Here is a 141865-nt window from a genome sequence, read left to right as displayed (position 1 = left end):
TCCAGTTTGTTGCTGCTTATTAAATAGATTTTTCCCTACACTCAATAATTTAACTCCCCCACCCCTCCACACACAAAAAATAAGAGAATCAATTATGGTGCTGATATATACAACTGCAAGTTCAGAGTACTATGAAGCCTACGAAAAGGCCTTACACACTAGCAGACTAACTTCCCTCACAGAAAAAGCAAAGGTTGTTTTTAGGCCCATGAGAATAATTGCAAAATCCACAGTTGGGCAATACTCAGACGTCTTGGGTGTTCTCACTTCCATTTCTTTAAATGAAAATCTTAGGCATTTTTATACTACAAAACGTGGCAAAAAGAAAGAGAGAGAGAGATTTGTGCTGACATCTGAAACTCCTGTAGGACAAGGCGTGAGCACAAGCATAAATATTGTGGCCACAAGGCCCTTGACAGTATACATCTCATCCACCGGAACACCCAAGGTTTGTTCTTAATTTCCTTAACAGTAATTCCCAGTGCTGACATATCAAATTACTTTTACTTTGAAAAGCAGGTCAATGGTTTAGTAGTGAGAGCAACTGAGGTGAACATTAGAGGGAAAGCAGCAGGAGCAAGTTAGCACATGGTAAGCTATTGCTTATGCAACAGGCTTCTCCGGAACATATCTATGTACGTCAAAGCAAATATCACTAGTTTCAGTATAACTTGCTTCTAAGGAAAGGCTTGTCACATTACCAAAAGTCTACCATTCACACCCTAAACAGACAGGTGTGTGGTGGAAGTATCAGGGAATGAGTTTTCCAGTCAGTCAGTGTGCTAGGTTCACTTCAGGTGATCCTGTGTAAAGGGTGATTTTTGTTCCAAGTGGATCACCTCAAATCCTATTTATTTTGTGGTCTGTGACTGTAGGTACACTTTCAACATTATCTGGGCATGAATTCACTATTATTAGGTATTTATAATATTTATCTTGAAACGAGCTCATACTGCTAAAGTTCTAAATCATATTGCCAGGGCTCCAAATCAATTTTTATTGCATAACCTGAGTTTTACCCATATATGAATGAATCCCACCCAAAAATAGCAACAGTCTAGAACAACAACAACAAGAAGAAGAACAACAACAATTTTATTATTTATACCCTGCCCATCTGGCTGGGTTTCCGCAGCCACCCTGGGTGGCTCCCAACAGATTAAAACACAGTGGCGTAGCGTGGGTTGTCAGCACCCGGGGCAAGGCAAGTAATTTGCGCCCCCTAACCCGTGGATTTGCGCCCCCTAACCTTAACCCCCAGATGTTGCACCCGGTGCGGCCAGCCCCCCCTGCACCCCCCACACTACGCCACTGTTAAAACATCAAACATTAAAAACTTCCCTAAACAGGGCTGCCTTCAGATATCTTCTAAAATCTGATAGTTGTTTATTTCCTTGACATCTGAAGAGAGGGTGTTCCACAGAGAGGGCGCCACTACTGAGAAGGCCCTTTGCCTGGAGCAGCCATTACTTTCAAGTAAAGATTAGTTGCTTGTGCATTAAAAATGAGGTTCTTGTGGATAGTAGATAACAATTTAATAACTCCAAAACTGGTGGCAGTGGGTTTTCTTTTGAACTACTTTGTTTCCAGAGCATTAATCAACAGTACTCCCATCAAACAGTGGTCATGATACAACTTTGCAGTTCCTGGTCTTCTGTTATGTTGATAAGTATATGGAGCTTTGTGCTTAATATAGTTCAGGGGTCAGCAAACATTTTCAGCAGGGGGCTGGTCCACTGTCCCTCAGACCTTGTGGGGGGCCAGACTGTATTTTGAAGGGGGGGGAATAACGAATTCCTATGCCCCACAAATAACACATAAAATAAAATAAAATAAAATCACACATTCTACTCATGTAAAAACACCAGGCAGGCCCCACAAATAACCCAGAGATGCACTTTAAATAAAAGGACACATTCTACTCATATAAAAACACCCTGATTCCCGGACCGTCCGTGGGCCGGATTTAGAAGGTGATTGGGCTGGATCCGGCTCCCGGGCCTTAGTTTGCCTACCCATGATATAGTTGTTCCCCATAACCCACAAGTTGTGTGCTTCAAGTTTGCATTCAAAGAGATGCACACTTTTCCCTTCTTACACCATTTGTTTTTGTTTTTAATTAAAGATTTTCTTGATTTACAAAAATGTGTGCAATGTCTCTCTCTCGTATTTCCCCCCATGTAACATTTTTACAAATCAGTTTTATTTGTTGAGACATTAGGAAGAAGGGGGGAGATGGGGGGAGGTTTCTATTTTACTTACTATATGTAGGGTTTGGTGTCAGCGTTGCTTGTGCAGGTTCTTTGTTGTTCACTTGTGTTCCTTTGGTGGTGAGAGAGGTTGGGGTTGGCCTGTGGTGTGGTTATTCATTTGTGGTTGGCTGTGGTGGTCTTTGTTTTCATGTGTGAGTGGGGTGGGTGGGTGTTTTGGATCAGGTTAGCCATATTGATTTGTATGCTGTTGGTGGATTTTTGTCGTTGTCTTGTTGGGCTGTGTATGTGGATAAAGGGGAGCCATAACTGGGTGAAGGTTTCTTCTTCTATTTGTCCCCGTGTCAGTTTCGGTTTACTTACACCATTTGTTAACTTACATTTAGCCACTCTTTTTCCTTTTTTAAATCTCTTCCTACACTTCCACAGACATGCCCCAATTTTTAATCGTGTAAAATATTTGCAGGCACATTCTATGCAAGGGGAAGCTACACCTTCCATGAAAGAGAACGAAGATGCACATGCACGGATTGCACAAAAGTTCAAGGCCATTACTGTTGGGAGAAGGGTGGTTTAATTGTGGCAGTGCTATACCAAATCCCATGTGCCTGCTACGACGGTGGACAGCAAAATGAGGACAGGTTTCGCCCAAGACAGAAAGATCTCACCTGGCACAGAAAGGTGAAAAATATACCTTGTCAGCAAGAAGTGCCCTTCAGCATGCATACGTCTGGAACTTAACACACCCAAGGTACGCATAGACCTGCTGAATGACACACACCCAAGAGCGTCAAACACAGCTTATTAACTTATTTAATGGTGCCCATAACTTTTGAAAATAGAAGACATTAACAGGCTATTAATTCATGCGAGCAAATGGTCATAAAATAAAAAGAGACTATAAATATAAAAGCCTGTCATTAAATGCAAATGAACTCATAAATAATAAAAGACAGAGATGCTGGTGAAACCTGAGCTCGGGTCAAGAGCCAACGGAGATTAGGTTTCTCTTTTCTTTAGATACCTAGTTTCACTTCACAGTGCGTGCAGTACCTATACTTGAATGACATAAGGATGAAAAAAGAGCTTTGCTAGATCAGCCCAACAATCTGTCTAGCGCAGTCTCCTGTTTATAACAGTGGGAGCCCAATTCCCCTGGGAAATTTCACAAGCAGAGCATGAATAACAGTTGCATGAGCTAATTTGCTAGATGTGACTGCAATCCAACGAGGCATCCATATGTATGCGCAGGTAGGGCCTTCCCCGTTGCCTGCTGTGGAAATGAAAAATGCCCGAGGACTCAAAAAGCTTTGGTTGGCATAAGTGCCCCTACTATCTCCATTATATGTGCAATCACTGATTTCCACCATCACCTCCGAGAGCATTCTAAATTGGAAGTGGTTATGATGTTTCCCGATCACTTCCACTCATTATTGACTTGTGAAGGATCAAAGACATGCAAGATCATCCACATCACCTGTTGCTATAAATTATTTAGACGACAACTGGATTCATTCCACTGGCAGAAATCTAGCACTCTTCTCCTTCACTGGTTAAATGGGCAGAGCATCCTCATATGATTGGCTGGCGCTGTTCAGAAAATCGTTGTCATATATCCATGAGCTGAACCAAGAGAAAGCTCAGCATACTTAAGGGCCAGTTCCTAACATCTCAAACACGGAAATAACTACACAAGAGATAGAACACTGGGTTTATGCATCTCCAGCATACAGCTGACATAATGTGATATTACAGGTGGACCCCAGGTATTATCTGAAGTCAAAGGAACCTATCGCTTTGCTAAAAGTTAACCAGGTTTGAGCTTGGTCAGTGCTTGGATGAGAGACCTCCTGGGACAGGATCCAATCCCATGGCAGAGGAAATAAATTAAATAGAGAGAATATTATGAAAATGATTTATAGGTGGTACATGACCCCAGTCAAGCTCACAAAAATCTACCATCTGCCCGATAATAAATGTTGGAAATGTAAAGAAAATGAAGGTACATTCTTTCACCTTTGGTGGACGTGCCCAAGGATTAAGGCTTTCTGGGAAATGATATATAATGAAATGAAAAAGGTATTTAAATATACCTTTCTGAAGAAACCAGAGGCCTTTCTCCTGGGCATGGTCGGCCAATTGGTGCCAAAGAAGGACAGAACATTCTTTATGTATGCAACAACAGCAGCAAGAATACTCATCGCAAAGTACTGGAAGACACAAGACCTACCCACTTTGGAAGAATGGCAGATGAAGGTGATAGACTATATGGGTCTGGCAGAAATGACCGGCAGAATCCGAGACCAGGGAAGAGAGACGGCGGAAGAAGATTGGAAGAAATTTAAGGACTATCTTGGGAAATATTGTAAAATTAATGAATGTTAGAATGATGTTGGTTTAGAAATTAAGTGGTTTTCAGCTGTAACGATTAAGTAAAAAGAAAAGAAAGGTTGAAAATTAAATGAAAACTAAGGGTGAGGATTTGCTGAATTAATTAATTAGAATTGGAATACAAAAAGGAGAGGTATGAGGAGGTCTGGGAAGTAAGGTATAAGAAAACAAGGGAATGAAATTTTACTTGTTTTTAAACTGTTTTTTAATTTTGTATTTTTTATATTTGATATGTTTTTTGTTTGTGTTTTGTTTTTATTATTGTTTTTTCTGTATAATTTTTGAAATGCTAATAAATATCTTTTTTTTAAAAAAGGAAATAAATTAAATAAATGTACAATATTTAGAATATCTGTAACGCCGCCATTCTCTTTTGAGAGGGAAGAATTGCTAAAGAGGTCTAGTCATTTGTACAAGCTTAGCCAGGCAGATTTGTTAGAAGTGAAGGCTTTGGCCATCAAAGATCCTCCTAACAGCCAGAGTTCCTTTGGGAAGGGAGCAGACTTTCTGCAGACTACCGCGCTCCCTGGCTGGAGGTGACATCATCAAGGTGCCTGTGGTTAAATAAATGATCCAAATAAAAAGCCACTGTAACCACACCCCATCCTACAGAATGACGTTTTTAAAGAATTTCTCCTCTTCTTGGCCATATTGCTAAAAATGCTGCTGCATTTTTGTGGCCTGTGAAAATGAGCTGCAAAGTGGGGCAGCATCTTTGACTCAACACTAACTAGTTGGAACATTTCCACATAAGGACATGGGAACTTAGGAACAGAGAGGAACAGGGCCTTTTCGGGGATGGCCCCAGCACTGTGGATACGCCTCCTTTAGGAACTGGAACCGTATACTGTACTCCTGATTTTAGATGGCCATGGTCATTTAGGAGAGCCTTCAGGCACTGAATAATTTCAAGGGAGCGCAGGTAATGCTGGATGGTTTTATTGCTTCTGTTGTGTGTCATTTGAGGCTTTATAAGGGCTTGTTTTTAGTATTGTTCCTCATTCTTTTAATACATCTTGAGACACTAGAAAAAGCAGGGTAGAAATGTTTTAAACAAACAAATAAATGAAAAACGAAAGGCCAACAAAAAGCCTCACAACAGCCACCTTTATTTTCTTGAACGCATCATCCGCTGAAACGGAAGTGCTTTGTTGTTTAGTTGCACAGCACTTTGGCACCTGGTAAAAGGAACTGAATTGGCTTTGACTGATCTCTTTGACGGAAAGAAGACCGTAAGCAAATGCAGACTAATAATATACTGGCAGGTGTGTGTGGCTGTGTCTTTTTTTTTTTTTTTTAAGAGTGAGGCTTAGTGAATCATCGATGTCCTAGTTTTAAACTTTTGTAATCAACTGCAAGCTCTCCAGTAATTTTGACTACAGGTGTATGACTCAACACTCCTTACTAACACACATTATGTAACTCTACACAACAAACTGTACCTTGCTACTCAGTCAGTGTGTATTCAGTGAGTGCCACTGAGATCCCCACAAGACCTACAACTGTTGGCTACTTTACTGCCTTTAGGAGTTCCAAAGGTTGTTTAAACACTGAGGCAGATGTTATAAGTAAAATTGGCATTTTCAGATGTTAAGAAAACTGGTTCAGTCATGGATTCCAGAAACTGACCCATGATCTAATGCTGCTGTCAAGTTTTCCAGGCATCTTTTATCCTAATCATTTGTTGTGTCCACTATTCATGCAGTTGTATTTCTTCCATTCTTCTGAAGTTTAGTTAGCTGTTTTTACAGTGTACCTACTGAATACATTTGTACACACAGATTTCTTGTTTTACTTTGTAGTTTTGTAAGCTGCCTTTCAAAAATAAAACCCCAAAATTCCTTACAAGGCAAGTCACCAAAAATTAACAGCAATATATGAGGCAACACAATTAAAGACACACAATAACACCGCAGTCAATAAATAACATCACCCATGCACAATAAAACCATAAACATATGAAAGAATGAAGCACCACAATAACATTGGCTGCAATTCCTCCTGCAGCTGGGTTTCAACTGTGATGCCATATGCTGGCTTCTGTATAAGTGTGTGTGTGTATCTCAGCTTTCCTGTTGCAGTCTATGCTATATTAAATTACACCCCCCCCCCGATCTCCATTGTGCTTTTCTCCTCCTCCTCTCATTTAGTGAGATCTCTGAGGGCTTCACTAGAGGTTGGAAGAGATACTCAGATACGTCACCACACTGTGCCTCTCCCTTTTCTCTTCACTGAGGTAAACTCAGTGCGTGCTGCGATATCCGTACGCACAAACACATTCTTGTGTCTCCCTGTTGGCAGCAGGGATTGCACAGCAGCATACAGTGTGATGATGACACATCTAAAGTTCTCCTAGACGTCACCAGATGCCAGAGGCTGGGCAGAGGAGGAGGAGGAGTGGTGGAGACTTGCCTCCCCATCCTGACCCTTCCAGGGAGGAGGTAGAGGAAGACAGTATAGATTTACAACAGTGGTTTGTGGGAGGTCACAGCTCAGAGGGGGTAAATTGGGAAATAATGGGAGAGAAGGAGCAGGCAGAGCCAGAGCAGCAGCTGGCTGACACGTTGTCAATAGAAAGCATTCCAGACCCACCATCTCCCAGAACCTGGCGAACCTTGAAAGTAGGAGAGCAAAGAACTTCAAGACAGAGGGCACTTAAACGTAAAGGGACCCCTGACCATTAGGTCCAGTCGTGAACAACTCTGGGGTTGGTACGTTCATCTCGCTTTATTGGCTGAGGGAGCCTTCATACAGCTTCCGGGTCATGTGGCCAGCATGACTAAGCTGCTTCTGGCGAACCAGAGCAGCGCACGGAAATGCCGTTTACCCTCCCGCCGGAGTGGTACTTATTTATCTACTTGCACTTTGACATGCTTTCGAACTGCTAGGCTGGCAGGAGCAGGGACTGAGCAACGGGAGCTCACCCCGTCACGGGGATTCGAACCGCCAACCTTCTGATCGGCAAATCCTAGGCTCTGTGGTTTAACCCACAGTGCCGCCCACGTCCCTAGAGGGCACTTAGCAGCACCCATATGATGATGAATGAGGAAGTGGGAGAGAAGGAGGGATGGAGATTCACTTGGGAGAACGCCATTATCCAAGAGGCTGGGGACTATAGCCACTCTCTGTAAAGTTTGAAATAAAAAGGGATTGTAAGAAACTTTCCCCTGTCTTTATACTTTCCTGGGCAACTGGCCGGGAGCTGCTGACGGCACCCTGACACTAGGGCAGGAGAAGGAGACAGCGTGGCTGCAGCTCCGTGCTTCTTGTAAAATCTACTTGTGGCTGGTGTTACAGAGGGTTGCTCTTGGTGCTACTGGGTAGCGCTGAAGCCCAAACTCCAACAAGGGGTCCATTGCTGACCTGACTGAACTCTCTTTTTTGCTGTTGCCACCTGCCCTCTTGAAGTATGAGAGGAGCGAAGTGAATGAAAATTTTTGACCACTGTGAGGACAAAGTGCTGGGCTATATGGGCCTTTATCCTGATCCTGCAGGCCCTTCTTAAGTTCTCATGCCCTCTATTTCTAGGCAGTGGTCCAAATTGGGCCTATAGGGAGAAGGCATATGTATGGGGCATTGGTAAGTACATAAGTGTATATTCCAACTTTTCCAGAGCCAAAACTGGGAAGCACATCTTTAGTTGGGGGCATATATTTTTTTCCGTGTGAGATCACAGCCCTGAAAAAGTGTTTTTGGGAGGCAAGTGTATGGCAGAACAGCATGTGAGATCATGACACCCAAAACGGCTGCCACAATCTCACATGAAAAAATGGGATGTTTTTTCAGGCACTTGGGATGTATGCATAAATAAAGCCATGCTGGATGGGGCCAGGTGACCACAGGAAGCCCACAAACAGCATTTCCCAAGTGCTCAGGTCTTGCTTTCGGGCTTCCCATAGAGCATCTAGTTGGCCACTATGAGATCAGGATTGCTAAGGATAAAGTTCTGTCAGTGCAAGGATTTCTACTTGTGCTACAAAACATTATTCCCTTCTCCCCCATCCCGCCCTGGAGACGTCCTTAATATCTTCTGGGCATGGCATGAGGCCTCTGTGGGGGCATGAGGAGATAAAGTCCTGTTGCACTAGTGCTAATCGTGGCAAAGATCCCACATCTGTTACCTTAAATGCCCTCTGCCTCTGCCTCTCTCCTCCTCCCTTTCATGCCTTTTGTTATGTACTGAGTTGAATAGGGTCAAAAATCCAGCAGTCTGATTGGTCCTAGAACAATAGGATCCAAAATGCAGCAGTCTGATTGGTCCTAGAACAATGCAGCAATATGACTGGTCCGCAGGAGCCAACCAATCCAGCTCCAGGTGGAAGTGAATCCGCAACCTGATTGGCCTACAGGAGAATCCCAGAATTAGCCAATCACGTGCGGCCCATTGTGTAAATAATGTATATAAAGCAGATATTTTGGGGAAACTTTCATTCCTCACTGCTATGAGCTGAATAAAGAGCATGAAATCCACACTCGACTCCGAGTATATTTCACCATTAGTAGCAGTGCTCTCTCTCCTTGGCTTAATTAATGCTGTGCTTTGTGGATTCTCCACACAACTTACTTTATATTTCCTTATGCATGCCACTTCCGCTCTGCTTTGCTCTAAGGAAAGGAGGAGATAGAAAGCCTCACTTTGGTTGGTGGGATGTGGCAGGGCTGATTAGGAAACAGAGCTGCTGACCATGGTGTCAGGCATGTGCCCCCCCCCCCGCTTCCAAAGAAGGGTCTGAGGCAGTCACCGCTATTCCACGTCTCCCAGTGAAGGTGATTCTCTTTTATTGTACTTCTCCAACTTCCAGATTTATTGGAAGGAAGTGGTGATTGTGGTGGGTTCATAGAAGACAACGCTGAAGCTCTGACGCACAGACAGATACACGCAGACACATACAGACAAAAATCCGGATCTAACATTGAATTCGAGATAAACTACTACAGTGTTCTTTCTTTAGAAAGAATAACAGAGAACCCAGCCTATGGTTCCTAGAAATAAGGAGCTTCCCGCAGTCCCCCCCTTGAAAGAAGTTCAGTTTTACTGATCACATAGAACATACTCAAAGGTAGATAAAAGCTACAAAACAGGGGGGAAAGGGCTTGATCATGGGCAAGAATATCATTGTAACAACAGAATTTGACAGAACAAAAAAAGCTGTCACTCCCTGCTTGCTGGCCAGTCTTTCTGGCGGACAACTTCACAGTTTGGATCACAAAAGATGTACTGTAGGCACCTCTTTGATGTACCATAATTTGTATTAGAAAAGGGGGATCAAAAGCTAAGAAAGAAAGAAAGAAAGAAAGAAAGAAAGAAAGAAAGAAAGAAAGAAAGAAAGAAAGAAAGAAAGAAAAAAAAAGACTTCCAAAATCAAGTGTTCTAAGACATGATGAAAATAGAAAATAAAAAGAAAATGTGGACTATCAATGTCACAGCGTTACTACATTCAAGATCAGGCATTATTTTGGAATCAAGTGCAAAATGAGAAGAAAACCCATCCTCTGTTGTACGGACACACTCAAGCAATGGGCATAGTCCATAGGAAGCTACCTTTGCTTAAGTCCTTAACTTTGTTTAAGTCAGTGTTTCCCAACCGGTGTTCCGCGGCACACTAGTGTGCTGCGAGACGTTGCCTGGTGTGCCGTGGGAGGGAGGCGGGCGAGTCGGGCGGCGAGAGGCGGGGCGGCATCTCCTGCTGGATGCAAATCCAAACATGGCGGGCGCCTCCCTCGCTCCTTTGTAGGCGGACCATCGAAAGAGAAAGAAAAGGAGGCGAAAGAGCGAGAGAAGGCGCCTGCGCGGAAAGAGGAGCGAGCAGTGCGCCTGCGCGCCGCGGCGCCCGAGTGCAGTGAAATTCCATGAAGAGGGGGGGGGGGCTGGAAAAGAGAGAAAGGAAAGATTTTTCATTTTTAAAAAAAAAAAAAAAGGAAGAGGGAAAGAAGAGAAAAAGCAGCAGAAGCTGAGGGGAAGGTTTCCGTGAGGGAGAGAGAGAGAGAAACGCGGGGCTGGCGGGACCCCTCCTCTTCCACCACGCGTCGCCCGCCACCGCCTCAGAATCTCCTCAGGAGCGGTGGCGGCTGCTCCCCCTCGCCCCCTTCCTCCCCCCCAGCCCCCTCCCAACCCCCGGACGAGGGACGCAAGGCGCCGCCGCTGAGAGGACGGGAAGGCCCCCGGAGGCGGGGTCGGCTCGAGCAAGGAGGGGCGAGCGCTAGCCGGCTGGCTCTAGCCCGGCAAGAGGAGGAGGAGGAGGAGCACGCCGTCGCTTCCACAGCGGCTGCCCCACACTCCCCTCCCCGGGCACCGGCGGGGAGAATGACGGAGCTCCAGTCCGCGCTGCTACTGCGGAGACAGCTGGCAGGTCGGTCCGTCCGTCGGTCGGGGCAAAACACACCACAGCGCAGGCAGAGGCAGGCAGGCCCGTCTCTCCCTGCCCCCCCTCGGACCTGGCCGGCCTGGGGTTTGCACCCCAAACATTCATGTCCACCCCAGCTACACAAGCCACACCTTGCTCTCAGTTTGATCTGTCAAATAACTCACCTATCATTCACATAAAGAACCTAGTCTATCCTCAAACGTCAGAATGTACCTCCTCTCTAGCTTCCCCCACTTCATCTAGGCACTTTCAGCCCTTACTTAACCCACCCCAGCCTGCTTAGTCTTCCTTCATTTGCTATAAAAATTAAATACAGAGAGAGACTGAGAGCTGTTGACGAAGAGCTACGTGTGTGTCTTTCTTCGATTCCAGCCAGAATATCAGCTTTGTGTTCAGCCAAACAGGCCCAGGTTGCGCACTGAATAAAGTATTTTATAATTTTTCATATTTCTGTTTACTTACTATTTCATAATAAAGTAATTATAAAATACTTTCTTTGTGTTTATTTGATTGCTATTAAAGAGAGTTACTTTATATATAGTCAATATAGGCACAGAGTTAATTTTTTAAACATTTTCTAATGGTGGTGTGCCTCGAGATTGTTTTCATGAAACAAGTGTGCCTTTGCCCAAAAAAGGTTGGGAAACACTGGTTTAAGTGTTTACATACTATTGGTTTCACTACTGCTTGTCAGGATGGATGCTGGAAATTCACCAGCTCTCCAGGTGAGCTCTGAATAGTCCCTAGCTAAAAGTCCTTAGATTGAATAAAGGTAAAGGTACCCCTGCCCATATGGGCCAGTCGTGACCGACTCTAGGGTGTGCGCGCTCATCTCGCTCTCGGGAGCTGGCGCTGTCCAAAGACACTTCCGGGTCACGTGGCCAGCGTGACTAAGCTGCACTGACGAGCCAGCACCAGCGCCACACATGGAAACGCTGTTTACGTTCCCACTAAGTAAGCGGTCCCTTTTTATCTACTTGCACTTAGGGGTGCTTTCGAACTGCTAGGTGGGCAGGAGCTGGGACCGAACGGCGGGAGCTCACCCCGCTGCGGGGATTCGAACCGCCGACCTTACGATCAGCAAGTCCTAGGCACTGAGGTTTTACCCACAGCACCACCCACGTCCCCTTAGATTGAATAGTAAGGATAAATTAAGCACCCACTCCTGTTGAAACGATACACAATGATACGCGAATACAATGAAACCTAAGAGTTCCATGTGCTGACAATTGGCTGATTCACCAAATCCCAATAATGCAGCACACAGTCGTACCTTGGTTCTTGAATGCCTTGGTACTTGTACGTTTTGAAATACCGTATTTTTTGCTCTATAAGACTCACTTTTTTCCTCCTAAAAAGTAAGGGGAAATGTGTGTGTGTGTGCTTCTTATGGAGTGAATGCAGGCTGCGCAGCTATCCCAGAAGCCAGAACAGCAAGAGGGATTGCTGCTTTCAGTGCGCAGCAATCCCTCTTGCTGTTCTGGCTTCTGAGATTCAGAATATTTTTTTTCTTGTTTTCCTCCTCCAAAAACTAGGTGCGTCTTGTGGTCTGGTGCGTCTTATAGAGCGAAAAATACGGTAAGTGTTCCGGTTTTTGAACGTTCTTTTGAAGGCAAACATCCAACATGGCTTCCATGGCTTCAGGCTGAGCACAGGAAGCTCCTGCAGCCAATCATAAGCAGCACCTTGGTTTTTGAATGATTCTGGTAATCGAATGGACTCCTGGAACGGGTTAAGTTCGACAGCCAAGGTACCACTGTATTTGAGTGCATGTAATCTCCCCTCTCCCCTGCAGCTGGAATTATGGGGAAATGTAATTCTCCTCCCCATGCCCTTCAAGCAAAAATGTTATCTTACAGAAAGCCTAGATCCTGCACAATATGTCAGTAACAATTATGTAGTCATTGCATTTTAAAAAATACGGAATATGATTCAGCCAATGTTAGGTGCTTTTAAATCCCATGGTTTTATATGGGAGGAATTTAAACAGATACTTAACTCTTCCACCAAATTTAATTGAGCTTTAAAAATGTATAACTTGGCAGCATCATGTCTACTGTCTAGGCATGGTTGGTACCAAACACATACTCATATGATACTACGTGTCAGGGAACTGACATCGGAGACAGGAGTGGAGGCAGGGCTCCCAAGCGATGCCGGAGAAGGGCCAAGCAGGGAGAGAGGGGACTCAGCAACTGGGGAAGGAATTCAGCGTAACACCAGGGATAAAGGGGGGCGGATGGGGGAATTGGAGAGGGCTCCAGGACTCTTCGCTGGAGACCAGCGGGGAGAGCACAGGTCCTCCGCTACCCACACCCTCAGGTCCTCCGCGCAGGGAAAGTAGGCGTAGACTTGGCATCAAAGAATTTCTTTGCTGGAAGAAATTCAAGAAACGCCCACTGACGGATTCTGCTAGCGACTGAACAGCCACGAAGTGAAGGGCTGTCCAGCCAGGAAAGGTTTAACTAGGCTACCTAGCCAGGAGTGGCAGCAACTTACGCACGAGCAACCCCATATAACCATTACACTACGGAATAGTAGCACAGATCATGATTTTTATCTTCATTATATTTATGGCCCTTGCAGCCACAGAACCTCCCTGAAATAAGTAATCACCTTCTTATTAAAGTAGACAACATTGTCAGTGTATTCAGTTCGTTGCCTAACACAGAGAACAAACCCACTTAGGAAACTGCTCTGATTCACCCATGTTAATAACGTTTAAATATTTTACAGCTTGCTGCTTTGCATGCATAAAATGAATCAGCCATCACTCTTGTAAAGTTAATTGGTGATGCAACCTGATTCGTTTAGAAGAGAAAGAAATGTGCTACCCCAAACCATTGTTATTAGGAGATCCTGTTTGTTTTTCCTGACTCCCTTGTGGGGTACCTGTTCCTGTCTTTAAACAAGGGAATCTTGAATGGCAAAACCACCAGTGAGTTTTGAGAGTCAGCTACTAGGACCCAATGGACCAAATCAGGCCCTGTGAAGTTAGTGTCTGCCCTGCCACACCACCCCTCCATTTTCCATAAATGTCTGTTTCAGGCAGTACAAGAAGGAGGGAAGTATAAAATAGGAAAACATGTTACGAGGACAAGCAAGGCATCTTTTTACACAGCCCATGCCTTTTCCTTTTCCTGCTTATACATGCCTGCTTTAATCTCTCTCACACACACATAAACTAGCGAGATGCAGACAGAGTGTGTGTAGGGCCATTGCTCAACTTCACAGATCTATGGTTGCCTATTACAGATGAGAAGGAGATATGATGCGCCCTAAGGCACCTCCATATTGACACATGTGCATTGCAGCAAAATCAGCATGTGTATAATTATCACACAACTCATGTGATGGAGGTTCTTTTTATTCAAGATTACTTTCACACCTGGGATTTCTTCTGTTGCTTTGGCAAACATCTGACCAGCGTCAGTGTGGAGGAGAAAGTGAAAGAGGGCCATTTGTAACGAATGGGCAGCTGTATAGCATATGTATCCAGAATGCGGTAGCTAGACTGGTGACTGGGAGTGGCTGCTGGGACCACATAACACCGGTCCTGAGAGATCTGCATTGGCTCCCAGTACGTTTCCAAGCACAATTCAAAGGGTTGGTGCTGACCTTTAAAGCCCTAAATGGCCTCAGTCCTGTATACCTGAAGGAGCGTCTCCACCCACATCGTTCAGCCCAGAAACTGAGATCCCGCGCCGAGGGCCTTCTGGCGGTTCCCTCATTGCGAGAAGTGAGGTTACAGGGAACCAGGCAAAGGGCCTTCTCGGTAGTGGTGCCTGCCCTGTGGAACGCCCTCCCACCAGATGTCAAGGAAATAAGCAGCTCCCTATTTTTAAAGGACATCTGAAGGCAGCCCTGTTTAGGGAAGTTTTTAATGTTTAATGTATTGTTTTTAACACACAATTGGGAGCTGCCCAGAGTGGCTGGGGAAACTCAGCCAGATGGGCGGGGTTTATTATCATCATCATCATCATCAGTGCAGCATTCATGTCTGAAGGAACATGAGCTTTCAACCTAATCAGTCAGCCTTGCGTGTCTCTGACGTAGAGAAGGCAGGCGTGGAGGGTATGGAAAGATTTCCTGAAAAACACTGGACTGCTGCATTAAGCTGGCTGCCAGTAAGAAAGCAGCAAATGTTGAACGTAAGATCTGCCTTTGCGAGAGACTGTGAGAGAAAACAATCAGATGTGATGGCTTTCCACTCCCACAAGATGTATTATGCGAGTTTGTTGAGTCTTTCGGCTGGATGCTGAGAAAATATGCCCTTATCTTAAGCTGACTGGCTCTATAGCATCACCCACCAAATCTAGCCTGCTTCCACAGAAAGCGCAGCTCCAGCGCTGTATGTCTGCTGTGCCACTTACAATAAATCTATTTGCACACACACAGAGATTAGAACAGAAGCCAGCTTGGAGAGATCAGGGTCATTTGTTGGGTTACTAACCCTCAGAAAATACAAGGCAAGGTCAGCAATGGGAGGACAGCTTGGCTTTAGTTACTCACATCATTAAGTATCTCTTTGCTTCAAAGAACCTCTTTCTGATTATTCAACAGGCACAACAAACCCCAGGAGAGCACCCCAAAGAACATTAATTTATAAAACCCAAGCGAACAAGATTTTAAAACACAATATTGCTCCTGAAATTTGCTATGTGTGTGTGTGTTTTCATCATCATCATCATCATTTATTATTTATACCCCGCCCATCTGGCTGGGTTTCCCCAGCCACTCTGGGTGGCTCCCAACAGATTAAAAACAGATTAAAACATCAAACATTAAAAACTTCCCTAAACAGGGCTGCCTTCAGGTGTCTCCTAAAAGTCAGATAGTTGTTTATTTCCTTGACAAGTGATGGGAGGGCATTCTACAGGGCGGGTGCCACCACCGAGAAGGCCCTCTCCCTGGTTCCCTGTAACCTCACATCTCACAGCAACTTGTAAGTCAATCAACACTTGCTATCCCTCCCCCTTCCCCCCCCATTTTTGCTTCAGTTTTCTCCATTTAATATGAATACCATCCCTGGGTCAGTGATATATTTATGAGCACTATTTCTAGGTTCTTTAAGAGCCCCTCCAGACTGCAGAGTTTCTTTGTTTCTTTGTTTGTTTGTTTTGCCAGTGTATTGTCCAGCATGTCATTGATGCAATAATAATGTGATAATAGTGGATTTATACTAGACAGTGCATACATCATTCTGATTTATTAATTCAGTGGTGCTTCCTCAATATTATTGTCATCTGAACAAGCACTCTACAGTGCAACAACCACCAGGAACATTTGTGGTAAAAAAAACCCTCTAGAAGCTATGGGGCATGCACTTAATGGAAACAAATCAGCACGTCTAGCCCAAAAACAGTATTGACAGTGTGATCATGTGTAACACCACGATACCATCATGAGCGCAAATAATCATGAATGTGCAATGAATGCGGAGGGGCCCCAAGGTTTTCCTAAGTGATGTAGAAGTCATATCTGGAGTAGAGAGAACCTCATCATAAAATAACTAAGTTGCTAATTTATAGTATTCTCAACATAGCCATCCTCCATTGAAAAGTGGCATGCAGATCTGATAAAATAAATTTAAAATGTCAAGGTAGACACAGCCTTCATTATTGCTGTTGTTCTTCTAGTTTTTCTGGTCATCATTGATGGCATAATACCAGGATATGGTTTATACTTAGCCTACAAAATGAATTCTGCCTTTAACTCTACACAATGAAGTGAGCATGCCATGTTAAGCTTATGACACACATCTGGATGCAATACAATACAGTGCACGTGAGCAAGTGCATAGTGCCTTTCCGAAAACTTTGAACAAACACAATCGGCAGACCACATCTGGATTAGACAGAAGTGTTTCAGAATCAATGGGAACAACTTTCAAGCGGGGTTGAGTCCTTGTTCGTCCTGATCTTGCACTGGTTTCAGCAGGGAAATTTGCTTTGCAAACTTGTGTATTTTAATTAGGCAAACTTGAATTTTAAAACCGTTTATATGAGGAGAGATTTGTACTAAAATGCTGATGAATTTTCATGAGGACGTTGTTAAAAAAATGCAAACTGATGTGGAAATGTGGAGGAATGAACCCGAGACTGGAAAAATGAACCAAAACTGACATATTCAATTCATCCCCACACCAAAGGAGCTCTCTAAAAGCTTCCCATGAAACATTCTGAAATCAGTACTTAGGAGAGATCCAAAAGTTCTCCAAGAAGTGGCTGACAAGCACCAGCAGACCAATGCAAAGAAGCCTCCATGGCTGCAGATTGCTTCTGTAAAGAAATCCTAATCTCTTGCTTTCATGAGCATCAAAAGGCATAAAAAGGCTGTCACCAAATTCACCGAAAAGAAAACAGTAAATTAAAACTGAAAAGGAGAAAGAGATCCTGAGGTTTGGCTCAACTCTGTACACTGTACATATATTAGCTTTGATGCATTATTAGAACTGAAATAACTTTCACTCGTTTCAAGGAAAAGGGTTTCTTTTTTCAGGCATGAGATCAAAGCGAAAGGGGCTAAAGGGTATTTTGGATCTCAAGCACAAGGAACTTTCAAACAAGTGAGTCATGATTGTTTATGTACCTAGAAATGTTGTGATAGAGAAAGCTCTTTTTATGGGGTGCAGTAACAACAGCGTAAATCAAGCATTAACCAGAAGTAGACAGCAAATTCTCTATAATTTTTCAAAAGACCTCTACGGGAGCAGAATTTTAGGGAAGGCCCAAAGTAGTTCTGTTTTTAGTAGCATAAAGGCAGTCAGACAAGAGGCGCCACTGTATCTTTGTCCCAAAGCATAACAGTGTTTAATATAAAAGAATAACCAAAACAATACAAAGCAGCTGATCAAGCCACTTGCAGGAAAGTGGCCATGAAGTACAGTAGGTTGAATCTCACATCTGACATTTGATTGGCTCTTCAAGTCCTTGCATAAGGAAGTAACTGGGCTAAAAAATTAACACCCATATACCGAGTTGCATGGGACTCGTCTACAAAGCAAGTCAGAGTGCAAAATTAATGTGTTCCCGTTAGACCAACAGTTCAATTTCCAACATACCCTTTGGTGACAAAACTTGCAGACCCATGAATCCATAGCAGTGTCCAGCTAAAAGTTCAGAGCCAATCAGTCTCTGACACCCAGCCGATTCTAAACACAACACTGCACGCCGAATGCCTCCACAATAAACCAGTTGCCACTTGTCTTGAAAGGCCAAACTAAGTATTAATCATTTGTAAATTATCTTTTATTCTTAAGTAAGCACATGTAAAACAACCAACTAACACCGAGACCATGCAAGGCGTAAAAAATATGGATGGCAAACTCATGACACATGGAGGGGCTTTCTTAATTTGCTGAACATGAGGAAGCTTTAGATTTTCAATTTCATTTTAAAATGAAGGACACATGGGGGGGATGGCAGCTATTCCTTCGATATACAGTGGTATCTCTGGTTACATAATTTGTCCCGGAGGTCCGTTCTTAACCTGAAACTGTTCTTAACCTGAAGCACCACCTTAGCTAATGGGGCCTCCTGATGCTGCCGTGCCGCCACCACACGATTACTGTTCTCCTCCTGAAGCAAAGTTCTTAACCCGAGGTACTATTTCTGGGTTAGTGGAGTCTGTAACCTGAAGCATATGTAACCTGATGACTGGGAGCCATTCATCATATACAGACAAAACACAGAAACAGCTTTGAGAGATCACCATAATTGTCCACAGAAGCTTCCCCTCTTCTTTCTGCAATTTCGTTAACTTGTTTGCTTGATCCCATTCTATCTTCCCCTTTGTCTTCTATCATTCATTTGGTTTTAGTTTCTTTAACTCATTGGTCTCTCACTTTCCAGGTGAATTTACTTCCATCTTTAAGCCTAAAACTCTATCTACCCAGTTATCGCTGTGTTTCTTTTCCTTCATTTCCCCCCCTTGCATATATTTTATTCCTCTTGTCTTGGATATCTTATTACTTTCTAATTGATTGATAAAAATATTTATGTACAGCAATGTCATGAAAATATTTCAAAGTGATTTACAACAATAAAACAAAAAAACTGCAATAAAAATATTACAAAGTTTTTAAATTTCTTTAAAAATTGCTCTTCTTCTCTCCGATCTGAATTTTATTCTCTTCAGTCTAATAATATTGCCCTTACTAAATTATCTAACACACAAAGAAAGTCAAACCCCTCTTCCTCTTCCTTCTCCTTTTCCTCCTTCTCTTGATAGTATTGACTGTTTTCTTTATAATAATATTTTTCTGCTATCTTCCACAGAAACAAGTTTAAAGGTAAAGGTACCCCTGCCCGTAGGGGCCAGTCGTGTCCGACTCTAGGGTTTTGCGCTCATCTCACTTAAGAGGCCGGGAGCCAGTGCTGTCCGCAGACACTTCCGGGTCACGTGGCTAGCGTGACGAAGCTGCTCCAGCGACCAGCACCAGAGCAGCACACGGAAACGCCGTTTACCTTCCCACTATAAAGCGGTACCTTTAAAACAAGTTTAAAAAATGCTAAAATCCCTCCAGACTGGTGCTTTATTCTGTAACATTGTGCGCTAATGGTGGATTTGTGCTGGACTGCTAACACATCTTTCTACTTCATTAGTTGTTCTGCGATGCTTCCCCAGAGTTACTACATTATTGCTTTCTGAAAGGTCACTCCTGCACTATAGTGCAACAAAAGCAAGCCAATACCTCCCCCCCCCAACCTGGAGTGTTTGTGGTATTAAAAAACCCCACAGGATTTCGGCAGGAAGCTACAGTTCATTCACCAGCTGGAAATGAACCCTTGCTATGTTTAAAAGTGCAGTGAGATAATAGGTTTTTTTTTTTTCTTGAATGGGTCAGTAAATCTTTGACAAAAACAAAAGTCAAGGATGAGATGAGCTCTCGTTAGAAAAATGAGATTGCAGGAGAAAGTAAAAAAACACACACCACGCAATCCCAGGATACTCCCCTTAAGGTCATTAACTCAGGTTCATGAAGTGTGGTCACAGATTTTAAAAATACAAATTGCAAAAATACCTAGAACACACACAAACACAAGCAAAATATACGATGTGAGCACATACCCAAAATATAATCTGAGTGCATTCACAGTCCGTGGGTTATATGTCACCCAAATCCACAACATATAAATAGGTTATAAGTGACCATGTATATTTTGGATTCAGCCGAGAGATCATAGGATGCAGCATAAATAGAGAAAGACCTGATCTGCCATGAGATGGACCCAATGCCATTGGCGATCCACTGATACACCTGCAGAAAGCTCCTGTGGTGTAGACAGAAGTATTCTGTTCCTGGTGGGGGTCAGAATGGGGCAATATGGGGGTGGAGGTAGCTGAGGTCCTCCTCCGCGCGTCTTCTGCTGGTTCCCTCACTGCAAGAAGCGAAGTTACAGGGAACCAGCCAGAGGGCCTTCTCGGTGGTGGCACCCGCCCTGTGGAACACCCTCCCTTCAGATGTTAAGGAGATAAAGAACTACACAACTTTTAGAAGACACCTGAAGGTGGCCCTGTACCAGTAAGTTTTTTTTTGTTTGATGTTTTATTATGTTTTTATATATACTGTAAGCCACCCAGAGTGGATGGGGAAATGCAGCCAGATGGGCGGGGTATGAATAATAAAATTAATAGTAGTAGCAGCTTTGGATCTGCAGACTCCCAAGCTCCCACATTCCCTGACATGCCCCTCCAGAAAAATATACTAGTGAGGATCTGGGAATCATCACAATGCACAGATTTTCAGGGGATGCTAGTTGTTGCCCCTCTTTTATTTGCGTATTTATATCCTACTTGTAAAGATGAGCCTTCACAAAGCGTCAGGCAGTAACTTAATGAACACAAAGCGGTAATAACCTGCTTTATTTTTCTTTATTTTCATGCTGTCACAGGCAGGTATGCTGATTCGGTTTCGGATGAATAAATGCTAGCAATGGTTTTAGGAAACATATGTCCTCTTGTTGGAAATCCCCGTCCTCCAATACGGAATGCAGTTATCTTCCCTGGACACTTGGTATGTGGAAACATCTTGAGAAAGGAAGCGTGATCCCAGCTGAACTGATAAACAGCTCCCTTTACCTAATTTTTAAAATACACACACACTCACACAATCACACCGTCATCATCCCCTTCCGATAGGATTGCCAAATTTTAAGTTTCTTCCCTGATTTGTATATCCTGCAGATGTGTCTCCTTGAATTCCCCACTCTATTAAACTTTTGGCATTATATTAAAGGAAACAAGTATTTACCTGGACCAGAAAGCTAACCCCTTTTTTACATCAGTAAGAGCTGACCTAGTTTTTGCTGAGGAAGTAAGCCTGTCTCAGGGCCGCGCCACTTCAGACTGAAGGTATGGCCTAGATCAGAGATACACAACCATTTCCTTGCCCCACATGCACCCTGCGCATAGAAAAACGGTACGTCTGAGAGAAGGTTACACACTGGAACTTTCCTCCCAAACGTCTAGTTTATTATGTGCAGCAAAATGTTGCATGAAGGACAGTCCAGTGAGCCTCCACAGTCAGCCTGAATTGGTACAACCCAGACATATTTGCTACCTCTCTGTGAAAGCTAGGCCACAACTGGAGGCATCAAATGGATGAAATGTCGCACATGCCAGAAATTAGCAGGGCATGATTTAGCCAAAGCTAAGCACATTTATATTCCACTGCTTTCAGTCGGAGAAAGCGACACATGTGCTTAACGCTTCCATTGCAATTAATGGTGCTGAAAAAGCTTAACTTGGGACAGGCTCTTGTCCGCTGTACCTGCAGCACTTCAGTTAAGCCTGTTAAAAGCTGGAACAAAGCCTAAAATATACATGATTATTGGCCCATGCTTATTTGCAGCACAGTCCTGTGTGTCCTGCTAAGTTCAATAGGAATTACTTCTAGGTAAATGTGTATAGGATTGCCTGCCTTTTGGTGCCTCAACTGCCACTGTTTTGCTCTCTTATCTAGTTCTTACCTTTATTACAGGGAATGGGGAACTAAGATCATGTTATGTAAAAAAAAAATGAAAACATTTTCCCCAATCCCATCTTTATTTTCACCTCTCTACTTAATTCTGAATGGACCTCCATCAATTTGTTTTGTTTTGTTTAATTAAATTCTGTACAGATCAGTGAAATTCAAGCTGATGGGCAATCATATTTCCAGGCTGGAGTATGAACAAAAAAAAAATGATCACATGTTTGACTCACATATTCTGCATTTCCAGTACTGTTAAATTCCTTATCCACTTCTGATGTCACCACTTGGTATGCTTGGTAGGCAGGTGTTTACTATGTTATTCCCTGAGCCCAGTGAGACGCCTCCCAAAAGTGATTGTGGCTAGTACCTACTGAAACTGGTAGGCCAGAAGGTAGGAAGACCAACAGTAGGTGGCGATAGAGCCAATGAAAGGCAGACTCACTCCATGACTGATTGTAAATAAGGCAGGAAGGGTGGGGTTGCTGAGGGCAAAGTTTGATCTGGCAGTGCCCCTTTCCTCTAAAGGATCAGTCCCCACTGCTCAATGGGTTGGTTGGTTTTTGTTTGCTTGCTTGTTTTTTAATGGTCCAGGAATACAACTACTGAAATAGGAGTGAGATACACTTTCTTTGTACTGATCATCACAGAAGGAAGGGCAGGAAGAAGAGGGAGCAGTCTCCCTGAGCAAAAAAGCCTCTATTCTTGCTCAAACTCTTCATTTGCAAACTAGCACCCAACCTCTTCACCCTCTTCTGTTGTCCTCTTAACCCTCTACAAAGGACAGTGAAAACTACCACAAGTTAATTTGTGACTTCACTGGAACACCATGCATTGAATTATTGAAGAACCACATCCAGTCTCCAAAGTGCTTTTCTATATGATGTGGTTGTGACACTTGTGATTTCCTTCCCTGCCATAAAAGCCGGGTTTCTCGTTTTTCAAAGAGTGGCGATCTGCAATTATGTGGCTTTAACTTCAGATAGATTCTCACATGCAATTTAATGCTGGAAATTTCCAAATGGCTGACATTAAAAGTTAGCAAGTCTGACAAGTTGGTGGGGAAGAGAACAGAAAATGCCAGAGCTGGATATTGCTGGTGGGGCAAGTGCTACTGCACTCTGATCTTGCTTTTGAACTTCCCATGGACATCTGTGTGTGAGAACAGGATGCTGGACTAGGTGGGCCTTTGGCCTGATCCTGCCGGCTCTCTGTGTGTTCTTATGATGTGTGTATTGTTCTGGTGCAAACAAAGGCTAATCCCTGGAAATGGAAGCATGGAGGCATTATCTGGCATAAACTGTGAGCTAAGTGGCAGCTGGAAAGGAGTATTTCATCCCCTCACGTTAATCCAGCCTTTCTCAACCTGTGGGTCCCCAGATGTTGTTGAACTACAACTCCCATCACCCCCAGCTAGCAAGGCCAGAGCTCAGTGATGATGGGAGTTGTAGTCCAACAACATCTGGGGACCCACAGGTTGAGAACCACTGCCGGTTAATCCAACATCTTCAGGTGTGTGTAACATAAAGGTGCCGTTTGGGTGGGGCAGAGGGGTGGAGAATTTTCTCCTCACATTGACTCTGCAGCAGCCACATAGTAGGAACGGTCTATTATTGTGTTTGCTTCTCATGTTCGAACCACAATGGTGTCACCGTCACCACAGGTCTGGCCCTACCATTAGACAAAGTGAGGCAGCCACTTCAGGGAGCGGCTGTTGTTCCCACCCTTCCTGAGTTGGTGCTCCACTTGTCTTGGTGCTTCTGTTTGCTTGTGTTTTAATTATATGAAATCTGTGGATATATATGGAAAAAATGAAAACAGAATGGCACTAAGCTCCAAAGGTGGGGGGTGGGGCTTATAAAGGAGGCACCTACCCCCTTCCCCTTCTGTAGTGACTCACAGGAGACCCATTCTGCTCCCATTTGCAAAGGGGTCCCAGGGCCTAATTTGGCCTGGAACAAGGCCTCTTATTTACAACAACTTCAAGGAAGATGCAGCTCTCTCTTTCTAACAACAGAGCACAGCTCCTTCCTAGCCTGCCACTCTAAGCAGCTTACAAGAGTCATCACACTAAGGAGAGATCACGGCGCAAGGTGACAAAATAGTGTCTTAAGTGGGCCAAGCTGGTGCCTGGTGCTCCACTGGATAGCTGCCTCACGTGGGTGCTTGTAACATCACACGGTCAACCAGCCCTGTGCTTTTCTGGGTTACGGAATCACTGTGACCAATTAATCATGGCTTGGAATTAAAGCAGATAACGGGTGATAATCCACACTGAGGAAACCATTACAAAAGGAAAAGAGGAGGGATAAAGAGAAGCAAAACATGGAAGGAGAAGTGAAGAAGAAACTTGCATGAAGATGTTAAACACAGAACGTGAAGGTTATAATTTTTGGGAAGTATCATAAGCACAAAGCTCTAATTGCCCATTAACATGCACAAGAACCGCAAAGCTGCATCATGACCGCTGATTTGACACAAGTGTTGGTGTTGTATCGGGATTATCTGGCGTAAACAAATTCATTTATAAAAGGAACACTACCCAGAGTCTTGGGGCTATTTACAGCATCACCCAGAAGCATTGCAAACTGGAACTGAAAATAGTTTTAACGCCAGTCATTAGCAATCCATCTCCCACATCACACTGCTCCCACATCACATAAAGGGGGCTTCATGCCCCTTTGTAGGAAGCTGATCTATGGGCCATTAGTTCTTCCCACATAAACATATAATCATAGCCACATCAATCTGTTAGTCACAGATTGCCCATGGTAGCCAAGAATAAAAGCTATATTCATTGATACAAATCTATGACAACTATGTTAAAACTCTTAAATGCATGAAGAAATAAGCATTATGACTATTCACAAAGCTAGTAACTGATGATATCACAAACATCCTAGCTTGTTAAGTTACCGGTAATTAACTCTGGTCATCAAGTAAAGCCCAATGAGAACTGATCACAGACACTTTGTAGTTTTCCTCTTTGGAGTTTGTGACACAACTACATTTTTAAAGTTGTTGATGCTCATTTTATTTCACCCCATGTCTTTTTTATTTACCTTATTTTATTCAATTTTTTTGTCTTGTACACATCTGGATGATTTATTTTATGTGCTTCTTATTTTGTTTGTTTGGCGCTGGTCATTCACCATATAAATTAAATAAGATGTGACTTAATTTGAATCACCCGCTAGCAGAGGGATAAAAACCCACTGGCACAATTCAACCCAGAGGTGATAAAATTGAACTTATCAACTGGTACAAAACCATTTAATTACAACTTGAGGCTACCTTTGGATTTCTTTTGATTTGAGAATGACCAGATTCAGGCCAGTGATCCGAGTGTTCTGGGCCGGCTGTGCTCTCCCTGCTGGTTTCTGATTACTGATAGACAGTTACACTCTAAATAATGCTAACTCTGGTTTTCTATTTGCAAAGATTTGATTAAAAGTTTCTGATTGCAGTTAAGGGGGGGAACCGAGATCTGTGTTAGCTGTGGCTAAGATAGTTATTATACCCTTTTTATTATTACCATAAATGTAGCACACAAAAAGCACATTATTTTAAGTGGCGAAAACAACACAGAGACCGTCACTGTCCCACAAGTTCTCATTTCAATGGTTTATGAAGAAAAAATTATTGCTCTGTAGATGTAACCAGTGACGTTACTTCTTTTATAACAGAAATAATGTACACACAGAATGGTGAACACACATTTTTGAAAGGACATGTTCCGTGTACCGATTTTTAGTTTGAAATCTCTTGCCCAGGGGCAGGAATGCCTTCTGACAGCATTCTGGTACTAAGTGTCGCTAATAAATTCCAATAAAGAATTCTCATAAATGTCTCAGCTAAAGGGGGAAAGTAGCGAAATGGAAGGAAAAGCACCCATTGCTTGATCAGCAACAATCCACACCGATGCACTATTTTTAAGGGAGCTATTTCATAAGATCTTGCACTTTTAATAAAGAACATCTCTTGGCTCAAGGTGCCATAGGCGACTTCATGTGTGAAGTGGGCCTCTCTCCTCATGTGTGTGGGGCAGGAAATTGGTTCAGTGCCAAGGACTGCTCTGAAAACTTACCGTGATACAGATCGCTATAGCCCATTTGATTACTTTAGCGTACCTCTTAAAAGACCTTGTTTTCTTTCAGACTTTTTGCAGATATACTTTGGTGGTGGTGGCACATCGTAAGCGTGCAGGAAACCATTCCTGACCTGTGGAATTGTCTTTTTTCTTTTTTTTTATAAGAACTCCTCCTGTTTGCTGACTCTGGGTCTAACATACACATGGATCGCTTGCTATCCTTCACTAGGAATGGAGAGCTGATGGCTTTCCCAGCTGTTGGTGGGACTGCAACTCCCATCATCTCTGACTCCTGGTTGGGGCTGATGGGAGCTAATTAGAATAATTTATTTTTTAATACAGTGCCATCTATATGCATGGAAGTTTTCAAAGACGAAATGCAACAGGGTGAACTGGATGAGAGTGTACGTGACAAGAATGAACATGCAGAGAGGGAAAGCACTGCGAGGCCATGGAGGATTCTGAGGACAATAAGCTTGGTACAGGATCCAGGAGTAGCTAGGAAGCCATTGCAGGGATTTAAGGAGGAGTCGCAAGACAAGAGTTTGAGGATTTGAGTTCTCTTCATAGAATCATAGAATTGTAGGGGGACCCTGAAGATTCATCTAGTCCAACACCCCTGCAATGCAGAAATATGCAGCTGTCCCATAGGGGGATCGAACCAGCAACCTTGGCGTTATTGGCACCATGCTCTCACACTGTCCAAGCTGACGATAATTAATGATCTTTGTTATCGACTTCGGAATTTCTTGTCATATAATTCCCATTCCCACCCCTCATCATCTTGTTAAAGACTTGCCAGATCAAAGTTTTTCAGTCCTTGAAAGCTGGAGTCTTTTGAAACAGCGCATTATTATTAAAATTTATTTTTTTTAAAGGTGACGTCTACTCAGCACAGGAATGGTTGTATCTGAAACAAACACCAGGTCTACGATCAGCAGTTTAGAAACATAAGTATCTCCATTCCAAATCAGCGGCTTTCCCTGGTTTTGTTCTTTCTTCGCCACCCAGTTGTGCCATGGACAGTTCTTCTCTGTCAAATGTAACTTGAAGAGTTTTTACTTGTGTCTATGAAAAGCAGAATTGTCCTATTAATGGAAGGGCCGCCCTCTTCCTCTTTTACTTTTGAGATGGCCAGCTGAACGCCTGAGTTTTCGCCTTTCTTGATGATGGTGTTTCTCTGCTTCCTGCTGCTTTTTCTGTTGCTCTGACTGAAAACAATGCAGAAAATACCCAAGTAAATACTGCACTTCCAAACCATACTGATGTACCAAGAGAGATGGAGAAAATATTACTTTATTCTAGTCAAATCCAAAAAAGCCACAATTTAGTAAGTAGTCACCCAAGAATTATTACTGCTGCGTTGTCTTGGCTGTATCAGCAAGCTATTAACTTTATCTTCTAGTTTCATGTACAAGCACATTTAATTATATTTAATCCTGTGTACACCTTGTTTGTTCTGATTTTAAAATAGATAAATAAATAAATAAAGTGCATTTTGGGGGGAAATCTAATAAAAACAACCACAGATATATCAAAAGATAGTACAAGCTCAATTAAGGGTGCAATCTTGTGCCCCCTTATTTGGGAGTAAGCCTTATTGAACTGAGTAGACATGTACAAGATTACAGTGGTGCCTCGCAAGACGAAATTAATCCGTTCCGTGAGGCTCTTCGTCTAGCGGTTTTTTCGTCTTGCGAAGCAAGCCCATTGACAGCTTAGCGGATTAGCGCTACAGCTGTCAAGCGGCTTCCAGCGATCAGCTGTTAAGCGGCTTGTCAGCGGAACAGCTGATAAGCGGCTTAGCGGCTTTAAAAAAGGAAGAAAAAAGCACAAAAAAAAACGCGGGGGGATGCAAGATTTTTTTCGTCTTGCGAAGCAACCCCATAGGGGAATTCGTTTTACGAAGCGCCTCCAAAACGGAAAACCCTTTCGTCTAGCGGGTTTTTCGTCTTGCGAGGCGTTCGTCTTGCGGGGCACCACTGTACAGTGGTGCCTCGCAAGACGAAATTCATTCGTTCCGCAAGTTTTTTCGTCTTGCGAGTTTTTCGTCTTGCGAAGCACGGTTTCCCATAGGAATGCATTGAAAATCAATCAATGCGTTCCTATGGAAACCGCCTTCAGACCAGGTCCGGGGACAGTCTGTCCCCCGACCTCTTCTGAAGGCTGGGGGGGGGGGGACAAGGGCTTTTCTTCCCACCCCCAGCATTTTAAAAAACCCCGGGACAGCAGAGGACTTCTCCGCTGTCCCGGGGTTTTTTAAAATGCTGGCGGGCGGCAGCGCTGCCTTCAAAAGCCGTCCGGGAGAGCGGAGAAACGCGCTGCGTTTCTCCGCTCTCCCGGGAAGGCAGGCAGGGGGGAGCAAAGACTTTTGCCCCCGTCAGCCTTCAGAAGAAGTCCAGGACCTCTTCTGAAGGCCGGCAGGGGGGGGGGGCAAAAGTTTTTGCTCCCCCCCCCGGTCTGCCTTCAAAAGCCGTCCGGGATAGCGGGAAGCGCTTCCCTGCTATCCCGGACCGCTTTTAAAATGCTGGTGGTGGGGAGCAAAGCCTTTCGGCCCCCGCCGGCCTTCCTGGACCTCTTCTGAAGGCCGGAGGGGGGGGGAAGGCTTTGCTCCCCACCGCCAGCATTTAAAAGAGGGCCCTGGAGATTTCCCTATGGGCTTTCTTCTTGCGAAGCAAGCCCATAGGGAAATTCGTCTTGCGAAGCAACTCGCAAACGGAAAACCCTTTCGTCTTGCGGGTTTTCCGTCTTGCGAGGGATTCGTCTTGCGGGCCACCACTGTATACTGCAAGGCACTTTGTTTAAATACACCCATGTTTCCATTTGTTCCCAATTTCCTTCTCACCACCAGTGTGTAGTCATCAGTAGGTTGGGGATACCACTAGAAAAATATTTGATGCTGGGCGGAACATTCCTCCGCCCCCAACTTGTGCCTTCAGTTTGTGCTAGAGCTGTGCTGGGTTCAAACTAACCCCCCCCCATCCCATATAAATGACTGAATAGAATTCCTAGCTTCCAAGGAGAGTCCTCCAGCAGCTTACAGAGATTCAGCAGCTTGCCTAGCTCACTGCTCCTACCCACAGCCAGAAGCAACGAAATAAATTATATAAAGCAAGTAGAGGTATGCAAATCTGCTGAAGTTGCACAACACAAACACAGCCCAGCCCTTGAAACAAACCAAGTTGTACCAGAAGGCTGACTTAGTCCTTCTATTGCATTGCAATTAACACCGCATTAACGTGCACCATTAAGACTTTAAGCTTACCTTTTTTAATTTAAAGGTAACTTGTTTACTTCCTACTGTGGTGTCATGCACGCTAAGTGCACCAACTCTCTCTTCAAGCTGCAAACGATCTCCGAGTGTTTTTCTGCAGGAGATACAAGAGGGGGTAAAGTCAGATTCTTAGTATTTCTAGTCAGCATATTAACAGTACATGGGGGGGGGGGGAAATAGTTACCTCTGTGTGCACACACGTTATTTCCTGCTATTCCAAGTATGGTCACTAAACATTTTTTTCTGAAAATTTCATTCTTATTTTCCCAAATATTACACACATACAAACATGAGATTTGTATGCGCCACACACATTGTATGTTTAAGATCCATTTTACAGAATGCACAGGTGCTCCAGCAGAACTATTATATGCAAAACAGTCTACAAAATACGCTTTAAAAACCCCAGAGCTCTAAATAACCACACTTCTGATCTTTTATATGCCACATAAAAGAAATCTCTTTTCTGTCTGGACAAAACAGAAAGCAAATTTTAGGTGAAAGCGAAAAAAGCAGGTGAAGCAGCCTGAAGCATAGTTTATATACCAACATTTGTACCTCAGATAAGAGGATACATTAGCACTAAGCAATTTTTCCACAAATCTTTTAACAGGGGCTCTCACATGTAATTTATAGGCTACAAGAAGCTATGGCACTGCAATCCTGCATTTCCAAATCCAGATACAAAGTTTAATCTAGGAATACCACTAGAATATGTACATTCCTGTTTCTCCAGATGAATGCAACCCAATCAAGAGCTGGCCATCTACACAATACCTAGATCCAAGAATCACCAAGAACACCCCCATGCTGCTACCTGAAAGCAGTGGAACCACAGTAACCCTGTGACCCTTACTCTTCGCCCACAGAGCCAATTCAGTGAGATATTATAGCTGATGGTCTCAGAAGGAACTAGAAGTCCAAGAGATTCGATAGGATCACATCTCCCAATTTCGCTCCTAAAGGAAGCCATTTGCCAGGGCGACCAAGGCAAATTCAGTTTCAAAATGGAGTCTAAAGCCTGGCTGTGTGTAGATAATCTGTCTTCTCTAAGAGCATCTGAAGTTGGCTAACCACCAACCTCTTGAGCACTTTGCTCAATAAGGGCAATAGTTTTGCAAACTGCTGGAATACTGGATACTTTGCCACTGCCACTTTCCCATTTTCTCCCCCTCCGTACCGCTGTTTACTGTTCAGTGTGTGTGTGTGTTTTACGGTTGTTAAGGGAGAACTTAATACAGTATTAATAAAAGCTTGGAGCAACACTGAGTCAGGAATATGATAAAGCAACACCCAGTCTTATATAAAAGAGTCATAAATCTCTTCAAAATGCCATAATAAAAAGCAAAATGTCTAGCCATTAGGTGGTTTGGGGAGACATTAAGACGGTCACGATTTGGGGGGGGGGGGGCTGAGCCCTGTTAGCACCTTACCAAATTTATTGTGCCATAAGCTTTTCTGGATCAGAGTCTACTCTGCGAGACTTTATGCCACAATACATTAAATTAGTTACAGGACTTTTGTTGTTCTTGCTACAGCAAACTAATATGGTGGCCCTTCTTGGAGACTGAGGAAGTTACGTTACATATGCTACAATGAAAAGAAAAAAATAAAGAAAGAGGGATATATATCTGGCATCAACTAGGTATCTTGAAGATTACCACATTTTACCATTCAAGAGTGGCATCCTCAGCTGGAGTAACATGATTTTATACACCTGAAGATGGAACTTTACTCTCTGAAGGGACATTCCATGCAGTCACTAGGTAAAAGTATTCTCATTTGGCTTCCACTGACTTTTTTTAAAAGCCTAAGTAGACCACATGAAATTAATCTCCAGTTTTGCCAATACAGTGGTACCTCAGGTTAAGTACTAAATTCATTCCGGAGGTCCGTTCTTAACCTGAAACTGTTCTTAGCCTGAAGCACCACTTTAGCTAATGGGGCCTCCTGCTGCTGCCGCGCCGCCACCACACGATTTCTGTTCTCATCCTGAAGCAAAGTTCTTAACCTGAAGCACTATTTCTGGGTTAGCGGAGTCTGTAACCTGAAGCGTATGTAACCTGAGGTACCACTGTATAAAAATTGCCATGTTTCTCTTTCTTGCTGGTTCTCAGCCACAAGAAACCTGTGTGTTTTGCTTAACGTTTGAGACAGATATAGAGAACTCTCTAGATTTTATATGTTTTAAGAATGAGGAATCAGCCGTTGTGTATTTCTTCATCCCAATATCCCTAGATGTAACTGGAAACCTGCACAGCTCGTAGCAATGCCTTAAGACTGATACTAAAATGCAGACTTTAATGGTTTCTAACACCAAGCCAGTTTTTCTACTTCCCTTAATAGTCAATTTGATGAAGAGTTCTAGAACTTGAAAGCGTTCTCACTATTTTGTGATTTTTGTCTTCCGGGTTGGTCTAATAAAAGTAAAGCCCTTTTGTGAATCCTGGAATTATGACTAACCAGAAATTCTTCTTTCTGTGTGACAGGTTTCATGGACAGCAGACCAACTAATTATCATCTAGTTTTTCAGGTAATTATTTGGCTAGCATAAGTATCACTTTTCCGGGGGAAGGGGGAGAGAGAGAGAAGGAAAGGCCCATCTAAGTTCAGCATTCTGTCACCAACAGTGACTAGCTAGATGCCTCCTGGGATGTTCCCAAGCAGGGCGTGTTTGCTCCCAGAGTTCGTAATTACAGGAAAACTGTATATGGTGGTTCTGTTCTTGAGTACCATGGCTAACAGGCACTGAGACATCTGTTTTGCCGTGAATTTGTCTAATCCCCAAGCTAATACTCACCATTACACCTTGCAGCAATTAATTCTATAACTACAGTAACCACGATATTCCCTATTGTATCTTTGCTATTTAAAGCAACCATATTCAGAAGCTGTTTTCTAGAACAGCCTAAACCTGTTTCCCTCAAAACATGCAGGTGACCTGAAGAATACTAATAAAATCCTTTCACTTAAAAGATACAACTCTTAGGTTGATCAAAGATGCTATTATGATGATATGAAACAGAGTAATGTAAGATATTACAATCATAGGTAATATGTTGTGGGACACACACACACACAAAAATACAACTCCATTAATAATGATTATACTCCAATATAAATAATTAAATCTACTGAACTTTCTTCAGGACAAACTTCACTAAGAACTATTGTTTAATGCTAATAGCAAGTTCCTGCAGTAGACGAAACCAAGAGTCAAAATGGGGAGTCTCAAAATGTGCTTGTCTTAACAACAAAGAAAAAAACTACCAAGCCCATGAGGTGAAAGACTAAAAGTCAAGCCCTGTTCTAACAAATGTATAAGCAATTCTAATCTCCAAGGGTTTTCTGAGGGGGGGGGGCAACACTGGTAATCTTCTGGTGTAGAGAAATTAAATTAGCCACCAGTTCTAGCAAAAACTTGGACATGGATTGCAAAAATTTGATTGCCAGTTATAAACAGAACAATATGAAGTTGGTTAATGAAGCAAGGGATGCAGCAAAGTTTGGAGATGTTCTTTAGACTGGTTCAGACAGGCTGACAGCTAACTGGAGACAGGTCTTGTGACCAATCAGCATGGGTGCACATTAGGGTTTAAGGGGCTGCAATCCATGCACAATTACACCACACACTGCTGAGTCTCTCTGGGTGTAGCCCTATGTTGTATTTTTAGACAGCGGACTGGTGTGTGTCCAAGAGGGGCACCTCCTTTGATCCTTGCCCAGCACCATGTCTGGCTGTAGAAACAACCATCCCCAGAAGAAATCCGTGCAACATCCAAATGAGCCTCTCAAACACAATTCAAGGGGAGGGGGTGGAATTAACTGCCAGCCCAGTGAATGAAACAGAGGTGTTAGCCTTACTTCATTAACTTTTGCCTTTTGGCGGTGTCCTTGAAACTTCTAAATTCTTCTCCAGCTTTAATCTCAAAGAACTTAGGTTCCAGGACTGTTTGCTGATCCTCCTTGAACCACTTCTGCTGTTTTAATTTTTCCTCTTGGCGTAGAAGTCTGCGCTGTTTCCTGACCTCTTCAACCCAACCTTTTTCATCATCTGAAGTCTCAGAACTTTCTGCATCACTTGGTTTTCCTTCTGGTTCTTCCTCTTCTTCCTGCAGACAAAAATAACTACTTTAAAAAAAAAAGAAAAACAGCAACAAGCCACCCCTCCCCACAACACACTAGTTAATGTTCCTTAGAAGAACAATTTATCCAATTAGAGTACGTGACACTCTACAGATGCACTATTTGGAGAGGGCTATAATTCTAACGGTGGGGGTCGGGGTGGTTAAATGGAATGGAACACAAGGAAACAGAATGCATTTGCAACAGTGTTCTTCATAAAACTATTGATGTTGATACGTTATTAAATAAACAGTTCTAGATCGGATATATACAACTCCCAGAAAGATAAGGGGCAGAATAAATTTAATAATTTGGATGCAATCTTCATAGAAGAGAGGAACACACAGGAACAAAATCTCTTTTTGTCTAATATTCACTGATCCCACCCCCAGTCTCACCCCCACACCCGTAGCATGTGATTTAGCCTCGCTCCATTTGAACATCTCACAACAACAACAACAACAACCATTACTACTGGGTTACAAAACCACTTAGATCACAGTTACACAACTACCTATTTGCCTGCTTTTAAGAGGAAAGGGACACTGGCAACCAGCTGGTAATAATTAAGATCTTCTGAGTCCAGAGTAGGCTTCTTCAGGAACAACTGAACCACTGCCTCTTTTAAATTAAATGGAACTGCTCCCTTGCTCAAGGAGACACTGAACACTTCCTGGACCCAGCTGGTCAACCCCTCCCTGCTCACTGCAACGAGCCCAAGAAGGACAGGTAGCCACAAAGTGGGCAACACTTGGTCAAACATATTTGTCCACATCCTCAGGCCTCAAAAGCTGGAATTTATTTAAAGACACAAGACCAGATAGAAGTAATCCAAACATGAAAAAAAGAGTTGGAGTAAAATCCCCAGCTTGACCATCATTCTCATGCATATTGAGAAAAACAAATCAAGAGTTGGTCCTGCTACATAGAGATTAGGTCAACAAAATGTTGGGCCAGCTTCCAGAGTCCTCAGCCTCCTCTGTCAAGGTAGCCTTGGCATGAATGCTGAGGTCTTTCAGGACCAACACCCTGCGGTCCTAAACATCAAATCAGAGAGAACCTCTATCACTTCAGGCTGAGAAAGGCAGAATCTCTTAGCGGGCCCAACTGCCCAACACACCACACACAGAGTGGAGACTGTGACCCATCTCAACAGGAAATCTGGAGAGGAAGAAGGGATTCTTATACATGACAGAAACACCACCTGCTAAGCTTATCCTGGTACTGAATGGAGCATCCAGGTGAACACAACTGAACTCACCTAACTCATCCACCCAGGTTTGGCTGATCCAAGCTAGTTCAAGCTCATCATCCGTAATTTATTGAAGCACAGAGTTTTTAGTATGTATAAATATTCTTGCATGCTCATAGACATTTTAAAGCAGGGCTGACTTGCACCCCAAATGCAGTGCCTCTCATATCTGTGCCTTGCATGTTATCTGTGCTCAGAGTATAACTATGGAACATTCCTCACATGTTATGTGAGGGAGGCAAATACTCCCCTTGTTGGATTGCCTGGATGTGTTCCTTAAGGCAGGGTTAGGTTGAGAAAATAAGGCTATTCCTATTGGGAATCCTCTGTATAAGGGCACTGAGCCCACAATGTGATTGGATGGTGTTCACATTCTTGCAAATGTATGTTAGAGAACAGAAGGCAAATCCTAAAACCTCAGAGATTTACCTCTCCCAGGGTTTCTTGGTGCTCCAAGATCTTTAATTTCTGTTTCCTTTTCTCACTTATTTTGGAAACAAGTGGATTAAGCAGTCTGAACTCTTCACTCTTCTCATCCACCTGGAAATCTGGGTTCTCAAACATGACTTTGAAGCGATCGTCATTAAGAATGCTAGGCATTTTCTAGAAGGAAACAGAACAAAAACAAAGTCAAGACATGGTTATAAAACTTACAATGTTTTAAAAAACCTGGTTTTCTGTTGGGTTTCACAAAGCAAGGCGGCCTCTGTGAAATAAAGGCTATATCTTCTTCACCAGAAGGGGAAGGGGAATAATTAAAATTGCCATTCTGCCAAAAGATTTATTTGTCATTCAATGTGCAACACTGGACACCACACACTGAACTTCACATTGCATATAGCACATGTTTCATATACTGGACATAACTATTGAAGTTAAAATATCCCAAAAAAGTTTTAAAATATTGGATGGACACAAAATGTGACCAAGGATGACTCACCAACAGCATCTAAATACTTTTCACCTACCACAGAGCCAAGTCATGGGAAGGGTAGGAAATATTTTGGATGTCTAACTATTTTAAGCTGTTGTCTAGAAATGTGAAATCAAAATTTTCCAGACTTCCTTATGATATGATCACAAGCTACTAAAATAGGATGGCAACCAACACATGGAATGGAAAATACATCTGCCCCACAAAGGTTGTCTATTGTAACTCTTCATGTACCTGTCAAACACACATGTATCCATGCCTGTTTCTGCATATGTGCATTTCTGCATAGCTCATCTTAAATATTTCAAAAGGAAATAACATTTGAAAAATCCACAGCAGGAAGCAGAATAGCTATGTAGAACATATCAGGTAGACATGGTGTTAGCAGCCTGCACAGACTTCTTTGAGGAACATGAAAAGGATGGAAGTCGATGCCCACCTGGTGCTTGGCAACATGTCTGTATGAACCATTAAACAGACATTACTGGAAAGTTTGGAACCAAATCTTTTAGTCACAGACACCATGAAATTAAGCAAGCCTAGTATGGGAAAACTTGGGCAGCTGGAATGCCTCACTTACAAACTTCAGCAAGTGTGGCAGCTTCATCTTTAAAGTGAGCTACATTTTTAATTAAGATTATGACGCTTTAATGAATAGCTTAGTAACAAATGCTCATTTTTTTATTAGTTAGGAAAATGCCATTTGACTGCTGCCGTTGGAAAAGTACTAACACCTGGGAATTGATCTGGTCCAACAGCATGTTTGTACAGCTGCCCAGAAAGGAAAATTCTTTGAGCAGCAATGGTAGGTCTAAAAATATGCAGAAAGAACAACTAAGAGGAATATTACTAAGGCCAGCTGCTTTATGGCCCATCGGGGAAACAGTCAGGTGCTGACGCCATAATTTATTTTACATTTAAAGTGAGAAAGCTGTAAAGGCCAAGTTTAAAATGTCAGACCAGCCAAGGACGTAATGCTTATGTGATAAAAGCTGTCGCTTCTCCCACCCACTCCCACCTGCCTATCACAGTCAAGCTGCCTAGGTTTTGACTTTCCTCTGCAGAGAAGTTGGGTTGGAGTTAATAGCGATGAAAGCAAACTCAAGCTATCATGCATGACAATTTGAGTTAACTTTTATCACAATACTAACTCCACACCAACCTGCATAGCGGGATGCTCTTGGTACTCTTGATAATTTCCTCAATTATGCAAAATTTTGCCTTAGCTCAATGGTAATATGCTTAATAACAGGCTCAGATTAGAAATATAATAGACACAGAGGCTTGTGAGCAAAGTAACCTATTTGTACTAGACAAGTGCTGATTAACTGCAAACACGTTATGTTCCGCCAAGTCAAGTAAGCATATGAAGTGAACTTATACCTGTTCAAACTACTGGTTCATTAGTTCCAGTACTGTCTACCATGGCTGGGACTAGGGCAAACACTGTATTTTTCGCCCTATAGGACGCACTTTTTCCCCTCCAAAAATGAAGGGGAAATGTGTGTGCGTCCTATGGGGCAAATGCAGGCTTTTGCTGAAGCATGGAGAGCGAGAGGGGTCGGTGCGGGAACTCCGGCCGGGCTCCCAAGGCTTGCGGACAGCAGCCTGCAGCCCAAAACCCAGGGAGCGTTCTGCAGTGCGCTCTGGGCTTTGGGCAGATATCCGCAAGCCTGGGGAGCCCGCGTGAGTTCCCACCGGGCTTCCTAGGCTTGCGGATAGCAGTCTGTTCTGGGGGCGGGGGAAGCTCGGGCTTCCCCCGCCCCAGCCCCCCGCCTGGGGGGAAAAATAATTTCCCCCCCTTTATTTCCGGTGCGCCCTATAGGGCGAAAAATACGGTATCTTTCCTAGCCCTGCCAGCAGAGACCCTTTAACCAGAGTTTGAACCAGGGGAAATCACTGCAAGGGACATTCTCTGTCATGGCTCTACAGCTCCCCACCCAACTGCATACAGAAACACGCTTACCCTGAAAATAGAAGCACTGATTCAGTTTGGCATGTCTTAATATCTGAAGGCCCCTCCCATTTTACTATTGTCGTACAAAAGCAATGGCAGAAACAGGGAAGGATATCCTCTTACCTTTTGCTTCTTTTTCCTTGCATTTTGTGGCTCTTCTCCTTCCTCGATCAACTTCAGTGCAAGCTCTTTATTAACCTTGGGAAGTTTCTAGCGAATGAAAGAAATGTTAAAACTATGGGCTACAGAACAAACTGCACTTAAGCCAAAGAACATTTTGCAGCCGTGGTTTGTTTCAGCATAAGACTTTACAGTGCCCAAGTGCTGGCACTGCCTTCCATGTCCCCATTGCCCTTTTTGTTGCTTGGCTGAAGGAGCAAGGGTATGAAAACCTTCTTGGCATTCTTATAAGGCTATTGTCAAACAGCTACTCTCCCCTTCCTCCAGGAAAGAAACACCCATACTCCTATGCAGCTTGAGTCTTTCATCAATTTACAATCTGTTTTTACTATGTATTTAGACTTTAGACTTTAGTAAGTGTTGGTACCACCTTCAACCTGTTTCCCCCTACACTCTGTGCTGCCGGGGGCCTTGAATTTTAGTAATGCATTTTATTAATGCACACTTAAGCAGCTTCATCTGTTAGTTGAAATGGCTGTCAGAAATTGAACCTCTTTTAAATTGGATGCTTTGCAAGTATTTACTGTGGATATTTCTCCTCATTTAATCGGAGTTCCATATTCTGACAAAATCTGAGAGGGTGTTGATCACTTGTGACTGTTGGTTTCTGCTTCCCTCACTGAGCAGCAGAAGTGTTTGTCACGAGACAGGTTGTTTACATTCCACAGAGTCTGTACTGTTGGGTTCCCACGGGAACGGGAGACTGGATGTGACGTACACTGGTTTCCTGTTTTTCACTGTTCTTTGCAGTTTCAGTTTGTGATTCTCTCCGTGCCTTAGAGGAGAGATGACGCTTTCTCTGCTCCGGCAGAGGGAAAATGTTTTTCTGTAACTTACCAGCTTTGAACTGTAAATAAAGTAGTATAGAGCATGTTGGCTCATACTTTTCATCATTCCGCTGTGCACTGGACACTGCTTATCTCCAATATTTGGTTTCGGGCCCAGAAAAATGCAGTGTTTTGAGATTGGTCTTCAGAAGTCGGGCTCCTGGCAAAGGAATAAAGGAGCAAAGAGGATCGGAACAGCGGCAGAGGCACGGATCGCAAGGTATCTGCTCTGCGCGTCAAGATGATTGATGAAGGTATGTGCTACTGCTCCGGGCAGCCTGCCAGCTTCTAATTAATGGCTTTATGGCTGGACTTTGAACTTTAATAGCCGGTTTTGCCGCGGCACAGGCAAATGGCTCAAAGGGACGCTATGCTGGGGGAAAACGAAAGTAAAGTGCAGCTGCAGCTCTATGACGCAGCAAGAATTTAGCACAGCATAGAGAAAGCACTTGGGGACTTTCACTTTTGAGCTTGCTTTTGGAATGCAGTTTGAAACAGCTGCAGATAAGCAACGCAGCATACCGAAAGGCGCAGGCTCAAAGGCAGAGGCTGTTTTGAATTGCCTTTGGATTAAAGCAACCTGATTTAAAGCAGCATAGATGACGCAAGAGGCATGTGCCAGAGTCATGATGGCTAGCTGCAGAAGGCTGGATGAGGAAAGTGGGGAATTTGATACCACTGATCAGCCAAATGCTCAACTCACAGTAGCCTGTGAAACTGCCATGATTCAGAATGGAGCAGATCGGCGGGGTGCTGGCTGCATGGGAAATGGGGAGACTTCACAGTCATCATCCCATAGTGCAGTGGAACCACCAGATGGCGCCAAAGCTTTGAAGGCAGTGAAATGCTACTCGTGTGGACGTCTAGGCCATATGAAGAGGGAATGCAAATATCCCAGGGCCAAGACAGAGCAGCGCAGTGGAAGCTCATCGCGTGGAAAAGGCCGAGGCAAAGGCAAAGGTCCGGTGTCCAGGACAACGCAGCACAAGGCAATGGTCTCACGCTTCGCTCCAAAGGCTGCGGAGGTTGCAGAGGTCCAGAAGACATCTAGATCTTTCTTCGTTGTTGATTCGGCTGCAACGCATCACATGTGCAACGATAAGCGACTGTTCGTGTCTTTTACACCGCAGGAAGGTGCAATTCACCAGGCGGATGGCCACACAATCCCCAGTAAAGGCTACGGAACTGTTGTTCTTCACAGTTTGGACTTATCGATACAGGACGTGCTTTATGTGCCGGACGCGAAACATAATCTGCTTAGCGTTGGACAGCTGATGGAGCGGAAAATAGACGTTTCCTTTAAGAACAATAGATGCATCATCACCAAGAAAAATGATTATCAATTGTATGCTGAATTTGTTGATCGTTTGTTTGTTTTGTATTATGATGATGTTGTGCAGGATGACACTTGTTGCATTGCAGGTTCTAACAAAAGTTTGCATGCAGAATGTATTCACGATTTTCACAGGAAATTTGGTCATTTGCATTTTGAGGCAGTATCAAAAATGCCTGCCTTGGTTGAAGGTATGACTATTAAACCCTGCAGGTACCACATGAAGTGCAAGGCATGCGCAGCAAACAAGGTAAAAATGGCTGCGAAAGGTAAGGTGTCTAGTAGGCAAGCTACAGAACCATACCAAATTATTCATGCTGATTTGGTTGGACCACTAGCGCCCTCTTTGGGTGGGAATAGGTACTTCATGGTTCTCATTGATGCATTTTCCAGGTATATTTATGTGTACAATCTCAAGCAGAAATCAGAGGCTTTTCCTAGGTTCAAGGAATTCTGTGCTTGGTTGGGAAATGTGCATGGTAAGAAGATACAGATTCTTTTCACCGACCGGGGGGGAGAGTTCACTTCTCAGCAGTTTGAAGCTTTTCTGGCTGAGAAAGGAATTCAACATGATTTGTCTAGTCCTCGCTCGCCATGGCAGAATGGGCTTGCGGAACGAGCAAATCAAACATTGCTTCAAGGGTTAAAAACCTTGCTGCATGATGCAAATCTTCCAGAGAGTTATTGGGCCGAAGCTCTCTCATGTTTCACTTACAGTTATAATCGCAGGTTATCTTCAGCGATTGGTTGTACCCCCTATGAGAAGATGTTTGGCAAGAAGCCATACATCAAACACATGAAAATTTTTGGTTCTGACATGTGGGTTCAGTCACCACAAAACTCCAAGTTAGACAAGCGTGGATTGCATGGTATCTTTCTAGGTTATCAGAAAGGATCTTACAGAATAATGATGACTGACTCTAAGGAAATTAAGCTCACAAGAAGTGTTGAGTACAATGCCAAGTGGGGGGAGAATGTGGGAATTTTCCAATGTTATCCTGATGACAGTGATGAGACTGAGGATAGTCAAAAGCAACCGCAACAACCCACACCCACTGATGAAGGTTCTGATTCTGAGTCTGAAACTGAATCGGGTGATTCAGAGGATTTCAAGAGTGCGAAAGCCTCTATGCGACCCTCTGAAAGCTCTGATCAAGAATTGGAGGAACCATTGTTCACAATAGGTCACTTTTCTCCTAAGAAGGAAGAGGAGAGTGTTGAAGACCTAAGGCTAATTCGTAGGTCACAGAGAGCCACAAAAGGCAGACCTCCAAAGAGATTTGCTGATGAGTTTGCTAAGATAGCAGTAACAGCTGTTAAAAGCTCCAAGAAGGTTTTTGAACCTTCAAGTTTCCAAGAAATCCAGGATTTGGATTCAAAGGAAGCTGAGCCATGGTTAAATGCCATGAAGGCTGAGCTTGATTCCTTGGAAAGGAACAAAACATGGGAACTTGTTCCAGTAGTTCCAGGAATGAAACTGCTTGGAAGCAAATGGGTCTTCAAAGCGAAGACTGATCAAAATGGCAAGATAGTCAGACACAAAGCCAGATTGGTAGCCAGAGGTTTTGCACAGGTACCAGGTGAAGACTATCACGAGACCTACTCACCCACAGTGAGGTATGAGAGCATTAGGCTTATGCTCAAGCTAGCTGCAGAGGAAAATCTACACATTAGTCACCATGATGTGAATACAGCTTTTCTGTACGGATCTCTAAATGAATCACTTTATATGCTTCCACCTGATGGCGTACAGGTAAAACAGGGATTTGTTTGTGCTCTGAAAAAGTCCCTTTATGGTCTCAAACAAAGTGCACGGTGTTGGCACACAAAACTCACTGAAGTATTGTTTTCTCTAGGTTTTAAGCAAGGGAAAGCTGATCCATGTGTGTTTGTCAAAGAGGAGGGGCAAAAGAAATTGTATTGTTTGTTTTATGTTGATGATCTTTTATTCTTTTGGAAAGATGTCACAATGTACAATAACGCCCTAGCTCAACTGAAAGAGCACTTTGACATGAAAGATCTTGGTGAGGTAAACAACTACCTATCTCTGGAAATAGAGAGAGATCAAGATGGTAACATTCTAGTACACCAGTCACGGAAAATTGCTGATGTGTTAAGCAAGCTAAACCTGATGGATGCTAACCCTGTAGACACACCGATGATAACAGGTTATCAGGTAGGTGACACTGAAGAAGCATTTTCTGACACTACACTGTACAGAAGTGTGCTAGGCAAGCTAAACTTCATTGCCAGATGTTCAAGACCTGACATTGCTGTTAGCTGTAATTTGCTAAGCAGACAAGTCAACAATCCTACTGTTAAGGATTGGAAAGCTCTGAAACGCATAGCGCGGTATTTGTAAGGCACTATGCATTACAGACTGAGATTTAACAATCAGAAGTCTGGTGGTCTTGAGATATTTGCAGATGCAAGTTTTGGAAGTGACACTACAGACAGGAAAAGTACGTCTGGAGTTTGCTATAAGTACAATCAGGGTCTATTTGATTGGTCATGCAAGAAGCAAACAACAGTTAGCTTAAGTACTTGTGAAGCTGAACTGAATGCACTGTCTTATTCACTTAAGGATTGTGAATGGTTGTTACAATTGTGCAAAGACATGAAAATTCCTGTCAAATGTCCAATCCAGGTTTACCAAGACAACAAAGCATGTTTGGCTTTGCTGAATTCTGAAGGTTGTAAGCAAAGCACGAAGCACTTGCAATTGAAGGTGCAACATGCTAGGGAACGTATTCAGAAGGGACTTGTAACGGTGTCCTATATGCCAGGTAATGAAATTCCTGCTGATGTATTGTCCAAGATTGTATCAAGGGATCAACACTGTACCTATGTGCAGAAGTTGGGTTTGTACTGATATTGTACGAACACGCTGCCCAGTGATGTTCACAGAAAGGGGGAGGATGTTGGTTTCTGCTTCCCTCACTGAGCAGCAGAAGTGTTTGTCACGAGACAGGTTGTTTACATTCCACAGAGTCTGTACTGTTGGGTTCCCACGGGAACGGGAGACTGGATGTGACGTACACTGGTTTCCTGTTTTTCACTGTTCTTTGCAGTTTCAGTTTGTGATTCTCTCCGTGCCTTAGAGGAGAGATGACGCTTTCTCTGCTCCGGCAGAGGGAAAATGTTTTTCTGTAACTTACCAGCTTTGAACTGTAAATAAAGTAGTATAGAGCATGTTGGCTCATACTTTTCATCATTCCGCTGTGCACTGGACAGTGCTTATCTCCAACAGTGACATCCAACAGCATCCTCCCACCAAGGTGAAAGATTTCTGCTTGGGCAATAGTAACCTCCTTTCTTCTTCTTCTTCTTCCCCCTCCAAAGCTGCTCTGGAGGGTTCGGGGACCCTTCCCAGAGGAGATATGTGAATGTCCATGGCAGGGAGAGGAAAGGGGTCCGTGGAACACTAAATATCACCCAGTGTATCTCAGGGTATCACAAATGTACAGGATTGTTAGGGTAGCTTCTCCCATCACTCCATAATGGACTGTTTATGGAAACTTCCATGAACAGTTAAAACTGCACCTTTACCTTAAGTTGCACTCTTTGTGCCCGCGTTTCTTCAATCTTCTGCCTAATTTTCTCTCTTCTGTATTCCTCATAGGCAAAAGGATTCACCATCATTTTTACCTGCAAACACAAAACAGTTAAGTGGAGACAAGGAAAGAACTCATAAGATGCCCTATTTCTAAGCAGCCTTATTTTGCCCAGTTCACCTTGTGATACAGTCGTATGTCCATGAAAAAGCCATGCATATATGCTCGGAGAAGTGGTGATCCAATCAGATGAGCCAGCCCTGAGGTGGAGAGGGGTGGGGGGAAGAGAGAGAGAGAAAGAGACACAGACAGAAAATATTAATGTATCAGGAAATATTTTGGCTACATCACAGGGGTAGTTTTTTTTAAAGTAAAATAAAATTGGGGTTGTAATTTTCTTGGGGGATGGTTGTACGTAATCATTTGCCAAAATTGTGAAAGTTCCTAGTTTGCAGCTTTCACATATGTTCAGAACCTGGCACACTGGACAGACATAATGGAATGTATTTACACCTTCACTGCATACAAAGGTTTGCCCCTTTCTTCAACAACAATTATTGGGAGTGTGCCATGTGTGAAAGGACCCCTTTGAATGGGTTGCTTTTCCATCATGGGAATAGGGAGAAAATGTACACTTAATATACGTTGCCAGGTAAAAAGTTGCAAACTGTCACGTAAAATTTCTTACTAGCTTGATGTAGGCTTTGTAGACAAAAGGAAAAAGACAAGGAGTCGTTTGTTGTACCCACAACTCCATCACGTCAAAAAGAGATGGGCTAGGACAGGCAAACCATCACTGCTCCCTCTCTCAGCAGCAGCAGGAGGCAGCAAATATAGCAGCATGTAAACAAAATGAGTAACTGAGAGCAGAATTAATGAAAAAGAACAAGAAAGAATAAAGAAATTATTGCTTCTTTCAAGGCAGCAATACTGTACCTAAATTGTCAAGGTCTTTTCTTGTTACGAACTTGTAGTCATCATATACAGTTGTCTCTGGGTTTTCCTCCAGCTCTTCTGTCAAGTTATCAAGAAACGAGCACCATTTTGGAGCAGGACCTAAAACCTGTAAATGCACCAAGGTTAGTCGTAAACACTCTTTCTGTGACATTCCAACAGCTGTTATTACATAATTTGTCATTACTTTAACCAGAACACTGAACTTCCAACTTTGCAGACAAGAGGACAGCCAGATGAGTAAGCCTGTTAAGACTGTACAAGTCCTGTTAAGATGCAAGTCTGAACAGTGTAAGTGACGTACAGTCAAACCATTAAACTATAGTAATTGTGTGGTGAACTGTGGTTCAAAAACAAATACAGGGGATTCAGTCCACCCACTATATAATGGTGTTTCAATTTCTCCCCTAAAAAGAAAGAGAGAGATTGCCAAGTAATTAGTGAACCTAACGAAGCTGTTCCAGGATTTAAACATATGAAGGATCACGGAAAACTACAGCTTTGCTGGAGAAGTTGTGATAGTTGTAAGCACAAAAGTGCGTAGATACCATTTCTTAAGGCTAGGTGCATTAATGAAGGTATTCGCACAGACATGGAAAATTCATGCAAATGACTTTGCCACATAGTGCTAAAAGAGCAACACAATTAAATTAAAAATAAAATTGATTTGTAGGTTTGTTTTTCGGGCGTCTACTAGACTCATGTAAATCCATGTCAATCAGCACAATATTTATTGTAGCACTCCAAACCATTTATGGTGATGAAGCGTTTGCCGATTTAAACTCCTCTCCCCCACCCCCTTGCTGGAATCAAATAGATTCCAGTATGTGCAAGGTGTTGCAGGGGGTGATAGGGAGGTCACAGAAGGTTTTCAGCTCCCTGATTTTAGAGGTCAGGGGGTCTTCCATAAAAAGTCTGCCATCGCAAGCCCACCCACCTCACAATACATATACAACTTTCTCAGGATCCCAGTCAAGCCTACATGCAAACATAGGCCCTGCTGGAACTAGGTCAGCAACTCTCTTTTTTTGGTAAAACCTTCTGAAGGTTGTGTGTAGATATAGAGACAGATAAAAGTAGTGTACATAAAGATCCCGTTCACCTGGTCAAATGCCCTGCTTAATAAACAGATATGCATCAGCTTCAGACATCCACACATAACCAGTTTCTGTAAGCAAGTGAAAAACCCAGGAAACTGCAGGTAACCATAGCTTCCTGTTACGCCCCAAACCGAGAAACTGTGATGAATGGCTTCTCAACAATCCAGAATATATTAAGCCATGGTTTTAAATTTGGTTTCAAGATTCTGGCTTGCTTGGAAGCCATTACTCATAGCTTCCCTGTTTGGATGCAAAAGGAAGCTACAATGTTAACTGCAATTTCCTGGCTTGTCTGAAGCTTGTGCATATCTTGACTGATTAAGCAAAGATTTGACCATGCAAACGTGAAGATTGTGGCACTAAATGCGCATTTTCATTGTGCTGACCTTAAAGCTGATCCTCCATGTTTTGGAAATGCAATGTTTCATTCCCCTTTCCTCCACTTTTGAGACTGATGCTAATGACATTATATGCCGAAATACTCAAACACAGGGGACAGGTTGAATACCACAATAATGCATGGAATATGGATGAAAACATTGTATGGATTCATATAGCCCGGGGGGGGGGTTCAGTTATGACCCCTGATGCCACACTACTGATGTATCTCAAAATTAGGTTTCCATTTCCTCCAAAATTCAGACCGACTGAACTCTTTTCCACTGTTGATATCAATCTCTCTCCCACTTCATGCGCACACAGTCACACCCAGTGAAGCTAGATTATTTGAGTAACCGGAGAATGCATCAAGGTAAACATCAAAAGCCCTCTCTCCAAGGGAAGGAAACAGGAAATAATGGCAGGTTCGGAATACCCAAAGCACCTACAAAATGGAACGTTAGAAGGTCTGCTTCCTTTTTAAAAATGTTATCGGTGGTGATAATTTAAGTGAAAACAAACAAGGAATTCTAAAAGGTCATGGTCACTATCCAAATACACTACTTGATTAACCAAAAAAAGTATATGTATCTTTGCTGTGCTGTACATATATGCTCTGAGTACAATGACTGAGACAATGTCCACTTGAACTACTGTATACTATGCGAACAACTGTTCTACATTGGGAAGGGGTGTGGATTAACAAAAATGTCAATATTATAACACGTGGGGAAAACAGTAATCACAAAATATTACACTACTTTAAAAACAAACATGGTTTCTGGATATTGAATGTCAGCTGTTTCTAGTGGACACATTTTCCAATTCCGAGCTGTTTAAAAATATTTCCTTGGCATCATTAACCTTTATTTATTTTGTGTATCCACACAATGTTTGGGGGAGAACTACCAATGACTAAAGATGAGTTGCATTTATACAACAGGCTGAGTTAAAAACTACTCATCCAAATATGCTACGTCTGTTAAATTTAACTGCTGACATTTCTTGCAAAGCAAGCTGTTGTATCTCAGTGGACCACAATTTATGGGATTTTTTTAGTGTGTTGTTGGTGCAATCTTAAAAGAAAAAGGTAACAGGGGGTACTTGCACCAGAGTTGCAGAAAACTGCCACAACGGAGAGCTACGCATATAATGAAATGGGAAGATTCAGACATATCTTTGTCCCTTTCAGAATCAGAAGAATCTTCAGCCGCTAGCCATAGCAATAAAATAAAATAAAATAAATGTACTGAAGATAGAGGTAAAAACTTAACTATGCAAAATACATTTTGGAGGTTTGCATCAATAATCAAATAATAGATCTTATTCTAATTGCCCCTGCTAAAAACCTTTCAGTCTTTGTCCCTTTTTTCCCTTTGCTACATATCCTTAACTGACTACACAAAAAACCCCTACTCCTCATTCTTTCCATAACAACGTCCTTGACATTAAATCCACCCCACCCACAAATATCCTGCTATGAGAAAGTGCCTGAGCCAAGCATATTGTAGTTCTATTAAATTTATTTTTCAGCCTTATATGATAACCAGCACAATTAAAGCTGCCCATTCTAGCTTTATACTTTCTGGGTCACCCTTAGATCTCTTTGAGTTTGGTTGCATGTGTGTATTTTGTCCTCTTCCAGTCACTGCTAATTATCTAGAGATCAAACTTCTTTTCTTTTTCTTTTAAAGGATTATGGATGCATTGCTCATCATCTGAGCAAGCTGCTCCAAGGAAGAGGATGCATTAACAATTTGTCAGAAGCTGACAAAGTAAATTGCTCCTTAGAACTCTAAACAACACATAAAGGTCTTCCATAGACTATTTCCACTCATTTCCTTCTTGCCGGGCATCTTTTATTTCCCTTCTCTACAGCTGTCCTAAATAACCATCTCTGGAAGCCCTTGAGTGTCCCCATTACAAGATTCCTGCCCACCCCCAGCCCAAACACTTAATAGGCATTGAGACATAAAGGTTTCAAAAGAGTACATATGGCCCACATCCAGCTTGCCAAGGTCTTTCTTCCCCTTCTTCATGATAACCTGCCTGCAGGTTGGTAGGTCTTGGTAGGTCTGAAGTAGGCTACAAGCCATACATTGGCTCCCCAACCCAAGACTAAAGGGCGAAACCTTCTACAGACTCACCAGAACTCCTCAATATTTCACAGGCATGCTAGACTGGCTTATTTGGGTCTTAAGTTATTCACATCCATGCAGTGCAATATCACATGTTTACTCAGAATATAATAGGATTCATTGTGAATAAATAACTTGCCAGAGAAATTATACAGGCCATTACCGACCATAGGCCATTTACATGTGGGAAATGACACTGGATTTTTTTTAAAAAGGCAGTTTTGCTGAGCTTTGGGTGGGGGGCAGAACTGGAATGGGGGTGGGGTGGAGATGAGAGAGGGATGTTTTGTTCATTATCTTATGCAGATGTCCCATAAAAAAAGGTGAGCGAACAAAAGTATAGTTATTCCACAGTAAAGGCGCGGGTGGCACTGTGGGTTAAACCAGAGCCTAGGACTTGCCAATCAGAAGGTTGGCGGTTCGAATCCCCGCGGCAGGGTGAGCTCCCGTTGCTTGGTCCCTGCTCCTGCCCACCTAGCAGTTCAAAAGCACATCAAAGTGCAGAGCTCTATCCAAGAGCTCTGATTGCACTAAATAATGATCTCAGGGCCAGTTGCAAGAAATAGCAAGCAGGGAGTAGGAAGGAATGAGATAGGTTTTAGGTTATGTTATGCCTTTAATAGGTTATGTTATATTCTGGATTATGTTATGTTTTATAGTTTATGTCTGAATAGGATGAGAGTGTTGGAGATACGTGCAAATGTGTATGTGAACCCGGTCTTTGGGTGTTTGATTTTCGTTGTGTATACTGTGTATATACGGACAATGACAATAAATTTATCTTATCTTATCTTATCTTATGTAGATAAATAGGTACCGCTCCAGCGGGAAGGTAAACGGCATTTCCGTGCGCTGCTCTGGTTCGCCAGAAGCGGCTTAATCCTGCTGGCCACATGACCCGGAAGCTGTACGCCGGCTCCCTCGGCCATTAAAGTGAGATGAGCGCCAAAACCCCAGAGTTGGTCACGACTGGACCTAATGGTCAGGGGTACCTCTACCTTTACCTTTAAAGGCCCAGTTTGGAAGCATCTCAAATCTCCAATACCTTTGTAAACAGCACAAGATCTTTCACTTTAAAACATTTAAGTGGAACAAATGAATCCCATGGGCAGTATGTGGTCTGCCCCTGAATGAGGCTGTTTGGCATCCCTTGGAAGTAAGGCAATGTAGCGTTTTTAACACTCTGCAGGCATAAGCAACCCATTTCCTCTACTTCCCAAACTCTAGAGCTGGGATGGGGAACCTGTGGTCCTCCGGATTAAATGCTGGACTATGGTTCCCATCATCCTTGACTACTGTCCATGCTGGCTGGGGCTGATGGAGTCCAACAACATATGGAGGGCTAGAGTTTCCTCATCCCTGCTGTAGAGCTTTCTACTGTCGTCTAGGCCAGAGTTATTCTACTTGAGCCAAACTATAGCAGCCATTTATGAACTGGATCGTATTCACTAATGCAGTGCCTCACTTCTAACAGCAGTATCTGTGCTTCACATCCGCTTATCGGGCGCACAGACACTTCCCAACGGAGCATCCAAATGTGTTAAGAGATTCTACCGGATGGCCCCCACAAAATTACTTCCCGAGTGTCACACATTGGATGGTTTCCGCACCTATGCCCACACGCGCGCATTTCCTTTGAGGCACCCTGTTTTGATGGGAAGTGGAGGATTTCCTTTGTTGTGAATAAGCCCAACGTGCTACTTTTGAGATTGAAAGTATTTATCTGAAAACAGATAGGAAACCCATGCTTCCTGTTTTGAGAAGGAAAAACAATCGTCCAACAGGTTACACTTAAAAATACTAGCAGACAAACCACAGCCTTTCACTTGAAATCCATACAGTATTACTCTATGCAGACACAGATGCAGAAGAGAGACAGAGACCTAATATTGTATGAGCGTAATTTACAACATTCATGATATTTTAAAATCTGTATGAAAATGCCCTTAGGATACACCCATTAAATGACACGTGCATTAAATCCCACATCTGTACCTCCTTTAATAGTTTATGCAAGAATTCATCTAAGTTGTGGGTGGAAAGACTAGGGTTTTAAACGGGGGGGGGGGGGAGAGACATCTTGTGAAAACAGAATTTAAACATTGACTGTTTTGTACTTCACCACTATAGAAAAAGTACAACCAAACAATAACTGTTATCAAGCTTTCCATCAAGTGAAAAGAAGGAAGAGTTATTAACAAAGCCATCAGTGTCTGACACAACTTTTCCCCTGAACAAATTATTTTAAAAACAACCATGGTCCTTCTCAGCTTAGATCTTTTAAAAGCACAAAATAAAATGGTACAGTGGTACCTCAGGTTAAGTACTTAATTCGTTCCAGTGGTCCGTACTTAACCTGAAACTGTTCTTAACCTGAAGCACCACTTTAGCTAATGGGGCTTCCTGTTGCTGCCGCGCCGCCAGAGCACGATTTCTGTTCTCATCCTGAAGCAAAGTTCTTAACCTGAGGTAATATTTCTAGGTTAGCAGAGTCTGTAACCTGAAGCGTATGTAACCCGAGGTACCACTGTAATGTCCTGCAATTCTCTTTCACTGCCCCATCATAGCCTTTTCCCATCCTTAATATGAGCTTCACTCAAGGCATTTGGCAGTTCAGTGCTCTTGCAATACTCAAGAGATTCTTTCCAGAAGTTGCAGGGCTGTAATTCCGATCATTCATGACCATTAGCCATACTGCATAGAGCTGGTGGATATTGGGAGTCCAACAACACCCCAAGGGCCACAGGTTGGCAACCCCTGCCACACCTTCTGGAAGGCTGATTTCAGCCATTTTCCAGCATCCTGTTTATGGAAAACAATTCAGGTTTCCACAGCCAATATAACACAACACCAACCAGAGTTGTTCTCTAATTTTCAGATCACTGCATCCCCATGTTGTGTCCCGGAATGAAGTCCAAGAAACAAGTTGACAAAACATGCAACTAATTTGTATTAGTTTGTCTGCGGTTTGTCCCTTTTAATTTATATAACTGTAATCTTAAATTATTGTAAGGCATGTACACAGGCACTAGATGGGTATGGCGGAAATTGCGCAATTCAAGGGAAAACCTTTCAGCTATGCAAATTAAAGTGGAGCTTTCTGCAACTTGAATCCACGAGTAAGCACCTTTATACTTTTGCACTTTCTAGCCGGGGTGCATAAATCAAAGTTTTGGGGGGGTTTTGTATCTGGTGGAGGAGGTGGATTAAGTTACAAACCTAGGAAAGCCAAGAAATGCAAGTACGGCTGCAGGCAAAATAAATGCAAACCTATCTTGTGGAATTTGGGGGATTTCACAGCACTCCTCTTCCTCATAATCCTAAAGGGAGGCTGTGATTGGCTGCACTAAATTCTATGATATGCTTTCAAGTTCTATCAAAGTTCAGCAAAGTAAAAAAAAAAAACCCAACCCAAGTCATTAACCATTTACGTTAATGTGAACTGGAAATAAAACAGCACCTTCTTCCCTTTCTGCACATGCCAATTTGCACTTGCTCTGTGAAACCAAAACTGAACGTGGTCTTTATTTTATTTTTCCTCCTCTCCTCTGGCATATTTCATTAAGGCCAAAAACCCCTGTGTTTTAAAATATTTCCTGACCACAATTGCATGCCCTCAACCACGCTTTGGCCTTCTGCTTCTCAAACAAGACTCCCAATTTATGCCACGTCACAAACCACTTTTGAAACTAGGCTGGCTTTCCACACCAGTTTGTATTGTGGAATGGGAAAACTTGCAGCCTGGCCAGTGCAATGGATGATGGGAGTTGTAGTTCAAAACATCTGGAGGGCACCAAGTTGAGGGAAGACTGCCTCAAGCCTTAGTGTTTCTCAAGAGCCACCTCCTGCATCCCATATGAAATGCAGCAGGTGGGGGATCTGAGACAGGCCTTTTTGACTATGATGCTCAAATTCCGAAACTCCCTTCCAAAAACGGCCATTTTGTCATGCTTGCTGCTCGCACTGGCTGCATTTGAACACCATACTATGCCCATTTTATCTTGATGGGAGTTAGCCATAGCGAACCTTGAGCTCACCTGCTGTCCCCTCTCAGGCATGGTTGGGAGGAGAATGGAAGCTTCTGTGATCGTTTTTGATTAAATACATCTTAGTTTTATATTAAAACCTTAAGCTGTGGTTATAATCTTGATTATGGTTTGTTGAAACAATCCAGTTTCGTAATCAGTCATTTGAAGCTGGCTGGTTTCTAACAAATCATAATTAAGATTAACCAGAGTTTGATGGCTTCAGAGGAAGCAACAAATTGCAACTATATATGGACATTTAACCTCCTTAATGCCTTGTGGCTACACCAGAGGAGAAGGGTTATCCATGGTTTACCATGTCATCTGAACACAGATATTTTAAGCTTTTGAAGAAAGTCTTTATTGCAAGGCTCATTAATAAATTGACCTTTATTGTAAGGCTCATTAATTAATTACTCTTTCATGAGCTTCTTTCTTTTAATTCTGTATACTGCTGGTTGCATTATCATTGTTTTAATGCTATTTTCATTGTCTTGTTTTTAATTTGTGAGCTGTGTGTTTCAATAAACTATGATTAAAAAGTAACTCGCTTGATCCCAGAAGTAATATTTATGCAGGTTTAGATGTGCTTCATTTTAACAGAAAACCGATACTTTCTCTCTCAGTAGTTTTTTCCAGTTCTGCTAATTCAAAACTAAATTGTAATGAGTAAGAGAAAAGCTTCAAGGTTAGTTCAAAGCAATTCTACTCTTTAAAAACCAATATAGTTGCATTTCTGGAATATACTTTTCAGTAGCAAGTTTACACCACAGACTCAAACATACATGTTAAAATGTACTGTACAGTACAAATACAGAACTGTATTACAATCGAAAACAAAGCACAGGGCTATTTCATGGTGTCTAGAGATCATAATAGCAGAGAATTTTTTTGCTTTACTTACTGGTATGTAGTAGATGCTCATTTTGGGGGCTTCATTGGCCGTGAACAGCATTCCTAAAGATTATAAGAGAATCTTGTAAAAGACAGGATATCCCCTCCCATTTTTAACTTTCAGAAATTTGAACTGAACACACTTGGTGAGAACATGAATCCCAAAGCTATTACTAAAAAGAAATTGGAGAGCACTATGGACATACCAGCTCTGGCTCAGTAAAAGCTCCACTCTTTTGAGTGCCCAGAGCTGTTCCTGTTTCCTCTTCTTCTCTTACCACATAAGAGTCAAATGCCATTTTATTTTATTCAGAAAGTCACCTTTCCAGACCAATCCTCAATGCCACCCAAGTATCTGAAAAATGGGGGGTTAATTTTTGTTCTCCCTTGAAAGCAACAACAGACGCAGTCCTCCCATGAAATCAGTAGCAAGACGACCACGGATTTTAAGGGAGCAGGAATGAAAATGGTCAAATTTTCTGTTGCAGAGTTAATTATTAGTAGCTCCAGATGGTTTATATGAAATCTAGTCAGCTCTTAAAAGCTCTTGTTCAAGAACGGATACAATCGAGTGGTATATAAATTTTATGAAATAAATAAATAAATAAATAAGAAATGTAAGATAGGGCTACCATACATCCAGATTTTCTTTAAAAAACCTCTATAACTTTTGGGGTGTCCTGGTTTTTACTTTTTGAAATATGGCAACCATATGTAAGAACCTATATGTGCCCATCTGAATTGTTTCAGGAAATCTACCCAGGTGTGTGATTTTAGTAAGTATAATTGTTTTAAAACTACTTGTTTTATATTTTTTTAAACGTAATGTAACTTGTTTTTAATGTTTGCTTTTATTGGTATTTTTAATGAACACTTCAGATTGTGTTTTGTAACATATTTAGAGGTCTGTTGTTTCAATAAGTGATAGTAAGCAAATAAACTCTGCAGTTGGAGACACTTTTTTCACCCTTCTGCTATGTCAAAAGAGTGAAGAGAAGAGGGTTTCAACGAGTGGAAAAGCACCTTTGAAATAAAGTCATTTTCTTTTATCTTCTACTCACAGGAACGAATGATAATTTTTTTCCAGCAGTCAGTGAAGAGGAGGTGAAAGGGAGGATTCAGTTAAATAATTATTTCAAAAGTTTCTAATAGTTCTGTCAAGAAAAGGAAAACAACTTCCTAATGGAAGCAATATTCCCACAGACTGAAGGTGTGCACTCTTTGGGGCAGTGGCTGGATGCAGATATACGATAGGGAGAAATCTGAATTAAAGAGATTCCTAGAGCTCTTTTGTTTAAACACGCTAATCCTGATCACTGTTTACAGGAAGAGGGACACACCTATTAAACCACAGAGCAGACTAATCAGATTACATGAAGAAGCATTTCAGACTTGTTTGAATAACCTCCTCATTACTAAAATACTGACACCTGAAATTATCCTGAGGAATGAGATCTTGTAGGAGTTTCATGATGAAGCCAGAGGATGAAAGAATGAAACATCCAGTTTTGACAAGGATATGATTTTTTATGAGAAATGAAGGATTTGGAATGTATGAATAAGCTGAAGTGTGCAAGATAAAACTCTGGAGACACAACTGACCGCCTGCTGTTTCTTGGATATAGATATTTATTCCGACAGGAACAAGCTTTTTAGACAGGCACTATTCTGCTTGTTCCATCACAAGCATTTCTGCTTGCCAGATGGAACGATCCCTCCTCTCCACCCCCACCATGCTGTTCTGGGGGTTCACCAGACCTGCCAGTCAATTTGGGGGGTGGGGTGGGATGTGAAGCGACATTGCACTAGCAAGAGCTCTTGTACTGACTTCCACTAGCATGCTGGCTCAGTTGAATCTAGCCCCTAGTCTCGTATAGGATTCCACAAACAGGCCTAGACATATTTCAAAACTTGCAAGGAGCAACCATACATACTAATAGCACTCTCAGTTCTCTTGAGGGCTGGTCCTTATGTAGCCAAACCAACACAATGGGGCAGTGTCAGCTGGCCTGGAGAAACTCCCGAGGTTTGCCGACGTTAACTGGTAAGGGTGGAACACAGCCTGTGGAGAGGCAGTGTTGCAACAACAGAGCCTTGCCCTGGCTGTTGGAATGAGGGGCCCATCAGTGGCACATGAAGTCTGGTGCTGGCTTTGGAGAAACTGTTTGGGGTGGGGCTGGGAGCTAGAAAACAAGGGGAACGGAATGATTTCAGGAATCCTGAACAAAAGCCCTCCGTACTGCAATACTATGTTGCAGGTCCCCCTTCTGATTATCTACAACCCAACAGAGGACCAAAATCAACCACACCCAGGTAGGAAAGTTACCAGATGCAATCATGTTTGGACCAGCATGGTTACCTATCACCTGGTGAAGAATTTTCCACATACCTGAATTAGGATATATGCAAACATCATTAATATCATGTTCAGGCTCCAAGGAAGTGAATATCTTCCCCTGAAACAAAAAAATAAGCAACATAAAGGATTAACCCAGCTCTTTTGAAAGAGCCAGTTAGGCAATATAATAACCTCTCCATTGCATGCAAAAAGCTCCAGGTTCGACTCCTGCCATCTTCATTTGGGCTGGAAAGGACTCCTGCCTATAACACTGGAGAGGTGCTGCTAATCAGTGTTGACGATACTGGGCAGCTTTCCTATGTCAATTAATTGGAGTGACCTTAATTAATTGGAAGAAAATGTTTTTAATCAACTGATTGATTAATCCATCAGAAGTGGTAGACCTAACATATTTCATGTCTCGCCTATCCAAACAGATTCTGAAGGCAGCTTACTCCAATTGAAAAATACATAGGACCTACCCCCTTTAAAAAACAAGGTTTCAACAACCAAGCAAATATAAACAGTCTGAATCACTCTCACTTTAGCCTGCCTTTACTGAAGACATTCTCAAAGGAATCTTACATAATTTTCACCTGCTAATATTCACTGTTTGTGAAAGTGGTCAGCTCACGTGAAAGTTTTATTTCCTCCATGGTAAGGACTGAACTGCAGAAGAGGAACTCTCCAGAGCAGAGCTTTCCAGACTGTGTGTCGCGACACGTTAGTGTGCTGGCTGCACTGTGTAGGTGTATCATGCGAATGCTCCCTGCACCGGGGCTGGAAAGAGGTTAGTTTAACCTCTGGCTTGCTAGTAAAACTGAATTACCATGTCGCGAGACGATGCATGTCTAAAAAGTGTGCCGCCAACATGAAAAGTTTGAAACGCTCTGCTCTGGACAGTTCTAACTTTTGCAAATAAGGTGTCATCAGTGGGTCTCAGAAAAAGAAAAGTAGAACAGGAATGAAGACGAGGACAAAAGAGGAAATATGAGAAGGTGTGTGTCTATCCGTCTGTCTGTGCTGGGAGGCCCTGGGGGAGGAAAGGAGCAGAAGAGAACAGGTTTGATAGGCCCTTCTTGCATTTTGCACCAGTTGCATTAGTGGCAGTTTGCTGCCTGCTGAATAACATGGCCGTCATGCACTGCTTTACACTGAAATTGAGAGAATTTGGGGAAGAACAGTAATTCAGTGGTAGAATTTATCTGCTCTGCATGCAGAGGGTCCCAGGTTCCATCTTCAGCATCTCTAGGTAGGGATGAGAGACTCCCTCCCTGCCTGAAACCCTGGAGAGCCACTGCTAATCAGTGCAGACAAGACCGACTGAGCTAGATGCACCAAAGATCTGGCTCATTATAAGTCGCCTTCTTGCACTTCCAAAATGGGAGGTCACTAAGAGGTCACCTGAATGTTAAACACCATTGTAAAAACACAATATGACCAGAGCCCAAATTCCTGTAATGCAAAATGTGTACTCCAGTCATAAGCATAAACCTTCATTGCAGGGCAGATGATGTTCAAAAAAACACTCTTATGCCCCATCAATTTCAGTGAGAGAGTGAAGCGTATCAAACTTCTTCCAGTGAAAGCAGCAGGACTTGAGTGATTAAGCTTTGGCTGGATCTTAGAGAGGACCTTTTCAGTGGCAGCACCCGAGCTACAGAATAGCCTCTTCAGAAAGGCTTGTTGTTGCTGTTTAGTCGTGTCCGACTCTTCGTGACCCTATGGACCAGAGCATGCCAGGCACTCCTGTCTTCCACTGCCTCCCACAGTTTCGTCAAACTCATGTTGAGAGCTTCAAGAACACTGTCCAACCATCTCATCCTCTGTCATCCCCTTCTCCTTGTGCCCTCCATCTTTCCCAAGATCAGGGTCTTTCCCAGGGAGTCTTCTCTTCTCATGCCTGCTACCATCTTCTTTATGGTCTTTTCAGCAGCAAATGGAAGATTGTTTTACTCTCCGAGACTTCAAAAACCCCGTGTGTGTGTGTGTGTGTGTGTGTGTGTGTGTGTGTATATATATATATATATATGTATTGGCGATTTGGCTCTACTGCTGCAAGTTTTTTTTCCTATGCTGCAACAGTTTTGAGATATTTTTAATATTGTATTTTCTCTTTTTGAGCTGCTAGGAGACCTAGACTATCAGGCAGCCAATAAAAATACAATAAATAAATCAATTAATAATTTCATGGAGTGTATGGCTAACAATGACTACTAGCCATGATGGTTATATTACCATCTGTGCTCAGAGGTAGCATCCCTTTGAATGCTAGTTGCTGAGGATCATGAACACTGAGAGAACTATTGTGCTCACTTCCTGCTTTTCAGCCTCCCACAGTGAATGAGTCACTGTGAGCCTTTGGACCAGGCTTCCTCAAACTCGGCCCTCCAAATGTTTTGAGACTACAATTCCCATCATCCCTGATCACTGGTCCTGCTAACCAGGGATCATGGGAGTTGTAGGCCAAAAACATATGGAGGGCAGAGTTTGAGGAAGCCTGCTTTGGACTGATCCAACACGGTTCCTCTCATGCTCTTAAGCATCCTTATTTGCTCTCTAACACTTTCAAGATGTGGGCTACAGTCTTTTCCGCTCAGAAGGCAAAAATGAATGTTAAGACATGCAGTTCTTTAGCCCAGTGCTCTGCAGTTAGGATGCAGCAGTCTGCCACAGGCTCCATTTTATTTTATATAAACTTGGGTGAGGCCACCCAAATCGCTTCAGGCAATTTCCCGCTATAGCCATTTGGGCAGAAACGCTGAACATCCGAGTTCTATGAAGCCTCTTTGTTATATAAAAGACGTCTGATGAAAAATAAAGTGAGACATTATAAATGCTTATTACCTGCAGTATACCTGCACTTTAAGAGGCGCAATAAATATGATCCAGTTGCAAGTAATTCAAGAACTGAATTAGTGAAGCTGTTCTTAAAATTCCAGGATATGTGCTGTGTTCTGTGTGTGTGTGTGTGTGTGTGTGTGTGTGTGTGTGTGTGTGTGTGTGTTAAGCACAGACATCCAAGCCATACATACTGCACCACTGGCATAAAATTGCCTTCCACTGACAGCCAGGTCCTGTATATTAAAAAGAAGGCAATCGGCTGATTATGTTGTTGCATATGTGAAAGAAAGAATGGAAATCAGCGCCTTCATTGAGAAATGAAACAAGGCCCAAATGGCGCATGTTAGGTGGCTGGATTTGCAACGGAGTTGCAAATTGGGACATTTAAGAAACTTGTGTGTAACGATGAGAGAAATGACTGCAAGGCTCCTACAGTGGCCTCCTCCTTCTAACAGGTGCCAGTGAGGAGCCCCCCCCCCCAATCGCAAACATGCAATCTTTTGCTGAGGTGAGACAAACTTCCTGCCTGCTGCGATAGGAATCGGCCTCATGCTTTTCGTGCCGTGTGTGGACATGGCCTTGCTGGACTGCTAAGGAAAAGACAAGTAATGGATTTTCCCCCCTTCCATGGGAAGTGTGTGGATTTCCCATTCCACTATAACATTTTCCACATATGTATCCCAGGGGGAAATCACTCACGTAGAAAGGAAAAGAAGTTTGGTCACAACCAGCCCTGATTCGCAAGTGGGGAGGGGGGCAGGAGGAGGAAGGAGAGCGGCTGCTTTGAAGCTAGCATCATGTCGCCCGACCCAGTCATTCACTTCTAGGCATTACGGCTTCTTGTTTCCTCCTTACCTCGCTTCCACCATCCGCAGCAATGATCTCCCATGTACCAGCAAAATGCACTGGCATTGCCTTTTAAGGCCTTTTTATTGTTTTATCACCTGTTGTTTGCTGCCACAGACTCCTTTGGGTAAATAATAAACTTGGTAAATAATAAAATAATGAATGCTAAATCAGGGCTGGGGAACTGGTGGCCTTTGAGATCCTGTTGTTCTCCCAACTCCCAGGGATGATGGGATTTTGGAGTGCAGCAACACCTGGAGGACTGTAGGTTCTCCATCCCTTAGCCGAATCATGGCTGTTGCTTGCCTGCTGCGAGTGGCACATGCTGGGACAGCAGCAGGAAGGCCCGTATCCCTGGCTCAGACATGACATCAGGCCGATGCTGAGCCTCATTAGAGCAGAAGGAAAACCACACCAAAGTCCAGGGGTCAAACTAGCAAAGATTTATCATAACTGTGATAACCTATGTTGGAAATGTAAAGAAAAAGAAGGAACCTTTTATCACATGTGGTGGACTTGCCCCAAGGTGAAAGACTTCTGGGGAAAGATTTATAATGAATTGAAAAAAATGTTGAAATATACATTTGTAAAGAAACCAGAGGCCTTTCTCCTTGGAATAACAGGTTTGGAATTGCCCAAGAAAAATGTTAAATTACTTTTGTATGCCACAACTGCTGCTCGAATATTACTAGCTAAGAAATGGAAAACACAAGAACTACCAACTGTGGAAGGATGGCAGATGAAGATGATGGACTTTTCGGAGCTAGCCGACCTGATCAGAATGAGGAGGAGTATCAGGAAGAAGGGACAAAATTTAATGACTACTTAGTTAAATACATCAAGTTAGAATAATTGGAAAAAGCTTGGCTTAGGGTATAAATAAGTAATATGAGGATTTATTATGTATAATGCTGAATTGGGAAGAAAGACTGATGTTAAGTGATGAAGTTAAGATTTTAAGAACTTTGATTTGGAAAACCGTGAAAATTATATCCACTGAAATTCAACTAGGGGGATATGAGGAAGTCACTTAACAATGTTAAGAAGATTAGTTTTAATAAGGATATGATTTATATTTGTCTGTTTGTTTGTTTGTTAGTGTGTTTTTTAATTTTGTGAAAATCAATAAAACTTTTTGAAGAAAATAAAAAGTCAGGGCAAGGAAGTACAGACTTAAAGTGGCCATTGATTTGGAGGGGTAAAAGAGAGATCTGGCCTAAACCTGTTCAATGCTGAATCTTCAATGATTCAGCTAATTAAGCAGATAAAAGGGTACAAGGCAGTTTGTTTCCTTTTGCACTCCTCCCTTTTTTCCCCTTGTGTGGTTGACAGCTTCACCTCCCTCCTGGGTGCTTCCTTTCCCTCCCTGTTTAATTTTGCCGCCCCACCCACTTCTGCTGCCTTCCGCCTTGGTAATTAACAGGAGGAAGGGTCTTCCCCCACCTCCGCGCTTTTGGAAAACAAAAGAGCTGGATGCTCCCCCGCTGCAGGCAAGTCTCTGTAGGTCCTCTCTGCCACACACCCTTCCTCTTTTCGCCACCGATTTCCAGCCAGAGATAGTTAAAGGCACCAGCATCAGAGGAGAGGCCAGTGGGAACACATCACCTGCCAAGGAAGAACAACTGCATCTGCCTTGCAGCCAGAAATCTCCTCATTTGGCATTCCACAAGCCACTTTGAACTCTTGCAGGTGCAATTTGGAGAGACAAAATATATTGATTCTTGTTGCCTAGGACTGCATGACGTTCACATTCCAACACACAATTAAACACATCCTCACAAACATGCACTGGGCTGCAGTCTATGGGTTGGATCCAGATTAGAGTCACATGGAAGGGGGTTGGCGGAAAGTGACTACCCTTCTCCCAGCCCCACAAAGGCTTCTCCCAGGGGAGACACAAGTTTTTTTGGAGTGATACCTCTGGAAATATTAGAAAAAAATTATAATGGAATGGGAAATCAAAGGAGAAACTCAAAAGAAAGACAAAAGGAATTTGACTTACTGTGTCCTTGTTCCAAAGCTTTATGATTCTTGAATCAGCAGAAATAATTAAATCTAATGAATTGTGGAACTGGATTGATTTGATAGGCAGGCCATATTGGTGATCCTTCACTATTAATGGGCTGCTTGATCGGAGGTCATAAAAAAGAACCTGGAAACAAGTAAAGGTCACTGGATTACATGTTCAACATTCAAAAGATATTAGAGGTCTAAAACTTATGTTAAGTTTTCAATAGGTGAATAGTTATCAGATAAATATAGAGGATTTCCACAGTATTTCTGAAGAGGAACGAATAACAGCATCATAGAATCATGAGATGGGTTTATTCTGTAAGAATTAAGCATGAGCCTTCAAACACAGAGATCTATAAAAAGAAAAGATCTCTATAGATGAACAGAGCAGAGAAGCAGTGTTAAGCTTTGTCCTGGTTTGCACATCATGGTAAGACAGAGCAAAATGTGTGTGTGATCTCCTCTTCAGGAGCCAGTACATTCACACTAAGCCATAGTTTGGCTTGTGTGAGAACGCAACTTTTAGCTTTTCTTAAGCATAACTCATGTTTGAACTTACTTAGCATAACTCGCATTTTTCAGCCTGCAGGGCAGCAGAAAAGCTGCTGAACCCCCAGATCTGCCAAATTCTCATCCCACTGTATGCTTTACAAATCCCCCATTTGTATGTCGGGTGGTTGAAAAGAAGAGGTGTGTGTGGAATTGGTCAGGTTGTAACAAGCTAATCTTAGAATCATCCAGTTATGAGTCTGGCCTTGCACTAATGTGCCTCCATATAAAAAACATTTATATTTCATTCACTCTTAAACATTTGAAGAAATAAATCCATCCTCCTCTGCAATTATTATTATTATTGTTATTATTATTATTAACACTGATCCATTATTTCCACAAAAATGCCTCAAAGCAACTTGCAATACAGAAATCAAGACAATGTTACTATCAGTTCCCCATATGGGGAACCTTTGTAACACGAGCACATAGACAGCAAACCATCACCAAACTGGGCATGCAACAAATTGCTGTAGTTTTCCATGTATAACAAGACTCCTACTTTTGGGAGCGCAAAATTAAGGAAACAGTATTTTAAAGTTGTTCAGCTTTTTGGGGAATTTGCCAAAGAAGTTGTTGAACTTTTTGGGGGCAATCCACGGTGGGGGAATCTACTGCTCCCCAGATGTTATTGAACTACAAGTCCCATCATCCCTGTTCATTGGCTATGCTTGCTTGAGCTAGTGGAAGTTGTAGTTTGGCAATCTCTGGAGAGCCACAGGTTCCCTATAACTGCGCTAAAGAAAGGCACGGCATGAAACAAATGAGCACAAGTTGCATTTGAACTGTAGCTTCCTTGGGAAGCTGAGGCAGGAAGCAATTTCAACTGCAAACTGTCAACAGGGTCCCCCATCACACAGTGTCTCCTACTTTGATGCAGCTCAAGATCGATTTGACACATTCCACAGTACGTATGGCCCAGAATTAATATGCCAATAGAAGACCTGGACACAGTCTTGCACAGCAGCCCAGTTTGCACATAATGGTAAACCATAGTTAATGGTTTATGATGAACACATTCAATTGCTCTTGCTTTACTTTTACCCTCTAGCCAGCAGTAGCAACAAACCACAATACCCGGCTTAGCACTATGTTCAACCAAGATTTTGTGGTTTGTTTCACCCAGATAAACTTTGGCTTAACCTCGTGGCTTGTTTGGAGTGAAACAAACCACAAAACTTTGTTTGGATGTAGCACTAAGGCCCTTGCTAGAAAGATCTCAACCATGTTCTGAGTAAACCATTATTTATTATTTACATGTGACATTTACGAATCTGACAATGTGGCCTAGCTCAGCACAGAAATGTAGCACAAAGCCCATAGCAACTAAGCTGACAGCATAGCTACCTGCCCCGTGGATGTTCCAACAGCCATATTCAATGTTCCATCAAACTTCAGGGCCGAAATAGAGGGCAGACCATCTATCCTGAAATAATTTGAGAAAAACCTCATTCTAGTTAATTGCCATAATCTAGGCTCAGCACCAACCAAAGGATGGTACGTAATTCTGAAAAGCTGCAGCATGTAAAAACAAAAAAATGTTACTTAAGAAACATTTTCCATACTCCTTATCAGCTGTCACACTGCTTAAAGCGCAATCCAGCACCCCGACTCTGTTTCTTGTTCTAGGGTCCCAGCATTCCACCTTCCCCTGAGGAAAGCAAAGAAAATACCATTTAGTGCTTTCAAACAATTCACCATGCTTTCATCAGTTTACTCATCTGCCGTTCATTGACGCCACTTATTTAGCATTCAGCCTCGAAAGACTGATTCCTAGGCTTTCAGATTTTTTTGTTGCATTTAAAAACGATCTGATCTTCACATACTTGCAATGAGCAATTCCTTATGTAACCCGGGGCTGGGGTGAGTCAACAGCTGGGACTACAGACATGACACATGTTGCAGCATGTGAACCAGCTCTATTACATACCAGAGCTGGCAGAGTCTGCTGCTGGGCTCCATCCAGGTTAAAAATTGGGAATTCATAGAAAACACAGATTCCCAGCATAGCCTCAGCAACTCCCCACAACCATCCACTTGCTTTCTGCCTTTTTGTCACTTTAGAGAAGACGCTGATGGAAGGCTCTCCCCGCCCCCCTCCCAATGTAAATAAGCACTTTGAAAAAGAAAACTTTGACTCTTGGGAAGATGGGATGAAAGTGCCCTTGAATGGCACATATCCATGGCAGAAACATTGCTAGCATGGCAACGACTGCCTCGTTTTAAACAGGGCCCACGTTAAACCAAAGGACACAGACTGGCAGTAAACCATTATTTCACCCTGCAATTATGCCATGCCCACTCCTCAAAAGCATGCCTGAGCCTGCTGAAGCAGCATTGTCAATGGTGCACAATGCAAATGCATCACAACTCAACAGGAGAAGGTTTATTCTCCTGTCTTTCGTCTCCATCGTCACAACAACTCTGCTGCACCCTAGTGATATAGAACCTCAATGGAGCCTCACTGTTTTGACCTCCCAAAGAGCTATTCCTCTTCTTCAGTTGACATACCAGATGTCATGATGCCCAACACATCTTGTGTCCTTTGCACGCAGGATTGGTTTCCCTAAATTTACAGAGAAATCTGTGCATATCTGCTCAGAGGTCACTCCCAAGCAAATGAGAAAAGAACTGCAACCTTAGTAAATGTGATGGAAATATATTCTGCTGCATTTTGGTGCATATTTTTTTGAATGCCCCCTGTAATAAATTGGCACAACAAAATGTTGCAGTGTGAGAACTTTCTATGTAGGATTGCTGTCAGCCAGCCATGCCTTTTCTACAACAAACACTCCATTGTATTACTGTTCCTGCCACAAGGTTTTCCATTTTCTTCCCTCCAAAAGTTAATCTATTTTGGAGTTCCTCCCTTGTTAAGAGTCCCCAGCCTTGAAATATTCCCTGAACTACTCCAGTGTTGATTGGGTTCTTCCAAACCTGATCTTACCTCCTCCTTTTTCAGCGAAGGAGCTATTTTGGCTTCATAATGAGCCCCACACAGAGAATGAATTTGCTATTAGTATATATAGGATATTGCAGTCCTGTCAATGATCTTGTTTTTTAAACAGAAAATGGTGCTATATTTCTTAGTAAGGTGAAACATTTACCTCAACCGTGCCAGTGGCAAATAAACCATGGGCAGGATTTATGTCACAGACGTGATTCTCCCTAGAGGAGAAGGAAAAAGAAATTTAATGACTGATAGGGAGATAAAATATTAAAATAAGCAAGCTAATACCATCTGTGAAATGTTCTAAAATCAACCCAAACCTATAAGGCTACAAAGAGTAAATGCAATTTTACGTGCAGTGTTTCTTTGTTCAATCACTATATTTTAATCACTATATTTTGGTTCTGTTAAGAAGTATAACTAAAAGCATAACTAACGGCTATGCAAATTTGAAACAAGGAACAATTCATCGCAGATAGCAGGTCTATTGGTTTATCGGTTGTACCTATTTAAAACTATTTGCCATCTTCTTCTAAGATACTTCAAAATATCCAATGAGGTATTTTCTCGACTGAGCAACTTAATGAATGGAAATATTAAAACCTTTGCTTATTAAAGTAGAGTAATTAAAGTAGACATTAAAATATAAACAGAGCAAACACCCCCAATTTATAAGTGCAGTCTGCAATGCCTTTGTGACACTCAGATTACAGATCTTATGACAATTAAAAAAAAAATCTATCCTGTGGCTCCACCTGCTGGAATAAGATGCACCTAGTGAACTGAAGATACTTACGAAGCATCGGTCTGTAAGGAATTCAGGTACCTTCCTTGTTCCAGATTTAGCCTGTATATTTCAGAGCTGCAACAACAACAACAATTGTACTTACACACTTTCCTTTCGATAAGAGTGACAATAAGTGTATATATTAACATTCATATAAATGTATGTCTAAATATGCCCAAGTCATAAATAAATCTACTCTTTTCTTACACTGCAGCAGCAAGTAATCAATTCCAACCTCTCCTTCTCCCTATTTTCATTTAGTGTACAGGCAACACCCATTTTAGGCACAAATGTGCCAAACCTGGAAGTGACCTGGGAACGTCATAAAGACATCATTAAAACGTTACTAGAAGGGTGGGGCAGAACAAGGTGTTTGCAGGCTTTTTCAACGGGTTTTTGGTTTCATGCAATTAAATGCTTTTCAAATGCCTTAAAATTCCTAAAATAAACTTAAAACCATCACTAAATTACAATAAAATTGGAATGGCCCACATATTTTTCAGAACTCAATTGCTTTTTAACAGAGTTTCTCAACAATTCAGCTTAACCACTTCCTACAAAATATTTCCAACAAAACCCATTTGTTTTGTGAACTATTCATTCAGAGTTCTCTCCCAATATATTTATGAATGTTTAGTAAATCTGCTTTTGTAGGATATTCATCATAAACACTAAATAAAAATGTATGCACAGTTAAGGAAGGAATCAGCGCATCTTAAATACCTTGCTCCTACGAAGTATAAGTCACATGATGGATAATGATATGAGAAATCTCTACCAAACTTTGGTATTCTTGTCCTGTAGTAACGGCCATGTTGGGAATGAAATTCTACATATCTGTCACACAGCAGAAAGACTATCTGAAAAATACAGAGCACAGGATTGAGATCTGGAGGGGAGTAACTCTCCCGCCTTGCTTAACCTTTAAAAGTGGGGAATGATTATTTTCCTAGAGGCATAATCAAGTGGGCTCAGATCCGGAACTGCTGTTCTGCAAATGTGTCCGATATAGAGGAGGCTCCCATGCCTCAAACTAGATGCTTTCTGAGGCAGAAGTGAGAAGAGAGGCTATTTTCTCCAAAGCTCCCTCCACCAGTAGTGGCACCCTCCCTGTGGAACACCCTCCCTTCATATGTCAAGGTATTAAACAACTAGCTGGCTTTTAGAAGATATCTGAAGGCAGCCCTGTTTAGGGAAGTTTTTTCAGTCCATGGAAGTGCAACTTTGGATAGGTTTGACTGGTGTAAACAAAATAATGGCAGAGCGATCATCCATGATACCTAATTTAGCAACTATGTGAAGTCTGTTTCATGTGATCAATGACACATCGGGAGAGATATAACTTACACATCGGTAAGAATGTTTTAGTGCTATTTGAGTACTTTTTATTTAAAAAAAGATGTACCACACTATGGAGGAAATTTTTTTGTTTTAAATAAACACAGCTAATTCCAGCTTTTCAGCAAACAAACAAGACATTCAAAAGAATGTCAGCAGAGGATAAAGAGCAATTTTCCTTCAGGTTTCTGTTGCTCAAGGAAACGGCAGGTAATTGCACACTACAGCAAATGGATCCTTTTAAACATTTTGAAATGCAAATTCTTCTAAAGCTTTCTACATGATATAAACATTAAAAGGAGACGTACCTTTGAGTAATCATCTGACAAAATATCAAACGTAATGACTGTGGAGATGAAAAACAATTATAAATAGAAGTCACTAAGAAACTCTTAAATAAACCGCACAACCTCAATTTTCATCGCACAATGGTCCTGTCTGTCTGTCTCTCTTCCTCCCTTAAAACCAAAGACAGAGTGTGTAATGAAACAAGCAAAACCATTAGCAATGCTCTGTTTGCAGTCTGCTGCGAGAACAACCACCTGAGTGCTGTTTCTGTCCATGCCACTATCTCACTGGGATCCCAGAACCCGCTGAAAGGGACAGTGATCAATTATTAAGTCCATCCTCTTGCCATAGGAGGAAGGTTTTCTGCTGTAACACATTTTGGGTTCAAAGGTCCAAGGGAAGTGTTGGCGAGCTATTGCAACCTCCATGGCTAATTTCTATTTGCCTTACAGAATCAGTAGCATACAAATCAGGGATGACCTTCCAGATGTTGCATCCCTGGCTATCAACTATGCTAGCCAGGGCTGATGGGAGTCCAAAAACAACTGGATGGCTACAGATTCCCCATCCCTGTTGGCTCCCATTTCAAGTAACACTGAGCATGTGATAGTGCACTCTTGGCAGGCACTATAAGCTGACCACCATCCATGCTCCAGGTAAGCAACAAACACAAGCCGATATAGTAGCACAATATCTTGCCAAGGACTGATCATTATCTCGATTTCACAAAAGTACAACCCCCAATACACTCTCAAATTTCTTTAGACTATACGTACTAATGTATCACTTTTTGCATTCATGCGTATACTAACATATTTTCCAAAGAAAGGCAAACGGCATGTGCTCTATTCTCAAAAAAACACCCTGATCTACATAGTAAAGGTAAAGGGACCCCTGACCATTAGGTCCAGTCGTGGCCGACTCTGGGGTTGTGGCACCCATCTTGCTTTACCAGCCAAGGGAGCCGGCGTACAGCTTCTGGGTCATGTGGCCAGCATGACTAAGTTGCTTCTGGCGAACCAGAGCAGCACACGGAAACGCCGTTTACCTTCCCGCTGGAGCGGTACCTATTTATCTACTTGCACTTTGACGTGCTTTCGAACATAGAAAGCACAATTGGGGCACACAGGATCTGGTCACTTAGCAAGCAATTCTGTACATCAGTCTTCTCCCGCCTTCCAGCCCTTTTGGATTACAAATCCCATCAGTCTCAGTAAGCATGGTCAATGGCTAAAGATGGTGGGAACTGTAATCAAAAAGATCTGGAGGGCATCACGTTGTAGAAGACTGCTACACACACTTATCTGTGAATAAGTCCAGCTTTAATACTACTGAGTTATCGTTTGTTATGTTTGTTGGTTGCTTTTTATATTTTTAAAGTCACAAAGCAACTTAGCTCAATAAATATTATAACATTGTACGAAGTGGGATTTCCCACCTAATAAAGATGCATAGGATTGCACCGTTTTCTACTGCCCTGTTAATATGTTTTATATATTAGTTTCCATCATAATTAGGGTTTACTTACCATCAGCATCTATGCATCTTTCAAATTTCATCGATAACTGGTAAGTATCGTAACATCGAATCCTTGGTTTGTACGTCCCTGTTCAAAACACAAAATAAAATAGTGTATTTGACATGTGAGAAAATTTGCTTTACTACTCTTGAATTGATTTGTCTCACAGAGAAAATATGATTCAGGTCTTGAAAAAGTTTCTGACCTGGACATGAATGGTTGTTCAAAAAGAGCTGCAACTCTGCACCTAGAAGTGTGTTTTTTTGTTCCTTCATGACAATAACACCAATCAATCAATATAATTTATTTTTGGGATTGTGGCACAAGCCACTTATACTTCATTCAATTTTTAAAAATTGTATATAAATAATTGTAATGATTTATATAGAAATACACAAATTCACAATGCCTTATGCTGCTGAACTCACAGGAATCCCACCTAACTTAATTTTTAACATGACCCAGTCCATTAAAAAACAAGATTCCCATTAACTGGGCAAAATAGCACATTAATAGCAATCAAATACTAACCCTTGCCGAGTCTTATTTCAGAACTCTATGGAATTCTACAGAACAGACAGTTAAAATCCCTTACATTCTTTTGAAAATTATAGGAATCAAGTATGCAACAGTGGGCCACACTGACAAGGTTGCTATGGGGTACCCTTCCAATAAAAGGGGGGGGGGAATACAGTCGTATTATATCCCAAAAGATGAAGGCAAAAAAAAGCACATCGAACCAAGCTCAGATATAGATATCTAGCCAGCTAGATAGCTGAATGGGAAAACCTCTATGTAGATGGATGCTGGCATATGTAACAGACGGATCAAGCAGCTGGAGCAGAACAGGTAACATTCAGCAGTTTGTTTGTTTTTTTAAAAAAAATATTTATTAAGATTTTATATAATAAAACAAACATCACAATCAAACAAACAAACAAAAAGACAATAAAAGAAAAACAACACAGTCCAACATGACAAAGTACAATAAAAACATAAGAAAAAATAAGAAGAGGCAGAAAAAACAAAGAAAAAAGAAAATCTAGTTTTTGCTTATTATCTTTATAACATTCAGCAGTTTGGGAGGAGCAGCACATAGCCAAACCCTGCTCCCTTCAGTGTGTTATTTTTAGGATCCTGATTGAGCTGGGAAATCCTCTATTGCGCAGCGAACCTCTACAAGCAGAGGAGGTTACCCACTGAAAACCTTCACTCTTGGATTCATGGAAGACTCTCTAAACCAGGCATGTCTAAAGTCTGTTTCAGGGGCCTAATCTGGCCTGCCGGTTGGTTTAACCCAGCCCCTGTAGCAGTTTATTTCCTGGGGTAAAATCCCAAAAAAAGCTCAACAACTTTAATCATAAAGAACAACTTTGGTTGGCCCTCACGCATGTTCACTACATCAAATCTGGCCCTCTTTGAAAAAAGTTTGGGCACCCCTGCCTAAACCATGGGTAGGCAAACCAAGGCCTGGGGGCCGGATCTAGCCCAATCGCCTTCTAATCCAGCCCGCGGACGGTCCAGGAATCAGCGTGTTTTTACATGAGTAGAATGTGTCCTTTTATTTAAAATGCATCTCTGGGTTATTTGTGGGGCATAGGAATTCGTTCATCCCCCCCTCCAAAATATAGTTCGGCCTGCCACAAGGTCTGAGGGACAGTGGACCGGCCCCCTGCTGAAAAAGTTTGCTGACCCCTGCTCTAAACAATGCAGAGATGATACTCTGGAGGGATGTGATTGCAACACGCAAGTGTTGTAAATGAGCAAAAGGGGCTAGAAGGTAAGTGAGATATGATATTGAGTCCAGACTCAGTTAGTTGTGCTTTGTTCCAATTGTAATCAATCTAATTTAAAACAAAAAAAAAAAATTCCTTCCAGTAGCACCTTAAAGACCAACTAAGTTAGTTCTTGGTATGAGCTTTCGTTTGCATGCACACTTCTTCATACCAAGAACTAACTTAGTTGGTCTTCAAGGTACTACTGGAAGGAATTTTTTAATTTTGTTTTGACTATGTCAGACCAACACGGCTACCTATCTGTAACTCAATCTAATTTAAGTCATAACTAACTTGTACCACTGAACTGAAGGAGATATAAGTGCAACTAACAGAACAATCCCATACAGTGGTACCTCGGATTACATACTCTTCATGTTACAGACTCCACTAACCCAGAAATAGTACCTCGGGTTAAGAACTTTGCTTCAGGATGAGAACAGAAATTGTGCTCCGGCAGCACAGCAGCAGCAGGAGGCCCCATTAGCTAAAGTGGTGCTCCAGGTTAAGAACAGTTTCAGGATAGGAACGGACCTCTGGAACGAATTAAGTACGAAACCGGAGGTACCACTGTAGCTCCCAGCCTTATGCTGAGTTTGGGAGAGGGTCGCCCCCTGCCAGCTGCCAAACATGTTGAAAGGAAGCCCACTGCTGGGATCCCTGTCAGTAGGAGCCAGCAGAAACCCCAAAATGTGGTTGGATCCTGAAGCAGTCTCACTACCATTACATGATGGCACTAGGCCCAATTTGGGGCTGATCATCCTGTCCCCATACTCTCTGCTGCTGTGAACAGTGGGCCTGTGGATGCTGCGGTAACACCATAAAGCCTTATCACTGGGAGGGCTGAGCTTGGATTGAGACATAACTTTTCTGAATCTAACTCATTGTTTGCAGGTCCCCAAAGTCCCATTTTAATACTACAAAAGGAAATTTTAAGCCCTCAAACCAAGATATGCTTCCTGCCATGCTATCCTTTGCCAGCTACTAGCTTTGCTGTCCAACTGAAGTTTCAATCTCAGAGCCCAGTCTTCCTCAACCATAATATATCCAATGCGAGAGTTACTAGTGCTGTACAACTCAGTGCAGACACACTGTTACAGCTAGCAGCGGACTGAAAAAACCTGAATGTTCGCATACTCACCAGCTGCCATCACGTACTGCCCATCCCGTGATACCTTGATCTTGGAGCTAACAGCAGGCATGTCAAAATCTTGGATAAGTTCAATTCTCCTAGAAATACCTTTAAAATAAAAGAGTTATACGAAACATTGCCTAATCAACAAACAATAAAAAGTTTTCAATTCCAAAAGTACTTTAAAAAAAGAAAAGCTGAACGTGGGGATGGGGGAAAGGGGTGCCCCAATGTTGTTGGACTCCATCTTCCTGTTGGGATTCCATTCCACCTTTTGCTGCAGACATGGGATTGTTGCGTGCCACATGTCTGTTTACATTCCAGCACAGATTGCTGGCGTGAGCGGAACTTCCGCTTTGTATTGCTTTTCAATCTCTCTGAGAAGATGGCAAGGAGAGATGCCATGTTTCCTTTGTCCTGATTTATGCCAGAATAGGCAATAGTCGGAAAGAATCAAAGCTGTAGTCCAGCATCATTCAGAGTGTCACTAGTTTCCCATCCCTGGCTTAAAGTTTAGCATAAAACAAACTGTTCCAGCTTTAAGGCGAGATCCAAGCAACCCCCTTCCAGCTAAGCACCATCAGATGACTCTTTGAAAACAGAAATGGCACCCAAGCTAATCTTGCAGTGCCCTTTACATTGTACAATGAGGATAACTCACCAACATCTTTCTTTTGCAGTGCTCTCTTCTTTCTATCAGAAAGCCACTGTAAGAAAAAGAAAAGAACATAGAGGGTTAGTGTTAAATGGGCAAAAATATAAATAGCTGAGCCTGGTGAGTACAAAGGTTCCCAGCCCCTATAGTCATAATTTGAGGGTTGCCTTCTAATCTTATTTGATTTTGATCCGATCTTAAGCTGTATTTCAGTCGATTGCTGAATTTTATGTTTTAATGTATTTATATTTTGATGTTAGCCACCCTGAGCCCAGTTATGGCTGGGGAGGGCGGGATATAAATAAAATTTATTACTATATTATTAAAAACAAAGAGGGTACTATATAGCCTTCAAAATAAGATTGATAAACTATTATGGTCTATAAGCCCTATTTCACATTTATTTAAGGAAGTTCAGCCAAAGAGCTCCCAGAGCAGTCCATATGAGGTTAAAAACAAAATGAAATAAATGCAAGCAAACAAACAATTATGCCACAGGGTGGTTAAAAGTTCCAGTATTAAATCAATATAAAACAGAGAAAATCACTTTGAAGATGTGATAGGAATTTTGAGGTCTTAGATATATGGTAATGTTCATAAGTGTACCAACCAAGCACGTACATAGATCAGCACAGGAATACTGATCTGAAACCATTTTGATTCCCAAACTGATTACCGTATTTTTCGCCCTATAGGACGCACTTTTTCCCCCTCCAAAAATGAAGGGGAAATGTGTGTGAGTCCTATGGGGCGAATGCAGGCTTTCGCTGAAGCCTGGAGAGTGAGAGGGGTCGGTGCGCACCGACCCCTCTCGCTCTCCAGGCTTCAGGAAGCTATCCGCAAGCCGTGGGAACCCGCGGGAGTTCCCCCCGGGCTCCCACGGCTTGCGCAGAGCTGCCTGCACCCCGAAGCTCCGGCGCCCTGAGCAGTCGCGCCGGGGCTTCGGGTAGCTCTGCTCAAGCCATGGGAACCCTCCCCCGGCTTGCGCCGCGCTGCCTCTTATCCCGAAGCCCTGGCGTGCTCAGCAGTCGCGCCAGGACTTCAGGTAGCTCTGCGCAAGCCGCGGGAGGGCTTCCACGGCTTGCGCAGAGCTGCCTGTTCTGGGGGCTGGGGAAGCTCGGGCTTCCCCAGCCTCGCGCCTTGGGGGGGGGAAATAATTTTTTTTCTTTATTTCCCCCCAAAAAACTAGGTGCGCCTTATGGGCCGGTGCACCCTATGGGGCGAAAAATACGGTAAATGTTTTCCCTGCAAGGGGGGAGGGGTCAGGGAGCCTTCCCACTGTCTCAGGAATTGAGTAATCAGCATTTTAATGGGTGGCAGACTACCAGGAAAGGCAATCAGATAACCTGGAAAAAACAGGAAAAACATTCAAATTTCTGTTTTGGACCGCCTTTTCTGTTATGTAGGTATGATGTATCTGGGCGGTGGTCTTAGGTTACACCCTTTCTGTGATGTATGTATGATGTTTCTGGGGGTGGTCTTGATCTACAGGGTGGCAATTTCAAAAGTCGTAAAGGCCTTGCGCGCCATTGTTCTGGGTTCCTCCTCCTTTCCTGTGTGAGGGGAGCACCCTGTTGCAGCAGATCAATAAAGATCAAGCTTACTAGCTGCTTTGCTTCTCAATATGCTCTAGTTGGCCTCTGTTATTTTCTCCTACCAATAGGGAACCTACGTAAGGACTCTATATAGGCTCTTGGATACCCCATATGGGAAAAAGGGCAGAGATTTTGTTTACAAAAAAGATCACTCTGCTGTAGCAGAGACCAAAAGACACATTTTTCATGGGCATGGTTTTGAATACGAAAGGTGGCGTGCAAATCAAACAATGATGATCTGTGAAATGTGTCTTAGACTGAGCATTCAGATGTGCTGCTGAACAATCACTGACCTAGGCACCCAGGCACACCACTAAAATTCCACAATATTTCAGAATAAATATGTACAGCAACCAGCTACAAACAGACACTCCCATTGGTCATGAAACTTTAAGCTCCCCCTCTGCTACTGTTTTGCTTAGAGAGATGAAAGCAAGCGAACAAGCAACTGTTCCGAGCTGAGAAGCTTGCGCACACCAGGCAAATTTGAGATATATATATATATTTGGCAGCCAGTAGACCCAGCAAACTGGGTAGCCAATGCAGGAAGGAGCCGTTTAAAATAAAATAAATGACTGTCTGTCCAACATTAAATAACCTTGCAGGGTTCTTTTCGCGAGGCGGAAGGGGGTGGGGAACCCACGTGCTTTAAAATTCAGTGTTATGGATGTGACTTGTGCCTCTTTAAAAGGGTGCAGAAAGCAGAATTGGACAAAATGACAGGAAGGATTCGAAACGTGCGGGACCAGAGATTTACAGAAGATTGGAAAAAGTATATGAATTATTTGAAGAGCAACTGTAATCAAGAAATTACGCTAGTAGGACTACAAGAAGTTTTGTAAGGAGAAATACACGAAGTATTACAAAGTAGAAAAAGAAAGAGATATTGGCTATGAGTTTGAAATGTAATAGGGAAGATAATAAATGCATACTGAGAGATTAGATTGGGAAATTTTCAGACAGTATTGATGGAAGTCAAAAAATTGAATAAGATGTAAAAGTACGTTTAATTACTGTTTAAAAAAACCTAGTAAAAAAATTATATATAAAAAATAAAAGGGTGCAGAAAGCAAGAGATGCTTAGCAGTCGCTCGGGATCATCTACAGACCCCTGTTGGTACCTATGTACTTTCTGCGCATCCATCGGGAACTGAAAAAGGGTTGGAGGAAGAGAAGGGAGAGAGAAGGGAAGGCACGGGGTGCGTGGGAAGGAGCTCGCTCGTGGGTAGAGGAAGGAGGCGCGCGAGGGGAAACCGACGGGGGGGGAGAGGCAGGCAGGCATGCGGGGCTCCGGTGTTCTCACCTCAGGCAGGCTCCGTCCGGCGCTCAAGCTGTAGATCTTCACCTCGTTGAGGCTGGAGACCTGCATGCTTCTTTTTCCTCCTGAGCGACGGCAAGAGGGCTTCACTTCCGGGGTCAGAGAGGAACACATCCGGTCATAGAATTCAGAGGCAGGAGGAAAAAAAACCCTAGATAAGCAGGAAGTTACACACTGGCCGTCCTTCCCTCCAACACATTTACTCCAGAGGAAATAGGGACTGCTCCTTTCTGTAATGGTCATTTTACTGTTTATGCTCCACGCATCTGACTGGGTGGCCTGGGCAGCCTCCAACATATATAAAAACATAATAATGCATTAAACATTTTAAAAAACCATCCCTATGAATGAGTCCTTTTCCCCCCGAGAGTATACCCCTAAACATTTTGTGATTCTTTGCACTTTTGTCCATTGTACTGTATTTATTGCCTTCAGATAGCTTGGGGGTCGGATAACTGAATACCCTCCAGCATTTCTGCAATGAATATAGGGACATCCTAAGGAAAAATGGGACATTCCAGGATCAAATCTGAAACTGGGGTGCCTTCTCTAAATTAGGGACGTCCCTGGAAAATACAGACACTTGGAGGGTCTGCTATCACTATCACTATAATTGTATTATTATTATTATTATTTAATTTCATTCATCTGAGGATCACAGGGCAGTATACAGTATAAAAACACAAAAATACATAATATACTAATGAAACAATAACACCACACTGTTTAAAAGGTCATAGATTTGTTTAATTAGCCAAAGGCCTGAGGGAAGATGAAATCTTTTTGCCTGGCTCCTAAAGATACATAAGGAAGCAGGTGGTGCTGTGGTCTAAACCACTGAGCCTCTTGGGCTTCCGATCGGTTGGCAGTTCGAATCTGTGCAATGGGGTGAACTCCCATTGCTCTGTCCCAGCTCCTGCCAACCTAGCGGTTCAAAAGCACACCAGTGCAAGTAGATAAATAGGTACCACTGCGGCAGGAAGGTATACTCTGTTTCCATGCGCTTTGGCTTCTGTCACTGTGTCCTGTTGCACCAGAAGTGGTTTAGTCATGCTGGCCACATGACCCGGAAAGCTGTCTGTGCACAAACGCAAGCTCCCTCAGCCTGAAAGCAAGATGAGCACCACAACCCCATAGTCACATTTGACTGGACTTAACTCGAAGCTACCAGCATGAGTTTGACCAAACTGCGGGAGGCAGTGGAAGACAGGGGTGCCTGGCATGCTCTGGTCCATGGGGTCACGAAGAGTCGGACATGACTAAACGACTAAACAAGAACAACAAAACCGTCCAGGGGTCCTTTACCTTATAGGCATAATAATTTAATTGGCCTGCTGACCTGCCTTATATATGGAGACAGACACTACAGCATCTCCCCACCTAAGCCCCACATGACCACAGGATTAGCATTTTCATCAAGGGAGCTTCTGTGGGTTCATATAAAGAAAATATTTGGAGTCACACAAAGCCGTATTTTTAGCTCCCTCCCTTGCACTCCCCCTCCTTTGCAGTGCCTTCTTTCAAATAAATATGTGTGAGGTAACATTATATAATAAACAAATGCACTGCTGAGCATGTAAGGGGTGCTTTTTCTTGCCCGCTGAGTGGAGTTACTGATTTCTTGAAATAAACCTCTAAAGAATTGGTCGGAAGCTGGGGCTGACACTCCAATGGTGGAGGCAGGGGACATAGCCAAGTGATATTTTGCTGGGTCTGGGGTGGAGGAGGCCTGTGGTTTTGGGTGGGTCTGAGAGTGGAGCTCAACTCCATAGCCATTCATATTGGAAATTTCTACCAAATCAGTCCATTGTTCCATTGCGGTTGACAGTTTCAGGCAAGGGTCCCTCCCAGTCCCAGCCCTGTTTGGAGAAATCAGGGATGCAGCCTGGGTCCTCTAACGTAAAAAATATGCGGTATCCTTCTAAACGATGGCTCTTAAAGTGCACAGCTTACATAAAACCAAACCAGCCATGCTCTTAATCGACTGTAGACCACAAAAGCTTGTGCAGTAATAAACTGGTTAATCTTTGAGGTGCCACAAGTCCTTTGGTTTTTTTCACTGCAGTACACTAACCTCCACTGGAAATCGCCATTTTGTTAACTCTTATTCTCTGTACTGTTTCCAGCCAGTGGACAGTGTGACAAGCTAGGACCTGGGAGTACAGGCTTCTAGTCCCCATTTGACCATGACTTTGGGCCACTCAGTGTCTGTCAGCCTGACCTACATCACAGGATTTTGCCGTGATAACATGCAGGCTTGGAAGAAAAGGTCAGATATAAATGTAATAAATGGTTGGCATCTGTTTGTCTTGGGAGACAATGGAAGAGTGTGCCTGCAGGGGTGTTGCCAAACCGTTGGAGAGTTACAGCACCTGCTGTGGCTGCAGAGACTGGTATGGGAGAGATACGTTTTATTGCAGCTGGGGCAGATGAAGGTGTCCGGTTGTGCTGCTGCAGATGCACCACTGCATTTTTCTCTCTGCGCTCCTCCCAGCGGTCATTCCTTCTTTGGTCACTTGTGGTCACAGCCTGACTGTCTGTCTGTCTCCAAGCGTTGCAGTCGTCTGCAAGGAATTCCCACATGCGGAGGTCAATGTTGCCAGCCTTCATGTCTTGTTTGCAGGCTTCTTTGTAATGCAGAGTTGGTCTGCCAATGGGCCTAGTGCCTGAAGCCAGCTCCACGTAGAGCATGTCTTTAGGGATCCTGCCCTCTTCCATTCTGTGGACATGACCAAGCCAGTGCAGATGTCGCTGAGACAGGAATGCAAATATGTTGGGAAAGTGGGCTTGGGAGAGCACATCTTTGTTTGAGACTCTGTCCTGCCATGTGATGCCCAAAATGTTTCTGACACGGCACACATAGAAGGCACTGAGGCATCAATAAATAAATATTGTGTTGTGTTAAGTGCACTAGGCGTTTGGGGGTCCTTCCTGTGTGGAGCCCAAAATGCATCCCTGTAAATAGCCATGTACAGTGGTACCTCGGGTTACATATGCTTCAGGTTACATACGCTTCAGGTTACAGACTCTGCTAACCCAGAAATAGTACCTCGGGTTAAGAACTTTGCTTCAGGATGAGAACAGAAATCGTGCTCCAGCGGTGCGGCGGCAGTGGGAGGCCCCATTAGCTAAAGTGATGCTTCAGGTTAAGAACAGTTTCAGGTTGAGAACGGACCTCCAGAAGAAATTAAGTACTTAACCCGAGGTGCCACTGTATAGCTAACCACATTTCCATACGTGGTATTAAGTTCTGGGAACGTTTTTAGTGTGTGATGTCCTATTGCGCTTTTACTATTTTTTGTTGTAATCATAATTTGTTGTTGTCGTCATCATTAGAGTCACCCACAGTTTTGCTTCCTTGAATAAGTTTGGACACCATCCACATTTGTGTGTGCCCACCACACACCTGAAACCTGACGATGGGACAGTTGGGGGGGGGGGTAGAGTTAACCCGTGGCAAGTGCCTCTTAAATTGATACGCCAGATAGGGGGGATGGGGAGGCGAGGAAGCTGCGGAAGGGGGCGGGGCCTCCAGGTAGCACCACCTGGGTGCAAAATAATCCCCGACGCTGCTCAAGACATGCAGAGCTCGGAGCAGAAGGAAGCCCCGCAGGCGACTACTGCACGCGAGGAGGTGGAGGAGAAGGCGCCTCCGAGCTCCGCCCGCTGCGGGGGGCTCAGCGGGCCGGCCGTTGGCCGGGAAGGGGAGCCGCCAGCCCGTGCAAATACCCGAAGGTCTTCGGTGGCTAAGGCGGCAGAAAACTTTATCCGCGGCTCTTCGCCGCCGCCGCCGCCGCCCTTTAAGGTGGTTTGCACGCCTTTGCGCAAAAGCCTCTGCGTTTCGCTCGGCTGAAGAATCCTATTGGGAAAAGGCTCCGGTGGGCTCAGCTTTGGATAATCTCCGAGGGGGGCGAGCCGCCGTGAGTGGACTCCCCCCCCCCCTGCTCTGCACCTCCGTCTGTTAAGTTAAAACAAAATATTCGTGTTTAAGATAGCTGCTTAATGAGAATAGAATGCTCTAATTATCGGACGTTGGGCGCCTGTGTGTGGCTTTGGTCGTTCTCTGGCTCTTTTCCTGAAAACAGCCGAGGTGGTGATGATGGGAGACAAATTGAGCTCCAGCCTTTCCGAGTTTGAAGAGCCACAATGAAAAGCGAAATGTAATGTAAGTTGCAGCAGTGAAACGGTAGCCAAGTATCAATAGAAAAAGTTATTAGGTAGGGCCTTAAGGTTTGGAGGGGAGGGTGGGGTTCACAGAGCTCCTAAAAGGTGAAGTTGAGATGCAATGTGCAGTTTATAATGCCAAACTGGAGATGAAAAGGGTCAAGGTTTAATAATAATAATAACAATAATAAATAAATAAATTATTGTTTTATTATTATTTATAGCCCACCCATCTGGCTAGGTTTCCCCAGTCACTTGTGGGACAATTTCCGCAGAATATAAAAAACATAGGTAACGTATGTTTAGGTAACAAAATGCAAAATCCAAAGGCTATACAAGGGTGACTTTTGTGATTGGGGGAGGGAGTTCAGAACAGAAATCCTTACTAGGATAAATTGAATATTGAATTGTTGAAAGCAACACCGTTTAAAAAGTATTTGTAGTACGTAGTAGGTTTATGTCCATTAAAATTAAGTCATTTCCCCCTCCTTTTTAGTGCCTTTGATATGTATTCCTAGAGCAGAAGCTAATTTATCTGATAATGTAATACTTGGTGTGTCAAACGAGTAAGTTGGCTACAGGTGTGTTCCTGATGAAAAAACCACCTGTTCCTGATGTTGTGCTCTTGACGAATGAGCTAAAACCTGATGGAAGGAGGAAACTCTCTGCTCTGTCCTTCCTAATGGTACTTTAGTGATGTTGTGTGCATGTAGTTAGCTTGATTTTGCTTCAGTTAACAAAAACAGGTTTAGAAATGAGTGCTGGGCATGCCCACTTGGTGACAAGCATCATTTATTATTTGCCTGCCATTTATCCCGAACTTTTAAAGATGGAATTCATTTTTATTCTTGGCTGACTTGGGCACTTCTAGTGAAAAGATGAGATAGAAATGTTGCTAATAAAAAATACCTTGTTTGATTACACACCTGCCCTGTGAGATGGGTTGTGATCATACCTGTTTTGCAGCAGGACTTCTGATGCAGAGTTAGGGATACAGGTATGTAAGCCTTACTTGCACACAAGGAGACTGAGGCAAGAGCATACTATTTTTCATTTTTACTGTACTGTTTTATTGTGTTTCATTTTTCATTCTTATTGTATTATTGAGAAGTTTGCCACAGAGTTCCTATATCTGGGACAGAAGAAGAGTGGGCTTCTTTAGTTTTTAATTACTAAATAGACCCCCCCTTTAAGATATCTCTTGCCTGAGATGAACAGTAATAGAATGTCAGTGACCTAGCAGCAGGTATCTTTTTTCCCAAGAGTAAAGATTGGCTTACACTTACATTTTCTCACAGTGAAGTTTTAAATGTCCAAAAATATTATTTGTATTTTAACTTGAAGAAAAGTCTAAAAGGTTTTCCAATCTTCAATGCCATTTTGAGAAGGTTTCCCCCCTTTTTCTTACTCTGATCAAAACCCTTTAGCTTGCAGCCCATGATAGGTTTATTTTAGAATAGTTGTACAGTACTCCAATCAGTGCAACAGGACTTAGAATTTGGTTTTATTACTTTTGCAAATGTTGTGGATTGCTTCAGGCGTCGGTGACCTTGTGACTGCAGACTCCTCCCCATGGACCAGATGAAACAACCCAGAGCAGGAAAAAAAGGAACCACTGTCCTGCCCTACGATAACATTCAGGGAAAGGTCACATTTAGTCAAGATCGGGATTGAAAGGTGACTAGGCAGAAATACTAATCGTCTTGCTGCTTTTGAAAAACTTACTCTACATCGAAGATAATTTCCTCTGACCCGATCTATTGTGGGGCTTTTTGCTCCAGGGTGATTTTCTTTTTCTTTTTCTGGTTACCTTAGTTTTTGGCTACAGTGATTTAAGAGTGAAGGGAACTGCTTGCACCATGTCAGAATTCTGGTTAATTTCGGCACCTGGAGATAAGGCAAACCTAATAGCCTGGGACAGGATGAACACAGTGACTGCCAAAGCCAACCTGTCCTGCAACAGCAAGTTCATCATCCCTGACCTCAAGGTAAAGATGGGAGAATGGAGGGGGGGGGGGCTCAGAACAACAACATGAAGAAAGGGGCAGGGATGGGGCAGATTTTTCTTCTTTCGTGACATGGCTCTGTGCTGCGATATTAAAAATGACTATAAAGGGTCAAGCAAAGATTATATACTTTGTTTTTGAGGTGTCTTGAGATCAGGAATGAAAGTGGGAAGCCATTTTTGTAAAAGCTAATCAATGGATTAATTCTTCATGGGGGGGGGGAGATTTTAAACTTTCCATCAGAACTGTCATCTCTGGGAAGGCTTGAAAGCCTTTTTGTAAATAATAAAGTTTATGGGCAACTTTTGACTGGTCAAAGCCCTGAGATGAGCAATGTGCAGCCCTCATATATGTTTGCAAAACTGACTTCCATGAGGGTTTACTCCCAGGTAAGTGTTGCAGCACAAACACTTGCATAACAGTAAATGCCGCCAAACTCAGTTGAACTTACTTCCAGTAAGATTGGTTTGCAAAAGGTCTGTTGCAAAAGGTTTCTATACATGTTGCGATTAAGTCCCATTTAATTCAATGGGAGGCTTCTTCTTAGTTAAGCTTGTTAGCTTTTGTTACATTAATATAGCTCAAGCCAGTTTGAATCTCCTGAATGTTTGAGCTCAACTATTTGCTCTTTTAGAAAGAGGATTGCCTAATTTGCAGAAGTATTCAAATATCTATTGGTGGTTAAAATTGGCTATGTTCCTGAAAGAGAAGTCTGATCTCACCATTCAATATGAGCTATGACCTTGCTGTCTAGATGGTCTCAAATTCATGTGTGGATTTTTCTGTCAATTGGCAAGCTGCTTTCGTTTGATGAGCATTCATCGATTTTCACTTTCCTTGCAGACGTAGACATATTAGAAGGCTATAATGTAAGCATGCAACTATGACAGAAATGCTTGCTCATATCTTAAAAACAGCTGTTCTGTTTGTAACAGGTATTTTTAATATAAAAAAAGAATAGAAATCATCAATTTAATTGAAAGAATTGCTCCCCCACAAGTAAGGATCATTCATCTCTAAGGATGAGAATTCTGACTATAATGCTATACATACTCTCTCACCTTGAAGCAAGTCCCATTGAATTTAGTGGGACTTTCTTCTGAGTAGATATAAGACTTGGCAGTAAAGTCAGTGGCAAAACTTGTACTGACTTTAGTGGCTCAGGGAGACAGTGTTTTACATGATGAGCAATAAGGTTTTAAGGAACTTAAAAACTGGGAAGAATTCCACTGTGGCTTTTGATCATGAGACTACAGCATAGAATCTTTTCCTGACCTAGAACAGGCTTTTAAAAACTTCTTTAAAAGTAAGTTTTGAACCATTGCAACCGTTTTCCACTGGAGGAAAACGTTCCCTTGAATTTCTCATGAATATACTTATTTGATAGCAAGAAGTTCTCATTTGCTAAAGAAAGGTCACTTTGAAAAATTAAATGTCTGGTAAAATATGCCCTGCGGCTGGCTAGCTTAAGCTTAATGTGTTTGTACTCCCTTTTCCAGGTGGGGACCCTGGATGCTCTCGTTGGCCTCTCAGATGAGTTGGGGAAACTTGATAGCTTTGCTGAAAGGTAAAATAGAACTTATTTACTACACACAAAGAGCAAATGGGTGTTGTTTTTACAAGACACAGTGTTCCTGTGTCAACCTAACGCAGGCATCTTTAACCTTAGCCTTAGGATTCAGCCAGGGTGAGTAGGTGTGACTTTATTTTCTTTAGAAAAGGATTACCCCTAAATAAGGCTTCGCCCAACAGTTATACAGGAAATGTCAGGGATTAGTGCAGGTGGTGGACTTCACATTGGGAGTAGGTAGGCAAATCCCTGTTAAACTTGGTACTTTCCCTCCTATATTCTGTGTTCTTTGCAGTGGCATGGAACTGGGACACTTCTGCACAGGCTGGCTCTGGGCAAGGAAACAGCATTTTCCAGCCACATGGGCAGGGAAACCCAGCCAGATGGGTGGGGTATAAATAATAAAGTTGTTGTTGTTGTTGTTGTTGTTGTTGTTGTTGCATTTTGCAATATAAACAGCCCAGTGGTTACAGCAATAATCCTCTTCTTCTTTCACCTCCTATTTTGTTTAAAGACGGTATCCACTGGCAGGTCTTACCTCCCAGAAAACATCCTCACATTCAGACTCTACATGTCTGTAGGGCTGCCATTTCTTGTTGGGCCCTGAGAGGCGGAAATATTTTGTCAACCCAGAACCGCAGTAGCATGAACGGGGTCTTCTACTTTGGCAACAGCCAGTTGCCTAATTCAGTTAGCCAGAACTAAAGCACAGCACTGAGCTGGAGATGGGTAATGTGGCTTGAGTAGGCCTGAGACGGATTGGTGTATTCCAGATACCAAGGTTAGCTTTGCAAGTGAGCAGCCACTAGCCAAATCCAGTTCTTTGGCAGTGTGTGTGCGCGCTGCCTGACCCCTTTCCTGTTTCCAGTTGAAAAGTGTGAAAGGAGGAGTCAGGTAAGCAGGATGAATGAATGAATGGAAAACCCTGACTCTACTTGCTTGCTCCTTTGTGCGTCACTGTTTCCCTTCCCTCTTCTCTCCTTGTTAGCCTGTTTAGTGGAAAGTATACTATAGCCTGCCATTTTTCTCCAGGCTTTCAGGCTATCCTGAAGAAGTAATGGAGCATTCGGAGCCTGTTGCTAGGCAACGAGCCCCGGATTCCCCCCCCCCCCAGAGGAAGGAGAGCCTCCACACTAGAGAGTGAAGAAAAGAGGCTTGGGTGTGGTCATGGAGCCTTGAGGAGCCACAAAGAAAAAAAACTGAGGCACCTTACCCACAGCTGCCACCTTCTCATTGTGGCTCTGTAGCAAAACTATTTTCTGACTGGGATTCTAATACTGTTAGGTGCCAAATTTGGATTACAAATCAACGACATTTAGATGCCTTTTTGAAGGCAATTATTCCAGCAGGTCTTTGGCCTGCTTGCCTTATGATTTTATCATCTCCCATGATGGCAGCTGATCAGAAGCTATGCAAATGAGCCAGGCCATGCATTTACATTTTTGCTCCGCTGAAACACCCTGCTGCCAGAGCTGTTATTGGATCAACACACCAAGAGAGTAAACCTAGCTAGGCAGCAGAAACCTGTCAGCACTGCTTCTGGCCAGGACAGCAGAGAAGGGGCAAGAGTTTTCAGGGTCTATTGTTTCCATGTACTTTTATTACTTATTTACATAGGGAGACTGGGTAATTTTCCATGTCACTATAAAGCAGCATTTGACATTCAGGTGCCTTTCTGCCTGGTCATTCTTGATTTATTTCCTTATCAAGTGGCACGTTCCTTTTTAAACCCATTTTAAAAATTGCTGGGCAAAGATGTGGGCGAAAGCCAAGGGTTATGGGACACCTGGCAATCAACATAAATCTTCAGAAGGAAGGCTAAAATGAACTCTTGACCTTGGGGTTCCATTTATTTATTGGAGACCCATTTATTTATTACATTCTGCCTTTCATTCAGAGATCTCGGTATATTTTATTCTAGCTTCAAAATGACCTTGCTGAGGGATACTGATTGGCCCAAAGTCTCGTTTTGCCCATTGTAAAAACAAAAACATGATAACTAAGGCTGGCAAGAATCTTGTGCACTTCTGCGATTTTTTTTCTTTTCAAACAAGATGTTCATGCACAGGTACAGAAATACCTGTGGTCTTGACCAGAACAGAAAAAGGTACATAAGTATAGAGGAGGGACCATGGGCATAGCCAGGATTTATGCTAGAGGGGGCAGGACTTTTGTTGTGAAGGGCAGAACTGAGCTATCTGTGACTTGATTGGTCAGTTAAATATTTTTATTTATTTACTTGATGGGGGGGGGAGCTGCCCCCTGCAGCCCTGGCTAGGCCCATGGCCGAGGGACGGACAAATACAGCTCAGGTGATGATGTTGGGGGCTGGACTGAGGAGGAATGAAGGGGGCCATCCCCTCCCTTCTCCTGAACCTTCCCTAGAACAGGAGGACAGTATAGATTTAGAACAGTGGTTTGCAGAAGGGCATAGTTCAGAGGCTGCAGTGGGGAGAAGCTGGGGAATATTGGGAGAGGAGCAGCAGGAAGAAACACCAGGGAAGAGACAGCGGACAGACTCAGTATCTTTGGAAAGCATCCCTGACCCTCCCCCTCCCAGGCAAGCATTGAGGGTAGTAGAACAGAAAGCTCAGAGGCAGAAAGCTCAGATTAGCTGACACAGGGGTGACGTAGAATAGGAGAGATGTAGTGAGGGGGGACTTTACTTGGAGCAACACCATTATCTAGGAGAGACTGCATTCCTTCATCTCTCTGTGAATATGTAATAAATTACTTGATAAGAACTTTTATTGTTTATCTGCTTCTTGGCCGCCACTGAGGGATCGGATTCTCCGAAGCCTGAGAGGTAAATTCTGTCACACTGCACCCACTGGTGTGGATGGCAAGTAGTGAATTTCGTAACTGGGGTGGGGACGGGAACAGGAATGTGTGGGAGCCAACATGCCAAACAGCAGAGAAAAATCAAAATCTTTATGACCTGTTTGCAGTATAAGGTGCCACCTAGAACTTCTGCTAGAGCACAGGTTACAAGTACAGTGGCACTTCTGGTTACGTACTTAATTCATTCCAGAGATCCGTTCTTAACCTGAAACTGTTCTTAGCCTGAAGCACCACTTTAGCTAATGGGGCCTCCCGCAGCTGCCGCACCACCAGAGCACGATTTCTGCTCTCATCCTGAAGCAAAGTTCTTAACCCAAGGTACTGTTTCTGGGTTAGCGGAGTCTATAACCTGAAGCGTATGTAACCTGAGGTACCACTGTAACTCAAACTCAAGCCCCAGCTGTGCTTTCCTTATCATGATCCTGCACTGATGGGACAAGTCAGGCCTTGTATAGTTCTGTGTGCAACTCTACCTACTATGAAAAGGAGCTGAAGAATTGGGTACTTGGAGCCATCTGAGGATATGGACCTCGTGACTGTAAAAACATTCGCTTTGAGCATCCTGCTGTAAGTTTTTTTTTTAATAATGTATTTTTTTAAAATAACTTATTTGACTTATCTTAAAGGCTTCTCTCCTTGCCTTTAGTGTAATAAAGAAAATTGCCCAGTATATTGGAGAGGTTATGGAAGACTCAAAAGACAAAGTTCAGGAAAACCTCTTGGCAAATGGAGGTAGGTCCTGCAAAGTATTTAGATGTGGGGTTTTTTGGTTTAATTGCTGCCGGTTTTCATCCAGTTTCCAATGGGAAAAGCTGGACTTAATACATCCATATGCTTACAAATTGGGGTGCTACTCCAGTTTTAGAAATGAAGCCTTTCCGATAGTCAGCAGCCTCTGTTTCTGCCGGCATCAGGGAACATCATTTTTGCTCCTTGGTGAGATGTAGGTGGCGTGGTTTGGTTTTCTTCCCCCTCTGGTTGCTTGACAAAGGGATCTTGTGACTATTCCATCATGAGTTCAGATTTTCAGAGGTGGCTGTTACTCACTTCCTCCCATCATCTACTTCTTGCTAATGGCATGGAGAAATATGCTATAATCACTCTGCATCAGAAGGGGGGGGGACCTCTAATCCACAGGCCAGCCATTAATGCAGTAAAATGAGTGATGTCCGGAGTTATCCGGAATTTTGGACTTGTGTGGAGCTTGATATATGGGTACCCTCAAAAAAATTTAAAATTTGGCTGTATAATTTGGAACTAATGTGATGTGAATAATGTGATGTGATTGGCCTGTTAATAAAAATTATTTAAAATAATAATAATAAAAAAATCCACAGGCCAGCCAAGGCCTACCACTGGTCCCATTTTGGTCCAGGAGGCCATTTTTTCTCTCAAAATCACAGCCACTCGTCAATCAGCTGATATCACACAGATGGGTGGGTGACATGAGCTGTTGGCCCGTGGGCTCATTTCTGTGTTGGCTGTACATGCCAGTGCCCTGCAGGGAAAGGGGCACATGCAGCCAGTGCAGCAGGATTTAACCCACGGCTCACGAGTTCAGGGTTAAATCCTGCTCAGTTTGACAGAATCCGTTGCTAATCTCTTACTCATCAGAAAGTGGTTTGGGTTGAATGTTTTTACCCCCACTTCAGAACTTTGAAGTGACAGATCTCCTGACATAATTGCGCTGTCAGGTGATTGCCCACTCTTCAGATTTGGCCCGTGAGACCAATCCTGGGAAGGATCTGTCTATGTAGCCCAGTAGAGCAGGGGTGGGGAACCGATGTGCTTTTATTGTGCTGTATTATACTAGATTATATCTGGCAACTGGCAGCATTTGAGGCTTGATGAGGAAAATCGGCCTGGGTGTGCAATAAACCCCGAAGATGCAGTATTGAGAGCCATGCAATCAGGTAGAAGATCTGCAAAACTCATAACAGGAAGTTAATTGCATCTTATGCGATTTTGGTTGGTGCTTGTGAGCGGAAGCCTTTAATGCCTAATCTATTCAGTTTCCATTTTATTTAGCTTAAAACATAAAAAGGTGCTAAGAAAAAGAAGGAAACAGGGTTGAATTATCTAGGCTTAATAATGCTTAAAGCAGACCTACTGAAATAGTGGTGACTAACTTTAGTCGCATTCAGCGCCATTTTTATAGAAAAAGAGGCACCGGAACTCACTGTGAACACCTCCCCCTTAGAATGGCAATGGTGCCCAACTGAGAGGTGCCAGAACTGAGTTTCGGCTGAAAAAGAAGCCCTGGTTGCATTGGTTTTGATGGATCTAATCTCAGCATGATGGGAATATAGATCCAAGCCAAGATCTTTAGTCTGTTAATAGACAATGGATGGAGCAAGCAGATCTGTCTTCTGTAGCTTCCTTTCCCCACTGGCTAACCAGTTATTTGGTGGGAACAGAAGAAGTACTAATTCCAAAACACTTTCCCCCATCCCATACAAAAGCTGTTTCTAGGGATCAGGACTGGTGTTGGCACCTGGCATTCTTGGTCACACTGCTGTCTTGTCCCCCCTTAATTCCCCCCCCCCGATGGCCTGGCACCCTAAAACAGACTAGATGGTTGGATCAAAAGCACCTTTTAATTTTCCTTGACGACCCTGACCTAACACCCACTTGCTTTCCCACATCACAGTAGGGGAAATTAAGAGAGTGACTAGACCTGGTTGCCTGGTTTTGCTTATAGCATGACTACTATAACCAGGTAAGCCTGCCATGGACCAGTTTGTTCAGGGCCAGCTGAGACCTAGAGTTGCCCCCAAGTGGGATTTCAGCTTTTAAAGACTAGAACATAATCCCACTCTTTTGACACCCAACTTGTTGTATGCAATAGACTTAATTTTAAATCTAACCTGTCTTTTTCATGTTTAATAATCACAATTACTATATTTCAGGAGCGAAGGCTAAACTGCAATTACTAAAGAGTATGTTGAGCATGGGTGATTGTTGTGTTCTTGCAAGCATGCGCTGGTGTGTTTAATGAAAGAGTTGCCTCCACATCTGGTTGTAGGGGTACAGTGATCAGGTTACGATGGATTTCTCTAGTAACAACCTCGTAGCTCGATCACCATCTCCCTATGACTCAGATAACAGCAGGTTTGACAACCTCCCCTTTCTTTTCATACTTTCCCTGGATATATTTTTCTTTCTTTCCTTCTTAACCACTCGCTGCATGTAAAACAAGAGGATGTAGGGACTACTGGATTGTGTGAAAACTTCCTATGCATGTCTGTTTACAGGGGCGTTGTTAGGGTGGAGCCTGAGCCCCAGGACCTGGATCTTCTAGCCTATTAGTCTTCAACTTTTGCAAATCTGGGACCTACCTTTTACTCAAACAATATGTTTCAGGGAACCCCCTCCAACTTTTTAACCATCCATTTCTATGGTGGCAGTGCTGCTGTTGGGACCCACCTTAGATCACGCCACAACCTGGTAGTGGATCCCAACTCACCAGCTGAAGACCCGATTCCTAGCCTTTCCTGTTCCTGTCCCCACCCCCTTGCTTCGCTTACAAAGTGGTTGTGATGCAAAGCACAGGGCAAACGAGACTCTAGCTGCCACCGTCTTAATTGCCCCAGAGGCAAATTAAGCACTGTCAGAAAGAGTCAGGGTTGGGTTTCCTACCCCACCTGGAAGTGGGATAAATTTGCATTGCTGCATGAAAACTAGCATATGCAAATTTATGCCATAGGCCTGTGCTCCAAGTCTTTTAGATTCCTAGCAACGCCTCTGTTTGTACTCGTTGGTCCTGTGCTTAAGACTTCAAATGTTTATCCTCCCAAGACTATTTTGTCTTGGCCCAATTTTTCCTGCTCAATAGACCAGTTAATTAGGCAGTCACCACTAACTGGGGGCCAAACTAGGCATGGCATATGGCAGTGGCTGCAAGAAATGGCTGTGGGGTGTGTGTGCACACACCTTATCCCCGTCCTGAGTAGCATACAGAGTAGATGTCACAAAAATTTTGTGTCTTTTCCTTTTATTGGCTACCATTGGCCCAGGGCAGGCAATGTGGGCCATTGTCATGTGACCTGGGGTAAGTTCAACTTGGTATTACAAGGGGAAGAGGAATTAAATGCGCAGCTGTTGTTTTTGATGGCAGCTACACATTTAACATCATGCCTAGTTTGGCCCTGCATTTGTGGCAATAAATTCCAGATAGGAGCTTACCTGGTAGGAGTTTTGCTGTTGACTTTAAAGGGCTATACCACAACTTTGCTCTCAGGGTGTGAGTCCAGGTTCTCTCCACCATCGAATTGCCTCTTGTATTCCTTTTGCATTTAAAAGAAAAATCTCCCCTGTGCAGCAAATTCATTCCTTGCCTGCAAAAAGGCCAAGGTTGTGTGCTATATTATAGGTGCCAGCCAATCAGCACCGTGCAGGGTGAGCATCTCTGGTGAGCATCGTGAGTGCACTTACAGAGCCTAACAAACCCTACTTCTTTTGTATGGGCTGCTGTTTGTTCTCTTATGCTTGTATTGGCCGTCTCATATATACTTTATGGAACTGTGATAAAGATGGCACCTGCTGACTCCAGGACATTCTGCATGCTCTTTCTGTGTGCATGCTATACTTTCCATACCCATGAAACCTAAAACTGTAAGGTGACTCTTTCGAAGACGAGAGAAACTCTAGGGAAGGAAATTCAGATCCTCCGAAGGGAACAAGTTTCACGTCATGAAAGAGGAAGCTGCTGAAAAGTGCCGGCTCTGACTGTTAGAAAGAAACGGCATTCTCGCGGTGGAAGCACAGCCAACAGACTAGACTTCCGTTAAAGATGTGCTTTTAAAAAACCATCCTCTCCTAAGATCAGCAGGCTTTATATCAGTTTTGCATTACTTCACTAAGGTGCAAATTTTAGTAAACATGCAAGCCAAGCTCAGCATGAGTGCAGGATATCCAGTTTAAAGTCTGACCCACATTCATGTTGAGTTGGGTGTATGGGACGGGGGGAAGGGAAGATGAGGAGAGTATTACCGGTAGGCATTCAAGCAAGTCAGATAAAAATAAAAAAGCTGAACAGCAATAGACTATTCCCCAACCCCAAGCACTAAGCATAAGTCACAACCAATAGGTGACCATTGGAAGTTTTTCACACCTGAGCCCCATCACATGCCCATTTTTTTCCAGATGCAGTCTAGATTGTTTTTGGGTGAAGGCTGAACATTTTGACAGCAAACAGGAGTGTAAAAAAAGCAGTAAAAACAAAGCATCAGAGAGGTTTCCCATCACACATTATTAGTGCAGTTAGATGATCAAAACCTGCTTTCCAGTGTACTCTCCCCTGTCAAAAAACCCCACAATTGCACAAAAAATAGAAAATTGCTTGACAGATTATGTTTTGAGGACTTAATCTCAAAGCAAAGTTTCAAAGGATTAATGAACAGAGGAGTTGTTATATTTTGCTGGGGCGGAGGGGAAACACCCCTCAATATCCACATATTTTACTTTTCAAACCAAGTAAGGTTTGAAACAAAAGACCATTCACACAATTGCCTGAATGGTGGTCACATTTAGTTTGGCCCGTAGGCAAGTCTCTTTCGGGAGGGAGTTCCAAAACTCTAGGTGCCACAACTGAAAAGTCCCTACTTCAAGCCTTTGCTGATGGTACCCATTTAGGGTACAATCCATGCCATCACAAAGTCAGCAGCAAAACTCCTATATAGTTAAGGTTTAAAGACTTAAGTTCCCTTGGATTGGAAACCATCTGTGATGAGAACACTGCCTTTAGCAGCTGAGGCAGGTGTTACAGGATAGTTATTCTGAGCATTGCTTTTTTAATTCATGCAGAACTTTTATTTGAATAGCTAATCTACACACCGTGTCGGAAAATGATCAAGTGAGTTGAAGATGGATTTTAAAACCATCCACTTTTATATGGTGTCTAATAGCATTGAAAATATGGAAATGATAGCAAAAGCCAGGTGTCAGATGGAAACTGTTAATATTAGATTAGCCCCTGACTGGATAACAATGCATCCTGGTGGTGGTTCTTCTTCTTCTTCTCAACTCATTGGAGTTACTCATATCTTTTCAGTTGACTTGATCAGTTATCTGACGAGGTTTGAGTGGGACATGGCTAAGTATCCTATTAAACAGCCACTGAAGAACATTTCAGAAGCATTAGCAAAGGTAATGTGATCTCTTTTGGAAAAGCACCCTCACAAAAGCTAGTTTTCAGGACTTACAATAGATATGATTATTTTCTTATTGGAAGCAGTGAGAGTTTTGTGGATTATTTCTGCAGAAACAAATCTGGGCAACAGATTTGGGCAACTCATATATGGGCTATGAGTTTGATATTAAAGCAGGCTATCATACTATATACAGCACAAAATCCAAAGCAATGGCTTTTTCACACGGGCAAATTGCAGGAATCAAACAATCTTTCCCCTGCATATGTTTTCTTCCTGAGAGGAGAGAGGGATACTTCCTTCTTAAGACATACATTTGGACCTAAGAAATCTCATAAAATCATGAGTATGTTTTGGGTCTAGGTGGTAGTTTTAAACAAATAGCTGTTTTATTCTGTCATTTGTAAAATTAATAATTATCTGCTCCATAAAGTTTTGAGAATGACTGAAATACTGTTTGAAACACACTTGCCAAGGTGCTGTGTGTGCTGAAAGCTTGATGGTGGAACCTAGCCATATTGGTGAATTTAGCAATAAAATCCACATTTTGTTGTAGTATTTTGCATTTGTGATATGTAAAACTGTTAACATATGAGTCAGTTTTGCTCAGTTGGATTTCTCCCCCTCCTTTTATATTTAGCAAATTACACAAATAGAAACAGACATGAAAAGCAGAGCAGCTGTGTACAACAACATCAAAGGAAACCTTCAGAATCTGGAAAGGAAAACTGTGTATGTATAGCATTTACATATATGTATAGTGTGTGCGCGTGTGTGTATGCATGCATGTGTGCACTGCATCTGAATATGTATTGGGCAATATTTACTTGCCATGATGATGCCCCAACATGTCAATGGATTTAGCCGTACTAGAACATAGCCTTACAGACAGGCAATGTGGCTCTGACAGTGGATGTGGAGATCACACAGGGTCCCTAGACGTTTAACGGTCTATTGATCTCTGTGCCGCCACTGTGCTCGCTTCCCCGCTGCCACCAACCAGTTACTCTCTGGTAAAACACTGAGTCCAGACAGTTGTTAAAAGTGAACCAAAAAACCCCCAAGTTTATTTTACAAACATTAACAAGTTTATGGTTTCTCTGATAATATTCCTGTCAGTACCTTAACTTTAATTTCTTTACCGGCCTATACCTTCCTAATACCTTCTGACTGATTATCTCAACTGTTTGACTGACTCCTCTTAACCAATTCTCTCACTCTCTCACACCAGACCAGCCCAACCCACAGACTTGACTTATCTGTCTCTTCTAACTCCAGACTGTCTTCTCAACCACCCTAACTCTCTCTCTAAAAAAACCCTCTGTGCTTAAACCTTATACACAGTTAACTCTGCCCCCTGGGTTCCCGTTGGTTAGTCATTTTACAATTAGTTAACCCTTTCCTTATGAACCCAGTATGATGTCACACACCTAGGAGGGCAAACGCCACGGTGGGAAAGCAGGATACTAATTGGATAGACAATACAAAACCATCTAGACTCAGGTTAAATACATTTCAAGGAATGGTGAACAGCAAGAGTAAATGCAAGCTTTGGGGAAGTTGAAGGGAGCCCAATTTTTTCCAAACCTACAAAGCAACCATAATTTGATCTTGGGTTGTGGAGAGGCATGGGGGCACAGTGTGTTCTGAAGTCAGGAAAACATTTCCTTCCCCAAAACTCAAACCAGTGGCTCCTTTTCTAGTTCTGATACAACGAACACCACTGTCACTAGTAAACATTTGTAAAGAGGGAGCAGTGAATCATTTGTAAAGAGGGAGCAGTAAATCTCATCATTTTTGCCTTTTGTGTCTTCTCTTAGGGGAAATCTTTTGACACGTACGCTAACGGATATCGTGAACAAAGAAGACTTTGTGTTGAATTCAGAGTATCTCATCACTCTCCTTGTTGTAGTTCCCAAGTAAGATAAATTAAGTCCATCCGCAGCAGGCTCAGTGTCTTAATGCTTAGCATGTTTATAGAGAAATTAAAGTACATACGATATTGCATTATCTCAGCAACCCTCGCAAGGAAGGCCACTATGACTGCCATCCTCATTTTGCAGATATGAAGTTGAGAGAAGAAAGTAGAAACTAGCCACCTAGAGAGTTCATGACAAAGACATGTTTGAACCAGGGTTGTATGGTTCACTGCTCAGTCTCAGAGCCAATGCCCTGAACTAATTCACGTAAGCATTTTGGATGTAAAATGTGAATGCAGTGAGAGAGAGAGAGCCCCTGAGCAGATGGAAACCAGGATTTGTTTGTTTCAATGTTTTAATTCTTGAAGATAAAAGGTGGTTGTAGAATTTAAACTCAAAGCAGCAAACATACAATGCTCCCACATGCATGTAAAACGGTGAAGGTGTTGCTAAAAAATGAGAAAGAGAAACTGGGTTTTGTCAGTATATCAGCCCGTATTTCCAGACACCTTTACTCAACAGTTTCATGTAGGTGTTGAAAAGCGGTGGGTGATGGGTGGGCAGATATCAATTGGGAAAAGCCCATGGATGTCACAAGGTCTATTAAATCTGGTATCGCTCAGGCTAAAGGGGCACCTGTGCGAATGGCGATGCCCCATCCCCTAAGACAATAAATGTTGAGGTTTCTAACAGCTCTTCAGACCAAGTTCTGTCAGCTTAGGCAGAGATACTGTTTAGGCAGTGGGGTGGACAGCACACCTGCAGAATCCCTATACATAATGATACAACCTCTGGACCCTGGAAAAGGAGACGGACTGTAGCAACCCTTTCTTCCTGCTTATGGCAAAAGCTGAACCTCATTATCCTGATCCTCCCTGGTTTTGGAGATGTAAGCTAGGCCAGTGTGTTCACTGGTTGCTGGTTTCCCATTCATCAGTCTTGCATGAAAGTGTTAACACTCAATGAATTCCAAGCATGCTAACCATAAGGACCCTGTCTTGAATTTGGACCCAATATATAATACCAGGTAAGATACGTAAGGCTTGAGGTTCCAATGTTGTTACTATGAGCAAGGCAGTCAGCCATACAATTTTGTACTAAAAGTCACTTTTTCGTTCATACAGATGCTACCGTATAAAATTTAATCTTTCTCGTTTCAGATCAAGCTATGTACAATGGCAAAAAACCTATGAATCTCTCTCTGATATGGTGGTTCCTCGCTCTACGAAGTAAGTGAGATTTCTGGCTCATTTCTCTGGTCAGCTTTATCTTAAGCCTTCTCCTCATACCATAGATTCTGACGTATAAGACGACTTTTAAATCCTCTAAAAAGTCAGGGGTTGTCTTATATGCCGAGTATGGGTTCGCTGGGCAGCGGCAGTGGGCGACGGGCTCTGCGCTGGGATGAAGCGATGCTAAGGCGGTTTTGCTGGGCAGCTTCCTCCCGGCACGGAGTGGAGCACACTCTGGTCTTGGGAGGGTACTTCCCTGGCACAAACAAAAGAAAAATAGTGAGGGGTTTGTAGATGAGTGACTGTCTTTGGATTTTTCTGGTGGGTGTGTTATTTCTTGTACGTATCCCTTCTCCTGTGGGATGTGGGTTGCGCTGTGGGTTTAACCAGAGCCTAGGGCTTGCCGATTGGAAGGTTGGCGGTTCGAATCCCCGCGACGGGATCAGCTCCCATTGCTCGGTCCCTGCTCCTGCCACATCAAAAGCACATCAAAGTGCAAGTAGATAAATAGGTACCGCTCTGGCGGGAAGGTAAACAGCGTTTCCGTGTGCTGCTCTGGTTCGCCAGAAGCGGCTTAGTCATGCTGGCCACATGACCCAGAAGCTGCACACCGGCTCCCTTGGCCAATAAAGTGAGATGAGTGCTGCAACTCCAGAGTCGGTCATGACTGGACCTAATGGTTAGGGGCCCCTTTACCTTTTTATCCCTTCTCCTATAGGCTCTAGGAAACCAGTCAGTAGGATCCCTCCCCTACTTGTTTTATTTATCCTGATTTGCTTGTGCTGTGTTTTCACATCTTCTCATTAATCAAATTAATTCACTTCTCCCACTTGGTTCAATGCATTTCTGCATCACTTTCCAAACCACAAGTGTCTGCTGGTGCTTGCTTACTTGCTTGTTTGTTTTTTTGAAGTGGGTTTGTTGCACTAGGGTGGCAGTTTTCTTTAATCCACTTTAAGTAGCCAAAGGGACGCGGGTGGCGCTGTGGGTTAAAGCCTCAGCGCCTAGGGCTTGCCGATCGAAAGGTCGGCGGTTTGAATCCCCGCGGCGGGGTGCGCTCCCGTTGCTCGGTCCCAGCGCCTGCCAACCTAGCAGTTCGAAAGCACCCTCGGGTGCAAGTAGATTCGTGAAGATAAGACTGGAATTAGGTGGCAATAGGGCATTGTGCTCTCACCTCCTCCAAGGCCTTTGACAGCTGCTTGTTTTTCTCTTATTAGTGTCCCTTGCTCTAGTGATGCTTTGCTTAATGTGATGCATGTCTGTTTAGTACGCTCCTGATCTCAAGAATGAAAGTTGAAATCGACATATAAATAACATAAAATGTGTGCCCTAATTAAGAGCCAGCTCTGCTCACAATTAGATATTTTTGTTGTTATTGGCTCTTCTGGGTGCCAAGAGTAAAATGGCAGAATAATTTTTTCAACAAAGAAATGAACGTTTTCTTTTTTGCACAGGATGATTACTGAAGATGCAGAGGGAGGACTCTTCACAGTAACACTGTTCCGAAAAGTGATTGATGACTTTAAAGCCAAAGCAAGAGAGAACAAGTACTGACCACTTTTCAATCGTAATGCCATAAGTCAGAATTATTAGCCTTACTGGACAGAAGCTAGGAACATGCGTGCTTAATAATTACATGAGTCCTTCTGGATTCTTTGCTTAACTAGTTTCAAATCTGTTTAACTGCGTTTTCATAAATGATATTATTTGTATGTAGGTACAAATAATGGTTGGGGGAGAAAAACCTAACTCATTCTAACCAATTATATTTGTATTGCATAAAAGGAAGTTAGTAACAAATGTGTTTAGGCTCACACATGAAAGTGTATTAGCTCGCAATCAAGGAACATTAGGAGCTGTAGCTCTGCAAGGGGGTAAAGATGTTGATCAAAAGATTTTCAGCATTTACACAGATTTACGGAATTTCTGGAAAGGCAAGAAATCATGGAGTAAAACTGTTTCTGTATCACTTCCAAGTACTGTACAATCAATGTGTCCTATGGCAATTTACCAGCCGAATTTTATATGAGACTGTACAATCAGTGACTCCATTCTAAGTTACATTGGAACCAATGGGAAAAAATCAGTTGTACCTAACCAGGGTCTTGTTTTGTTAAAAGTACTTTTCGCCCCACTCTTTTGAGCCAAAAATGGCTTCCAGAGCGTGCTACAATAAATTAGGAAACATTCCCCATCCAAAAAACAGACCACTAAAGGAAAATCACTTGGAAAGGTGGGGAGAAGGCAGGTTGCTCCTCCTTTGGTCAGAACTAGGGTGGTCTCCACCCTTATCATGCTGTCCTTCCTGAAAGCAGGGGTCAGTTGCCTTTGGTCCCCCTGATGGCAGAGGCCACTGTGTACTACATTTATTCATTTCAGTTCTATTTGCAGTGCAATCCTATGTGTGCCTACTCAGAAATAAGTCTCACTGTGTTCCGTGGAGCGTTCTCTATAGTGAAGTGTGTTACAGAATTGTACCTAAAGGATGCAATTAGAACCCCACGTACCTGGCTGTAAGCCCCACTGAATTCAAGGCAAGTTATTTCTGAGTACATGTGGTCAGGAATTTAGTAGAGCGTGACCACTATCTCTCAACAAACCTCACAGAGCCGTTGTGAAGTTAAAGCCATGCTGAGTTTTTCTGTAGAAGTCAGTTTCCCCTCTTCTGATGCATCCTTGTGGGTGTACAGACCCATTAGAGCAGAGAAAGAAATGCATGCTAATTGCAAGAGCTCCTGGAAAGCTTTTGTGATAGGTCTGACGTGACTTGCCTGCTTAAGAGGACCTGCTGTGCCAACATGGCTTGGCATAGCTTTTTAATTCGTAATTTTTGACACGTTGCACAGCTTAAAAACGTAGGCAAGGCAGGCAAACAGAATGCAGAGGTTTCAATAAGACAGAGCCTTCTGAATCCCAATCTATTCTCATTTGCTTTTTGCTTCAAGGTTCATGGTGCGGGAATTTTATTACGATGAGAAAGAGCTGAAATGCGAAAAGGAAGAAATGAGGAAGTTGGCTTCTGATAAGAAGCAACAGTATGTGAGTACACAAATTAAGTTCATACCCCTGTCTTTTCTCTTAAGTATTGGTTTCTAGGTCGCAGGTTAGAGCAGGTCTAAGAGAGACAATGATTCAAGAGACCTTCCTATATTACCCAAGGATGACAACTCTCATGTCAATTGAATATTTTCAGTGAAACAATTGTGCAGTTAACTGGATATCTTTCCACAATATAATGTTTTTGACAGCACATTTCCCACAACTCTCTTGAACTAGTGAAGGAAAAGGAGGGAACCAGAGCATATCTTATCTGTTACTGTCTTAAGCACTGTGCGTAATGTTGGTTCCACAAGCATCACACCTACTTGTTGGCAGTTCCTGTGAATTCACTGGTGATAGATGACACAGTTCCTCCCACCCATCATGACTATGCTGGAGCTGGGCTAAAATTTCTCAGTTTTTTGTTGTTGTTGAGAAAATGTGAAATTTAGGGTAAAATGAGAACCTATGCTACTGCTAATCCTGGGCAGATATTTCCTCAGGAGAAATTTGGTGAAATGATTCTTCCCTCTGCCCACAAATAGGCTGAATAATACTGAGAGGCCATTTGTACCCAAGGTCTGACATAGGTTATTTCGTTCCCGTTGGTTGTTGCTGAAAGGCTTCCTAACATTCAAGCATAGGAGCACTTATTTAATTTAAAGCAGGAGCAAGACAGCGCCTCCATCATTATATTCAATTGATTCAAGGCAGGCGCACTTCTCCTTCCTAGAAGTGGAACAAATACCTCCAAGTGAAGCCATGCTCTTGCAACAATACATGGGGAAGGTTGCTAGCATTCAGAAGCCGTCCAATATATGTTTAGGCCAGGGCAGAGAAATTTGTGGCCCTGCAGTTGTTAAGATGCCAAATCTCATGCCAGTGGACAGGAATATGGGAGCTTCTAGTTCAACACCTAAAGGCCACAGCCTCCCCACACGTTTTAGGAAGCAAATCCATACCCCCCCATCATGATAAACTAAATCCATGACAGATTGCTACCATTTAATGGTATTTCACATTCTTCCATTTTACCTGACCTAGTTATAGAACAAGAGCATTTTCAGGAACGAGAGGACTGTCCCCTATTAGGTATATCAATATATTGCATAAAGAACTACAATAATGCGGTGACTTAAGCCATACAGATCCCCATAGCAGAGTTTGGTGGGTGTCTTAAAAATATTACAGTGTGTCTCTAAACAAATCTAAGTACGGTGTGCCACTTTTGTTTTTCCTCTCAAAGGGTCCACTATTACGTTGGTTAAAGGTGAACTTCAGTGAATCATTTGTGGCCTGGATTCACATAAAGGCTCTTAGAGTTTTCTCAGAATCTGTCCTCAGGTAGGTTGCACTTGAAAACTTTCTGCATTGAAACAGGTAGCGCTCTCAGGGACTCCACCCATAACACAAAAAGGACCACGCATACAAAACTAGAAACAGGTAGCTTGTTCCATAATCAGTAATATTATTTTTATTTATACCCTGCCCATCTGGCTGGGTTGCCCCAGCCAGTAAGAGAAATGTCAACAGAAATAGCGGTAGTAGACCAGATTTGTGGCATATCTTTTATTATTATTATAGCCTTCAGATGCCATTGGCTGAAGCCAAGTGAAAACCAGTGGCTCTGGGGAGCCAAGACAGACTTAAGGAACAGAGAGGGAATTGAACACGCAGTCCTTTTATGGAAATTTTAACTCCTTGTTTCCCTCCAGGCTTTTAATTTGGAAAGGGTCCGCCCCCATTTATTACTGTTACGCAACAACTAATAACCATAAACCCTTACTGATCTACTGGTGGATCACTACATGATTTGCAGTTAGCTACCGTCCCCCACTTTTTTAAATAGTTGTATCAAGTTATCTGCTTGACAGTTTACCTCATTTCTTTCCATTTATAAAGGTATGGCCTACCAGTGAATTTCCAAGCAATGCTAATTCAGCCCAACAAAAAGTCCACAAAGAGACTGAGAGACGTCCTTAATGCAGTCTTCAAACATCTGGATGAAGTAGCAGCGGCCAGTATAATGGATGTAAGTGTCTACTGAATGAAAAGTGCCATTTTGCTCTGTGAGCAAATCCCAAAAATAGAGTGGGGGTGTGTGTTAGACTAGATGCCCCTCAGGCCTTTCCAACTAGCAGTATAATCTTACTCTCACCTAACCCCTAATGTACCTACCTGGGCAAGTTTGGCATTAGTTACATTGTTGAATCTTTTCCCCCAGACTTCTATGGACATTCCTGGCTTGCAACTAGGCAATCAAGACTACTATCCTTACGTCTATTTCAAGATTGACCTCAGTATTCTTGAGTGCAGCTAATAATTGCCTGACTTGGGAGCATCATTTGTCCTCTAGCATTTTAGGATTCGGTGAAACTGGTGTGGCAAGCACCTCTACTCCAAGCTGCTCCAAGTTCTGAGGGGACCGTGCGATAGGCGCCTTTTTTCATGCAGGAGGATTAAATAACTGTAAGCAAGTATTCATTTGTAGTTCCCAGGCTTTGCCTGCTTTTACAGATACAGTAATTTTGCCCTCTTCCATTTTGAAAGTATTAAGATTCTGGAGCCTCTTCTGATCATGTTAGAAAACATGCTTCACAAGGCACTTGTGTTACAGTTGTATTTATTCTTTTTTTGTAAATTAAAGTTCTGAACCAGGATTTTAAATAAAAATCAAGCATTATCCGATGGTTAAGATGATAAAAGTACTCCTTAAATCTGTAACATTTGGAATCAGTCAAAGGTACAAACTCTGGCATGAAAGTTAATCAGTAGATCAGATTCTTAATTTTGGGGATGGGTGAGCTGTTTCAATGTAGGACTTGCAATAAATAAGATACTTAATCCCTCCACTAATCTAATGTGTGGTGAAAAGGAGAAACTTGGCTGGCAATTGATTAATAAAATACAGTGCTGGAAAATCTAATCCATTTTGACAGTTTGGTGGAAGTAGTTTCTCTGACAAGGGCAGAGTATATGTGTTCCCAAGTTCAAGATTAATCCCTAAATCGAAGTAAATTTGTAACACATATTATAGCAACCTCAATGTAACAATTAAGTCTGTACAGAATTTAAGAGTGGCAATATTGACGTTAGTAAACTTCTCAAAGGGTAATTGGTAGAAATAATACACAAAAGAGATAGCTCTCTATAGGAAGGCTGTCAAGTATTTCTTACCGGGAAGTTCTCTACTTCTTGCGGAAGAAAACATTGGTTTAATACTGGAAACCTAGATTCCTTTGCACAACCCCTCTGAGGGGGGGGGGGAGCCAAACACTGTACATCAAATCAACCTGGATTACCTGGTTCTGTATCAGACAATAGGAACGATGTATTAGGAAACCTTTTCTTCCTGTGAAATAACCGCTAAGCAGTCACTGCAGATCAGCGCCTTTTCCGTATCGCCAGCATCAATGCAACATTACTCCTAGAAGATTCCAACTCCAAATAACATCCATTTAAGAGTTATGCCTGCAACAGACATTCCCCCCCAGGACACCTTCAAGAATATGGTGCTTCTGTAAACCTGTAAGGCTCCAAAAAGGTGAGATGAAACTGAAGTATCCTAAGTAAAATAGCCCCTCTGGTGCTGTTAAGTGCTTACCGCGTAATGACACCAGAAACACTATGCTGCTTATCAGAAGATAGTGCTGCATACAATGTACAACACTGACACTGTGTGTCAAAAATATTTGTTTTATTCTTTCATTGAAACAAAGGCTGGCATAACCTAGATTTGGGAGGGGGAGAGAATTAGATCACGTTTTAAAACTAGTTAAACAAAGTCTTGAGTCACGGTCAACCACATACCAGCTGGAGAAAAGCTAAAACAGGAGTATTTCAATGAAAGATCAGCGTCGCCCCCCCCCCCCGCAAATATCTGTTGCACAGGATACAATCAATTTTACTCAATATAAAAAAAAAAATTCACAGAATTTTAAAGATGGGCTTTCTTGAGAGGCACACAGTTCACTTGCAACAGTGCTTACAGTAGGTGGCCGAGGGGGCTTCTCTCGGCAAAAAGGCCACTGGAGTATCCGTGGGATGCAAAGAGATGTTCCGTCAAAGTCTCTCAAGAAACAAAGTGTCTTCCCGCTCTCACAATTCGTCCTTCTGGGTATCCCAGTCATCGAGATCTACATCACTGAGATCGATATCCTCTTCGACTGGCAGCTATAAGGCAACCAAGCAGAGTGTGAATCAAGTTTACAGGTATCCAGATGCATCAACTGGTGTCTCCATGTGCTTCTTTGAATGAATTCAGAAACTGTGTGCTCAAACCATGACAGGAAGCTCAAATGCACATGGCCAACACAAATAAGACTCTTAGCAATGCCAGCCATTGTTGCAGGAGACTTCTTTGCTTTAAAACAAAGGTTTAGCTACCTTTCAGTTTGTGCACCTCGACCAACACCCTTTCTAAATGTGTCCTCAAATTAGAGGACAAACCTTTGCAATTTAACTAGAGCAAGAAGAGCCAAAGTGGTGCCTTTATGGCATTGTGGGCTACAACTCCAACCATCCACTTGCCCTTGGCTATACTGCCTGAGGCTGATGGGAGCTGTAGTCCTAAACAGCTGAACTGCACCACGTTGGCAGCCCTTGAACAGACAGCTCTCACTCATACACAAAGATGTATGCAGCTCATTAAAACTTTGATATTGGAAGGTGGTTCAGTCTTCCTGCGAACTTGCTTCACTCTCAATGCCATCGGCAAGTAGAAAACACTAACCAGAGAAATTTATAAACTGAAGTTAGCAGGTATACGGTATATTGAGAGAGTACTCTTATTTAGCACAGTGGTTTGTTGCAAGAGTTTTGTTAATAGAGCATCACACGCAGGGAAGTTGCCAAAACCATCTATAGCAGTATATGATTATACTGGGTGGAAAGTTTTAAAAGAGAACTGCAATCAAAGAAATATGAAATAGACTGACTTCAAGGGGGGGGGGTCTGATGAGCTAAACAGCAGGAGATGTGGCAATACTATAGATCAGACATGTCCAACAGGTCGATCATGGTATTAAGTAAAGTGATCGCTTGTGTGGTCCTCAACAATTTCTGGCAATGACAATGGGTAGATCACAGCCAGTTTTTTTTTTATACTGGGAGTAGATTGCAGTCTCTTGGAAGTTGGATATGCCTGCTATAGATGAATAATGAGAATTGGGATTTTAGCAAAGTCTATGACAGACAATGTAGTACTCCTTCAGATGTTGTGGACAACTCCCATCAGCTGCAGACAGCATGGTCAATAGTGACAGGTGGCTCGAGTTGTAGTCTGGCAACAAAAGGGGGGCACCAGGTTGGCTATCCATAGTCTACGTGAAGACAGAACAGATGTTTACAATGCTATTAAATCTGATCTGGTAACAGGCAGCCTGGGGGAAGACACCCCAGAACGCCCCATCCAAAACCACAAGCTATGGAGTGGATTGCAAAAGAGCACCGTTTATCCCCAAACAAACACTAAAACAAAATGCTCTGATGCGCACAGTTCAAGAAGGCACTTCTTACCTCGCCATCTTTGCCGTCCCATGGCTCTACTGTGTTAACTTTTGGGAAAGCCCCTCCACCTACAGGTGCTGTGGACCCTCGACCAACGGAGAGTTCCCTAAAAGGAGAAGGTTCCGTCATGTTTAGAATTTGTTTTTTTGAGTGGGTGAAAAAATACCAAACCATTAGCAAGTCTGAGATGGCATAATTGTTTTCCACCACCCAGTGGGCAATATATGGTCTCCTTGTTTCATTTGCTGCACCTAAAAAACGGTTACCTAACACACTCAGAAGGTTTACACAAAACCAAGCACACATAACCTTTAAAGGGTTCATGTAAAAATTAGCTCCGATATAATGGGAAAATAAAAAGCAACTCTAAGAATGATTTTCAAGCATTCTTCTACCAATGCAAAACAACAACTTGTGTCCAAAACTCGAGGGGGAAATGGTTCTTGCTGTTTGGATACCATCAAATGGAGCAAAACGTATGCAGATATTTCCGTACCTTAGGAACTCGTTAATTCCTTGCTCGCTGAAAGATCCTTTCAGCAGTGCAAATTTCATCTTCCGAGCGTTCATGGCTGCCATAGCTGGGTAGCCAAACCCTCCAATTCCAAAGGAGTTTTCAAGATCAGACTGAGCTCCAGCTTCCGTCCACAACCACCTGGGGGGCAAAAAAACCCACATCACCACCACTGTATGTGAAGGTCAGTTCACATCTGTATGCCTTAAGAAACTAGTTTTTCCTTCCTTTGCTTCGACACCTTGGTTAATGCTCGTGAAATGGAACACCAAAGCAGGACAAGGGTGAGGGAGGGAGAGAGAGAAAGCTGGCTGGAGTGTGCAGTCATACAATCCACTCCTAATCCCTGATCCCCTGAACATAGGAAGTTGCCTTATCCTGAGTCAGAGCATTGCTCTATCTTGCAGTGTACTGACTAGCAACAGGTTCTGCTGGGTTTCAGGCAGGGAACTTTCCTGGCTCTAACTGGAGAGGCCAGGGATTGAACTAGGACCTTCCACATGCTAGGCAAATACACAATCACCAAGTTATTGCCTTTCCCACGTGTTACATTCATAATAATAGCTGCCTTTGCATGTCTGAATGGGGCACGTTCTTTTGCAGTATACAAATGACCCGTCCACTAAAAAAGTAACAGGTCTGGCAGCATTTCTTCCCTTCTTTGCGTTTTGATGTGACTTACCCCCACATCTTCTTTTTGTATTTATCTGCCAATTTCAGCATGACTTCCAGGTAGGAGTTTCTACCTGCGGCTCCTGTTATGACAAGACAGGGAAGGGCAAAAGTGTTTGAGGCACTTATTACAAACACGATTGCGGGGGGAGGGGAGGGGAGAGACAACAAGTTTTTTCTCGCTTTTATTTACCTGTGTCAAGAATATGGGGCAAGACGGAAATGATGCATAGCTGGTGAGAATCACAAGTTTGTTTCAGAACATCTTCATTGATGATCTGAGAGAGAGAGAAACACACACATGCCTCATCACCCATGAAATTACTAATGGTTAAAGCAGGCGTGGGGAAACCTGTGTCACAGGCCTAATCTGGCCAAGCGCACTTCTTTATCTAGCTCCATCACTCTCCCCAAGACATGCTCCCTTGTCCCATCCCATTCTACAATGAGTTGGCCGTGCAGATGAGATCTACATGGCCCGTTTGCTTCATTTCATCAGATTATCAGGACAAGAATACCTCCAGGAGTTCAGGTGGTGGAGCATTATCTGAGAACAGGTCTAGAGCGCGAGCAACAATATCCGATTTTGTCCTTCCACCTTCGTAATCGACGGGCTCTTCTCCCTTCTGGAAGACCTTTATTGTCGGGAACCCACGGATCTGGGAGGTTTCAAATAGTAACAAATCAGAGCCACAAACCTGACAAAGAGGCTACACACTTTCTACATAAAGCTGCTTTCCTGCATAGCAGGAGCGACGTCCGAGCACATATAGGTAAAGGGACCCCATTAGGTCCAGTCGTGGCTGACTCTGGGGTTGCGGCGCTCATCTCACTTTACTGGCCGAGGGAGCCGGCGTACAGCTTCCGGGTCATGTGGCCAGCATGACTAAGCCGCTTCTGGAGAACCAGAGCAGCACACAGAAACGCCGTTTACCTTCCCGCCGGAGTGGTACCTATTTATCTACTTGCACTTTGATGTGCTTCTGAACTGCTAGGTTGGCAGGAGCAGGGACCGAGCAACGGGAGCTCACCCCGTCGCGGGGATTTGAACCGCCGACCTTCCGATCGGCAAGTCCTAGGCTCTGTGGTTTAACCCACAGCGCCACCCACGTCCCCCCCCCCCCGAGCACATATACCTGCATTTAAAAAATAATACTAATTCCTGGCATGGGATGTAAAAAACTGGCTGTGCTCTCACTGCTTGTTTTAAAATGCAGTACATTAACTTGCTGAAGCAAAGTGCTTATCAATAATGTATCTTTTAAACTCCCCCGCAAAACCCTAATCGAGACAACTTTCACATATTTTGAGGAAAAGAACACTGCTCTGCTCAACTCACCCCATAGCGGCTTGCTAACATCTGGTTCACTGTAGCATCTACAGCAGCCAATTTCACTTTCCCCTTTGTCTGTTCCTTCACTTCTGTTGCAGCTGCTGCCCATTCTGGCTCTAAACTGTGGGAAGAAAGGTGGGGTTTTTGTGTTTGTTCATTCCTTTTATTTTAAAGATCACCACTACCGTATTTTTTGCCCTATAAGACGCACCGTCCCATAAGGCGCACCTAGTTTTTTTGGGGGGGGGGGAATAAAGGGGAAAAGATTATTTTCCCCCCAGGCGCGGGGCTGGGGCGGGGGAGGCCCACCCGAGCTTCCCCCGACCCCAAACAGGCAGCTCTCTGCAAGCCGTGGGAGCCCAGTGCTGGCTCCCGCTGCTTGCTGAGAGGTCCGCGAAGCCTGGACGCGCTGAGCTCAGTGAGGGCAGGCTTCAGCATGCAGGCAAATCTCCGCAAGCAGCGGGAGCGCTCCCGCTGCTTGCGGAGAGGTCCGCGAAGCCTGTATTCGCCCCATAGGACGCACACACATTTCCCCTTCATTTTTGAAGGGGGAACAGTGCGTCCTATAGGGCGAAAAATACGGTAATTAGCAGCGGCATCCAAAATCTTACTATTTTAAAGCACCTTTTGTCACAACTGCAAAGAGAGTGTGATTAAACCAGGGGTAAAAGCAAGGGGGTGTCCCCTCAGGAGGTTGTCAGACTCCACCTCTACCACGAGTCCCAGCCAGCATGCCAAATGGTCAGCAATGAGGAAGAGTTGCACTTCATAAATGTCTAAGGGCCACAGGTTCCCCACCCCTGCTCTGTAAGATATGAGCTTTCCAGATTTGTTTGTGGAGAACATGAGGGTAACTGGCACCAAGGGGACCGCACTGAAATCAAGAGAGAAAACCCCAGCATGAGGGAAGCAGAAGATGTTCATCATTTTCAGCTGTCACAAGCTGAGGAGCAATTTAGGCTGCAATCCTTTACACTGTCCATGCGTTCAGTTCCACTGCATTGGGGTTCACTTCTGAGCAGATGTGATACATAGGATTGTCCTTGCACCGGAGTACTAAATAAACATTTCAGATACCCGCCGAGAAACTTTGACTCTTACTTTGCACCTGTAGCAAGTAAACGGTGCCTTCAATCCACTTACTTTTTGCAATGCCCGCACCAAGGAGCATAAAACTCTACCAGCCAGACATCTTCACTGTTCAAGACGTTCTTATCGAAGGTGTCGTCCGTCAGGTCAATCACATCCTTTTTGCCTGAGCCACCGCTTTCCTGGCTGCTCTGTAGTTCAAAACACAAAAGGCCTCAAATTTAGTTTGAACGCCTTTGCCGCAATCTAGCAGTAGTCACTCCACATGGGCGTTGCAATTGTAAGCTACAAGTCTGTGGAGCGCTCTCTGCATGTGTCTATGCCAGGGCAGCCAATGTGGGGCCTTCCAAGTGTTGCTGAGCTACAGCTCCCATCATCCTTGGCCACTGGTCATGCTGGCCAGGGCTGATGGGAACTGTAATCTTAACATCATCTGGCAGGCGCCATGTTCGCCATCCTTGGTCTATATAGTGGTACCTTGGGTTAAGTACTTAATTTGTTCCGGAGGTCCGTACTTAACTTGAAACTGTTCTTAACCTGAAGCACCACTTTAGCTAATGGGGCCTCCTGCTGCTGCGCCGCGGGAGCACGATTTCTGTTTTCATCCTGAGGTAAAGTTCTTAAGCTGAAGCCCTATTTCTGGGTTAGCGGGGTCTGTAACCTGAAGCATATGTAACCCGAGGTACCACTGTACTCTACGGCAGACACGTCCAACATGTAGATAGTGAGATGGATTTTGGTCGATCGCACTACGGTGGTATTTTGTGTGTGTGTCCTCTTTCCTCCTCAGAAAGAGAACTTTTGCCCCCCCCCCACCTTAAAGTCTCTCATTGGCTCTTAGTCCCGGCACTGCCATCCCCGCTCATATTCCCCATTAGTTGGCAGCCGTGCCAAGCTATGCAGGCTTCCTTTAATTTGCTGCCATCCCCATTGGAGGAGCTCTGGCTCAGAGGAAAACAAATCGGCTTTGTTCCCGGCGTATAGGTCTTTGATGTCTGTCGATCAAGCGCCACTGATGCTTATCACTGGAGAATATGCGTATGGTTAAGGCTGACCTGCTTTAATAACTTGTGTTTTATTTCTCCGGGCTGACTGCCAGGGTGACCAAGCGCTGCCAATGATTGGCTGAAAATGAGCCTCTTCTAGCCGCCTAGCAGGTTAGGTTGCGAGGCCTCCACCCGCCTCCTTTTCTACGCTTATTTATTTATTTAACTTGAATGACCTCGGAGGGGTGAGAGAAGGGCACGCTTCCTGAAGTCTAATGCCCAATAGCAGATCGGCCACGGAAGGAGTCGCGAGAGGCATCGACCAATGGCACTGGAGTACAGTTAGCAATCTGCCAGCCAATCAAATTCTGCTGCGTTAATCACTGTCTGGATTTGGCAAAGAAACTGGACTGTACCATTCACAGATAAGGGGGTTCTAGGAGGCGGGAGCAGTTGACTGTTCCATTCTCAAATTAAGGGGAATGAATTTAAGCACAACCGAAAAAAATAGATGCCGCAGAAGCAAATGAAGGATGGAAAAGCTGAATTGGTTTTCCTTCTTGTCTGGGTGCCTGGTAGCTCAAAGGCTGTCACACTTTCCAAAGCAGGTAGCATTCTGTCTTGCTGAGTTAAGACGATAAAGCTATATACACCATTATTATATTATCATCACCAGTATTACTATTAATAATGATTTGCTAGTCACTGACTGCAAACAGGTCTCTTAAGAAATTTACCAGAGATGAAAAACCATAAACAGCAATTGCTTGGCTTGGGAACCAATACATGCCATTCTCATTTCCGAAACCTGGAAAGAGAAGATGTGATTCCTTGTGCTTTAAACTGAGGTGTAGTCTTTGCACAGTCATAGTTTTTAAATCAATTATTTCAGAAGGCCTAGGCCCTATCGTAAAAAAAAAAAATAGTGCCCAAAAGAAGTCCAAAACTTATCATTTTCACGACAAATGGGAAATTGAGTATTCCTTTGTGATGGTGAAAGACAAGTGTTGTTGTTTAATTTGTAACGCCTCAGTGTCCTTACCCCAAAAAAACTTGGAATGCCACTATAATGCTCTCCACTGTAGTAAATTGGCTGTTGATTTTCCACTCAAAAGTGAAATACGTAAACTCAAGCTCAAAGCACTTAAATCAAAATTAGCTGCTCAGCAACAATTACTAGCTAAATCCAGCTCACATTCTAACAATGCAACCATTTCATCCTTCAAGGTGAGCAACCTGATTGCTAAAAATTGCAAACCTTTCACCGAAGGGAGTGTTTGTGAAAGTGTTTTCTTGCAATAGCTGATAATCATTTTTGAAGGTTTTAAATATAAAAAAGGAGATCACAGCTGCTTTCCAAGATCATCGAGAAACACGGTTGCGCACTGAATGGGGAAAAAATGTGTAAAAATATAAATGAACAGCTGTTGAAAGATGTGTCCAATTGTGTTGCTTTCTTTACTCCAAGTGGATGAATCTACAGAGATCAGCGACACAGCTCAGATGCTAGTTTTTATTCATATTATTTTCGAAGATTTCGGCACCAAAGAACTACCTGGTATGGTTTCTTTAAGAGAAAAAACTACAGGTCAGGAAATATTTAATTCTTTCTCTTCCTTCATCCTTGCTGCCATCACTACTGATGGAGTAAAAGGCATGACAGGTCAGGTTAATGGATTTATTGCCTTTTGTCAACAGCATGCCGATTTCCCTGACTTCCTTGCATATCACTGTATCATTCACCAGCAAGTTCTGGAAAGCAAGAGACTGAACGCAAAGCATGTCATGGACATAGCTTTTAAATTTTAAATTCAATTTGTGGAAAATCACTTCAAAGGCACCTTTTCAATCTCTCTCTTGAGGAAGGGCAACCAGAAGTAATTTTACACACAGGTGGCTCAGGCACAAATTTTTGCCAAGATTTCGCAGTTTGTTCAAAGAAATAATATCCTTTTGGAAGGAGAGGGGAGATGAGTACGCTCAGTTAGAAGTTGAAGAGTGGTTGTTTGGTCTGGCTTTCCTTGCAGATTTCACAGGTAAACTTAGTGATATGAACCTAGTACTACAAGGTAAAGATAAATGCATTAGAGAGTTGATGAACATAGTTTCATCCTACAGAACCAAATTTAAGCTAATGATGGTGGACCTTACAATCAATACCTCTGATCACTTTTCCTAACATGCAAGACCACCTGAGGAAAAAATCCTGCCTTTGTTTTTCAAGCAGAGAAGTATGTGATCAAAATTGGTTCTGTTATTCAGGAGTTCAAAAAGAGATTTGGTGACTTCCAAAAAATTGAATCAATTGTAGAGTATATGTCGTTTCCATTCAAATCTGATTTGGACATTAAAAGAAATTGCAGTCACTATCAGTAAAAATTACTCATTGCGCAAACTAGCTCTTGAAAATGAGATACTAAGTCTGAAAAATGACATTTTTCTGAAGGCCAGTGCAAGAGAAAAATGATTTTGGAGGTTTGTGCCTAGACAAAAATTTCCTAATTTGAGAAGATGCAGTGAAATTCTACACTCATGTTTTGGTTCAACATATTTGCATGAATCTGCATTTTCATATCTAAAAATGATGAAGAGTAAGCAACCTTCCAACATGACAGATAAATACCTTAAGGATTCTCTGAAGCTGGCTCTCACCCAGGATTTGCCTGATATCTAACAGATGGTTAACGAAATGCAAACCCAGGGCAGGTGTCACACTAACAACGGAGGCAAGCATGTATTTTAAAATATATATTGATTTATAATGAACTTTTCAGGTTTCATAGAAGCTGCTATAATTTCTTATTATTTTTTTATCATAGGTAAAGGTAAAGGGACCCCTGACCATTAGGTCCAGTTGTGGCCGACTCTGGGGTTGTGGTGCTCATCTCACTTTATTGGCCGAGGGAGCCAGCATACAGCTTCCGGGTCATGTGGCCAGCATGACTAAGCCACTTCTGGCGAACCAGAGCAGCGCACGGAAATGCCGTTTACTTTCCCACCGGAGCAGTACCTATTTATCTACTTGCACTTTGACATACTTTCAAACTGCTAGGTTGGCAGGAGCAGGGACCGAGCAATGGGAGCTCACCTGGTCACGGGGATTCGAACCACCAACCTTCTGATTGGCAAGTCCTAGGCTCTGTGGTTTAACCCACAGCACCACCGCTCAGCCAAATATTATGTGTTTAAGTTGAGGAATAACAATGGGAGAGTGTGGTAGATCACTGCCAGTTTTTTTATACTGGGTAGTAGATCACAGTCTACTTGGACATGCCTGCTCTATGGCATCCTTACAATTTAATTGATTTACAAACCTGCTTTCGTTCTTGTCTATTTTAACTAGGTTTATATGGCCACCCAAGAGACCGTGTTATCTAGGCGGCTCACTTAAGACAAAAACGGCAGTATCAGAACTGTAGAAAGCGGCACAAAATGGTTCTTTTTGATAGAAAAAAATAAAAATAAATGGATGCAAAATAAAAAAACAACAACATAAACGATAAGCCTAGATCGCAAAACATGTGAGTTATTTGAAAGGTATAGGTTAGAGGTAGCCAATGTGGTGCCACTCCACCCCCCACCCCCCGGCCATGTTGCTGGGACTCCCAACACCAACCAGCCCCAGCCAGATTGGCCGATGGTCAGGGGTGATGGGGAGCTGTGATCCACCAACATCTGGTGAGTACGATTTTGGCCACCTGGCCCAGGTGAATAACTGGTTTTGGAAAGTCCATAAAGATGACAACTGATGGGACTTTTTATCTTGCAAGCGTTGAATGGGCGATGCCACTAAGATCCAGAAGCATTTCAATTCCATTCCCGCCCCCCGTCTGCTATTTCATTCTTTGCCAGCCATCGATCCCAAAACACACTTTTATTTCCCCCACTTAACCTTCTGCTGTCGCTACTTCCCACCAAACTGTATTTTGATACTTATACAATATGCCACAAATACTTCACAGGCAAAGACCAATCCTGCTAGTTACTCAGCGTGCATTAAGTTTGCCACGTGTGATTATGTTCTAGTTTTAAATGGGCAAACACACAGCACTGCTTTGCACTTTACAACAGCTTACTTTCCCAGACTTATTTTTTAAAAAATTCTTTTTAAACCTGTAATTAAAATCCTTATACACTATGCATTATTTTTTTAAATGCAGACCAATCCTCACCAAACTGCTCTCCAATTATAGCTTGAGGGATGTGCCTAGAAAACACATTCACGAAAGGGAACAATCTGTTGCTTCTTTCTGCCTGGACGTACCTGTTTTCCGTAGCTTTGGCCACCTCCTCTGCCACTAAGACGATCTTTCACCATTGACCGGATGGCACTTAAAGCAGCATCAACGATAGCGTCGCTTGTCCTGCCCCCTAAGAACGTAAGAGAAAGACGGCAGGAATGTTTAGACTGGCTCCATGTCAGATTCTGTCAGCACTGTCTTGTGATGTGATGGAGCCTTCCAACAGTCACCAAGAAGGCAGTAAAACTGCAGTGCTGCACTGGGAGAAAGCACAGATGCCAGAAGGAATGAGTCACAGATGAGATGCAGTGGAACATCCTGCCTCCTTGCAAGTAGGCTTGAAAACAGCCTTCTCTCAAGCCCAGTTACAATAAAGGAGGGTCAAAAAAACACAGTTGGGGAGGGAACAGCTACCCCTTCCTCTCTCAGCTGTGACTCCCTAACTACCACGCCCACTTCTGGCGATTTTAATATAAGAAAATGAGAAGGTGTGATGATTACCTTTACAATACATGGCCTGAAACAAGACGGGGCTGTAAGAAGTTTCATTTAATATGCTCATCAGTGAATCAGTGTTTCCCAAACTTGGGTTTGGTTTTTTTGAACTACAATTCCCATCATCCCTGACCACTGGCCCTGCTAACTGGGGTGATGGGAGTTGTAGTCCAAAAACAGCTGGAGACCCAAGTTTGGGAAACACCGAGTTAAGTGTATAAGACTCAACAATCCTAGTAAAAACCACCACTTTTACAGAAGTACCTTGGTAATCTTCTGGTCTGTTCTTGTTGGCACCAAATATCTTGATAGTGGGGAATCCTCTGACACCATACTGACCACCTAGGGAATTATGTTTATCTGCATCCACCGCTCCAACTTTCACAATACCCTGCAAGAAAGAGACTTTCAGATGAGGTAGGATTGATCCATTAGAGAATGAAAACTAAGCACCACCTTTAAAATGGGGTTGAGAGGGGTTAATAGGGTTCTATGTAGGATGTCGCACATTAAACTTTGCCCAGATGAATGTGGTAAGTCAAGGAATCTGCTCATGAACACAGAGCATGTGCTTGCCTTGAACATTAATAAAGCTGATTTCAATTAAGGGCTATTTCTAGTTCCTAAGAGAGTAACTTTTTCCGAGTTCCAAAAATGAGAAATAAAGCTGTATGAAACTGATTCTCCATTTAAATGTAATCAGAGGAATGACGCATTGATGGGGACAGTCTTGAAAGGATTTGCATTCTGAAACACAGGGTCAAATTTTAGTAAGTGTTAACCATCCTGATCACAGGATAACATGATGGAGAAGATCTAGAACAGGCTTCCTCAAACTTGGCCCTCCAGATATTTTGAGACTACAATTCCCATCATCCCTGACCACTGGTCCTGCTAGCTAGGGATCATGGGAGTTGTAGGCCAAAAAAAACATCTGGAGGGCAGAGTCTGAAGAAACTTCATCTACAATAATATAGGTATTGCTACAATGATGCCGTCAAGGTAAGAAGAATTTAAGATGAAATAAAAGTACAATGGACACTCGGGTTGCGAACGTGATCCATGCAGGATGCACATTCGCAACCCACATCTGCACATGCACGGGTTGCGATTCAGCGCTTCTGTGCATGCGCAAAGCGCGATTTAGCGCATCTGTGCATGCATGACCGCCGAAACCCGGAAGTAACCCATTCTGGTACTTCTGCGTTTGTAACCCGAGGTATGACCGCACTGCTTAGTAGCATATAGTCTTGGGGGTGGCCCACTTCAGACAATGTAACAACTCTAAGGAATTATGGTTTATTGTAGCAAGAACAAGCAACAAGCTAAAGCACTCCCTTCGCTTCTCCTTGCACACCCAGCAGCAAAGGGGACTTCCTAGTTTTGTTGAGCTGCATCTGACTCGGGAAACTGTGGTTTGAATACTCCCTTACAAACCAGGGAGCTCTTCTGTATGAAACAGGACATCGCACATGCCACTTTTGCAATCGCAAAATGAGTTAAGGCTCCCGAGTCTTTAAAATGAAGATTGCAAAACAATATGCTTGTTCAAAGCAAATAAGAAACGCGTGTTACAAAAGGCAGCCACCTTCCAAACACCAAGAGAGAAAAAGGCCACAGCAGTGCCGTAGGGCATGTGCTTTGCCAGGTCCACGCCCCGGCAGGGCTGCAAACACTCCTGTCCAAAACCCTGGAGAGTAGCTGCCAGTCAACACAGACTGGCCTCTCCCAATCTCCAAATGCCTTGGACTACAACCCACATCATCCCATGCTAGCATGGCCAATGGGATCAGGGACAATGCCACCAGGTTGCAGAAGGCTGCGCTAGAAATGTCATGTTGCGGTTACTCACTTTCAGTGCTGTTGCAGCTTTCTTCCATTCAGGTGTCAGTCTTTGGCAGTGGCCACACCTTAAAGGGGAAGAAGAAAACACACACACACAGATTTAAGAACTCTTTTGAATCCAAGGTGCACAGGAATCCAGCCACTTAGAATATTTTGCAGGAACAGGGAACACAAAGAACATTCATTGAATTTCAAGCAACACCACAGGTTTCCATTTGTTTTATAGTTTGGTATCAGTGCGTCCGTGGCAAGTGGAGACACGGAGCGTGGGTGCAGCAGGAGCTGATGTGGCAGGCTGGTTTTTGTGTCTGTCTTTAGCGTTGATAAAGGGGGGGAGGAGCAAACAAAACAGCAGAGGCAGCTGGGATGGCGCCATTTACAACCACCTTATAAATCAGGTGTGTTGCAAAGGTTGAGAGGAGAGATGGCAGCAGGGCCAGCTCTATGAAAAGCAGCCAGTTGAAGGGGATGCCAAGCCAGATGGTAAAGGAGGGGTAAGAATGATGAGGCTTGATGGCTACAGAAACAGAGATAGAAAGAGAGAGAATGAAACCCAGGCTCCGTCTGGCCTCACTATTATAGTCAGGCATGACCTTGACAGAAAGAGACAACAGAACCAGTTTAAACCAGCTGTACTCAGCTTCTCAGAAGGAATAACCCAAACATCAGTAACCTTCTGCTTGCTTCTTTCACACAGAGAACGTTGTGGAATGCGGAAACAAGTTTGCTGTAGCGCTGCGTGCGATAGTCAGTGTTTTTATTCACCCCCCCATTAAATGCTCAACATCTCAGGTCAGGCCCCCCCTAAAAAAAGCTCAACAAGTCTTGCCCCCCCCCCGAAAGCTCAACAACTCTGGCCAACACCCCTGCCTAAAAAATGCACTTCCCTCCCTCCAAAGACAATGGGTAGATCACTGCCAATTATTTTATACTGGGAGTAGATCGCAGTCTCTTGGGAGTTGGACATGCCTGGTCTAGAATGACCAGAACCCTCCCTGCCATGATGGAGAATGCAGATCAAAAACCTCCTGGCTCATCAGGTGAGTGAGGATGAGGCAATGCAGGGATCAGCTGAGGAAGGGGGCGCTCTGTGCTTTATGTGTGGGTGATGTCATGTATTCATGGGGTGCCCCACCCATTGCGAATATGCAGCCTCCAGAGGAGTGGCTAAGGGTGATTATAGCTGTCATTCTCGGAGGAGGGGAAACCAACTGTTGACCTATACATATGCTCAACATTTGTGGAGGAAAAATGATAACACCACTGGCCACACCCTGCAAATATGATGCACTGGCTGCGTGCAACTAAGAACTCTAAGCAGACAAGGTCCCCATACACCAACTCTCACTTGTTATTGGCGTGCAACTGGCCACTGAGGGAACATGGGCAGCAAGAAAATGGAGACTGAAAGTTGCAGCCCTGCTCCTCACTCACACATAAGAGCTTGATGCCCTTCAGACATTTTGGACTACAACATGGAAGTTGTGGTCCAAAACATTTCAAGAGCACCAAGCTGGTGAATGTTGGTGCAGACAGAACACACCCCAACAGTAATTATTCGCCAGAAGATGTGGCTCAATCATTACTCACCATGGTGCATAGAACTCTACGAGCCACAAACTGTCGCTGTGGATGACCTCTTTGTGGAAGTTTGTAGGTGTCAGCTCTATAACATCGTCGCTGGGAGAATATAAGCCGTTGACAGCAAGGAAGAACGAGCAGCTTACCACTCCTAAAATGCAAAATTTGAACAAAAGTCAATATCCTTTCAGAGAGACAAGCATCACCGTTGCTGCTTTTATGGCAAAGAGAATTCATGCGTGTTAAAGCAAGGGGGGAAAGTGATGCCAGAGAGCACCACCAATCCCAACAGGAGAAGAATTGTTATTAGGCTACGTGACACACCCATGCCCCACCTTTGCCATTAATTTGGTGCTGCCTCTCTCTTCACACAACCACAGTCACCAGAGCTCAAAGCACAAGGGGGGCTTCCAACTGGTTTGTGTCACATACATTGTGTGCCCTTTTACAGGTTAGCAGGTCTTGTAAGCTGCCTGACAACACATCATTCTATAGTTGGTGCTGTACAGAGATAATTCTCCTGATGGCTTATTCTTTCATGGAGTCTAAGTCAGGGTTCTATAAAGACTGGATTCACTCCAGCTCAGGCTGCAATCCTCTTAAGACACAACAGACATGCACAGATGTGTGTTGTATCTCAAGCTTCTTGGAACTCAAGGCACTTCTGCTTCCAGTGTTGACTGCACCAACCGGCACAATTTATCACACCACATATCATTTCACCAGTATGCATTTGCAGTGGCTTTATTCCAATAAATATGGCTGTTAACTCAAAAACTGTAGTTCATTACTAGAATAATATGCCTAACATTCCTTTCTTTCTTTTAAAAAGGACAGCAATAAAACTACTTCTGACTTAAGCAATAAAACTGCTAGTCCTTTTGCAAAGCTAAGCAGGGTCTGGTATGGTTTCAAACTGGATAGGGAACCATGTGTTGAGATTCCTGCACGGCAAGGAATCATCCCTTGGGGGTCCTTTCCAACTCTACAATTCTATGTTCAGCACCACATCCCTTTTGAAAAATCCAGTCTTTACATACGTATGTATTATTAGAGTCCAGGCTAACTGTTTGCAGCCCAATAATCCTCCTCATCAGCAGTTGTAGTTGGCCCCATGAGCACGATTCCAGGATAAAACAGTTAATGGGTTTCACATGCGTGAGCTACATGGACAAATCATTCCAACATATACCAACCAACAGGTCATTTTATGAAAACCTAAAAGAACTTTGCCTGCTAGCATTAATCTCTTCCAAAACCTGAGTCCAGAAGAAAACAGTGGGGTGTGGGTGTGTTTAAACATGTAGCTGTTATCCACAGGAAAGCAGACTGACCATCCTTGTTCTTTCTATTCTTAAAACTAGCAAAGGGTCTGTTTTAACATGTGAAAAGAGATGCCTTTGCAGAAGCAGGTAGCATCAAGCCATTTCCATCTCACCCCCCTTTTTAACAAGATCTCATCACAGAAAATTGGAATGTCTGCTCTATGTGTTGCATTTTTAGGAGTATTTGCCTAGCTTGGCATACCTAAGAGGGATCACCGCATTGGATAGGCTGACGACTTGAGATGACACACCTTCCACCTCATAATTTTTACATTTGCTTAGGAGTAGAGAGACTACTTACACTGTGCTAACAATGAATATATACTCAAGAGCAGAGGTAGGCAAGCTAAGGCCCAGGAGTCGGATCCGGCCCATGGACGGTCCAGGAGTCATTGTGTTTTTACATGAGTAGAATGTGTCCTTTTATTTAAAATGCATCTCTAGGTTATTTGTGGGGCCTGCCTGGTGTTTTGACATGTGCTTTTATTTAAAATGCATCTCTGCGTTAATTGTGGGGCGTAGGAATTTGTTCATCCCCCCAAAAAAAAATATAGTCCGGCCCACCACATGGTCTGAGGGACAGTAGACTGGCCCACAGCTGAAAAAGGTTGCTGCTCAAGAGGCTCACAGAGGTTGAGAGGACTTATATCAAAATAAGAAAGTGCAAGCAGGACCAAAGCAACAATTATGTGGTATTCGTCATGCCTACTGGCTAAAGCACCCTTTCTCAACCATCTGGCTCCCCGGATGTTGTTGGACTACAGTTCCCATCATCCCTGACCCCCCCACTAGCTAGCAATGATGGGAGTTGTAGTCCAACATCTGGGGATCCAAGGTTGAGAAAGGCTGGGCTGAAGTATTGGCCTAGGGAGGACCAGGTTCAAAACCCTGTTCAGCCATGAAGCTCACTCTAGACCACCCATCAGCCAAAGCTACCTCACAGGGTTGTTGCAAGAATGAACAGGTATGGGGAGAAATCATGTACGCAACCCTGAGAGCTCCTGGGAGGAAGGGTGGGACAAAAAAATGCATATAATACAGTACACTCATGATCTTTCACAGCAAAGCCCTAAATCAGGCATCCCCAAACTCCACCCTCCAGGTGTTTTGGGACTACAATTCCCATCACCCCTGACCACTGGTCCTGTTAGCTAGGGATGATGGGAGTTGTAGTCCCAAAACACCTGGAGGGTGGAGTTTGGGGATGCCTGCGCTAGACGGACCGTTGGTTTGACTCTGTATTAGGCTGCTTCCTAGGTTCCTGCTCTAAGGAAACCCCAACCAGCAGCAAAAATTGAGAAAGATGCAACGTCTCTCTTCTTCTAAAAGGATACTTGAGCTTTATTTTAAAACGTAGTTCAAAAGAAAGCAATTTGGCGCACCCACTCCCACGACCCAAAATATTGATTACTCCCACTATCCAAAATATTGATCACTCCCACGATCCAAAATATTGATTCTGGGCACGGTATAGAAACCACGACCCGTTTTCAGCCTGGACAATAGAGCTGGCTTCTTCCACCCACCCAAACCACAGCCGCCCAACAGGCCTGGGCTTCCCCCATATCCTATTAATAAGCTTGCAAATACCCCCATCCTCCCCGACCTTGCAATTAATTAAAGCCCCTGCACCTCTTTCCTACCCCACCACCCACGCGCGCCCCTTACCAAGCAGAAACCGCCTCACGCCGAACGCGCCCATGTTGCACTCTTAACAAGCTCCTGCGCTCTCTCTCCACGCTCCTGCGACTTCCCCTCCGGTTAAGGGCACCCAAAGCTTCGCCGATTCCAGCCGTGGCCGCCGCTCATTGGCGCTCCCGACGTTCTCTCTTTTGCATAGCCAATGGGAATCGGACGGATCAACGCCGCCGAGAGAAGGTTCGGCAGGGAGGAGCTAACCCCGTTCGGGAGAAAGAAAGAAAAGAAGAGCCGCGAGGGGGAGGAGCCGGCGCGAAGATCCGCTTCCTCTAAGCCATAGAGTTAAGGGAAGGAGGAAGGCGCCCGTCGCCACCTGCAAGCGCAGGGTTCTTTTCAATGGTGGTGGTGGGGTCCCCCCTACGCTGTGGGTTTCTGGATCCCGCGACAGCCCCTATCTACATCACTGCTGGCATCAGTATGTTAAAGGACGCCTCCTTGGTCTGTTTTTGTTTGGGGTCGGCTTCAAGTGCAGCTGCAAGATCTCTTAATCATGAGGCTAAATCCCATTATAGTGGTAGTTATGGGTAGGTATCCGTGTTGGTCTGCCGTAGTCGAAACAAAATACATAAAAAGATGCCTTCCAGTATCTGAAGAAGTGTGCATGCACATGAAAGCTCATACCAAGAACTAACTTAGTTGGTCTCTAAGCTGCTAATGAAAGGATTTTTTTCATTTTGTTTCCATTATAGTGGAAATCTCCTTTTCTAGATGATGTCACACTCCCTTAGGAAGGAGGGTTACTCCTTGGCTCCCCACCTCACGTTTTGAGCATTGGGTGGCAGTGGTGCATTTTCACAGTACTTGTCACATTCGCACCAGATACTGGCTTCCTCGCCTCAAAGAAGCATGGGAACTTTCAAAGTGTGAGATGGCCCTGGGTCTTATATACCTTAGGTGCCTTATTACATATACAGTGGTACCTCGGGTTAAGTACTTAATTCGTTCCAGAGGTCCGTTCTTAACCTGAAACTATTCTTAAGTACCACTTTAGCTAATGTGGTTGCCGGAGCACGATTTCTGTTCTCATCCTGAAGCAAAGTTCTTAACCCGAGGTATTTCTGGGTTAGCGAAGTCTGTAACACGAAGCGTATGTGACCCGAGGTACCACTGTACTGTACAGGCTGTTCGAAAAGTAAGTATTACACCTTTGGCCAATGTAATACATATGGTAGGTGTATAGTTCCTTTTCGAACACCCTGTTTATCTTCTAACACCTTATGACATTCCAGTGGGGCTCTCTGCTTGTGGTTCTGTTTGCTCAGCCCAGTTCTCAAGCAATGCACACCAAAGCCTTTTCAGTGGTGGCTCCTTCTGTCTTGAACTTACTTTCTAGGGCACTCCGCAAATACTCCTTCCTTATATGCCTTCCATCGCATGGGCTTAACCAAGATTTTTGTTAGGGGGGCAGCACTTTGTTGGGGGGGGGGAGAAGAACTTTTGTTAGGGGGCCGAATAGACGTGATTGGTCAGTTAGTTAAGTATTTCTATTGTTTTACTTGATCAGGGGGCAGCAGCCCCGCCCCCCCGGCTATGCCCATGTTCCATCATAATCCTATATACTTCTTACAGAGGCATTCGTTACCTGATGGTAAGAACTTGATGGATTCCTAGTTTTTTCTTCAGATCTATTAAACATGTTTTATGTTTACATTTTAGGGTTTTTATGCAGTTTTGTTTTAATTCTGTTTTCTCTGTATGTTGCTTTGAGCACAGTTTCTATGGGAAAGCAATAGATAAACTTAATCAATGGGTGGTTTCCAAGCCTAGCATTGAAATGACACTGAACTGGGCTTTAATTTTGCAAATGTACAATGAGCCTGACTTTATTTTTAGTCACAAAGTGTTACAGCACTAAACAAAAAACAAACAAACAAAAAAACCACGGGGTGGATAAACCTATTTATTTGTTTTTAATGTATGCAATTGCAAAAGCTAAATGCATCCCAGCATTCAGTGTGCTCTGCAGCAGAAAGACGTATTTTGCCTGAATTGACACGTCATCCCTAACAGATTTGCTTTTGTACTAGAGGGAAAAGGTAATTGCTCTTTGGTTAACTGCAAGTGGTGGGTGGGCAGTTCAAAAGCTGCAACCCTGGAGCAGCAAACAAAGAACACCAAAAGAGTAGGAACTGGTTCTTCGCATTTCTCCTGTAAAACTGCCAAAATTGAAGGTGATTGAGAGGTTAGATCAAATCTTAACAATTTATAAACAACAGGTGGCAGTCCCGATTCCCATAAATACTATTCTAAAGCATTTGAACCACATGAAACGATCAAGTCAAACATTTGTTCCATTAAGCTTGTCTGCTCTGACCCTGGCTTCGATGGCACATAATGCTAAACCAGGGTTAAGATTACCCATAGTTAAACCTAAGTTGTCAGGCGATCACTTGGTTTATTACATCACAGAATAGTTAAAAGTACCAGTGACAGCAGATGAATCTTGAGAGCAGGTTGTAAAAACTTTTGCTGCTCTCCACTTGTGGATCTATAGCTATTGAGTGATGATGGTTCCTTAACCATAGTTAAGGAGGAGCTTCAGGTTTTAACATAACACTAAGCTATGGCTAACGTTAACTAAGGTTTGTAAACCAACTGTGATTCTTGGTCAACAAGTGACCATTAACCATATTTAATAAACCATAGTTAAGCTGCTGGACTGGGTTCACATGTGGGCATGTGGAATGCTATGTTATAGTTCAATAAACCTAAGTTTAATAAACTGTGGTTTGGTGTCATGCGTGAACTTTCTCAGACCTCCCATCTCCCTAGCTGGAGGGGCTGAGGGCTGAACTTTCAGCCTTATGAATGCAAGATATGTGCTCTGCCACTGAGCTATGAGCCTTCTATGGCCATCAAAGCGATTGACACATTGTGGCCACCAGAAACAGCTGCATGAGCTTTGCAACCCACAAATCCCACTTCAAAAGAAAAAACCGTATTTTTCGCCCTATAGGACGCACTGGCCCATAGGACGCACCTAGATGTTTTTTTTTGGGGGGGGGGGGAAATAAAGGGGAAAAAATTTATTCCCCCCCTCAGGCGCGGGGTTGGGGCGGGGGAAGCCCAAGCTTCCCCCGCTCCAGCCCCCAGAACGGGTCCCAGAACGCAGCTTTGGCATCGCTCTGGAAGCTTGTGGGGCTGGGGGTGGGGGAAGCCCAAGCTTCCCCCGACCCCAGCCCCCAGAACAGGTGCCAGAGCGATGCCGAAGCTGCACGCAGCTTTGGCATCGCTCTGGGAGCTTGCCGGGCTGGGGGGATAGCTTCCTGAAGCCTGCATTTGCCTCATAGGACGCACACACATTTCCCCTTCATTTTTGGAGGGGAGAACGTGCGTCCTATAGGGTGAAAAATACGGTACGTTTCTTGAAATGGAGAAAAAATGAGGACGTGCTGCTCAAGAACAATCCATTACTGGTGGCAGTGGGCATGTGGAATGGTTTAAAATAGTCTCTTTTCCACATGGCCATATATATATATATATATATATATATATATATATATATATGCAGGTTTTGGTGTCCTCGGGTGTCTTCCCGTGTAAAAGTTGGGGTGTCTAGGCGACGTTTCGACGAGGTCTCACTCGTCATCTTCAGGCTGGTGCTTTCGGCTTCTTGTTACTGGAACAGAGCAGGATCTCAGTGTTTGAGTTCCTATAAATACTGTTGAGGGGGTGTGGTGTATAGCCTCCAATGTTCTGGGCAGAGAGGAAGTTCCCAGGCTAGTGTGCCTTTTCTTCTTTTGTTCCTTAATTACTTGAGGGATATCTTGAGTGATTTCTTGAGTGATATCCTGAGTACCACTTAGGTGGGTCATTAGGTGTGGATTAGTTGCTAAAGTCTTTGTGTCTTGACCTCTTGAACTTTGTGAAGAGTTTTTCTGAGAAGATGGCTGTACTGCACTTAGTTGTGCTCTGGCTTGGCTTCGTGTATAGGGATATCCCTCAAGTAATTAAGGAACAAAAGAAGAAAAGGCACACTAGCCTGGGAACTTCCTCTCTGCCCAGAACATTGGAGGCTATACACCACACCCCCTCAACAGTATTTATAGGAACTCAAACACTGAGATCCTGCTCTGTTCCAGTAACAAGAAGCCGAAAGCACCAGCCTGAAGATGACGAGTGAGACCTCGTCGAAACGTCGCCTAGACACCCCAACTTTTACACGGGAAGACACCCGAGGACACCAAAACCTGCATTCCTGTACCCGTGAAAATCTACGAAAGCATATATATATATATATATATATATATATATATATATATATATGCAATTAAGTTTCCAATTAACAGCACACAAACCATGACAAAGGTAACTCCTGGTTGACAATGTCTTACTTGTTAAGGGTGGAGGATACAAATGCAGTTCACTGCCACATTATTCAAGAAACCTGTATGAGTTTTCTTTGGGGAAGTTGAAACAGGGCGATTTGGCAAGATCTGTGTTCAGATTCATCTGGGAGTAGACAAACCATTATATCTTGTGTAGACCAGTGCATTGGGACACATGGTGAAATGACAGTTTAATTGTAGCATAGGCACAAAGTAGAGAAAACAGTAAATAATTTACATAAATGAAGCCAGTTCCACAGATGCATTATCTCTATGTCACGGCAGTATGCATACATTCTAAAGAGGTAGTGGTAATCTGCTGAAATTTTAAGTTCAGCTGTGAGAAAATAATGTTCCATAGGTACCTTCTGACTTGATGATCTTTTTATTGGTAGCACACCACTAAGAAGAATATTATGCTGTTAATTTGCTTTCCTACTTGTAACTGTATGGAAGTTGGTAATCTGCTCACATAGTCTCTAGTCTGAAGACCACAAACAGCTACATACACTCCCAGATTTGAATACAGCTGCATTTTATTTTGACAGATCTGTGCCGATTGCCCTGATCTTATTTTTCCATAGAAGCGTTTCTTCAGAACTCCTTGAGTCAGCCGTTTCATTTAATTTGCACCAATACAGAATTGTATTCTTGTTCATTCTTGATTCGGTTGAACAGGTGTGGGCAACCTGTGGCCATCCATATGTTGCTAGACTACAGTTCTTTCCATACCTGACCATTGGTCAGGCCGACTGGGACTGATGGACGCTGTTGTCCAACAATCCAGCTGAAGAAAGGTGTGTGGAGGGAGAAAGGTGTGTGGAGTCATAGGACCTACCAGCATACCATTATACGGAGAACAATTCTGTAGGAACGTAAGAACGTAAAACCTCAAGCAGGACTCAAGCATGAGAGCCCTCTCCCCTCCTTCACTACTCCACCCACTCCTCAAAAAAGGCATTCAGAAAAAAACCTAGTTGTTGACAAAGTGCTGTAGGCTCGTCTCATTTTTTATCTACAGCAGAATGTAAGTTATTAACAATCATTAGACTTCTGCGCTCTCCAGATTAAAAAAAATCATTGTTTTTCTCATCACTGTTATTGCTACAATCATTTATTTTTAAAGATTTTTAAAATTTATCATGTTGCCATTTCTTTAAAAGCAGGTATCTGGTATCCTTTTGATGAGGTGGAATGAGCCTCTTTCAATCCTTAGTGGACACTCTCGTAAAGCGCCGTACCAATTGCCGAAAGCCAGCTCTTCACGTTTTAATTGCTAACTCACGAAAGCCAAATGACACAAATTGGCACATATCCTAAGATGTATTAAGTTTGTCCCGGTGCAAGCCAGTAATATTTCATCACAGGTAGCATTGTGGAACATCCAAATAGGTTTGAGGTCACGACTACTGGCTCAGCATTAACCTGTAAGAAGTTTGGTTTTTTTTTAACCCCCATTTGGGTGATATTTGGACCATGAACCAACATAGTTTATCTTCACCCAGCAGCTGGGACTGTGCCGTTAGTTACTAATATGAAAGCACACAAGCATGAAATACATTTTTTTGTTGTTGTGATAATGCTGTTCTTTCAGAAGATTGGAATTTTTAAGACCCCAAGGTACTACTTCTTTCCATTTCCAATTCCATGCACCAAGTAGGTCCCAATGACTTGCTTTCTGGCTCCACATCTCTGTAGTAAACACACAACACAGGCCTGGCTTTGATGCAAGAGGAGCCTGCAGTTTTATTCACTAATAAACCTGTACATCTGATTCAAGCAAAATATTGCATTTGTTTGTGATCTTCCATTTCTCTGCTTCCAGGGACAGCTCCGGAGACAGGTTTGGACTTGCAGCATCAATTTTCCCCTGCAGGGGTGGGAGATCAGTTAGGTTGATCCTCTCCCAGAAACTGATAGAATCTGATAGATTTCTGACTGCTCTGGGGTTTTACCCCCCAGTGGATAGAGCTGGTTGAGGTTGTGGTTTCACTATGGAATTGTGAGGCTTGTAGGGTCATTGACACGATTGCTGCTGGTGCCATAGATCCCACTTTACTCCTTGGTATACTGAGGAGCTGAGGTCGATGAAAATGACCAATTGAGGGCTGCAGCAGAAGTGGTATCGATCTTGCTCCAGAGCCAACTGAGCACATGTTCAGGCTTGTAAACAGGCCTATCACAAGGCTGTGGGTTTAGCGTCCATTGTGTTTTCAAGAAACCACCATGAAGATTGGCTCTCTGTCATCCAAAGAATGGTCATTCCTTACCAGGGATGTGGAGCTCTGGAGCACACAGCGTCTGCCTGTAATTGGATGGCTAAACGCTTCAAGAATGAAGTTAGCTCTGCAATTAATTTCAACGCTAATATTGTGGCAGCGGCAGCCATGGAATTCTACTCAGTATTGATCCAGAGTAGATTCCAATGTATAGTTAGCAGAGCAAAAACTTAAACATATTACATATTACCTTGCTTTATAGACACTTCAGGTTACAGACTCCCCTAACCCAGAAATAGTACCTCAAGTCAAGAACTTTGCTTCAGGATGAGAACAGACATCACATGGCGGCAGCAGCAGGAGGCCCCATTAGCTAAAGTGGTACCTCAGGTCAAGAACAGTTTCAGGTTAAGAACGGACCTCCAGAATGAATTAAGTTCTTAACCCAAGGTACCACTGTACAAGATTACCCCAAAATAGACCAGAGGCAATTATATTTCATCCAGCAGATCTTTACTGCTACTGAAGGCAAATGAGCTTAATGGTCACAAATCCAATACATTCAGGATTGACACTGTCCATAAGTATGCTGCAACTGGATTTCTTAACTTATAGTTACAATAACTTATAATTATAATTATAACCTTAGCACTAAGCATACTATGTACAGAACACCACACCAGAAGGAAGAGAGAGAGAGAGAGAGAGAATGAAACCCAGGCTCCTTCTGACCTCACTATGATAGTCAGCATGACCTTGACAGAAAGAGATAACAGAACCAGCTGTACTCAGCTTCTCAGAAGGAATAACCCAAACACCAGTAATCTTCTGCTTGCTTCTTTCACACAGAGCAGCTTTCAGAACTCTCTTGAATTAATTAGAATAGGAAAGACCTCTACACATCAATCAATACTTGATTGAGCACAATTTAAAGTGTTGGTGCTGACCTTTAAAGCCCTAAACAGCCTTGACCCAGCATACCTGAAGGAGCATCTCCACCCCCATCGTTCTGCCCGGACACTGAGGTCCAATGCGAGGGCCTTCTGGCCGTTCCCTCACTGTGAGAAGTGAGGTTACAGGAAACCAGGTAGAAGGCCTTCTCAGTAGTGGTGTCTGCCCTGTGGAACACCCACCAGATGTCAAAGAAATAAACAACTATCTGACATTTAGAAGACATCTGAAGGCAGCTCTGTTTAGGGAAGCTTTTAATGACTGATGTTTTAATGTATTTTTAATCTTTTGTTGGAAGCCTCCCAGAGTGGCTGGGGAAACCCAACCAGATGGGGGAGGGTATAAATAAATTATTATTATTATTATTATTATTATTATTATTATTACTCAACCATCTCTCAACCTAACCTACCTCACAGTGACCATGTACCTTGAGCTTCTTGGAGGAAAGGTGGGGGTATAAATGCAATAAAAAATAAATGAAAAACAGTGCACAGTTGCATCTTGCCATATGATGGAGAGGATGACAAAGTCTTTTACACTTATACACACACTTTTTCGCTAACACACCCAGTAATGTTAGAGAGCAACTATTGTGAAAACGCAGCCATTTCTCATAGCAAAAAGGACACACACACGGATGGGGACACACACACACACACACACACACACACACACATTTGGTTTTTTGTGTGTGTGTGTTTTGTTGCCATTTCCAGAGGCTCAGCGCAAGGGGTCACAACGCCAGCAGGTGGTGCTGTTTGCTTTGATTCGGCAATGCATAGGGCGCACAGATGTTGACGATGAATATTACAGGAAGGAATAATTCATATGTTACTGATGAAGAGTGTTTGCTGGAAAACTGCCCCCCTGCCAGCCACACTTCCTAAAGTGCCCATTGGAAGACATCACAATTCAAGCATTCCAGGAAGCGCAGGAAGCTGTGGAATCACCAGAGACCTGTGGAATTTTTAAAGTTAAAAGCAAGAGCACTGCACGACCATCTCATAATGTAATTAGCACCAAAGCAAAAAAAGTCAACCTCTTTGCAACCACACCCACCTGAGAAAATTTCCCCTTGAATGGTCAAGAAAAATAAATAAATCAACCAACAAGATCAGTTCAGTCCTACTATTTAATGTTTTAGATAATGTAGTGTAATAACCCCATGCCATTATTTATTTATTTATAACCCACCAACTGACTGAATATACAGTAATAATAGTAATAACGGTAGCGTCCAATAAAATCATTCAAAATTGTAATGCCACAAAAATGCAGAACCAGTGGCCAATAACAACAATAAAATTAGTTCTCAAAATGACAAAACAGGAACGTAAGCAGGCGACCAAATATAAAAATTATAGGTGCCTATCTGATTTCAAAAGCATTCCACTATGCTAAAAGCCTTAGCCTACGCAGAAAATAACAGACACGCATTGTAATATTAGCACTGTGTCTGTCAAAAACCTGACACACAAACTTACCAAGCCATGTGCTGACATCCAACAGTGTGCAACAATCTGCTCCAAAAGGGGACAATACCCAGCTAGATTTCATAGGTCTGAACTACATCCAAGTTTCTTTAGGCTCCGTAGAACCATCATTATTCACACTTGATATATTTGTAGAATTCAGCTATGTTTGGGTCAAAATGAGAAGTTCTATGAGGTCCATACTAATTTCTGAGCTCATGGGAGACTCAGACAATATAGCAGAAGTAAGCAGCCACCTTTCCCAGCCCACCTTTCCCAAGTCCAAGAAAGTAAGCCTCAGAACAAAGCACTATCAAACCAGGCTTAAGTCTCAGAACAGTAGGAGGAAATACAAAACACAAAAAAGGGACAAGTCTCGTTTCATTAGTTATCCATGGGAATGAAAAGGAAGCTATACGGTACAGTCCTAGGCATGTCTAAGGTAAAGGGTCCAGTCGCGAATGACTCGGGGGTTGCAGCGCTCATTTCGTTTTATTGGCCAAGGGAGCCGGCGTACAGCTTCCGGGTCATGTGGCCAGCATGACTAAGTCGCTTCTGGTGAACCAGAGCAGCACACGGAAACGCCGTTTACCTTCCCACCGGAGTGGTACCTATTTATCTACTTGCACTTTGATGTGCTTTTGAACTGCTAGGTTGGCAGGAGCAGGGACCGAGCAACGGGAGCTCACCCCATCGCGGGGATTCGAACCGCTGACCTTCTGATCGGTAAGTCCTAGGCTCTGTGGTTTAACCTACAGTGCCACCCACATCCCTGACACGTCTACTCAGAAGTAAATCCCAATAAATTTCACAGGGCTCACTCATAGGTAAGTGGGTATAAGGATTGCACTTCTTAAAACTTAATGCGGCAAGTTGCTGTTGAGAGTATTTTGGGGAAGTGGTTTGCAAAGCAGTAGAATTAAGATTAGGATAGGGTGGTTGATCAACCACATGGCTTTTAATGGCTTCCACTTAAATGATTGATTAGATTATTATTATTTTTAAAGTACATATTACCAAAAGCTCAGTAAATGCGCCTTTGTGAATAATTCTGGATAAGTATTATATAACTTACTTTGAATGAGCTGTTCTGCATAGTTGTAATGACTGTATTTAACAAATCCTTATTACAACAATATCCCAGATCCAGACTTGTTCATTTCTCTTTAAAAACTGCAGTGGGTTGTGAACGAAAGCTGCTTTTGTGAACGTTTAAGGCTCTTGATGCTTAGTTTAGAGGGACGGTCTGTCCTTTTCTCCTTGGCTAAAATGCCATCCTCTGATGTGGCTTTAAACGAATTCTAACCTTTCTCTAGTCACCTGATAAACAATTGCTTCCACATAGACTGTGAAGTTCTCACAATTCCCTTAGGAGGAAAGGTGCCAAGAACAGAGTCTTGCAAATGGCACTAAACTGTACCTTTGGGACTTGTAAGAGGGCAGAAATCCCCTCAGACGACCTCTAAAGAAATGCTTTGAGTTTGAATCTCCCAGAGCATTCTTTTTGCGGGAACCAGCCTCACTTCAGTCTTGCTGAGGGCATTTATGGCACTACAAAGCTCCACCCACACTGTCTACGTACAATTTAGTCAACGTTTTGGTAATTTATGGCCAGGTCTCAGGAGTGAAGTTTCGGAATACAGCTGTGCTCATGGGCTTATCTCTTCAACCCTAATTCCTGGTCTGTTTGGTAACATAGAAAGATGCCTTGTATCAGGGTCACACCATTGGGTCCACCTAGCTGAGTATTGTCTATACTGATTGGCAGAAGCTTTCCAGGTTTTCCAAGAAGGAATATTCCCATACCTTTCCGGAAATGTCAAGGATTGAACCTGGCATCTTCTGCATTGTTATGTACTGAGTTGAATAGGATCCAAAATGCAGCAGTCTGATTGGTCCTAGAACAAGAGGATTCAAAATGCAGCAGTCTGATTGGCCCTAGAACAATAGGATCCAGAATGCAGCAGTCTGATTGGTCCTCAGGAGCCACCCAATCCAGCTCCAGGTGGAAGGGAATCCGCAACCTGTTTGGCCTACAGGAGATTCCCGGAATTAGCCAATCACGTGGGGGCCATTGTGTAAATAATGTATATAAAGCAGACATTCTGGGGGAACTTCCATTCCTCCTCACCACTATGAGCTGAATAAAGAGCATGAAATCCACTCGCCACTCCGAGTATATTTCATGGATGCAAAGCAGATGCTCTACCACTGAACGACAGCCCTTGCCCTTGATACAGCCATCAGTATGATACAGTCGTACCTTGGATCCCGAATGCCTTGCGAGTCGAACGTTTTGGCTCCCGAACGCTGCAAACCCGGAAGTGAGTGTTCCGCTTTGCGAATGTTCTTTGGCACCCAAATGTCTGACATGGCTTCTGCGGCTTCCAATGGGCTGCAGTTAACAAAAAATAAAAACAAAATCTTAAACATTTCAAAAGAAAACATTGCTAAGTTAAGCCAAATATAAAATGCACATTTAAAACAGCATAATTAACAAGAGAATAAAATATTATAAGCATGACATGGCTGTTTGGCAGCATAAAAAGATGGGGCAAAAGAATCCAATAATTAGGATTTGTTGTCAGGCATAGCGATGTCCCTCCGGTCTCCCCAGGCCTTTGGGGAATATGCTCCCTGGGGGAGATCTGCTCTGAGTGAGCTGGGATTTATGGGAATTGGAGTAAGGTTACCAGACATCCCCGTTTCTGGGGGACAGTCCCCAGATTTACAAATCAGTCTCCTGACAAAATCCTATCATTTCTACTGAAGTTGAAAAGTGTCTCTAGATGCATTGAAAAAATCTGGCAACCTTAAATTGGAGCCCAACAATAAATGGAGGGCACCATGTTGGTTGTCCCTAGATAATAAAACTCAGCTACCAAAATGAGAGCTGGAGAGAGCGGCAACATCGCTGTTACCATTCCATTTGTGCAATCTTTCCACTCCCCTTTTTTTTGAGGACCAGCTTTCTGCCAAGTCTACCATGCAACTAGCTGCTCATGGTGGAATACTCAATTCCTAGTAGACATTTGCTCCATGGCTGATGGGAAGAGGGTACCAAGGCCACTTCTCCACCATGTGAGGACTATACCAGCCCTGACTAATGTATGGAGAAACGTATTATGGATAAACCTCCTGACATTCTACAGACTTCTGGGATAGCTCAGTTGGCAGAGCCTGAGACTTGTAATCTCAGGGTCAGGAGTTCTAGCCCCATGTTGGGCTAAACCATTGCAAGGGCTTGGACCCTTGTGGTCTTTTCCAACTCTACAATTCTATGATTATGTCCCTTCTAAGGTCTGCAAGTGCAAATCCCAGCCATTTTAGTGAGGAATTATTTGCACAGGAGAGGAGATGGACTGAGTCTTTAGTCATGAACACTGTGGTCATATTCATACCATAAATTCAAAGCACTCCAATACCACTTTTACAATCCTGGCTTCCCCCAAAGAATCCTGGGAACTGTTTGTGAAGGCTGCCAGGAGTTGTTAGGAGACCCCTTCACAGAGCTATAGTTTCCAGCAACCTTAACAAACTACAGTTCCCAGGATTATTATTTATTTTTTTTTTTGGGGGGGGGGGAGTCATGATTGTCAAAGTGGTGTAACATAAAAGTGCTTTAAATGTATGATGTGGATTTGACCAAAGTGTTGACGTCAATTAAACTGCTCCACTGTGAAGGAGGATCTGCTCTTATTCATTTGCAACTGAAAGAAGCTATAGTTCTGGATCCAGAAAGCTGGAAAAGCAGAGAGTGAAAAGTAAAAAGAAGATAAGATAAGATAAAATGCTAACGGAAAGGGCAAAGCAATTTTTAACTTTCAGCCAGAGTAAAAATAGGGGGCTAATTAGCAGTCTGTCTCCAAGGGGAACATCTTCAGCACTTGGGGGGGGGGGGGAATCCATTATTAGACGTTATTCAAATCATCTGAAGGCTAACTGGGAAAATTACTTATCGTATTATAGATTCCAAGGAGAGGCACTGGTGCTACTGGGGCAAACTAGTTAGCACACCCTATTCGTTATGGGCCTTATAGCTTTGTCCTCATGTTTATGAATTAATATCTGGGTTTTGTAATCACAAAGTTGCCTCAACTGGATCGCACTTAGTGTTATTACACCTCACCCTGCCCATAGCAGTCACCCTCTTCCCCCTGTTCAAGCTGTTACTAGGAAAGCATAAGAAATACGATTCAGTTCACATTTAAAGGCACTTCTGCACCTTCCGAAACTTGCGTGATTTTGCAATTCCATATACCTTGCAGCTGAGGTAGTTGAATATATTTTTGTATTCTTGAGTTTTGTCATGGCTTAAGGCCAACACAAACGCACAGGAACTGAACTGATTTTTATTTTAGCACATTCAGTATTGAAAGAAATGCTCTCCAACTGAGGCCTAGCTCTCACTGAGTCAGCATAAATGGGTTTGGATTACACCTGACTGCATACACCTTCCATACCAAAAAATAAAAAGGAATCCTTGCATATAGAAAACTAGCACATCGGGGAGATGGATTCTAGCTTACCCCTCTCCTTGGAACTGTTTTTGTGTGTGCAGATGGTGCTGTATTTTTCCAAAGAGACTCTTCATACTTTAAAAATACCATGGAAAAGCCCAGAGTACATCTACCACTCTGTAAAAAGACTGACTTGTGTTGGATATGCTGAACTGATCTTTGCCTTGAGACCTAAGACCTTCTTATTTTGCAACAAATTATTCCCCTTATATGTTCTCGAATCATGTAGTGTTTGCTGAAGGAAAAAAAAACCTCCTACTTTCCCCCTGAGAAATGATGAACCTCATTCAAGCCCATTAAGTGAAGCGAAAATAGATACGCTGTATTGAACTGTAAAGGACAGGAATCAAAACTCCTATATGCTTCCAATACAGTGCAATCTGCTCAGATAGCAAACAGCATATGAGCCCTATTTGTAAGAGAGGAAACTGTGAAAGGGTTGTCACCATCTCATTTCTTTCCAATAAACACTTAACTCTCCTTTGGCAGTTGCCTGACATAGCCCTCAGCTCATTTTTGAGCAACGTCTTTGGGTGGCAGGAGTGTCAGAAGTATTTTCTAAAGTTCCCCCATAATAATTATTTCATTAACCACCTTTCAAGACCCATTAGTGGAAAGCCAGGCTAGCAATATTTCAAAGTACAGTAATGCATACTTTTAAATCCCATTTATTTAACTATTAACAACAAGTTAGATGCCTGTAAAAATTCTCCTCTATAACAAAATCTGAAGTGGAAAAGGACATACATATAGCAAATGTGAAATCAGCAGAGATATCAGGAATGGTTTAGGTGATGTTTTGTTTCTAAAGATCTGAAAGGGAAAGTCATTGGCGTGTACATTGTGCCAAACAGATAATGCATAAAGTGGCCCTCATTTTGAGCCTGTCTTGTTTGAGTTTGGAAGTAAGTTTGATCTCAAATCTGACCTATTCGTTACTAATATGCACAGTCCTTCAACTTCAAAAAAATATTTTTTAATAGCAGCATGCAATTCAGAAATACAGCTGTACGTCAGAGGATAGAAAACGAAAAGGCAATTAATGGTTCTTTCTTGGCATATTCCCGATTATGTGCAATGTGGTTATTTTAACTGCTTTTTTTCCTTTTTTTGGAAAAACCTCCCCAAGAACAATGTGCTATTGGTATCCATGCCCTGACCAACTTTGAAGTTGGCTGTCTTCAGTATGCTGTCCCTCTCCCTCCCTAACATATCCTACAAATGTCAGCATTCTTCCACTCTGGGACCTCAGATATCACAAACCCCCTCATCCCCAGACAGCTTAGCCAATGGTCATGGATGATACGACTGACCCAAAATTGGAAAAAAACTCTGCAATATAGGAAAGGGTTTATGGCCTAAACATGTCCAGAGTTCTCTGCATCATGGAGCAGCTCCCTTATAGAGCTGAAGTGGTACTCTTGTCAGCGTCATAGATGTGAAAAGGATTCCCTGAAGGAAGGCAGAAAGTCTGAAAACACTGTTTTAGGATGAAGTTTCTCTAGACACTATTGCTCTCCAGAAAAATATTGCTCTGAGTAGGAATGGGCAGATGATAAGAAGCTGGTGCCTTTTGGGGTGCTGCTGCTGTATGCCCCTCCAAAAGTAGGCTCAGGTTGTATATACGTTCAAATAAACCATACATCTTAAAGACAACACATCATAAAGGAAACACAAACCCGGGTTAAATGCCAAGACCCTGGAATCTCCCACACCGCTCATTGGAGACAAGAGATTGGACAAGAGATTGGACTATGCTGTTAGGACACTGTCCTATAAAGGGGCCTAGAAATCTTATAAATAAATTTAATGAATTAATTCACAGGGTTGTTGGGAATTGTTGTATGCCTGGCTTTTTTTTTAAGGATATAAATATGTTAATTTATATAATACTATAAATAGTTTGATTGCCTGGTACCCACCAAGCCATGCAGAATATGCCATCCTTCTTATTTATTTTTTTAATCACCAAGTACATATGTAATAGCTTGCCTTTATATGAATATAAGGGGTTGGATGGTACAGAGTAGACTGTGATCCTAGTCGTCAACATAGTTGTCTCTGGTAAAAAGCTACCAAATTCAAGAAGCTATCTCTAGTAAAATATGCACAGCGGGTTTAGAAAGTTTTCAACCCGCCACAGTGCATGCTCTCTCTCTTTGCCTCTGTTGATCACTTCAGAACTTTTTTGGGTGGAAAACGATAATAGAGAGTGTAAATTTAATAATTCTAACTAAACCAGCCATGTATGGTGAGCCACCGGGGCCAACTTCTGCTCCTAACGTTTCCTCAATGAAGCGTCCCAAGGTGGACACACACACCCCGTCATAGGTGGACCTTTTCCTTTAAAAAAGGAACGCAGCCATTTTGATTTCCCAAAAAGCCCTAGAGCAATGCTGTGGGCACCATCCGCTCTGGTTGCTCCTCTCTCCCACTTTCCCGACATAAAGAGAGAGGGGAAAAAACACTCACAGAGTATATTCAAGTTATGTCTTCATAACAAACCAGAAAAAGAAACGGATTGACGGTTACTTGGTGTTACCAACAGTGGCCTTGAAAGATCAGTCAAACAAGGCCTTGCAGGATACAGCAAAGCTATAATTCTTATGTTGCCTGGCTTTTAGCTGCTCTGAGGAGAGATGGTTTTATTCCTCCAGAGTTGACTCATTTCTATTTCATATTTTTTTAAAAAAAGGAAAAAAACAAAACCCCAGACAAATCCAGAGTGATCTGAAGAGACACAAGATTTTTCTGGTGACCGATAGGGATCTTTTGCACACTCAAAATGATTGCTCAATCCGTTCTGTTGTAAACTGTCCAGTTCTAGGGAGATGACAGGCTAACTATGTTATGCAGCTCCCATGAAATCTATAACCAGAGGCCAAGCAGCTCCTAGAGATTATAAAACCATTAGCAAAGATAAACTGCAGTTGCTACTGTGGAATTCTTAAATAACCCCAAGCATGCAAGAGAGGGGAACCATTGCTTCCAGGTATAGAAATAGATATGTATTTAAAAAAACACAAAAACACCAGAACACCAAAAAAAACACACCAAAAACACTACATTAAATATTCTACCTACATTGCATATCACTGGATACTAGCTGCTGGGAATAGCTGCTGAGTAGAGTTGTTGCACTTAGGTCTTGCTTGTAGGGTTGCCCTATGTCCAGAATTTCCATGACATAGCCGGAACTCAGCCATCGGAAACAGTGTCCAGGTGGAAATAGCTAAAACAGGCATAGGCAAACTCTGGCCCTCCAGATGTTTTGGAACTACAATTCTCATCATCCCTAGCTAACAGGACCAGAGGTCAGGGGTGATGGGAACTGTAGTCTCAAACATCTGGAGGGCCGGAGTTTGCCTATGCCTGAACTAAAACGTCCAGGAAATCGGGAAGTATGGTAACACACGTCGGCAGTGTCGTTTTGGGCGATTTTCCTTAAAAATAGCTCAACAACTTCTTCTTTTTCACTTATAGGCTTCTCATAGGCATCTGGTTGGCCACTGTGACAAGAGGATTCTGGAATAGATAAGCCTTTGCTCTCAGCTCATACAGCAGGGTTCTTCTACTGTTTTTACATTTCCGAACATTGTCTCTTTCCCTTCTAATTTCCTTGTCTTTTATTGGGGAGGATTGCCCCATTTTGCAATTTAGAAAGAAAATAAAAATTCCATGAGAAGAAATTTATTACAACAGAAATGTGTGGCAATAAAACACACACACACACACACATGCCAGGAAAAGAAACTGACATGGGGCAATTCAAAGAGCGGCTATTCAAGGGGGAATTGCTCACTAATTCCCCAGTGTGGATAAAACTAGCTGAACCTTCAAATAAAGTTTAAAAGGCATGGGAGCCCTCAGCCCTAAAGATCCTTAATAGCAACCTGCATGTCCACATCAGAAAGGCTGAAACTAAATTTTATCCCCACCCGCAAAAAAGTCACCACAATCAGGTCTACAAAAAAACAAACAAAACTTGGAAAGAAAACTGTTAAATTCATGTTGTGCAAGTGCTATAGCCTAAAATCAACAAGGATCATGGCATACTCAAGAGAAGGAAGATTATTTTAAAATTTATCTTTTGATTTTAAGTGTCAAGACACATTTGTCTCATATTTTTGTTATGAAAAATAAATCTTTCCAATCACCAAGATAGTGAAATGAATTGCTTGAAATGCACCTTGTGTTATTCACTGCCTGGGGAGAAAGGCCTTTCGTATAAACAGGCTTTGGATAACACTGGCAGAATTGACAATGGTGCAATTGCTGGGTCTGTTTTCTCCTGATATCAAGCTGCCGTCCTGATGAGGGGAGCTGATTCTGTTCTTCACTGTAACAGCTCTGAGGGCCATCTGCAGTTCAGCAGGGTTAGAAGCAGCTAATGGCTTCTTTGACCCTCCCTTGGTGAATCAAAGGCTACACTCTGTTCCTCTCGTAAGCCAGAGGGAGGATAATTTCAGAAGAGTGCGATGCACTTTAACAGGAAGGTTGCCTTCTCCTGGCCTCTGGAAATTACACCAAGAAAATGAGAGACATTTATTTCCCCACTTTCTAAAAATAAAAGCCAGCTGGTTACAGGTAAGAAAAAACAAGTCTGTTTCAAAACTCTTTGACATTACAACTGCCTGTCATTTTTACCCCATTTTCTGATTATCTGCGTTGTGCGTTTCCTCCTCCCCTCATGAATCGAACACATATAGATCTTTCATCAGCCTGGCGCCCCCCCCCAGAGTTTTTGGACTACAACTCCCATCAGCCCACAGGTCACTGAAGGCCCCATATTGAATGCAATATATTCCACTGGCATTACAATGGCATAATCTCCCGGTTGTAATGTTAGTTGATTGCTCAAGTAGAATCCTTCGTTATAAAAACATGTCTAATGAAAGCCTATATCTATATTTTTATTCGGCGGATGCTTTCATAATAGCTTGCCTCCTGACTTTGACTGCATGATTAAATTCAGCATGTAAGGTATGGCATTTAAATAAAAAGGGACTTAACTCTAAATGTCAGCTGGATTCAGAACATCCTAGATCCTAAGGGAGGATGTAAAATTGTGGTCCTCAGCTGTTGACTGATACCCAATTATCTTAATGGAATGCAACTGTGGAATTCTGAGTTTGTACCATCACCTTCCTTGGGACCAACCCAGACATAATGTATAATTATATCAAATGTGCTTTTTAGTCCATTGTCCCACGGGAGCCCCAACCAGGAGTTTCCATCCATAGGCAAATTCCTTTGGGAGTGCGGTAATCTTCACCGGGACCACAGCAAGGGGGAAAGGGCTAAATTCACCCTGCTTGCACAGTATGGTTCTGATCCCACCTACCTATGCACATTAAATGCAATCCAGTATTTAACCCATCAAGCTCAGTATTTCTCTAAACGGAATAGACAGGACCCTCCAGCGTTTCACACAAGGGGTCTCTCCAAACAGGCTCATCACAGCTATCTGCCAATCACCCATTCCCACCACCCTTCTGAGTAATACCCTCCCCACCTTCTCACTATATAGAAGGGTCTGGTGACTTCTGTTTCAGTGTATCTGAAGAAGTGTGCATGCACACGAAAGCTCATACCAAGAACTAACTTAGTTGGTCTTTAAGGTGCTACTGGAAGGAATTTTCTGTTTTGACTATGGCAGACCAACATGGCTACCTATCTGTAACAAACCCTACCTGAATCTTTTACATGCATGATGTGCTGCACCACTAAGCTACAGGCCTCTATGTGTACAGCACCCTCCCCCCTTATCCTCAATACTGGCCTTTTAAGGTATACTGCTTCTGGAAATTGAAGTTGTATTTCAGTCTGGTGTCGAGAGCTAGTGTGGTGTAGTGGTTAAGAGCGATAGACGCGTAATCTGGTGAACCGGGTTCGCGTCTTGGCTCCTCCACATGCAGCTGCTGGGTGATCTTGGGCCAGTCACACTTCTCTAAAGTCTCTCAGCCTCACTCACCTCACTCACCTTTGTTGTGGGGGAGGAAGGGAAAGGAGAATGTTAGTCGCTTTGAGACTCCTTAAAGGGAGTGAAAGGCGGGATATCAAATCCAAACTCCTCCTCCTCCTGTCTAATAGCTGCTGATAGAACTAACCTCTCTAAATTTCTTTGATTCCTCCCCCCCCCTTTTAAAGCCAACTAACAGAGGCCACCAGCACATTTTGTGGCAGTGAGTTCCATAAGTTGGGTAACATTTTCCTGCCCAAGAGATGTAAATAGAATAGTTATTGAGGACCACACTAGTAACTGTATCTGAGAAATATTCCATATTTCTGATGTTTACATTTGCATATACATCATAGACTGGCCACATGCTGGGTTTTTTTTCCAGCTCAAGAGTCAAAGAAAGTTGTTAGACTGAGGCCGGAGATGAGGGAAGACAACCATATCTGAAACACTTTTCCTCTGAAAAATATAATCTTGCTATTTAGGACAATGTTGTTTTTTCCTGGCTGATTCATACGGCTCTCCTGTGAACTGATCGCAAGGTTATCAGTAATTACTGTCAAATTAATGTATCCAGCTGGCTCTTTTAACCTCCATTAGCTATATAAATATGATGGCAAAGCAGGAGCCTAGCAGCCTATAAAGAGATGAGAATTCTGAGGATGGCAAAATAAAGGTTTTATAAGGTCCTTTTGAGAGAAAAGAAATCAAAATCTAATACACGGTAGATTGCAGGCATCACACTGGCTCCCTGCAGACTTGCACATCAGGGATCACTTACTGGAATAACTTCTTATTCCGGTTTCCCCTTTTCTCCAGAGCAATTTCCCATTGTTTCACTTCTCGCCACTAGCCATGATTTCACAGTACATGTGCAGCAGCAAAACTATGGTTCATGGAAATGAGATTCCCTTTGAATCATAGTTTGCAAACTCAGATTAAACCATGGTTTCAAATCAGATTTATGAGAAAATCATGGTTTGCACTAACCATGGGTTTTGGCCGTACATTTCTAATATGAAACCATAATGCAAAGCAAGGATGGAGAGAGGGAGAGAGAACAAACACTTCCAAGGTTGGCTCACAATCTGCAAACCAGGGTTTGCAGGGAACCAACATTAGATTTGTCCCAGGTTTATGTATGAAAAGATTACTATCAGCTCTATTATAAAATTGTCCACACATTCCATTTCACGATGGTTGCACCCCATCCCATCTGTTGTTAGATTCCCAATACCAATCCACAGAGGATATTTAAAACCACGAATCTTCTTTTAAAATAAACCGAGGAGTTTTTGCCTAATGAAAAGAAAGGTAAAAGTTACAGGGAACCAGGCAGAGGTTACAGGGAACCAGGCAGAGGGCCTTCTCGGTAGTGGCGCCCGCCCTGTGGAACGCCCTCCCGTCAGATGTCAAAGCGATAAACAACTACCTGACATTCAGAAGACATCTGAAGACAGCCCTGTTCAGGGAAGTTTTTAATATGTGACATTTTAGGGTATTTTTCATCTTTGTTGGAAGCCGCCCAGAGTGGCTGGGGAAACCCAGCCAGATGGGTGGGGTACAAATAAATTATTATTATTATTATTATTATTATTGGAACACAAAAGGCAGAGTGAACACAGCTGTTTCCACCAAGGCTATGTATGTACACATTAGTGCAGCAAAGTCATGGATTTTGTTTTCAAAATGGTCCAAGGTGTTTTGACTAGTTACCAATTAATGAGAACGAGGGATAAATCCTACAGAGATCTCTGAAGGCTGTTTTCCCCCAGTTTTTCTCCTTCCTCTGAAGGCAGCCTTTAAACAATAATTTGCTCAACATGGGCTGTTTAGAAAATAAAATTCCTTTCCCCCCAGCATATTGAGACATATCCTCTTTTGTTTTGGAGCTCACTTTGGGTTTTGCATTTTCTACTGTTTTTTAATGGTGACAGAAAAAGAAGAACATCTACATGGCAGAAGCATTGGCAGTTCAGCGGACACCTTCTGGCTTGCAGGGAAATGTGCCCCAAGGGATCACACCAGAAGCAGTCTGTCCTCCAGCATTGCCAATATGTTCATAGATGTGTAACATTCCCCCCCCCCATTATTACCTGGTTCTTTGTGATGTAATCACTTCCGCGTTCTTCCTGATGACTCAGGCATTTCTTTTAAGTTTTGCGTGTGGAAATAAGCAACAGAATAGCACAGGAATTGCAGCCTGAGCATAAACATTTTAGAGGTGCAAAATGTAAAGCATGGCATCATCGAGCAACTAACCTTACACTTGAGGGGGGGAGGGCGGATTTGGGATGACGAAAGCACAGAAAGCAGAACAGGTGGCGTAAAAGGATGGATGCAATAATGCAGGAACAGTGAGGAAGCATTGCAGAACAACGGTCATGATGTTTCACTTTCTTCAACTTTAGCTTCCACCCCTTATTTCAAACTTCTGCCTGTCATTTACACACCAGCACTGCCGCATAATATGTAATGGGTGCTCTTTATTACCCAGAACATTCCTCATAACGTACCGTAAATGTTGATTGGGCATGCCTACACTGAAATCAGCTTTTGCTAAATGTTTTTTAAAAAGAAACTTACTTTTAATCTTTGTCTCCAGAGTTGCACCGTTCCATTTGGAACTGAACTGAAATTACACTGTTTCCATGACAGATTACTTCATAGCGCTCTCACAGCACAAGCCACGCTGAACTAAATGATGTTTGTGCCTTAGGCTGTAATATTTGAAGTAATTACTGTTGTTTAGCATCAGTGGAACTAATCTAGAAGATAATAGATACACGGACGTTTGTCTACTTCCACTGCAGCCCAAAAAAGGGCTGTGTAGAATTCCCCCTTAAATTGTTCCAGTTTGTGGGAGGCAAAAACTTCAGCAGTGTAGGAGGTGCTTCTCCTTATTTTCCGCTACACATATTTGGCTTGGGCATGGCAGCTGGAATGCCCACTAAAAGGAAATGATATTGGCCTCCACAAATATGGAAACGGCACTTGAACACTATGCAGAACCCTACGAACTTGAAATATTTGCAGCCTCCTTGCCAACAATTCTGTTCTTCCCCGAAAGCTTTGGTTTACAAGCTGGAACAGATCCAAGAAACTTGCAGCTGCTGAAAATGGGCATTTCCTCTTCAGTATTAAATTACACCACTATTAATCATTTGCAATATAAGTTGGATCCATCTTAAAAGTGACTTCATTAATACAGTATGTTCTGACTTGCTCATATTTATAACTCACCATACCACAAGGGAGCCTAAGGACAGTATATACACACACAGGGATTATTAGCTA

General features: G+C 43.0%; 4 protein-coding genes and 2 long non-coding RNA genes across 8 annotated transcripts in view; 2 read left to right on the top strand and 4 right to left on the bottom strand.

Moving 5' to 3' along the window:
• Positions 1 to 9975: 9975 nt before the first annotated feature.
• Positions 9976 to 12364, bottom strand: LOC309367395. The gene is made up of 3 exons (XR_014167129.1): positions 12085 to 12364; positions 11614 to 11713; positions 9976 to 10161 (listed from the first exon to the last, which is right to left on the bottom strand). It is a non-coding gene; the product is annotated as an uncharacterized lncRNA (long non-coding RNA).
• A 14517-nt stretch (positions 12365 to 26881) lies between these two features.
• NOL10 (nucleolar protein 10) lies at positions 26882 to 75016 on the bottom strand. The gene is made up of 21 exons (XM_081906172.1): positions 74892 to 75016; positions 72000 to 72045; positions 71348 to 71446; positions 68441 to 68518; positions 66933 to 66970; positions 66010 to 66146; positions 65296 to 65361; positions 64657 to 64717; positions 63115 to 63200; positions 62897 to 62975; positions 60987 to 61136; positions 55346 to 55412; positions 52967 to 53019; positions 44404 to 44530; positions 43648 to 43727; positions 43463 to 43561; positions 37697 to 37783; positions 35112 to 35285; positions 33170 to 33417; positions 29297 to 29399; positions 26882 to 27242 (listed from the first exon to the last, which is right to left on the bottom strand). The coding sequence occupies exons 1-21, from the start codon at positions 74955 to 74957 to the stop codon at positions 27123 to 27125; spliced, it is 2064 nt and encodes a 687-aa protein (XP_081762298.1). The 5' UTR covers positions 74958 to 75016; the 3' UTR covers positions 26882 to 27122.
• A 3438-nt stretch (positions 75017 to 78454) lies between these two features.
• ATP6V1C2 (ATPase H+ transporting V1 subunit C2) lies at positions 78455 to 101089 on the top strand. 3 transcript variants are annotated; one of them, XM_081906461.1, is made up of 15 exons: positions 78455 to 79071; positions 80609 to 80747; positions 80886 to 81058; positions 82576 to 82643; positions 86134 to 86219; positions 88397 to 88426; positions 91540 to 91634; positions 92277 to 92368; positions 93457 to 93555; positions 94716 to 94784; positions 96242 to 96334; positions 97733 to 97826; positions 99073 to 99170; positions 99729 to 99858; positions 100051 to 101089. In XM_081906461.1, the coding sequence occupies exons 3-15, from the start codon at positions 80930 to 80932 to the stop codon at positions 100144 to 100146; spliced, it is 1179 nt and encodes a 392-aa protein (XP_081762587.1). In that variant the 5' UTR covers positions 78455 to 79071; positions 80609 to 80747; positions 80886 to 80929; the 3' UTR covers positions 100147 to 101089. The 3 variants fall into 3 exon arrangements, with proteins under 3 accessions (XP_081762587.1, XP_081762586.1, XP_081762588.1); XM_081906460.1 differs by lacking the exon at positions 80609 to 80747 and having other exon boundaries at positions 78456 to 79071; XM_081906462.1 differs by lacking the exons at positions 80609 to 80747; positions 88397 to 88426 and having other exon boundaries at positions 78458 to 79071.
• Positions 101090 to 101502: 413 nt separating this feature from the next.
• On the bottom strand, positions 101503 to 119240 carry PDIA6 (protein disulfide isomerase family A member 6). The gene is made up of 13 exons (XM_081906403.1): positions 119084 to 119240; positions 116100 to 116241; positions 114517 to 114574; positions 112929 to 113055; positions 112193 to 112299; positions 106997 to 107133; positions 105860 to 105974; positions 105039 to 105179; positions 104714 to 104798; positions 104531 to 104603; positions 103831 to 103989; positions 103344 to 103440; positions 101503 to 101999 (listed from the first exon to the last, which is right to left on the bottom strand). Exons 1-13 carry the CDS (start codon positions 119115 to 119117, stop codon positions 101925 to 101927), a joined length of 1350 nt encoding a protein of 449 aa, XP_081762529.1. The 5' UTR covers positions 119118 to 119240; the 3' UTR covers positions 101503 to 101924.
• A 3046-nt stretch (positions 119241 to 122286) lies between these two features.
• LOC309367344 overlaps positions 122287 to 141865 on the top strand; it is a 217812-nt gene continuing 198233 nt past the window's right edge. The window contains exon 1 of the long non-coding RNA XR_014167064.1: positions 122287 to 122473. This is a non-coding gene — a long non-coding RNA (uncharacterized lncRNA). The remainder of the gene's footprint in view (positions 122474 to 141865) is intronic.
• The window catches only part of LOC309367261 (uncharacterized protein), a 125449-nt gene continuing 112747 nt past the window's right edge, over positions 129164 to 141865 (bottom strand). Inside the window, exon 4 of the mRNA XM_081906675.1 lies at positions 129164 to 130481. Coding sequence (XP_081762801.1) covers positions 130330 to 130481 — 152 coding nt within the window. The 3' untranslated portion in view covers positions 129164 to 130329. The remainder of the gene's footprint in view (positions 130482 to 141865) is intronic.

This window comes from Podarcis melisellensis (genome assembly GCF_964234715.1).
Source record: "Podarcis melisellensis genome assembly, chromosome: 3".
NCBI classification, from domain to species: Eukaryota; Metazoa; Chordata; class Lepidosauria; order Squamata; family Lacertidae; genus Podarcis; species Podarcis melisellensis.
This window is presented reverse-complemented; position numbering and strand designations above follow the sequence as displayed.

What these genes read in the sequence shown, in the direction of transcription:
- NOL10 (XM_081906172.1), bottom strand. Translation starts at nt 74,957, where the DNA reads ATGCAGGTCTCCAGCCTCAACGAGGTGAAGATCTACAGCTTGAGCGCC. An exon ending in AGCTTTGGAACAAGGACACA is followed by an intron (nt 55,413 to 60,986) that starts GTAAGTCAAATT and finishes TTTTTGTTTCAG; the next exon opens with GGGAAGATATTCACTTCCTT. An exon ending in TTACCTTTAAATTAAAAAAG is followed by an intron (nt 27,243 to 29,296) that starts GTAAGCTTAAAG and finishes CATTGTTTTCAG; the next exon opens with TCAGAGCAACAGAAAAAGCA.
- ATP6V1C2 (XM_081906461.1), top strand. Translation starts at nt 80,930, where the DNA reads ATGTCAGAATTCTGGTTAATTTCGGCACCTGGAGATAAGGCAAACCTA. An exon ending in TCATCATCCCTGACCTCAAG is followed by an intron (nt 81,059 to 82,575) that starts GTAAAGATGGGA and finishes TCCCTTTTCCAG; the next exon opens with GTGGGGACCCTGGATGCTCT. An exon ending in TAAACTGCAATTACTAAAGA is followed by an intron (nt 88,427 to 91,539) that starts GTATGTTGAGCA and finishes ATATCTTTTCAG; the next exon opens with TTGACTTGATCAGTTATCTG.
- PDIA6 (XM_081906403.1), bottom strand. Translation starts at nt 119,117, where the DNA reads ATGGGCGCGTTCGGCGTGAGGCGGTTTCTGCTTG. An exon ending in CACCACCTGAACTCCTGGAG is followed by an intron (nt 104,799 to 105,038) that starts GTATTCTTGTCC and finishes TCTCTCTCTCAG; the next exon opens with ATCATCAATGAAGATGTTCT. An exon ending in GGAATTAACGAGTTCCTAAG is followed by an intron (nt 103,441 to 103,830) that starts GTACGGAAATAT and finishes TTCTCCTTTTAG; the next exon opens with GGAACTCTCCGTTGGTCGAG.